A 126066-nucleotide genomic window follows, 5' to 3' on the forward strand; every position below is an offset into this window, starting at 1 on the left:
AGTTAAAGCGGTCGCTACTTGTTGATGGATTATCCATGGTATATAAGTTTTTTGTTACATATTTGTGGATAAATTTATTTTAAATAATACTGATTAAAATTGTTTTGTGCAAGTTACCATGGATAAGTGAATGAATATTATTGATATGGGTTATGTGATTGCATCAAGGTATAACGTCATCCTTGTTTTTTTTCTCTCCAACAAAGCATGGTTTTTTTCCTCTTAGTAGCCAACCACCGAGAGATAGTTTTGTACATTGTATTATATGTATTGGCTATGTGTATGAAAATCATTTTGTTCAGGTATAACAATGACCATCCTGTTTGTTCATTTTTTTTATTATAACATGTGTTATGAACATTTGACTATGTATTTATCTATGTAACATGTATTTCTACAAAAAGGATGTCCCTTGCCGCCAACAACTTTGTTATGGTCAACACATTGTCATTATCAATCAAAACAGTGACCTACTCCTTATATTAGTATAATGCACCAGTATAACAATTTTATGAGGTTGACCACATAATATGTTGATTTAGGAGAAGATTGAACCTTTTGTTATTGTTTGGACAATGTTTGTAACTTACATAGTTGTGACACATGAATAATGAATGTGGTAATTAACGTGTCTTTGAATGGACGTTTATATATTTAATTTTTTTATGTATTCATGAGCTGTTGAAATATTCAGAATACAAAAGAAAAAGGTTTACCAAAGATAAAAGGAAGAATAAGTGGTATAAGTTCCCAAGCAAAAACTACTACAACATGTTTAGGTTTTAAGATTTAGGGTTAATGGTTTATTGTTTATGGTTTAAGGTTTATGGTAAAAATTTTAGGGTTTAGTATTTAGTGATGATATATTTTAGGGTTTACTTCTTTTAGTGTTAAGGATTTATGGGATTTAGTGTATAGGGTTTGCTTATTTTAGGGTTTAAGGTTTACCTAGGCTAGTGTTTCGGGTAACTTGTTTTAGGGTTTAGGATAACTTTTTAGGGTTTAGGGTTTATATGGTTTAGTGTTTAGGGTTAATCTTTTTAGCCGAACAACATAATAGAAAAATACCACATAAACACAAATGAAAACCATAATGATAAGAAACATAGTCACTCAAATAAGAAAATTGGTAAACACTGTTTAGTCATATTGCATACAAATATCCTATAGTACTCTGTCAATCGCAATTGTCTTCATCATCATCCACCATTATCTTTGTCCTATGTATCCCTTCTTCATCTAGACCAAACATAAACATTTCCTCTTTCAATGACACTTCAGCTAATCTTAGACAATGCTCAGTCAGAGTGTATGCATCAATTCTAGTAGTGACCATCCTCATTTTGATCATGTGTTCCAAACTTTTTGCTATCTTTGGCAAGTGGCCTACGTCATTCACAACAAAGTCAAAAATACCACATAGGAAGCATGACAAAAAATATCACTAATAGTGAATTGAAAATATATTATACCACTGCATGTCGAGGCATGTCTGCGTCGACAGCTGCAGGTGCAAGTGGTTGTGGCATAGTTGTTGACTGAACGAGCAACACAAGTGGATCTGGTAAAATAAATCTATCATCATGCATCACAGGTGGATGTCTAGGAGCTGTGGCAGACTCATGAATGGATGAGATATCATATAGAACCACTTCATGTAGTTTACTGCATATTGACCAGGAGAACTACAAATCTGTCCAACCGGTGCAAAGTATTCTGAAAACTAAATTCATCTATCGTCAATCTCCTATATGGACAAGGATGGAGTAGTAGGGAGTGGAGGAATGGTTTGAACATAACAAAACTGTCGCACTACCCTCTCTGGTTGGTGTTTGACAATAGATGAACCCCATCTGAGATGTCCATAAAATAATGAAATAAGCTCAAATTCTCTGAATGCACAATGATCACCATAAGGTATCCAACACAAAGCATCTGGCGTCAATCTATCCAAGTGCATACAATATGTCGTCACTGATAATGCCTTTCTAGACTTCTAGCGACAAACACGTGATTTCCTTTCATGGTAATCCTCATAAGCAATAATGGACGCAATTGTAGGGAAATGCTCGTAGATCCAAGATTGCACATATAAAAAAATACAAATAAAAATTCTAATCAATAGTACATATAAAGTTCAAAACATATAACTAGAGGTAAAAATAATTATAATTACATGTAACAGAGTGATATATCCTGCAAGATGTTTTGTCATATGCTTCAACGCAACATTCAGATTGTCATACATATAGACCAGTGTAGCCACTCCCCATGAATAACCTCTAGATTGGCTGAGGTCACAAAATGCGTCCAAGAATACCACATTGATATGTGTGACACTCTTGTTAGCAAAGAGTGTGCAACCTACTAGATGCAATAAATATGCTCGAGCTGCTAGGGTCCATTGTCTTGCGTCACATTTGTTACGATAAATGTCTCGTAGCCAGGCTATGTGAACATATGCCCCTCTGTATTGCTTAGTCTCATCTTTTGCTTCTTGTGTATTGACTTCAAGCAACTTAACTAATAAGTCAACAACTTCCTCTACATCTATAGCATCAAAGATATGGAAGACACCTGTAATCGGCAAATGTAATAAGGATGCCCATCATCGAGGATTATAGTCAGTTCTCCTATTGGTAGATGAAAACTACTAGTTTGCTTGTGTCACCTCTCAGCAAAAGCAGGTAAAGGTCCCTTCTTACCTGTCTCCAACAAACATATAATCAGAGAACTTAATTCTATAGCAGACACAATGCCTTCAATCTTAAGTGTAGGCCTTCCAAATTTCTCTACCTTCCTCTCATGAGAAACCAACTTCAACTCAGTATGTTCCTGCAATTAATTAAAATTAATTAGGTAAATTAAAATGGTAATTAATTATTCAAATATGATATAATTAAACAAACAACTGCTTCTCCTGCCCAAACTCTAGCGGCCACATGATTAGCATAATCTATCAACATGATGTATCTTGGGGCTCGCTTGGAAAATCCTTTGTATCAACATCTACATGATTCGTAACTGGATTATGAGACTCCTCATGAACCTCGTCAGCAGCATTATCCGCATTCTCAACATCCTCTACAACAGCTGCAGGGGTGCACGTCGTTCTCTACGTGCTGATGGTGTTGGCCTTCGACGCTGAGGAGTTTCTTCCGCATCACCACTAACCTGTCTACCTAAGGCTCTTTCTAAAACTCTGCCTAAAGCCCAATGCAATCATTTAGTTCTAACCATAATCTATAAATTTAAATAGTAATAACAATTAATGTCATCGTTCAAATAATATTTGAGTTTCATATTTCATAACATTGTTTTCCATTCTATTACTCAAAAACTAACTAATTCTAAAATCCTATTATATTATTAAATGTAGTGTATTTTAACAAAGGTAATAAAAAAAATTAAATTAACATTAAATGATTAATCTACCAAACTAAAATATATCATCAAAATCAAACTACAATTTAATTTAAAATATTTTATAAATTAATATTTAATAATTCATAAATAAATATTTAATTATTTTATAAATAACTATTTTAATGCTTTTAAATATTTATAAATAAATGAAGAAATTCATTTTTATATTTTTTTATACTTCCATACACTATTTATATAAATATTTAATACTATCAATGTAATAATATTTATACAAATATATTAATAAAAAACATTTTTCATATACGATATTACCTGTTTAACTAAATTGTATAATATATACATATTAAGAATTTGGAAATTTTGTTATTTAAATTTTTTTATAAATAACTATTTTAAATATACAAATGAATTAAAATAGTTATTTATAAAATTATTAAATAAGAAAAAAAAAATTATACATTGATTTTCAAATAAAAAAATTTCTTAAATAAAAAATCATAAAAAATAAACTTAAATAAACAAATATAGTTAATTAAATAAATAAATATTTAAAATAAACAGCAATAGTTATTTATAAAATAATTAAAAAACAACTAAAATTAAACATTAATTTTAGATAAACAAATAAATTAAATTAATAACTTATTAAATGATAAAATAATTAAAAATAAACAAAAATACGGATTGAGAATTCGTATAGTCCATCCATATGGTCATACAGATTCTCAATTTGTATAATCCATATGTATTGTCAATTCATATGGATTTAATGCAGTTGGGGAGATAAGAGTACTCAAGAAAACGGCCACAATGGAAGGCGACACCACCAATAAGATGAACCATAGAATGGTGAAGATGAATGGAGGGATAAACAGAGGAGAGAGACTTGTGATAAGGCAACAGAGAGGACAAATGCTGAAACACATGGGAAGGGATGAGTGTATGTCAATTTTAAGTAAAGGATAATTTGAACAATTTACTTTAATTGTTGGGTGTAGAAGAAATTCATTAGGTGCAGGAAGAATAAGTTGATAATGTAAGAGTTTTTATTTTTGCACCTTTTTTTATTTATATACTTTATTTCTATGTTTTTGCACTTTCACCCTAAAAATACTCCTGTCTTACAACTAAGTTCTGGAATGTTTTTGTAATGGATAAATACCCAGGAAATAGTTTTTCAGAAAATATTCAATACACTGCAGAAACTAATTTCTGGAACATCTACTAATTGTTGAAGTTATTTCATTGTTTATAAATTCCGAAGATTAGTCTTTTTAAAAATTGTATTTTGGAAACAGACTGGAAGGAGGAGCAGAAGAGGCCCAACCCCTCGCTTCTCAATTTTTTTTTCTCATAAAATTTGATGTATAGTATCAATCATTAAGATAATTGTGTATGTCAAAATTTACGAATAAAACAATAATCTATGATATGAATATCATAAATCAATTTGATTTTATATTATAAAAAATAATATTAATTTTTAATTTTAACAACCATCAATTAATTCAATTCTTTTACGAGATCAATTAATTAAATTCTTTATTATTTTAATAACCATGTTATTTAATTCTTGAAATTTATTAGTAAATTTGATTTTCAAACAAAAAATAAATTTATTCTAAATTTGTAAAACTTTCAATTGATGTCATCCCTAAAAATCCCTAATATACATTGACATCAAATATTAAATTGACTACAATTGTGTAATGTCAGAAATTATATTCTCATTTTTGGGATATTTTAGAACCAATGGCGGATGCAGGTTAAAGGGGACAATTACCCCCACAAGATATTTTCTTTTTTACTTTTACTTATTTGATAAAAAAAATAATTTTGTCCCCCCAAAAAAATAGGTGTTACCCCCATAATTTTTTTTAAAGAGTATAAAAAGTTATTATAAAAGATAAAAGAGAATAAATTGATATTAATTTTATCATTTTATGTTTCTAATTTTTACCATTATGCTTCTCTAATAGTAGTATTAAAAATATATAGTAATTCAATCACAACCCAATTGTATATGTAATTTTGAGAAATTTACGTAATTTGGATTTTTGTAAAAACTTATAATATTTTTCTTCAATAAAAATATCATATACTATTTTTTTGCCCCACTGAAAAGTTTATGCATCCATTAGAACCAAATTAACCTACAGCATCAAATTAATTTTCATAACGTCAAGAACAAAGTTGATCGATGGTACCGATTATGAAGGACAAAATTCATAATTTTCTCTAGATTTATTCATTTGCAGCCTTTCTCATAATGATTTTCTAGATCTGTCCATGCTTACAGAACAGGAAGAAGAGTCCTCAAGGTCCAGCATTAATAACTTACCAGGCACAATATTAAACAAACCATTTTTTCAATAAAAGTCTCATAGTCACTAGAAAACTAATCCTGTACCTGATTCTAATAAAGTCTTATCTAATTGGTCCTCTTCTTCTCTCATTCTACTATATCAGCAACCTTCCAATAATTAGAGTGTCACATGTTATTGAAGTTATTAGCCTTCCTATCCCTTCAACCTTGACCATGGTGGAATTAGGTAATAAAACATGAGAATCATGTAGACATTTAAAGGAATTAAATTGTTCTTTCGAGCAACATATATGTGAGGTTACTCCTAAGTCGAGAATCCAATAATGACAAGATTCATTGAAATCAAAACTAGTGTTCATGCATATACCTGAAACATTTGTGACAAGGGTATCAACATTGTTCTCTGTGTTCAATTGTTTTGTCAAGAGGCTAATCAACTCTTGACATTGAGCAGCGGACAAAGTATTTGTGGCACCTTGACTCGGGGACTCATCATGATCAATTACCTGATTTACAGTTTGCTAAGGCTTATTCTTGAAGTAATTTGGAGGATAGCCAACAAGTTTGTAACACTTGTCTTTTGTATGACCTAGCAGGTTGCAATGAGCACATTGAGGTCTCTCTTTCTTGGCATTCCTACTCTTACCATTAGTAGGGTTCTTGGCGGTAGAGTTGACAGCAAAGGCCATAGTATTAGAGTTTAGAGAAGGTATGTGGTTTACTACAATTTCTCTTTGTGCTTCTTCTTGAATAACAAGAGAAAAGACATTACCAATGGGGGGAAGAGGATCAGAGAGGAGAATCTGACCCCAGACCTGAGCAAAACTGTCGTTTAGGCCCATTAAAAAGGACATGACATATTCAGATTCAATGTAATCTTGTAGAGTTTGTAACCCGCCACATTTGCCTTGGAAGGTTGGTTTATAGCCTGAGAGTTCTTCTCAAACCGATTTTAATTTGGTATAGTAGGTACTAACATCATCATTTCCTTGTTGTAATGACAATAGTTGCCCTCTCAATTGGAAAATTCTTGGACCATTCTTTCGGGAAAACCGTGTTTTCAAATCTTCCGAAATTTCCTTAGCTGTGTTTGCAAACAAGATGCTGCTAATGATGTCTTTAGAAACAGAATTGTAAAGCCAGGAAATGACAAGATTGTTACCACGAGTCCATGCAACATATGTAGGATCAACTGTGGTTGGCATCGGGAGGGATCCATCGATGAAGGCCACCTTGTTCTTCACCGAAAGAGCTACCATCATTGCGTGGCTCCATGTGGTGTAGTTCTTGTGGTCAAGAGGTTGGGAGGTAAGGATGAGTCCTGGGCCATCCGAATGATGTAGAAACAATGGGTGAGAGGGATCTTGACTGAAATCTTTAATTGGTGCTGCCATGAATCCAAACGAAAAAGCTGATGAGAGAGTGATTAGGAGAAGAGACAAAGGAGAAGATAACAGGCCCATTGAGGAAGAGGATCGTAGAGGTTGTTGTTCATCTAATACCATATTGAAGTTATTAGCTTTGTAATAACTTGGAATGGAAATGCAAGACGGAAGAAAGAAACAGAGAATGCTGAGGAAACTCAGAATCAGTATACTGATTAAGTTGCAGAAAAAATTACAAAGCTGTGTATCATCTAGTTATCAGCTATATACATATATGAGGAGAAACAGGAGGAAAATAACTAAACACAGTAAAAACAGAATTATAACAGAATTAACAGAATAACAGAAGCATATGCAGAATAGCAGAAGTAGCAGGAGATGCCTTGATCCAATACATGTCATTAGCTCCAAACACCATCCCATTGAACTACCAGTGATAAAACCATACAAACCAGGAAAAAAGGGAACTCTCTCATTGAGTTGTTAAGTATTCAATGCAGCAAATAAGAAATTTTATTGAGCTATGCAGAATTACACTGGCTCAAAACTACTAATCATGTATCCATCCACGACCTTGGCAATGAAGATCCGAATATTTGGTGGAGCAATGTTTTCTCCCTTTTGCTTAGCTTGTTTATGCCATAGCCTCGAAAAACTTCTAATTTCAATGCTTCTCTTCCTTCTTCCACCGCTCTTTTCCTCACAGCTTTCAATAAAGATGAACCACGAGGAATTTCACTGTTTTCAGCTTTTACTGTTTCATGTGCCATCTTGGCTCCATTTGCGTTGGCACCTGCACAATCATCACGATCAGTATTTCCCCACCATTTATTTGATGTGGTTGATAAGCCTTTTGATGGAAATCCACACTTGAATTCATCCATTGTTGTTATTGCTTTGGTCAACCCAGTGCTGACTGCATTCTGTGTACGCCCGCTTTCAACATTCTTGTTTCCTTGTGGATGTGAATTCTGAAGCACTGTAACACCTTGTGCTTTGGCCCTCTCATCATTTGTTTGGTGTAAAATACTGCAAGCAAACATCAGGTTAACATAGACCAATTATAAAGGATAGTAAAAAAGGTTAGAAAGTTTACACCTATTACCAAAAGCATTGAAGTTCTAATATCCATTTCATTCAGATAGAAGTTTCATTTTTGCCTCACAATATTGGCAAAAACTAGAGAAACTTCAAGAGAAATCTCAACAATTAATTTGATTTCGAAGTTCAATATTGAACAATGCTTCTGAGGGAATTTGAACTAGGTAACCTCTCCATATGCTCGACACAATCCAAGCTACAATGAGTAGTTGAATAATTTCACATTGTAAACTTTTTTAAAGTTGTGCCTTGGTGACTTGTTGGTCATGGGTTCGAATCCGGAAACAGCCTCTTTGCATATGCAAGGGTAAGGCTGCGTACAATATCCCTCCCCCATACCTTCGCATAGCGAAGAGCCTCTGGGCAATGGGGTACGAGAATGAGGGCGAGCCCTGGTGCAGCGGTAAAGTTGTGCCTTGGTGACTTGTTGGTCATGGATTCGAATCCGGAAACAGCCTCTTTACATATGCAAGGGTAAGGCTGCGTACAACATCCCTCCCCCATACCTTCGCATAGCGAAGAGCCTCTGGGCAATGGGGTACGAAGTTTTTTTAAACTTTTTTAAAGATTTGATTGATAACTTCACAATCATACAATAAAACAGGAACAATCAAGATAACAATAGCATAATATATGAATAATTAGAGGTACATATTTCCTTCTGATAAAAACTTGAAATTGTTAGCAGTGAGGGAAGTATAAGAATAGATGAAAAAATAACCCAAAAAAGTGAAAAGAAAAAGCGCAGACAAGAAAGCACATCAGAATTCGGTTAGCAAAGCTTTCCAAGCTCAGCTCTATACTCATTCAACCAAGAAAGCTCTCCAAAATTACCATTGTCTGAACTTAGAACCAGAAAGAAGCCTATAAGACCACTTTAGCCCATCAAAGAGGCAACCACATGAAACAGCCTTTCAAATTCTAAGGTTATTCTACAATAGACATTAGATAACAGCATATATCACGCATTAGCAAAAAAAACTTGGCTTCTTTATTTAACACAAAACTTCTTAGACAACATAAGAAAAAGTGCTCCACATTCGGTGGACAAATCCACCGTTTAACAAAAGCACCAGAAAAGTCTACTCTTCAAATAAATAGTATTAGTAAGTGTAAAAACAATGACTGTTGGTTTTAAGAATCAAACAAACACATGACATAAATAATTCGAGAGAGAGAAATGAATGTATGATATATCATGACCATATATTACTTTTTCCACAGAATTTTTAACAAAATAGAATTACTGAGGAACGACCTTATACATTCATTTAAACTGAAAATGTTTAGGTGCACATAAGACTAAGAGGGTTGAAATATGACAACAAATGATAGAACATAATTGTTAGGAAATAGGCATGTCAAATGAATACCTTTTGTTGTTGCCACTTATCAAAACCATTGTCACGGAGTTCTGTTATTAACACAACACTTAAAACTCCACCTGCAGCACAAAGTTTGATAAACCATAAATTTTAAATGAACTCGTAAAACACTAAAATCAAACTGTCAAAACTACAGCATGTCCTAGTTTTCAAAAGCTTGTTAGTGCACATAGACATAACAATATATAAACTATCAAATGCCTATGTATGAGTATATGACCAATACTTAAGTACATGCACTTGATAAGCTGTTGTGGTAAACAAAAGTAACACTAACACCATAATCAGGAGTGAGGAGAGAAAACAATGAACATAGATGGTGTGATGAACATCATCTGTTCAGAAGTGACAAAGATAAGAAAACAACCTGCAACATAAGTCTCTTCACTACAAAAACTGTTGCCTTTGGCCAGAAAGAAATAAAAATAAGTAAATATAGCAAAGCATATTTTTCTTTTTCTTTCTTATTTTTTTTATCAATTATCTGAACGTTTCTAAGGTAAAATAAACCATGCTTATTTCAAAATTTCACCACTCCCTTCCCTATCAAAGAAATATATTCACACAAATTTCATTTTTATCGCATAAAATTTACAAAATTATACCTTTTGATTCTTAGATTCTCTTCCCAGCTTTTCTATTGCTAATGCCAAGCAAGGTCTTGCCTCAATTCACATCCCCCCTTTGTTGTTAAAAAAAGCTAAAATGTTGGAAAATTACATAACAATTACCAATAGGAAGAACAAAGGGGAACAAGAAAATAAAATAAAAGTCAGTGGCCCTGGCCAATGAGGTAAATTTTGTTGGTTCTTCTTCCATACAGGTTTGGTGATTTATGGGTTCTTTTGGCTGTTAAAAAAATTATAAATTACAAAATGAAAGGGGAAAAAATAGGTAACTAAAATCTGGGTAGAAATAAAAAGAATCCCAAAGTAACACCCAGAAGCAGAAAACTTAGGATTTTGTGTTATGAGCTACAAAAATTAGCATTTTGAAGCGAGTCGGAGGGTTTTGCGGATTACCTGAGACAGAGTGAGTGCTTTATAGATATCAACGGTCAAAGTAGGGCAGTTTCAGACACTTTCAGTTTCAACTTTCAACAAATGCGTTTTGGTGTGTGAAACTGAACTGAACAATTCAAGTAGAGATGAGTGTCCTACGGACGATAAAGGAATTTACGATATTGACCTTGAGGGTTATTATTATTTTTTGGTTATCATAATATTGGAAGACTTTAAATTGATATTTTTTAATAATTATAAATAAATATTTTATATAAGAAGACTTTCATATAAATTCTTTAATGAATATTTTTTTTGACATATAAAAATAAAGGCTTAACTGCACTTTTATCTCTCTAGTATGATAATTGTGTGATTTTGATATTTATCATAATTTTGTTAAATATTTAACATATGAGGAAAGTTAATGACACTCTTTTCAATACTCTCTATGTGATTTGTTGAAAATCACTTGTTTTGGTAGATCTCATATATTAATTAGGAGACAAAATCATTAATGATAAATGATATCTATCAAAATAAATGATTTTCAATTAATCATAGAGAAAGTATTGAGAAGATAGTATCATTAGTATTTCTTTTTGAGATATTTTGCTAAAAATATATTGGATGATGACATGATAGCTAGAGCCACACATTTGGGTTTTGACCCGCGGATCACCTACATAACTCGCAGCCCGCAAGACACACATACTCGGATTTTTTTAGAGTATTTAAATTGGGGAACAACTACCCTAATTTGCTATTCCCATTATCATTTAAAAAAATGATAAGAAATTTAAAACTACCCTTCTCCCCATCCCCCACCCCTTCCCCCCTCACCATACCTTTCCCCATCCCCACCCTCTCCTTATTCTTCTCACTCTCTCCCTTCATTTCACTCTTCTCTTCCCCCTACATCCAAATCCCCCGTTCTTTCCCCTTACTTCTTCTTCTTCTCTCACTCCCACTCTCCCTCTCCAACTCATTCTCCCTCTTGAGCTTTTTAGTTCAGTCCTTTTAACTTGTGGGTTAAATGGACTTGTCCGCAAGCTCTCAAAATTATTTTACAACTTACTTCATAAAAATAATAGGGATATAATTTAGTAACAAACTAAAAATAACAACTACTCTAGTGTGCATTTCCCTTGCAATGCTAACAATATATGATGTGGTGATCATATATATTAATTTTCTACACTAATATGATTATTTATTAGTATGATATCTTATACTGTTAGTATTCAAAATTGTTATATTAATAATTTAATTTTTGTTAAACAAGTTCTATACCAAAATCAAACTAAAAGACAAAAATGGTCGTGGTACCTAAATTAACTTTTTTTATATAGAGGATTAGTACAAAAAATTAATAAAAGATACCAATTAAGATTCTACAGTACAACATTTTTTGTTTTTTAGATTTTAGATTTCTAAATTTTAATTTTCTATTTTATTTTATTTTTGCATATGTGAGCTGGTTCATTTAGCCCATGAGCTAAGTAGTGTGGTTACGGACTCGCTAAAATAAAGCCCATTAGAATTGTGGGCTTCATGGGACGGAAATCACAATTTGTTAATTATGCGAGCAGATTTACTTGCATGTCTAACTTTATTAATAGTTATATATAACTTGACTTAATTGTCTTTTTTTTTATCATCACAATTGTACTATTTTGGCCATTTAAGTTTCAATAGCATGAATTGGTCATCTAGATATCACAATTATGCTATTTTTTAATATTAAATTAATAATATATAGTATTAACTTAAAGCTGATATTGATAAAACATTATGTTATTTTTTTTAAAATTTTTAACATGACAAAAGTTACTTGTTTTTTTTTTTGACAAAAATTAATTTCTCTTCTAAAGTCATTTTGCAAGTTAATTTTCTCAAGTGTAGGGTAAGAATGCAAGTCTGTTTAGGCTTAACTAGGAGAAAATGCATACTATCTCTTTAATGTTTAACTCACCGGCAAATCAATCCTTATCAATATGTGTGCCTTTTTATTTAATGTGTCTTAGATTTATTGGTCAAAAAGAACAACATAAGAACATAAATATACACTCTTCACTTGTACCAAAGACATGTGAGACCCACTTTCACTCAAATTAAATCCTTACATATCATCAACTTCCCAAACCAACCAAAAAACAATTATCATTGCCGGTTGCCCCAATATCTCGGCTAACAAACACAATGTTAATGATACTGGCCTCAAATTAACAGGTATTTGTTTCACGAAATCATCATACTATATATTTGGGAGAGTTAGTCTTTGAAAGTTGTCATTTGTCTCATTATCCTTTTGACATTAGGCTTCTTCCAATACAATTCCTTCCGTTTTACTTTTTTTTTTTTAATTGTAACTAACTCAAAAGATAACTACACTTTTAAATCGTAACTGACTCATCCTTTTATTTTTTTAAAAACTTAGTTTCATATGTAATTGTCCACTTACAATCTCAATGACCACTAACTCACTCATGATTTTGGAGTCTCTCATCACTCTCGAATCATTTCTTCTCCCATGGTGGATACGCTCATCCTCTTCCAATACTCATTGTTATAATTTATTTTTTCCTACTTTATTCTTAGTTCTCATATCATTCGTGTTTGTTCAGTTTTTATTCCACACATTTTCTATTTTTTTAAAATTCTAATTGCGTTCAATATTAGCGGATCGGTGAATTTTGTTTTATTATACTTATGTTATGCTTGATCAAGTGTGATGATCTGATACTTTTTTGCTGGAATTTTTTCTTAGTATTTCATTTGGGTCATGAATGATTGGAGGGAGAGCATTAACATGCAAGTAAATATCTATTGTTTTGTGCTTCAATTCATATTGTTTATGTTGTTTTTTTCTTTACATTTTTTGTCTTTTCTTTCTCATGATTCAAATTTGTGATTCTTCTTATTTTTTTTATTTTTTTTAGTCTTTGTTGTTTAACATTGTGTTTGGATGTCTAATTAGTCAACCTTAACGTGCATCGCACCAAAGCTTAAGAATTGGAACTACTTACACCAAAGCTAAGATATGGACATTCACAAGAGATTATTCATAACACTCCCCTTGGATGTCCATTATATGAGAATGTGTCTTGTTAGAACCTTACTAGGAAAAGCCTTGTGGGATAAAAATCTAGTGGAAAAAAAAGAGTATATCATTCTTCAATACGTTATCACTTGTCTCATTAAAAACCTTGCTAAGAAAACCTAATGAGATAAAAATATAGCTAAGGGAAAAAGAGTACAAAATGTATTATTTCTCTCCCTCATGTAGACAATTATCTTTAAAACGATTAATCTTGTTAACTAGTTTCTCAAAAGTCTTCCTTGACATCGATTTTGTAAAGAGATCGACTAAATTCTCATATGAACAAACTTGTTGAACATTTATATTATCATTCTTTTGAAGATCACGATGTTAGGAATTTTATAATTCCTAATTAATTAATTAGTGTGGGCTACTTATTATATTTATCATTTATATTTGTTATTTACATTTATGGGCTCAATAAAAGTGATCTAATTTGGTGAGCCTATTGGACTATCATCAGAAATTAATATGGGTTTGATAAGTGGAAATCAGTTTGGCCCAGGAAATAATGGGAACTCTAACAGGTTAAAACCTAAAGCAAGGTTGTGGTCCTCAATACACCAAATCAGAAATTGTATTCTCTTTTCCCCATCTGACGAGAAACCTTAGGTTCTAAAAGGAAAATGGTGATTTGGTTGAGGAAGAACACAAAACCAAGAGTTCCTCAGACTCATCAATTCTGTTGCTTATCATGGATTCAGGTATTTATCTAACGTAATGTGTTTCCAGTATTTATTGATATTTTATTAAGATTCCTAAAATGCCAAACACATGAGTGAAAAATATAATTATTATTATTTCAACTGAACAACATTATCTTCATTTATAATTGTTGATGTATGCCATCTTTCCTGAAGATAAACCACAAGTTTCATGTACATAATGAAATAACCTGCATATAATTTTCTTTACAAACAACCTGCATCTAGATAGCCAATTTGATTTGACTTGAATTTTTTTTAATAAGTCAAAATCCATTGTTCTTCTAAGATAACAAAGTCTATGATTCGCTCCATTTTAATATATTTGTGCAAGTGAAGAACTATATCTTGCTAATAAATTGACAACAAATGCTATATCAAGTAGTGTACAATTATTATTGCTCTTACAACACTAAGATATGATACCTCAGGACCAAGTAGCTCTTCATTCTTTTCTTGAGGCCTAAAAGGATCTTTGACAACTTCTAAATACCTTACAACCATTAGAGTGTGTAATTGGTGCAAATTATCCATATAGAACCTTTTAAGCATATTTGTAATCCCTAACAAAATTTTATCCTTCATAGATATCTCATCTCACACTTTTTCTTTAAGCAATCTATAGCTTTTAGAAGTTATTCAGGAATTTCAATGATATTTATGTTATTTACATAAACAATAATTATGAAAAATCCATTTTTGGAATTTTTCAAGGACAAGTGGCATCATTTCTATACCATTCTTTTAAGAAATACACATTGGAATTATTATGCTAGATGCATCTTGATTGTTTAAATCAATAGAGACTTATTCAATTTGATTGAGTAATCTTCTCTAGAACTTGCACTGTTGGACAAATTAAATCCTTCAGGGAGTCTTCATATAAATGCAATTTTCCATAAAGCTATACAAATTGGCTGTAAAAAATCCATTACATGTAAATTAAGTCCTTAATGAACCACCATACTAACTAAATATAAAAAAAATACTTGCATCCACTACAAGTGAACATGTCTCTTTAAAATCAATATTGGGTTGATCTTTATGAAAACCCTTGAACAACTAGTCATACTTTGTATCTCACAATTTCATCATTTTCATTTGTTTTAGCACAAAAATCCATTTGTATCATCGTCAACATTGACTTCATTTTGATTCCATTGTATTTCATTCATAACATAATTTATTGAGATTTCTTCGTTTTCAACGATTTCAGGTACCTGAGTTCTCCTAGAGCTAAATCATTAATTATGTTAGAGAATTCTTTTTAGATTTTCATCATCTCAATTTGACCATTTAACTTTTATCTTTTTTACTTAATTGAAAATTTTTATCTTTGGAACCAATAGGTCTATCAAGCTTTATGCGTGTCCAAGACTAGTTTTGCAATATTATGTCTAACAAGGACATCAAAATTTATTGGAGTCTTAACCGTTGATACCTATGATTTTGTCACTCTCTTGACTAAACTTTATACATGAATTATCTTTTTGAATTTGTGGTTCATATTGTTTTGTTCCAGGATTAAGATGATAATTCATTCAACTAATATCCCTTTCCAACTACTTATTTTCTTCCCCTAATGTTGGGACAACTAATTCAAAATAACAATTCATAAACTAAGTCATATAGATAAATATTCATTCTTAAGATATACTCTTAACCTTTGTTCAAGATTCATCTTAGTGTGTTGTGATGAAACAAATGGAATATACAAAACATCCACAAATTTCCTCCCGGTACAATACATAATTAGCTCTTCCAAAGCCTTCAATTATATTTGTAGTACCAAACAAATACTAACCTTGACTTATTGCATTACTAAACAATAGAAAATTTTATTATTATTCAAAGAAATGAGGAGTATAAATAATTAATGTGACAATTATTTATAAAAATATATTTAAAGAGTGTCAATCTTTTAATTAAAATATTAATTGTCTTAGAAAAACTTACATAAGATCTAATAACATCAAAACATAAGTAACTCAAAACATTCTACAAATAAATTGAAGAACATAGTATGAGAGAGTTTATTTCTTGACACTTTCATCACCAACGAGGTAATCTTTTTGTTTAATTTACATTACTTTTCCACTTCTGTGGAAAAAAATCCTTAAAATTGTTTTCACAACCAGGATCACCATCATGACCTCGACCATGAGATTGCCTATAAGCACAATAATTAGATATTGTTGCATTCACTTATGGGAATGAAGCATAACTGGTCATCATAATATTTCATCAAAAGTTCATTATTTTGCTCAACCACAAAAGACAAGAAATTAAGTTCAGAATATGCATATGGACATATCAAATCAATATAAATTAACAATCATATATCTAATGAGAATGTACTCATTGAGGGAAAAGGTAACAAAAATGATAATTACATATAGAGATAATCTAATTACAAAATTTAATTTCCTATGATATATATTACTATCTTTTAAACTAATTAAAAAATAAGATGCCGTAATAAAAAGAAATACAAGGAACATAAATAAAAAAACAATAATCAATCATAAAATTGGTTAATATGTATATCACACACCGAAATTAAAAAAATAAAAAAAATGATAATATAGCCAAAGACATAGCAATACTATAGTGTGGTATATAAAGTCTCTACTAATAATATCAATTAGGAAATAATGCTTTAGGTGGAAGGGAATATGGTTGTTGCAACACAAAATTTGAACATATAAGGTTGCTTTTGATAACCATTATCATGTAGATTTGGGATCCAAAGAAAAGAAACATGTCTTGTACGTAGCTTTTACAATCCTTTTATAAAATACTAGTATGATACCCGTGCCTACGCACGGGCGGAGAGCATGTGTGTATTTTTTGAGCTTATTAATAAAGTTTATTAAATAATGTAAATTTATGTGAGTCATGATTGAAATATAATTTTATTTATAATTTGAATAAAAACAAACAGAGTTTAATATGAGCTCACAATAAAAATATTACCTATTTATAGTTGGAAGGAATTGTAAGGATAATAATCACATTAAAAGGTTTCCTGGAAAAATTAAATTAAAATGATTTTTTTAATACAATGTAAAAACTAATCTTAGAGCGATGAATATGAAAAATAAAAAGTATTTTTAAATATTTTAAACACCATTTTATTTTTATTTCCTGAACATTCCCATAAATATCAAATTAAAAATAAAAGTAATTTATTGAAGATAAACACATAGATTTTATATTTTATTATTTTTCAATACTAAACATGACTTGATAAAATCCATCATGAAGATCGATGATCTAAATCGTACCATTCTTAGTTCAGCTTCATTGCAATTTCGTTTCTATCATTCTAAAGTTAACCCTCCTCCCCATAACTTTAACAACTAATATGTTAAACTATGGAGTTGCCTAATTCATCAGTTCCAGATCCGAAGCTGAGATAACAGGTCCATCAAGACTGTAATCACCCTTTCCTCCGTTCTTAATAAAAACAAACATTTTCATTTTGTTAAACCCAACATATCTATTTCATAAAAAATTAATCTTATTATATATATATATATATATGATAAAAGCCAAAGAAAATAAATATAAAAAGAGCCTATACTTTTATTTAAATAGAATTTAATAAAGTTGATTTTAATAAAACAAATTATTTTATAAATATAAATTTAATAAATTTATATATATATATATATATATATATATATATTAAAACAATTGTTCGAAATGAATTTATCAACATATTAAACTAATAAAAATAACTAAACTTTATATATATTTATTATATATTAAAACAATTGTCTGAAATGAATTTATTATATATATTTTCAAATTACTTCCTTACCTCCCTTTTCATTTTCCTCTAAACTTTTGACGCCCAAAAGGTCCCATGTGGAGTTGTGAGTTCCGATGCTCATTCTTTTTTTTTTTTATGATATTACAAATAAAGTGAGGACAAAAATATATTTTGATACATATGTAGCTTTCATATATGTTTAATAGATTAGGACGCCGAGTTGCTGATATGAAGGCTTTGGCTGTTTTTGGTAAGTTTTTCGGAGCAAGAATCTTTCTTTTCTTTCTTGCTTTAAGAAAAATGCATGTATTCACATGTGGCCATATGTGCTTTGTACCATAGAACTGGTCATATTCCCTCTCATCTATTCATAAAGTTATTCATATTCCCTCTCATTTGTGCAGTGGGAGAAAACGAAATATATTCCATAAAAAACTGTTCATATTCACATGTGGTTTTGGAAATAAATATGGAATGTGAGCGTTGACAGCAGGCTTGCAAAGAAATTAGCATATAAAATATAAGACTAAGAGCACACTATTATAGTATTAAGCTATTCTCGCTCGTGGTTGAAATTTCACAACGGACGATAAGGAATTGTTTGTGTCTTCCTTCTTTTTTTTTTCCCAAATTGCTTATATGTTTGATGTTTGTATGATAATTGAACTTAATTTAAAAATTTTGTAGTAGAAGATTATCGAATGGCTGGAAATAATATTGAGATCAGGAGATTTGATTAATTGAGATTTTGAAGATGAATTTTCAATTGGTCTAGCTAGGGCCTCACTTCCAGGTATGTGAGGAATTCATTATGTTGCTTTTACATTCCAAATGCAAAGCAATGACTATAATACTGATTTAGTATGTTAGTGATTTGACCATTTTGCATCAACACTACTATTTAGTTTTCTTTTATTAGGTGGAGATGGATCTAGTTAGTAGATATAACAGCTTAATAGTATTGTTGCTCTATGTTTAGTCTTGAAACTTCAAACGTGGTTGTGTTTGGTTTTGAAACTTCCCACTTTTGTATGTAACAATTGTTATAGAGTTGTGAATGAGGTTGTTGATTAGAAGTCTGCTGCAGTATGAATTTGACTTGTCAATGAAATTGGTGTGCTGTTAAATTCATAAAATCAATTGTTTTCTTAATGCATACTCTATTTTAGAACTATGAATGTTAAGTTCATAGATAAAAAAACAATTGAATAATAATCAACAAAATTAATTCCAAGCCACTGTGACCCCAATGCTTCCTTTCATTACCCTCTTTTTTGGATCTGTCTGTCCGTAACCACTTTGGGTTGGGAGCATCTGATATGATAGGTATATGTGTGTGTTGGTCCCTGCGTTAGTGAAAAAATTGGTGGCTTAGGGTCAAATTGAATCAATTTATTTTGGGTTGGTTGTGCATTTTGAGTTTTGTTGGATTGAGATAGATAGATAGTCAAGTTATTTGTGTTTTTTCTTCCGTAGTGTAGAAGCCTAAGCAAATCCCAGTAAAATATCAAATCAAGTAACAAAAATAAAATACCAAAAACATAAATAAGGATTGAAGATAAACGAACTACAACAATTCGTTACTTTTGTTTTGTGACAAAGTTAATGTTATTGAAAGAACGAATATGCTTTAACGCCAAATGTTATGGTCCAATACCAATGTTATTAAAAGAATATTTTGTTTCAATGATTCTATTTTTACGTCATGATGATAAATAAAGTCAATATCCAAAAACAAAACCAAAAATAGAGTATGTGGTAGAAACTAAACAAAAAATAGAGCAAGTTTACCTGTTAGAAGGGCAAGCCATAATTAGTTCATTCAACTTGTCTTGGTGTCTGAATTTATTGGTAGCATAACTTTGACCAAAAAAAGGAAGAGATTCAAAATGACACCATTTGTTGCTAGGAAAAATATATATTAGATTGATAAATGGTAAAAATAATTTACACACTGAACATGGTAGATAGTATTTAGATAAACTAACCTTAAAAGTAGGAGTAATCTTGTAGCAGTCAAAATATAAGAAAATTTATGTACAATAAAGTCAAAAAACCTACAATGTAATTAAAGTCAAGAAAACGTGCAATGTAGATAGATTATGATTTTTGTTAACTATTATAAGAAAACCATACCTGTTATAAGTTCTGGAACTCCTCCTTGAAAACTACATTAGTTGTTGTACTCAAGGGTTTTTTATCTTTATCATGTATCATTACTTTTTGTCCATTTTTGTTTTGCACCCTAGAAAGTGCTACATACAACTGGCCATGACTGAATACTGTCGTAGGCAGATATAGTCCAACACTTGCAAATGATTGTCCTTGTGATTTATTTATGGTCATTGCATAAGAGACAATTATTGGGAATTGCCTTCTAATGAGTTTGAAAGGCCAAGGTGATTGTGATGGAGACATTGACAATCTAGGAATGTACACAGTGTTGCCTTGACCTTTGCCTGACATGATTTTAGCTTCAATTATATGGTTGGCAAGCCTTGTGATAATTAGTCTAGTACCATTACATAGTCCTTCATTTTGATCTAAGTTTCTTAACAACATTATTGGTGAGCCAACCTTAAGCTTAATCTTAGGATTTGGAAGACCAGAGGTTGATAAAGAGTTTAGAAATTCGATAGTTATTATGCTAAACCCTTCACTTTCTATTGTATCAGATTTTTCAATTGAATCTGAGCTTAGGTATTCCTCTCTTCACCTAAAAGAATAGAAAACAAAAAAAAGAGAAGAATATGGAAAGATTGAAAAACAAAAATGAATAATAACAATAAAATTGAATTCCTTGAATTATAGGTCTGTGGGCTTTAAGTAAATATACCTGGGATCAAAGATAATACATAATCGTTGATGTGGTCAACAATTTCATTAGTTGATGCTAAAATAGCCCTGGATTGTAGAAACTCCAAATCCTTGTAATGTTGCCTTATATTAGGGTATGTAGATTGAACTATAGCATCAATTGGATCAGTGTAATTCAGGATAAACAATTCTTTAGGTATTTATGTTGTACCATATCCATCGTTTGCCTAGCCTAAAGTCCCATCTCCAATTTGAAGAATCCATTTTGCAAAGTTTGTAACTTCAATTGCATGTGTAGTGTCTGAATTTGACTGCAAGCGTAAATTCTTAGTAAGTTTCAACACATGACACTGACTCCAAAGGTAAAATGCATTTATAGTTGCATGTACTATGTGTAGAAGCAAAGACATTTTGATGTTTTGATGATGCCAAAGGATCATGCGCTTCTCAAGTTTAATTCAAGACAAGAATCCAAGAAATTCAAGATATATGATCAAGATAATCTCTAGACACTTAGGAAGGGAATTCCAAGTTGAAACAACAAGAGGTTTGGTCAAATAATATAAGTTAAAATGTTTTTACAAGAGATTTACTCTCTGGTAATCGATTACATCGATTATCAGAGGATGTAATTGATTATCAGTGGCCAAAATGCTTCCTGAAATGCTTTTAAAATGATTTTGAATACTTTTGAAAGCATGTAATCGATTACATAAGTATTGTAATTGATTACCATCAGTTGAAAACTATTTATAACAGCTATTAGAAATTTGAATTCATATTTTACAATGTGTAATTGATTACACATGGATGGTAATCGATTACCAGTAGTTATTGAACGTTTTATAACAGTTAAAATTCAAATTTTAAGCTTGTAATCGATTATCAGAGGAGATTTTCAAAAAATAATTTCTAAGAGTCACATTTGTTCAAATGGTTTTTGAATGACCATCAAAGGTCTATTTATGTGTGACTTGGAACACAAATTTGCTTAGAGTTTTTCTGAACAAAAAGTCTTATCCTCTCAAAAGCAAATTGTCTTATCCTCTAAAACATTCCTTGGCCAAAACACTTGCAATTCAATAAGGAATTATTTGAATGCTTCATTGTTCAATCTATCTCTTTCAAGAGAGATTTCTTCTTCTCTTCTTCTTACTTCTGAAAAGGGATTAAGAGACCGAGGGTCTCTTGTTGTAAAGCAATCTGAACACAAAGGAAGAGTTTTCCTTGTGTGGTTCAGAACTTTTAAAGGGTTTTTGCAAGTTAGTGGAACTCTCAAGCGGGTTGCTTGGGGACTGGTTGTAGGTACAAGGGTGTGGCCGAACCAGTATAAAACTGAGTTTTCACTTTCTCTTCCCTTAAACTCTTTTATTTATTGTTGCTTACTTTTACATTCAGTTTGGTTATTTTGAATCATCATTTAGAAATTAATCTTTAAGGGAACTTGAAACTTGCATTAAAATCAAAGTAGAATTTTAATTGAGAAAATAGTTTGTAATATCTTAATTCAACCCCCCTTTAAGATATCTGAGGCTACTTGTCTAACACTATGTCTAAACGGGTTCCCCTCGGAATCATAGGTAAGATTTGTCTAAAGTCCCCACCAAAAACAACTGTTTTTCCTCCCAAAACAGTGTCACTATTGTCACTAATTTTCATGATATCATTTAAGGTTTTGTCTAGTGCTTTGAAACAAAATTTGTGTGCCATTGGTGCTTCTTCCCATATAATCAAACTTGTAACTTTAAGCAACTCAGCTAAGTCACTCCCCTGGGTTATGTTACAAACTGAGTCATCTAAAGTTGGCACACGAATCCTAAACTTTGAATGCGCTGTTCTTCCACTGGGTAGTAATAAAGATGCAATTCCGCTTGATGCAACTGTCAAAACTATTTTTTTCTTTGCTCTAAGCGCTGAAGCCAAAGTTCTCCACATATATGTTTTGCCAGTGCCACCATATCCGTATAGGAAAAACATGCCACCCTTTTCCTCAATGACAACTTGCATTACTTGATTGAATATTTGTAGTTTTTCATCTAAAACATTTTTTAATTTAAAAACTTTTTGTCATTAGAATTAATTGATGGATGTATAAATTAAAGTTTAGAGGTAATAGGGTTTTCTAAAAACTGAATAAAATTATATGATAGTTAACTGAATAAAAAAAACTCTTTGTTAGTATAATTAATTAATATATTAATTAAAATGATAATAAATGGAATGTATAAAGGAATAATATCAGTAAGAGTAGAGAATAATAGTTTAAATTCAACATCTAATTCAACAACATCAAAATCTAGTTCCAAGTGTATCAAACGATTTCCTATATAACTTGGAAATTCTGTAGTTGTGAATGGCATTGGTGGATAATCCTTTAAGCTCTTCCCACTTGAACACAACAATTTCTCAATCTCCAATAAAGTTAAATTTTTTAATTCATCATCGCTTAGCTGCAAAGCTATATAACAACAAAAATAAACAAATAAATAAAATGAATGTTGTATATATGTTTAAGGACTGTCATATATATATATATATATATATATATATATATATATGTTTAATAGTTAATTAAATGTATAAATTACCTTCGTCATGTAATACTCTTCGTTGATAATATAAAATATCATCAGCTAACCAATGCCATGTTTGTTTCCAAACCTCTTCTAGTTTATTAATGGATCCTGTGATTAGCATTGTAGCAAAAAGTTTTCTAAAGTAATGACCTGTACCCCAATTTTTTGCTTCTTTAATTGCTTCAACATATTCCTTATCATCTTGAAGAAAGCCCAATGCAAAACAGGCATCTTTAAATGTAGGATACACAACAATTTGTGAAATTTTGGCTCCACAAATTCAATTTCAAATTCAAGTGTTCAAATTTCCCTTTAATTTTTTGTGACACTTAGGCTATAAATAAAGGTCATGTGTATATATTTTTTCAACTTTGATCATTTGAGAATTACACTTCAAAGTTCAGACCTTATTTGAGGCATAAAATTTCGTGCTTCTTCTCTCCCTCTCCCTCTCCCTCCATTCATCTTCTCCTACCTTCAAGCTTTTATCCATGGCTTCTTATGGTGGTGAGCTTCTTCTTGACTCATCTTCTCCTTGAAGTGGCGTCTCCGATCATCTCTCTTCCTTCTCCATTCCACTGCCATTCATCTTCAAGAAGCAAAGGTGTGACACCCTCTACCCCTCACATATATACTAATAAGGAAAAAAAATTCAAATATTAATTAAAAGTATTTTTAAAACATTTTTTTTACAAGTCTTTCAAAGGGGAAAAAGGCTCACATTCATTTTCTTCTACATCATATTCAAACTTGTCCAAATAAATAATAAAGTATTCTCGACTCAAACAAGGTCGTCTAAGCTTCATACAATTAATATAGAACCTATATCCTAATGTCACATCCTATCAGAGCGTTGTGTTCCTGTGTCCTCTAGCATGAGGTTCTTCATAGTCATCCACCTATTCATCTGCTCCTCCGAACACAAGTTCAAGATCATCACAGGATCCAAACACAACAACACACAAGGAGTGAGTTATCACATTCCTAGTTAATAGAGAAACAAGACAATTAAATATACATATTATATAAATGAGATACCACTTGCTTAAACATAGCTCACGTAACTTCACCACTTCGTCATTCAAAATTCACTTTTCAATCATCAATCACATTACACAAGAATCCCACACTTCGATCAAGATATAATAACACATCAATTAGCAAGCATATGCAACAGTTATGCTAAGACTCAATCCTATATGCAATGTGGTACCATGTCAGTGAAAAATCACCCTGGGGCGCTTAGGAGTACATAACAAGACACACCACACCATGGGTTTGTCAGGTCACTCTCACTAAGTAAGATCATAGGGAGACCAGTCAGGGTCATGATGTTTTGTGAGAATGCTCCAACCATATGGGATCAACATAGGCTTAAAGGAGCACTCAAACCCGGTGACCCCTAAGGCCTACACTTCGAAGAGTCCGTCAGGGCTTCAACCATAATTTTTGCATGCAGACACTGCTCATGAATTATACAATACCCACGACCTTGCACTCGCGTTTTAAACACATTCAACACAATTGCGCTACGATTTAACACTGGTTCCTAAATAGGAAACCTACATTTTCTCTTTAACATTGCGCATCAACGCTTTTCTCAAGATAACGCTGGTCGGGTTATTGTACAATTCATAGCTTACAACACAAGTAATTTCACATCAAGTGTTAACTACACACTTATCCACAACTAGAACTCATTCACAATTTCACATCTCATAGTGTCACAATCCACCATCACATGTTTACACGTATCTCACAAATTAACACATGTTCAACTTTACACTTATACTCAATCTCAATAACAATATTATAATCTCAAAGCAACATGTTATTCTACAATTCATCACATACTCACTATTTGAATCATCATTTCATATCCTCAATATAACAATTTATATAAAAGACTATCACAACATGAGGACTAAAACCCCTCAAATAATATTACATAATTATATCAAAATCATAGGTCGAAATATAAAAATATCAAGAGCACAATTTATCAAGCAATTTTCATTAGGACATCAATATTTTATTTATAATCATAAAGGAAAAATTGCAATTTAACAAACATCCCAAAATAAAACCCCAATTTAATCCTCTAAGGATCCCTACACATGTTCTCACTAATCCCCAATTGTGAATAACTCATCCTTCACCTCTAAGCGGACTCACGTGTCTTCCCAAAGCGATAGCGTCATCTCTAACGGTTCCCTAAGATTCCTCCAGTTTTTCCTCCAACTGCTCCGATAGAGTTCCCAAACGTCAGAGAAATGGAGAAAGGATTAAAGCCTCCATTTGAACTATCTTCATGTGATTCTTTTTTCTCCCTCCACGAACATTATCTCGCAAATCCCAACGGTCAAAGCGTGCAAAAATAAATTTAGAACAACATATCCAAATTTTACGACAATCCAACGGTTAAAGAAACCGGGATCGTAGTTTTACCAAGACAGCTCTGGGTTTCTGCGGGAAAGAAAAATGCTACAATGCGAGGGGTATTTCTCTTAGGTCAGACGTGATATCAAAATTCCCAACGGTCAGAATGCTCGTAAATGGGTTACTAATATGCTGTTTAAATTTCACAACGATCCAACGGTGAATGAGTCCGAGATTGTCATTTTTTCTGAGACAGGTTTGATGGTCTGCGGGAAAAAGAGAGGGTTTTGGGAGAGGAAGAGAGAGAAAACGAAATTGGTAGGCAGAGGAGGCTGAGAAGTCAGTCTGAAAACTGACCTAACATGTCGCTATTTATAACTAAGAGTATTCACGACCTATTATTTACTTTATTTATTTATTTTTATTATTTTATAAAAAAAGAAACTTTATTTTATTCTTCATCAAATGAATAATAAAATACCCTTCTTATTTTCTCTTAAATAATTATTTTATTATAACTATTTTTCTTTATTTATTTAATTATAAAACATCATTATTCTCTAAAATTTTATATACGAAAAAAATGGGATGTTACAAAAGGACTCCATTGATGAAGAAGATTCAAGGCCTACAAGCTCCATATGGAGCTACATCACTTCTGTTGAGAATGATTGAATTATTATTTGTATTTTCTTCTGCGTGATTAAATGAGATTGAATGATGCTTGTGAAGTGCCTTGCATCCTTAATGTTCGTTATACCATAATTCCACAGTTGAGTCACGGGTTATGAGACTGACCATCTCTATAATTCATGCAATGCGTTAAGATGTCATGGCTAGTCATTAGCTAATACAAGTGGTCTTGAAAACATGATGCATGTATTAATGTTGTCAAGAACCTTGAACTTGTAGGTGCGTTGGGAATTAGTATGTTTAATTGATGTGTTACCATGTGTCGGTTAATCCATTCTTTTCTTTGTGTGTGATTGTTATCCGATTGGCAAGTGCACTAACTCGCACAAGTAGTATAAAATGGTAAGACCGAGTATCGTATCCACAGGGAATTTATTTCACTTAGACCATGTACATTCAGTATGTAAACACTTATATGGATTAAAAACAAGATAAATGTTGAGCTCTATACTAGAAAACCTATTTGAACAGAAACACAATATCTAAAGCTATATAAGGTGAAAACTATCAAGTTAAGAGTGTTGGGTCGTTCTACTGAATTTCTCTTGATGTTTAAAAGGTATTTTTCTCTATTTAACGTTATCCTAATGTTCTTATGCTGAGAAAATACTCAAACTATGATTCCTCACATAAATAAGCCTAACTCTCTTTAGACTTTGTCCTTGATCCCTCAACAAACTTGTTCTAAAGAAGTTGCATTAAGCCTACAACATAATATGGACTAGATCACTGCACTCCATTCCTAGACATATAGATTTCTAGCTTGCTCTACCAAGTTTTAAGGTTTGAAAGCATTTTCCAATACTAAAAGGTCTAACTACACATACAAATAGGTGATCAAGCCACAAACATGTAAAATAAGCATAGTTAAAAGCAATGAACACAAAAAAATAACATTAAATAGATAGTGAGAGTGTTACATCAAGATTGTTCAGTAGAGCTCCCCAACAAAGAATCTTAGTCTTCCATTACAAGCAAAAACTCAAAACTACAAGAAAGAAACTATTTTTTGGTGAAAGAAATTAGAAGAAGATGATAAAGGATGTCTCCTCCAACCTCTAAACCCTAAGTCTCTATATTTTCTGGACTAAGCACCTCTGTTGCTCCAAAACTCGTGTCTCTACTGCTTGTTGTCTCTCCAGACCTTTCAGCTTCTGAAGGCTCACTTAGCGAGCACGGCTCACTTAGCGAGCATTGCTTGCTAAGCGAGAGTAAGTGAATTTTCGCTAAGCGAGAGTGGGCACGCTGAGCGTGAGAAGAGACAACGACCTCGCTAGGTGGGCTGGCTGTGCGCTGGGCGAGCACATCTCTGACTTATCCTCTTCTAGGGTTCTCATCCGCTAAGCGAGCTGGATGCCTCGCTAAGCAGATGTCACTTGCTGAGTAGATCCACCTCGCTAAGCGAGTCATTAGCTGCGTGAACCTTCTCTTCTTTGGCCTGAAACTGAGTTGGATTCATCATTAATTCACAAAAAATGGAGTTTCTACTTTATATAATCACACAATAAAGAAAATATGTAAAATTTATACAAAAAGAACCATAAATTGAAGGTAAAGCGCTAATTCTTTGCAAATATTCAATATGAAACTAACTCATGAATAACAACTAACAGTGATCATAAATATGGTTGTTGAAACTTGTGATTCCTTAATACATCCTTAGTGATTGTTTAATTCTTACTTCTTATATGTACATTATATACTCATTATTGGAACCTATTGGTCTGTGTATGCTTGTAGTGTGGTGTTCTGCCTTGATTGCATAGATAGTACATTTTTTTTGTAATTCCTTGTTCATAGTGATGCTAATGCCTTATAGTTTGATGAACTATATCAATATATATTTCACAAGGAATGCTATTTTGATTTTACTTGTAAGGTCTAGTACCCATAGAAAACTATAATTGTAGAGATGTTTGGTATAGAGTTGTAGAGCATGTAGAGTAGTTTAGAAAGTTGTGAGGGGTAATTAAGAGGTTTAGTGTAAAACCTTAAGGGGAGTGTAAGGTCGTTAGTAAGGTGTTGTTGGCTACGTATAGAGAGGCTTAAGAGTGAGTGTTCTTGCGTAAGATAGATAACCTAAAGGATAGTGATGATAGTCGTATGTTTAGTGAGATTGATCCGGGCAATGTCTGACGATGCTCTGAGGACTACCTTAAGAATCATCGTAGTCTTTGTGTGTACTTGATCATGTCTTGACACGATCGATGCCCTATGTGTTCATGGGATGCATGGACAAGATCTTCCACCTTTAGTTAGATGTGGTGGTGAGCCTTGTGTTATATGTCGTAGTGTGTTCTGAGTTAGGTTGAAGTATGTGGAGTATCTTAAGGATGTTGTAAACTCTTGGGGATCACCTTTTGTGCTAGGCATCATAGCATGCCTTTTAGTTAGATGATGATAGCCTTTAGAGTATGCTATGTCTAGATGAGAGTTAGCTATAGATCCTTCTTGGGTAGAAGTTGCTTTGGGATGAGAGGAAACCTAAGATTAAGATTAGACGCCCGTAAGTAGTAGCCAAACCAGGAAGTTGTTCTAGGATTCCTTGAGTTAACCTTAACCCTTGTTAGAGATGACTTGAGTGAGTTGAAGCTTTGGTGAGATCCTTGCAGGGAGTAAACTTTGAGTTTCATAGAGAAGTCAATCATTGTAACCTATTGAATGCATCCTTAGTCAAGTAGGTCCTTGTTGGAGTAGTAAAATATCTGAAGCAAGTTTTAAGTTTAGAGGAGTGCTTGTAGGAGGCCAAGAAGCGGCCTATGTTTTCTCGACAGCTCAAGACTCATGAAAGAATTTATCCTACGCATGATATAGAGTTGGTAGCCATGGTGTTCGCCTTCACGTTTTGGAGGCACTACCGTTAGTCTGATATGTTGTGAGAACCTTAGGAGTTAAATCTGAGGTAGAAAAGATGGGTAGAATTCTTAAGAATCCTATTGTGAATTTAGTTTCAACCGTTAGAGCTTGCTTAGTAGTTGGAGCTTGAGTAGGAAACCTTTGATATGACCAGTGTCCTAGTTAGAGAGTTAGACATTGTAAACAACAATCGAACCCTCAACCTTAAGTGCGAAGTTATATAGTGGCGTGAGTTTAAGGAAGTAAGAAGTTGTTTGCTTTGTTTATCTAGTTAGCACCCAGTTAGTATCAAGTAGGAATCCCTTGAACCTAAGTAAGAGTTATGAGTCAAGTATACCGAAGTGAGAAAGATCGTGTTGAGGGAAGAGACCTAGATCCGAAGATAGGTAAATCATGTATTCTTGAGAGTCATGTGTGGACTAAGATTGGTAGAACATTGAAGTCTTAAAACTTATACCTCTTTTCTTGAATCGTCCTATGTTCAAAAAAGAGTTAGTCATGTTACCAATAGTGTCTGTTTGTTCATTTCGGATTCTCATTAGTGTCTTCTATGATATTACTTAACTCCAAATAGTATGTCATTCATATTCTATTATTGTTGAAATGAAACTCTTGTGACATAACCTGACTTACGACATACTATCTTTGAGGAAGCGAGAATCGTCGGGCTTAGTCACTAAGTGCAAAGGAGTCGGGTGATCGAAGAATGCTTCAGGTGAGTACACAACTTGGTATCGGGAACCAGAGGTGTAATCTATTTTTTCTTGTTCTTTTGGCGAATTTTCAAGGACAAAAATTACTTTAAATGGGGTGGAGTTGTAACAATACCTTGAGATTGAGATATTGTGTGCATTGAGTTGTGAGTTATGAACAGTACAATCACATGACTATAAGACCCTTTAAGGGCGATGAGTTAATACGTGACAAGCATCATGATGGGATCCACTGTGGAAACCCGGCGAGTTTAATCACTTTGAGGCACGACGAGTTAAAAGTATTTTGAGAATAATTGAGGAGTCGTGTGTTTTGTATAGTTCATATATAGAGTCTGTGTGTTAAAATATTTTTTGGGTTGGACCTGAATCAGGAGAGAGAGGCCTTGACGAACTCTTCGGGGTCTAGGCCTTGGGGGTAAATACACTCGGTTTGAGTGCTTCTTTAAGCCTGTGTCGATCCCACATGGTTGGAGCATTGTTGCAAAATAGCATGGCCCTGATTGGTCTCCTTATGATTTTACCTAGTGAGAGTGACCTGACTTACTAGTCTATGGTCTGTCTTGTCATGTACTCCAAAGCGTTCGACGAGGTTTTTCATTGACATGATACTACATTGCATATAGGATTGAGTCTTAGTCTATTTGTTGCGTAACGTCTGTGTAATGATCATTTTGACTTGCTACATGATGATGGGTAATGAATTGTGTGAGTATGAGATGTTGTGTTGTACTTGAGATATGTTGTTCTGAACACATGATTAATGAAAAGATATTGATGTTAGATAGAGAAACCAAGCGAACACAGAAGACTAGAGCGAGATATATAGTGAATTGTAGGTCATAAAAGGAGTGAAAAAGAGGAACGATTTTAATGAGAGAGAGATAGAGAGAGAGAGTGTGTGTGTGTGTGTGTGTATGTGTGTGTTGCTTTGAAAGGAGCGTATTATCGTGAGGAAGGGAGTGTACGACATTGTGTGGGAAATAATAAGGTTTAAAAAAAAAGTCATTTAAGTCATAACCAAATTAAATAGGAAAAGGGAAGTGTAGTTGGAAAAAACTGGAATAAATATAATATTTGCCTAAAAAATACAAAACCTAAAAAACTAGAGTGATATTTTAGCCTTATAATAGGGGTTGGAATTCTATCTCGTTATTGGAATTTTCCAATAGGAAGTATATAAAAAAATAGCCTTGTGGAGCCATAAGACCATTGTATCAATATCTCTTCTATTGGAAAATTCCAGTATACAGAAGTAGTTTTTTTTATTTATTTTTTCTCAAAATGTGTTATTTTACAAAACTAATTACCAAAAGTGGATGTTTTTGAAACTATTAACTTATCATGGGTTATTTTTGCCATGTAGGATGCAGGAGGCGCCGCCTTGAGTGCCCTGTAGCAAGAGATGTCACTTTGATTGACACCTTCTTTTCAGGTGTTTTCTTAGTACAAGAAGCATTACCTTGTGTGTAGCCAATAGGAGGCGCCACCCTAATACACCTCATCCCTGTCAGGTACTTAGCATTTGCAAAGTTGACTCTAAAAAAGAAAAGTCAACGCTAAACTTGTTTTATGAGATACAACATTTAAATCCTTAGACAATAATGTGACATTTTTTTACACAAAAACTGAAAAATGAAACAAATAAACCAAAAACTACTTAGAACTTGTTTCATTTAAGAAAATGTTTTTTTGCTTTCTCTAAAAAATATAAAAAATATCACTATTTTTATTTAAAAATTTACTATAAAAAATATAAAAAAATAGTGAAACCAACGGAAAAAAGTAAGAACAATAAAATCAAATACTGGTGTTTTGAGTGAAAATGGTAAGATCTAGTCATTAAACAAGTATTTTGGCCAACACTAAATTAAGTGAAAATGGTGATATGGAAACATTTATTGTGTTAGATTGATACATGTTAAATTAAGTAAAAATGGTAACTAGAGATCTAGTCATTAAATATGTATTTAACATTGTCTTTTCTTTTTTAAAATTGACTTGTTATACAATAAAGACCCATTTTACATATGAAAATAATGTGTATCAGGATAATGTCTTCTAGAATAATAAAATACCAGAAAAAAGAGTCAATCAAAGTGGTGTCTTTTGTCAAACACAATATGTCACTCAAAGTTATACTTCTTAAATCTTAATTGACAAAAATAATTTTCTAAAACATTCTACAGATAAATAATTTTGTGAAATTATTCATTTGTGGAAAAAAAAAAGTCGGAGTTTCTTTTTCCTGCAAATAGTACACAAAAAGTGCAATCAAACAGTTTTTTTTTGTGTGTGAAAATCTGCTTAATTTTGCGGAAACTTAGTACCAACGATCATGCAGTGATGCAGATTAGATTATTCTAGGATTGTTAGGGAACAAAGCACACACTACAGTACTGTTCACTTTCCTTTTTTAAACCCCTTTTCTTTTTTTTTTGTTACATGTTTTCCGTAAAAAAACACAATGATGATGGCAACTCCAAACTCCAATGTCCTTAGCTTAGCTTCCTTGTCATATGAGAATTTAACAATACGTCAAATCACAGTTTCAAAAGACCCACTTTTTCTCTCTAAAGAACAAACCAAATAAAAAACAAATAATAAAATTGCAATCCTATGTGTGAAGTGTGAACTTTCATCTCTGTTCCTTTGTTTATCTATCACCAAAAGATAAAAGCACTCAGCAAAAGAAAGAAGTAGCAGCTGCATCACCCTCCGTTCCCTTCTTTTTTCTTTATTTTAAATGTATTTTAATTAATTTTTCCCTTGCTATCAGAGCAATTCCAAAACCTCTCTCTCAATCAAAGTATCAATCTTTTTGGTTCCTTCTTGTACCCCAGCAGAAAAAGATGGCAACTTTACCTTCCCTCATTCTTCACTCAAACCCCAATACCTGTGATGCTTTCTGGGTGCTGAAGGAGAAAAAGAAGAAGAAGAAGAAGAAGAAGAAAATTGAGGAAGAAACCTTAATAAACCTTGTTGTTGTTGCATTGGTGGTGGCAGGACCATGGCCAGCACCAGTGGCACAAAGGGTGGTCCTTTTGAGATGGGTAGGCAGCCATCAAAGAGGATGGTGAGGGCTCCTACCAGGAATGTGGACTTGGGAAATGAAGGGGGTGTTGTGGACAGTGAGATTGTTCCTTCTTCACTTGCTGTGCTTGTGCCTATTCTCAGAGCAGCCCTTGAGATTGACGAGGAGAATCCCAGAGTTGCCTATCTTTGTGAGTATTTTTTCATTGGGTTGTTTTGATGTTTTTTATTTTTATTTGGTTAAATTAGTTTATTGATCCTTTAATTTATTTTATAGGTTTAATCTGGTCTTCAATTTTTTTAGATTCAATTTGGTCTTCTAATTTTTAAATTGATTCAAGTCTAAATTGAGCCGACCTTGTTAAGAAATCGTACTTTCTTGTCCCATAAAACCACTTAATGATGATTTTAAACTGTTACATAGCGCTCATTTAGATGGGTGGACCATTCAAATTAATTTAGACCGTGAAACCAAATTAAATTGATTTTAAAAATTAGAGGACTAAATTGAACCAAAAAAATTATAGGATAAAATCAAACCAATTTTAAAAATTAAAGGATGAAATTGAATCCGAAAAAAATAGAGGACCAAATCAAATGTAAAAATATAATAAATGACCAAATTAAACATAAAAAAAATAGAGGAAGAAAAGCTAATTTAACCTTTTTATTTTTTTTCATCATTGCAAATAGTGTGAGGTGTTGTGTTGTAAGTAGTTGTTAAATGGTTGGGTATGTTCATCAGTAATGGATTGTGGTGTTATATGAATGGAAGTATTAAAGGGTACGACTATATGGGTTTCCTTGGATGTTTTGTCCAATATGTCTTTTTTTTCTTTCATTTTGATATTTTTTTTTAAATGAAAGAATATTTTTTTTATGATGGAAGAGAAGACTGCAGAAGTTAAGGCTGGGGGTCCTAATTAGAAGTTGCAAATTGCCAAAATTAACAACCAATGAGAAACACTTCAAATGTAAGATTTGTATCTCATGTTATAGCATGATTGCCAATTTTATTATGAGGGGGAAAAAGCAAAGAGAATAGAAAATGAGGTAAATAAGATCTCCTGCTTAGTAAAGCAATTGTTCCTGTGTTATCTCTTCCAGTGCCCCTAAAGTTGATTAAAAAGTAACTGATAGCACTCACCTCACACATTAAAAATAATCATCATAAGGAATTGGCTGTAGGGAAACATGAAAATAAGTGGGAGACTACATCAGAGTTAAACCATATCTGTGAATTTCCAACAGAGGTTTAGTGTTTGTTGAGTACCACTGTCCAAATGAAATACAAAATTTTGCTGTGAGCTTTGGATGACTATTGGACTTTGAACAGAGTTCTGCAACGAAAAAGGAATACTTATATTAAGTTAATATGATCATCTGTAAAGAGAAAAGAAAAGCACCCTTCCAAACATCCAAGTGGTTGGAAATCTTTTGAAATTGAGATATTACCATTGAACGGAACATGTTAGAATCCCTTGCAAAATATTAAAGCCAGTTAATGATTACCAGGTACCTCTACTTAAGTTTTCTGAAATTTAAACTTTTCTGTCCCTCTACACTAAATTCTTCTCTCAACTCTATCATAAAGGTTTTGCAAGAGTGGTGGTGGAGAGTCCACATGTTTTAAAAATGAATCGATGTGTAGCCTGAATTTATTGTGCATGGCTAACCCCAAAAGAATATGGTAGTAATCATGATGGGATGTTATAAAGTCTCTTACAGGAGATCTGTAAAAGAATCCCCTCAAGTTACAGGGAAAAAGAAATGAAGAAACAATCAAAATGGCCAAATAATCATTCAATAAAAAGCATGTAGTAGGCAAAAAAACCAAGCTGCTGGTGCTTCATATATTCATGCATTCCTCAAAAGTCAAAAGACCAACACATGGTTTCTCATAGATAGACTTCAAAGTCTGGCAGAAACTAATCCATTTCTATCTGGTGTCCATGAGGGAGATGAACCTCCAACTATACTCACTTAACAATCCTTTTTCTAAGGGCAGTTTCAGTGAAACTAAGTTTGCTTTGTTTAACATAATCCAAACAGTACTGAGAAGAAAAAGGATATAACAAAATGAATATTAGTAAAACAATCCAAAACAAAGCCTTATTGCAAAATATCACATTGAACCCAGATTCTGCTTGCAAAATTGTTACTCTGATAGCAAAATCAAATTCAAAATCAACATCTAAAAGGGAAATGAAACAACAAAATGGAACGGAAGCATTCCTTCAGCATGTCAACGGTGTTTTTACCTTGTATATTTGCAGAAGAGTATATAACACTGATGTTTCTTTGTTTTTCTAATTAGGCCGCTTCCATGCATTTGAGAAGGCCCATACAATGGATCCAACATCAAGTGGGCGTGGTGTTCGTCAGTTCAAGACTTACCTATTGCACAAACTGGAAAAGGTACACTGGCTTTTATTTTCATACAGTTCTTATAGTTTTTGAATGTTCTGTTTTGTTATCTCTGGTGTCTATGTGCTGGTAATGATGGGTGTTCTGTTGATTCATCAGTTCTTAAAAATTAATCTCAGCCATATAGGTATTCGCTTTTTCTTTTTAATAAAAATCTTCTTTTTATCAGGAAAATATTAACATTAGACAATGATTATGTTATGGCTATATAGATTGATGATTTATGAATAGGAACAGCAGTTATTTCTTAATTCCTACCCAAAAAATGAGAAACAAGTAGTTGATGTAATAAACATTTTTTAAATTTCATGATTGCAGGAAGGGGAGCTTACAGAAAAACTTGTTCAAAGAAGTGATGCTAGGGAGCTGCAGACCTACTACCAACATTTCTATGAAAAGAAAATCCGGGATGGAGAATTTAATCAAAGACCGTGAGGCTTAAACTTAAACTTGTGCTTTCAAGTTTTATGAATTGTGTTATGATGCTTGATTCTTCTGATATTGCTCTTGAAGGGAGGAGATGGCTAAGAATGTTCAGATTGCCACTGTATTGTATGAAGTGCTAAAGACTATGGTATCTCCACAAAATATTGAGGAGAAGGTTTGTTTTGCTTGATTAGGCTACCATGACTAAAATTTGTACAATACTTGTAAACATAGTTCGGACATGGACTAAGGATGTTGTTTTATTGCCAGACAAGAAGGTACGCTGAGGATGTTGAGCATAAGAGGGGACAATATGAACACTATAACATACTTCCATTATATGCTGTTGGTGTTAAACCAGCAATCATGGAAATTCCCGAGGTTTGTATGTCTGGGATATATACATTGTTTGTCTTGCTTCTGCTAATGATATAATATCCCTGAAATTTTAAATTTTTAATCTGCTTTTTTTCTTCTTGGAAATTAAAGATCAAAGCAGCAATTGCTGCTTTATGTAGAGTGGATAATCTTCCAATGCCAATAATTCGGGCAAGACCTGATGCTTCTCATGATGATTCTACAATGCCTACGGATAGGCTTAAAAAAGTGAATGATATACTTGATTGGATTGCCTCAGTTTTTGGGTTTCAGGTAATGAATATTCTCTCCCTCCCCCTTCTATTTCCTAATTTCACTTTGATTGGAAATTATCCTGGTTACAAATGTTAAATTTGTCATGAAAAATATAGCTATGTATATTTTTTATGCTGCACATTTCTGGTGAATAATCTGACTTAATGTTTCCTTCTATTTTGGGATATGAAGAAAGGAAATGTGGCAAATCAAAGGGAGCACCTTATATTATTACTTGCCAACATAAATATAAGGAACAGGCCTGAACCATCTTATGAGGTGAACTATTATTTCCCACAAAAAGCTTTAATTTTTCTAGTTCTTTTTTTCCATATTTAAGGACTCGTAATGCTAATTAAATTTCAATGTTGTAATTACACTTCGACTTATCATATTAAAAGCTAACACAAAGCTTGTTGCAGCTCCATGTAGAAACTGTAGAGAAGCTGATGGCTAAAGTTTTCAAAAATTATGAGTCGTGGTGCCATTATGTGCGCTGTGAATCCAATCTTAGGTAATTGAATGTTTTATTTTAAGATAGTAAAACCCTAGGATTTCCGCCCTAAGAGTATGTTTGGATTGAGGAGTTGGGAAAAGGAAATGAGGGTTAAGTTTTGAATTTGAATTAGCATTTTATTTTTGAACATTTTTTAAATGAAAGGAGAAAAAAATGAATACCATGTAGCCTTCCAATCATTGCTTATTTGTATGTATAGATGTTTTATAGTTCTCAATTTAAAACCATAAAATTTACCCTCCCTTTCTCGCAAGCCCTTGCATCTAAGCATACTCCAAATTGTTCTTGATATAATGTTTATACACTAACAAGAGCTCTTTTGTTCATTTTGGTATATGAATTTTTTTTAAACTTTATAGGTTTCTAGAAGATTATGACTTGAAACAAATAGAATTGATATATATTGCACTTTATCTTCTAATTTGGGGAGAAGCTTCAAATATTCGCTTTATGCCTGAATGTCTTTGCTATATTTTCCATCATGTAAGTTTTCTATTGCTGTCTGTCAAACATTATTAATGACCTAGCATTCATTATTCTGCTGTGCCTGCACTGTGAGTTCATCATCTTAATCTTATGCTCTAATACTTATAACAAACGTATGCTTCAAAATGTTAAACAGAATGTTTCTTGCCTCTTTTATATTATCATTATGCCATCATTCTCACCTCCATCAGCAACATTACATGTGTTATAGCTTCCATCTGTAACTATTTTCTCATCAATGTCTTTAATCTCTTGTATCATTCTTTCTAGAGAGAATGAAATCATTGAAATTAAGCAGAAGATATTTCATGAATAGAAAGAACAGATTGTGTGTTTGGATTGGTGGTGGGTTGAACTCCCCATGATTTTTTGAAGCAACAAATAGTTGTTTTTGTGGTGAACTCACCATGATTTTGCACTTGCCTTGATTTTCTACCACCAAACCAAACACACTAAGAGTTGATTCTATTTTCAGATTAAACAAATAATATCATTCTAATTATTTACCAAAAATCATTCTAATTAGGCAAAACCTTCTGCTACTTAGGCAAAAATCATTCTAATTTTAGCGTTGATCCTGACCCAATAGTTACGCACATTTTCAATTTCAGTTTCATGTTCTAGCATGGGTTAGAATGCTAGATAGTTAGATACTACGTTAATAACTCTCTCCTTTTTTTCTCCCAAAGATGTGCCATGAAGTCTATAAGATTTTAGATAAGAATCCTGCTCGTGTGACTGGGAGCAAAGACTTAGTAGAAGGACGAGATGATGAATATTTTCTGAGGGAAGTTATAACTCCTATATATCAAGTTTTAATGAAGGTCAGTTTGATGCAACAATAATTGGATTAGTTTTCCTGATTGTTTTCAAATGTTTGCCTGAAACTTGTTTGTGTTTGGCAAAAAAGGAAGCAAAGAGGAACAACAAAGGCAAGGCAAGTCATTCCAATTGGAGAAATTATGATGATCTTAACGAATACTTTTGGTAAATGTTTCAGTAAACTTATCAAATAACGAAAACTCTCGTAACAGTTCTAAAAGCTATTTTTGTTTACATTTGGATAACAAGAAGATCAAATCTTTCCTTTTCCAGGTCTAAGAAATGTTTTGATGATCTAAGTTGGCCATTGAATTCCAAAGCTGATTTTTTTAGGCATTCAGATGAGACACAGACAAGACGTCGGGTCTGTATCTATTTTCTCTTTCTCTTTTCCTTTACATTCTCTGCATGTGTTATTTTTAAACTGTCAAATTCTTCTCTCACAATTCATAGGTATCGAATGTAGTTAGCATACATAAATATTTGGTTTGTTTTTATAAGAGCATGCCATTTACTTTATATTCTATGTGGTTCAAATTAATAATTTCTCATCGCATGTTAAATGACATATTTTCATACTCGATGCAAATATGCCTAGTAATATCCTATTTTCCCCCATATTGAAGAATGATTTATCGGCTAATACTAATTTATCCCTAAGATATAAACAACAACAGCAACAATTAAGCTTTTTCGTGTGACACCCTCTACTCTGACATATATATAATAAAGAAAAACATATAAAAATATGAAATTTAATTAAATCAATTTTATTAAATCACTTAAACATATTCACATGGGTAAAAGAATCACATTCGCTTCACTGATACCGAATAAAACTTATTAAAAATATTTCTGGCTCAAAACAAGACTGTTCAAGTTTACAAAAGAACTCAAGTTAAGTAGTGGAACAAAATCATGTAAAATAACATGTTCGAAACATCATGCAATTAAAACAGAAACTCATGTCCCAATGTCACATCCTATCAGAGCATTGTGTCACAGCGTCCTTTGGTACGAGGTTCTTTAAAGTCATCTACCTAGTCATCTGGTCCTACAAACACAAGGTTTGAGATCATCACAGGATCCAAACACATACAACACATAGGGAGTGAGTTATCATATTTTTAAATAAAATACATATAAACAAAGACATAAGTAAAATATTTATAACATAGATCAGCTTAATACAATCCACGTCACTTCACCACTTTATCATTCAAAATTCATTTTTCAATCACCAATCACATTTTACATGAATCACACACTCGACTCAAGATGTAACAACACTCACCAATTTCATAATAAACAATTCACAGGCGTTATGCAATAATTATATGAAAACTCAAGCCTATATGCAATGTGGTACCATGTCAGAGAAAAATAATACTAGGGCGCTTAAGAGTACATAACAAGACACACCACACAATGGGTATGTTAGGTCACTCTCACTAAGTAAAATCATAAGGAAGTCAGGGTCACTCTGTTTTGTGAGAATGCTCCAACTATATGGAATTAACATGAGCTTAAAGGAGCACTTAAACCAAATGTATATACCCCCAAGGCCTAAACTATTACCTTCCTAATTCAGGTCCAACCCCTAAAACAACTTTTGCACGCAGACACTGCTCATGAATTATACAATACCCACGACCTTACACTTGTTTTCAAATATGTTTAACACATTGCACTACAATTTAACACTTCAAGTTCCTATCTTGGAACTCTACATTTTCCTTTTAACACCTCGTGCATAAACATTTTTCTCAAGGTAAACACCAGTTGGGTTATTATATAATTCGCAACTCACAACAAAAGTATTGTCACATCAAGTATTAACCACACATTTATTCAAAATCATATCCTATGTCCACAATTTAACATCTCACAATATCACAATCCACCATCACATGTTCACGTGTATCTCACAGATTAACACATGCTCAACTTGCCATTTATATTCAATCTCAATCACAATTTCATAATCCTAAAACGATATGTCATTACACCTCATGTTTATTCATACATCTTCATAACATTCATAACAATATTCATAAGTTACAACATACACATGTATATCAAATCTAACCATAATATTCTCAAACTCCAACACTTGAATAATTTTCGGAATCATACTATAACAACACCACAATATTATTTACATCAAATAAATAAATATATAATTAAATCTATATATATAAAACTAGCACACATCACACTGGATCATGAATTTCAAGTAAGCCATTCCAACTAATTATATGAACACTTTACCATATATATATATATATATATATATATATATATATATATATATATATATATATACACACACACACATGTAACCAACATGAAATAAGGCATATGAGTAAACAATTCAAATATATAAAAAGTAGAAAGTAAATCTATGGGACTCAATTATATAAAAAATTTTATCATAAGTAAATATTTATATAGTAACTAAAAGTGCCGTTGAAAATACCTTTCCAAACTAACATGCATAATATGATATTATTAACATGAGTTAATCTCAAATATTTTTAAAACACACACACACACACACACACACACACACACACACATATATATATATATATATATATATATAAATGTAAAAATAAATGTACATGAATTCATATATATTATCTAAGAATACACCACATAATCTACTAGGAATCTTCGGTCAATTTCAATTATAATATTAATTTTATACTAAAAAAACAAGAAAAGGAGAAAATACAAAATCAATATCTCACTTCCTTTTACGATAAATTTCTCCTTACTTAATCTCATCAATTCATGCTAATTAGAAAAAATCTCAATTTCTAGGATTCACACTTAACACAAGAACAAATTAATTTCGCATCGGGAAATCAATTGGTTTGTCAAACATATATAATTCATAGTTATAGTTGTAAAGATAGAATCAAAATTGCAAAAACACCCAAAAACACATCTCAATTGTTCCTCTAAGGATTCCTACACTTGTTCTCGCTACTCCCCAAATGTGAATAACTCATCCCTTACCTCTAAGTGGGCTCACGTGTGTAGTTCGACAGCGATAGCAGGGTCTACTGGTTCCCTAAGATTCTTCAAGATTTTCTTCAGGTTACTCTAGGGTTTCCAACCATTAAAGAGAAGGAGAAGGGATTGGACCCTCAATTTTACTGTCTCCGTGCGAGGGACATTTCTCTACAGACATTATTTGGTAAATCCCAACGGTGGGATGTGCGAAAATGAGTTGCGAAGGTGGTGTCTAAATTTCACGACGATCCAACATTACTGAGTCTAGGATTATAGTCTTACTTAGACACATTTTGAGTGTATGTGGAAAAAAAAAGAGGGTTTTAAGAGAGGAATAAGGGAAAATGAACTTGAGAGAAAGAGATATGTCTCTATTTATAGCTAAGAGTCTATTATTTACTCTATTTTTTTTTTAATATTTTATGAAAAGGAACTTTATTTTACTCTTTATCAAATGAATAAATAAAACATCATTTTTTTATTTTCTAAAAACACATTTGTTTTATTTACCTTAAAAATATTATTTTAATTAATAAAATTATTTCTCTTTATTTATTTTTAAATAAAATCCTTATTAATTTATTTTATCAAAAAATGGGGTGTTGCATTTCATACTTGCTGGAGCTGGTTGCATAAATCAAACATGCGATAATGTTTTGAAAGATATACTGATACAAAAAGCTATAGCAAGAATAGTCCTGTAACTACAAATATGAAGTGCCAATTCTCATGGAATGGAACCCACATGAATGCTTCCTGATCCAGAAATTTGGATTAGGATACAATTTTTGGGTAAATAAAAATTTTAATTTTATTAGACATTTCAAGGATCATCTGTCCTAAAAGCTAAGTTGCTAGGTGGAGGCATTTGAATGCTTTTATGTTTCCTACAGTACTATGTGCAGAAAGTCCAAATAGAAGAATAGCTTTATCATTGAAGTGGTGAGGATATTTAAAAAAAAAATAAATGATTTGTATAAAACCGGTTATATCCAAATTGACCACAATAAGATTTAAATTTAAATGAAACCAATTCATGGCAATTTTTTTATCAAAATAAAAAAGAGAAAATCATGAAGGTGCATTAGAAATGGAAAGGGCATGTCCTTACCTCTGAATTTGTGAAGGGATAGAATCATTCTCATGGTTTCACTTTGGTGTTCAGCACATGAAATTTTCTGGGTATTAGTGTTTGATTTTGATATGCAAAGGGACTGGCTGCTCTTTTACACGAATTAGTTGCGAGAGTTTCCTTTTTTTTCTCCTGTTCTTCTCCTTTTGTGTTGTCTTTGTTGAGGATTTCTTATCCTCCAAAGTTTGGTACTTTTGTCTCTCTTTCTCTAATAAATTGTCCTTTATCTGAACAAATAAATAAAAGAAAGAAGAAGAAAAATTGCCAGGACCTGTGGGATCTCACTTCCAGTTCCAGTATTGGTAAAAGTATGAGAATAATGGAGTCTGTACTGTAGAACGATCCATAGTTTAGTATGGTTTATTTGGTTGGATAGGGCGTGGATGGCCTTTATTGAATTAAAGACATATGCCATGTATGTATGTAGCAGAACTTTAGTTCTATTGCTCAGGCTGAAATGGTCTTTAATGTATATCTTTATTTTGTGTACTAATTTTTGTTGTTCTTGTTCTTCTTTTTCCTGGCTCTTAGAGGTCCAATAGACATATATATACAGCCTACTTGTATTTTTGTTCCACGCTGATAAAATTGTTGCATTGATTATAAGCAATTGTATATAAATACTCACCTGGTCAGATGAACTTGCATTACTTTGAAAGAGACCTATATTGAAGTACACATGTCAATGACAGGGCCGTAGCCATGCCAACACTGCAGTTGGTAAGAGGAAGCCCAAAACAAATTTTGTTGAAGTCCGTACGTTTTTGCATCTGTATAGGAGTTTTGATCGAATGTGGATATTCTTTATATTGGCTTTACAGGTAATTGTCGTAGTTGAACCAGTGGAATATTCTTTATGTTGATTTTCACTGAATGTCTAGAGCTACTGTTAAGTCTTGAAACTTTACCACGCAAATTTTATTTCAAATATGAAAGTATATGTTTCAGGCAATGATCATTATAGCATGGAGCTCCTTGGGACCTGTTGGAGTGTTTTTTGATGGACATGTCTTCAGAAATGTTATGACTATATTCATTACATATGCATTTCTCAATTTTCTTCAAGGTACTTGATTCGTATATATGTCTTGGCATTTTGTTGTACCTACTTTTTTCAAAAGATTTATTTAAAGGAGAGAAAAGAAGGAAGGAGGATAAAATATCCTCCATCTTACTAAAGAAATTGACTGATACTTTCTGACCTCTGGAAGAGCAGCACTTAAATTAATGTCAGGATATATTGCTGAAGGTAGGCCATGCACTAGCAGATTATTTCCTACACCTTCCAAACGGAGTCTACAAAAACCAAGTCTGGACTATGGCCCTGTTTGAATAAATTTCTCAATAAACACTTATAGGAGAGAAAAATAAGAAGATAAAATGAATTAAACTTCTCCCATAAGTTAAAATCAGCTTTTGGAGAAGTTAAATGAGAGAGTTTCAATAAAAGATTAAAAGTTGAAGTTCATAAGTTGATTTTAACTTGTGGGAGGATCTTAATTCATTTTACATTCTTATTTTTTTCTTCTAGAAGTGTTTATTGAGAACTTTATCCAAACATGGCCTAAGAGGAGTTGTGGATCAAATAATAAGTGTAATGATGGAACAATTTCAAAATGTTGGACAAACGTGTCCACCTTGGCCTGTATTGAGAATGTTGAGCAGAAAAGAAGATGTGAAAAAATGACGGGAAGAAAGGAAATTGAGAATTTCTTTGTAAAAGTCAAACACTTACATAGTTATTCAACCAGTACTGACAGTTGGTGACTATGAGTTACAACCAACTCTAACAGGCTCTTGCAACAAACTGAGTAACTGAATAACTATACTAATTGTGTAAATTCCTCAACTAGCTATATGAGAAAGTATCTATATACTCTAAAGGCATGCAACTTGGATTGGGTATATGTGGCTTGTAAAGCACAGAGACCTACCCCAGGGGGCATTTTATAGCTTATTTGGAAAGTGTAGGTAATATCTATAGGATATGGGGTCAGTAGTTTCTTGCTTCCCAAGAAACTGTAGCACGATATCTGTAGTAGCTCTGCTCACTCCCTATCAACCTTACTCTTTCTGTCTCCATTGCCGTATTAGTAAACCTCTATTGACTTACCTATTTTTCCTTAAAAATTGATAGACTTCAGAGAAAGAGGAGAGAGAAAACATAATTGAATTGTAACTGTATTATTATTACACTAACTATTACACAGAGAAGTCTATCTATATTTATTATTAAAATGAAGGTCGCTTTATTCTCTATGTAGTTTCAATAACAATTACTATTGTCATATAGTAACTTTTTTCTCATATCTCCAATTGCAGTAACTCTTGATATTATTCTCACATGGAATGCATTGAAGAATATGAAATTTACTCAGTTGCTTCGATATTTTCTGAAATTTGTGGTAGCAGCTGTTTGGGTTGTTGTTTTGCCAGTCTGTTATTCCAGTTCTCTAGTGAATCCATCAGGGCTAATAAGATTTGTCACCAGTTGGGCTGGGGATTGGGGGAACCAGTCACTTTACACCTATGTTGTTGTATTATATATGTTACCAAACATAGTGGCTGCAATACTATTTTTCCTTCCTCCACTGCGGAGAAAATTGGAGCGCTCAAATATGAGAATACTTACCTTTTTGATGTGGTGGGCTCAGGTCAGCAACACATACATTTATTGGTTTATTTTGAGGAAATACCTAACAGATGCTTTGTGTACTAATATTTGCATCTCTTTCTAATTGAAATGTTTTTCGGTGTACTCTATCTAACATTGACTATACCGCAGCCAAAATTGTATGTAGGAAGAGGCATGCATGAGAATATGTTTTCACTGTTGAAGTAAGTGAGAAATTCTTATCAATTTCCTTTTTGCGTCCAGTTCTTTTTGTGGTATGTGGGGGGAATTTCAAGGTGGAAGCCTTCGTTTCACTCCAACCATGTTTTTCTTTTTAGTTGACTTTTTTTAATATTAAACATGATTTGATTTATTATACGCTTCGTAGGATAGTCATACTTGGTGTTTTGGAAACCCTTTTTCTCAGAAAATAATCTTATCTTTTTTCTCTAAAAGCTCTTTCAAGAAGCTGCCAAGAACAAAGATTTTTTACCCAAAAAATAAGTTCATTTAAACATGCACTTACTCTCCTAGTTAAAGACATGCTGAAGAATATATCTATCAACTGCCTTTTACAGTTTTCATCATATTTTTTACGAAACTATTTTGGCCCATACATTCTAGAGACAACAGGTCAATTTTTGAATTTTTTTTTTCCAATTGTATCAGACTAATGATGGGGTATTGTATTGAATCATAGGCACATACGTGTTGCTTCTATTATTAAGTTTCTTTTAATATATTTTGACTTTCAACTATATTTTATGGCAGGTACACCCTCTTCTGGATCATGCTACTGATTAGCAAATTAGCATTCAGTTACTATGTGGAGGTATTATTTATCTAATTGGTTTTGATTTTATTTTTCTTCCAAGTTCAGTAGCTTGTAGACACTAAAACACATTTAAGTGATAATGTGGCTATGCCCATAAATACACCAGTCAGTTATAGAGTTCAACTTGTTGAATTGAATATCAAAATCCCCACTTTCTGCTGGGAGAATGATATTCTATAATGTGTAACATGATGAAGTTATCTTAATATGCTTACGAACTTGGTCTTACATGGGATGAATTATAGGTATAATCATATCCGTCTCCCAATTAAGTTAGCTAATACATATCCCTCATGTGTATTCAAACCAACAAAAATGATAAGGGGCATCCTTACTTTTTACAATGGATGTTAATGCTAACTAACATATGAGTATGTTTGTCAATCAAGTAATAAACAGGCCTTGATTTCCAAAAGAGAGAGATTAAAATCTCGAATGGCAAACTTGCTTCCTCTGTCAAAATTTCATTCAAATAATTTAGAGTGTATTAGAATATCTACAAAATATTTAGAGCAAAAGTAATATGATCGAATAATATTAGGAGGAATAGGGTCAGGGGTTAGGAACTTAATTCCTACTATAAATAGGTCTGTTAGTGCTTTGTCTTTCGTATCACTTCAAAATATACCATATCAATTTAATGTTCTGTCTCTCTATTCTCTCATTTTCTCCTTCCTTACCTAAACCATATAATTTCAACAACTATAATGGGTGGAACAAATTCATCTTTTGTTATTAATAAATTATTGCTTTTTTACATTATATATCAGCGTTTAAATTCTATTTTTATAAAATCCAAAACAGATACTACCATAGTTACTTCAATTATACAAGCTTAATGCTAACAATTTGGAGCTTTAATGTTATGTGTTGACTGCATTATTATGTAAATAGTGTCTAGATTCATGGTCTGGTCTAACCAAATCATGTAATTATGGTAATCAGGAAACTGTCTTATTTCATTGATTATAATAATCCTAATACAGCCTCTATTGTGTATTTGAAAATACGGTTTCAACATGTCTAGGCCTCTCACTTTTCTCTCTTTCTTTCAATTGTATGTTCATGCAAAATTTAGAAAGATCAAAGAATCAATGACCAATAAATCAATTATTGAATTCTTGCAATCATGTTTCATGTATTTTCTTTATTCCTGTGTCATTAATTATTTTATGAAACTCATCAAATATTTTTAAAATTTTACTTCATTAGTTTGCTTCTCTTTTGTACTAAATTAATCTTTCAATAGATATCACCCCTTGTTGGACCCACAAAATTAATCATGGGGATGTCTATAGATAACTACCAGTGGCATGAGTTCTTTCCAGAAAATGGTAACATTTTATGTTGTTTACACTATCTCTACTACATATTCTATCAATATAACTAGATTCAACTCACATTCTGTAACTACTACAGAGACTCACAATATATGTATTGTCATTGCAATATGGGCTCCAATTATTCTGGTAAGTTTAGTAGAAAAGAAATTTTGGAGTGACAAACTTTATCTTGTTCCATTACTCTTATATGTTTTATTAATATATAGGTTTATTTTATGGATGCTCAAATTTGGTATGCTATTTATGCCACTCTATTTGGTGGCATTATTGGAGCCTTCAGCCATTTGGGAGAGGTTAGTGACATGTTTATTGCAATATTTTATATGGAGCCTTTGTAATTCCCTCCTTTTGTTATGATTTATTCTTTAGCTCCACATGAAAAAGTTGCATTATTCGACACTAAGTTACCTCATTAAACCCATCTTTCCACGATTTTTTTCCCTCAAAATATTTGAATTTTTGCTTGAGGTAATGATAGTACTAAATTCATATTAGTATATAATACTTTTCTGGCTATGATGCATGGATACTTCAAAATTGGTGACGTATACATGTCAGATAACGATATGTGTGTTATACAGCTGCCCCTATATCAAAGCATGATTGCCTTGTCTTCAAATGACATACATTTTTTCTTTGGACAGTGAAGGGATCATTATCTTAACTTGAATTGTTGAATATAATATTTTTATACAAATTTGATTACAATTATTCTTTGTTAGTAATTTTTTCAAGAGATTAAAGACAAACAGTAATGAGATGATGATGGCAAACCAAAATGAGTATCAGCTTTAATAAGAAAAGTATAGAAATCAAGAAAAAAAATTAATGACATATATGCAATTTATAAATATAATTGTATTTTAATTAATATATATTGTACTTGCATCCTAATTTCTTAGAAACTTGTCATATTTACGTATTGTATCTTCTTGTACCCATACTCATGCAACATTGTTTTTAGGTGATTTTCTCCTAACGTTTTTGATCACTTAGATAAGGACACTTGGAATGCTCCGCTCCAGATTTCAATCTGTACCGGTAGCTTTCAGTCAGCGCTTTTGGACTGGAAGAGACAGAAAGACTAAACAGGAGGAATCGGTAACGCATTTCACGTTACAAAATTTATATGAGTGCACTGAAATTATATAACTACATAAAAGCTAAATATCTATCTGGAGTCTTATGAACAGAGTTTCTGTGGCAGGATGAGACATATGAACGGCAAAATATTGCATACTTTTCTCAGGTTTGGAATGAGTTTATAAATTCTATGAGAGAGGAGGACCTCATCAGTGACAGGTCCAAACTCCAAACTACTGCTTGCCTGACACATCTTGCATTAGATGACTGAATTTCAAGCATCTGATTATATCTCTTGACTACTAATTTTCCAGGGATAGAGATTTGCTTCTTGTCCCATACAGTTCAAGTGATGTTTCTGTCATTCAGTGGCCTCCATTCTTGCTTGCTAGCAAGGTGTGTAATGAGTGGTTCCCTATGGCCAAAAGTTTATGATGAATTTATGATTGAGTGGACATGCCTTTTGCTTCCTTTTTAAATTGTTTCAATATGTGATAGATTCCTATAGCTGTTGACATGGCAAAAGATTATAAGAAGGAGACGGATGATGATTTAGTTAGAAAGATTAAGAGCGATGGGTATATGTATTCAGCAGTTGTTGAATGCTATGAGACTCTCAAGGACATCATAATGAGCCTTCTGCTTGATGAAGATGATAGAAGGTAAGGGAGACATACTTGTACAGTCACTGTTCAGCCATTTAATTTTCTTCTTATTGGAATCCTCATGAGTATTGGGTTTCTTCCATGTACGAGACAGGGTTGTGAGGCGGATATGCGGTAAAGTAAAAGAGTGCATACATGAAGAAAAATTTGTCAAGGAATTCAATCTGAGTGGCTTACCTTCACTCAGTGAGAAGTTAGAGAAATTCCTAACTCTACTGGTAGGTTTTTCCCATCACATTTCCTTTTTTTCTCAGTATATTTCAGTTCCTTATTACAAATCTTATTCGGGTCTTATAAATATCATTTTTTCCCATTTGGCAGCGATCTGAAGATGGCAAACTAGAATCCCAGATAGTCAATGTCCTGCAAGATATTGTAGAAATTATCATACAGGATGTTATGTTTGATGGCCATTTGTATGTCTGAAACAGTGACTGGAACTTTGGTTTATGATTTCTTAAACCCTATAGTAAGTACTGCCTTACAGTATTTGCTTGGTTCTGCTTTCTCCAGGTTGCTGCAAACACCTCACCAATATCATGTAGAGAGAGGGCAGAAGTTTGTCAACATCGACACTTCTTTTACACATAATAGATCAGTGATGGAGAAGGTAGTCTTGACAATTATACTTAAGTGAACACATTATTACATTATTCTTTGTGAATGTGCTGTTGCTTACAGGTTTCTGTTTATTCTCTGTAGGTTATTAGGCTTCATTTGCTTTTAACAGTCAAGGAATCAGCCATAAATGTTCCCCAAAATATAGAAGCCCGCCGCCGTATTACATTCTTTGCAAACTCCTTATTTATGAATATGCCAAAGGCTCCCAAAGTTCGGGACATGTTGTCCTTCAGGTTAGTCATTGTGATAGACTAATATATTGAAAGGAAAGGAAAAATAGAATGTGTGTTAAATAATGTGAAGGAAAAACTCATAAATGCACCCACCACCTCATGCAAGGGTCCTTTGAGTGTGAAGCATGGACAAACACATTGATCTACTCTATCTTGTGTTGAAACTCAACTTTATATTGGAAGAATGAAGGCAACGAGAATCAAACTCTTGATCACTTGGTCATAAAGACTCTAATACCATGTCAAGGACTAACTTCCATAAAAGCTTAAGCTGTTGGGCTGAGGCTTATGAATAATCTTATATCTAACAAATAACAAATTTTGAAATGGATGGGTGATTGTACACTGTACTTAATGTCTGCTTCCACTAAACCATTTTTTCTGACTAACTCGGGAGAAGAATGGTTAAGATTCTAATCAGATGTGTTTTTCCATTTCTATTGCTCTTTGTTGTTGGTAAGAATTGCCACCTCATTTATTGTGGCTGCATTCATGTATCTACAAATTATTGACTTTCCCAAATATATGGATGATTGTTTACTTTTGTTGGGAGAGAATTATTAGAAGTTAGTATGTAATGCTAAACACATGTTCTGTTCTTTATTGATTGAATTACTATTAATTTAAGCATACTAAGGTGGCAAAATAACTAATATCTAGTCTAACTGTAAGCAATTGACCATTCTAATGTGATCAACATAAATACACGTCACTGTATATTGTAATAATGCTAATTTTCTAGCATAAATCTTAATAACCTAACAATTTTCCTTCATGCTACTTTGATTTGTAACTTATCTGAGTGTTGCTTCAGTGTTCTGACACCATATTTCAAAGAAGATGTTTTATATTCTGATGAGGAACTCAATAAGGAAAATGAAGATGGAATATCAATTTTATTCTACCTAACCAAGATATATCCTGGTGAGTATTTTATATGCTTACTTACATTTCTACCCATCTTTATTGCACTCATTTACTGTATGCCATTAATGTACTGTAGATGAATGGGCCAATTTCGATGAACGACTAAAAAGTGAAGATCTTGAAGAAGATAAGGAGGAGTTCACTCGACGGTGGGCATCTTACAGAGGACAAACACTCTATCGAACAGGTCTGGATTGCAATGAACAGTAATTTTGTTGCTAGATTTGAATATATATTCCAATTTAAATGTATTTTTTAACTTTTTGTTTTTGCTAGTGAGAGGAATGATGTACTATTGGCAAGCTTTGATCCTTCAGTACTTCATAGAATCTGCGGGAGACAATGGTTATTTCTCTATTTACATACTATGTTCAAGTTCAAATTCTAAGATATGGCATAAGCCTTCCATATATGAATGAACTATACATCTTTTCTCTTGCAGCGCTCTCTGAAGGCTTCCGGACAATGGATTCCTATGACAAAAAGAAGAAGCTTCTCGAAGAAGCACAAGCTATGGCCGATTTAAAGTTCACCTATGTTGTTTCTTGTCAAGTGTATGGTTCTCAGAAGAAGTCCAAAAATACTAGAGACAGAAACTGCTATACTAACATTCTCAATCTGATGTTAACGTGAGTCAATACAACCATTTGCTGAACTTTATAAGTTCCTTATATTTGTAAAATAACAATGGGATTGACAATGGTAAAACGGAACATTCCATGCAGGCATTCAGCCCTTCGTGTTGCTTACATTGATGAAACAGAAGAAACAAAGGATGGAAAATCTCAAAAAGTTTATTACTCTGTTCTTGTCAAGGGAGGGGATAAGTACGATGAGGTACGGTCAAAAAATTCTGGTTTGATGTTTTCTTGTGAGTTGTGCTTTTTCCATATTTATTGAAGAGTTTAATTTCTCTGTTCTGTTAGTGTAAACATTTTTACATTCTCAACCAATAATAAGAAATCAAGTTAGGTATGTGATAGATACTGAAATTACGATAGGAACAATAGGTAGAAAGTCAGAGAACAAGCTCTGATTACAATGAAAATTGCAGGAAAATATCAAAAATAAAAACCAAAAAGAAAAATATCAAAGAAACAGTGCTATTATAGGTCCTTTCTATGATTTCTGAACCCTTCTCTCAAGTATCCTGCTGCCAGGTGTACCCTCTGTCAAAGACAATCATAACAGAATTCTCTATTTCATTTCCTAAACTACCCTTATTCCTTCTTTCTCTTCTATGGGAGACTTTTATCGGAGGTCCATTAGCATGATTTTTAAGGTAGTGATGTTAAAAGTAAACAAATTTACTATACGTGACAATTTGTGATTGGATTGTAGTGTAAAAACCTTTTAAACTGTCAGTGCATAAACTATTTACCCTTTATTAAAATGTTATAAAAAGTTTAGTTTTGTACACTTGTTCTTTGAAAACCTACCGGTCACTCACTGTCTAGGAAAGAGACTAATATGAAATTTGATGACTATTTAATTTGTCATTGCAAAAGAGGGAATGTAATGAATCAAAAGTTTCTCTAGAATCTCTTCTTCACTCTAGCATATTGTGTGGTTTTTGTGGTTGTATTCTATGGATGTTTATTGATTGAAAAATCTAGCATTAACTTGTGGTAAGACAATTGATGCATCTGGCATGTGACAACCACATGGTGGTGAGGTTTTTCAATTTGGTTACTAAATCAGAGAATCATGAGTTGGTTGGAGGCTTCTATCAAATGAATCAAATTGTATAGAATGTGTTTAGTCACTGCTGGCAAATGGCAAAGCTGATGTAACTCTCTTGGGTTTTTCAAATTCAAGCTTTGGAATCTGGATTCCATATTACAGAGAGACAAAGAGATATGTTAGAATTATATGAAAATATCCAAAAATTTCTTATTATATCTTAGGTTGTCCTCTAAGATTAATTTTACTGGTTCCTCATTATATCTTAGGATTGGTTCCTATATTTCCTTATCTTATCATGATTTGTTTATCTAATTAGTTAAGATCAAAAGGCTGAAATATGTTTTCGATCCCTGATAAATACTCAAATTTTGTGTTTGCTTCTTGATAAATTTTCTCTTTGTATTGAGTCCCTAATAAAACAATAATTGTATTTTTGGTCCTTGGCACTTTTTATAGTCTCTTTGAAAAAGACTAATAACAAATGAAATTTTTTTTATTAAGGAACAAACACAAAATTCGCTAATGGAGGCACTAAAAAAAGTGTTAAGGACCAAAAACAAAATTTTTGTTTTATTAGGCAACAAAAACAAAGATAAACTTTGTCAGGGAGAAAACACAAAATTTGGGTATTTATTAGAAATCACAAACATATTTTAGCCTAATTAGTATAAATAAAGGTTTGTCACTTCTTTTTTTTTTATCTATTTCTATTATTGAAAAGAAAAGATTGTCAGTAAGCAAAAATCTAACTAAAAGGAGCAATTTACCTCTTATTTATCCAACAGTAAATAACCACTTTTTTAACAATGAAGAAATCAATATGGAGCAGATGCTTAAGAGATGAAACAAATAGAAAGATATGAAAGAGCATATATGAATACTGCTATGATAATTCTAGAGTAAAAGATTATTAAAGTGACAAACTAAAGGATGTTATGTGCAACTCTTTGCATGATATAAAGTATAAACTGAAGGGGTTTTCTATTGTGTTACCGACTTACTGTTGTGCCTAACTATTTAATGAAATAGTTTGATATTGTGCCAGGGTTGCTCAGTTCATGTTGAGTTGGTTTGGCATTTTGAACAGCCTTAAATTTAATTCAAATGATTCTATATTGCATTACTAGGAAATATATCGTATCAAGCTACCCGGTCCTCCAACTGAAATTGGTGAAGGGAAACCTGAAAACCAAAATCATGCTATTGTATTTACTCGTGGAGAAGCCTTGCAGACCATAGATATGAATCAGGTAACTTTTCCTCGGACTTCAATTTAATATGAATTAAGTAGCACTTTCTGTATAACTCAATTCTCCTAATTTATTGTTTCTTTTGTCAAGGATAACTATTATGAAGAAGCTTTCAAAATGAGAAATGTACTGGAAGAATTCCGGAGAGGACGTAGTGGACAACGGAAACCCAGCATATTGGGTATAAGGGAGCATATATTTACTGGAAGGTCTGCCTTGTGAAAATATCTAGTATTAAATTTCATTTGAATAAATTAATTCATGATCAAGAAAATATATACTTCTATCAACAAGCTTGAATTGGCACAAGTTATCTATGCTTATGTGTTTCTTATTCTGCAGTGTTTCTTCACTTGCTTGGTTTATGTCAAACCAGGAGACCAGTTTCGTGACCATTGGCCAACGAATTTTGGCAAATCCTTTAAGGTTAGTCCCAAGTTGTGTGTTATTTGATACAGCATGTAAGTATTATTATGAATCCCTTGGGATTTTCATCTTGTTTTCACACCTTTTTCACTTTTTACCCTATTTTCTATTTTGTTTCATCCATTTGGTCATTCAAATAAAACGGGAACTTGTAGTTACAAGTACATGTTAGTAGTAAATAAGCAAGAAAGGCTTCTATTTACTGTATATCACTTAGAATTTGGACTTGGGACCTAACTCAACTCCACAAAACTAGCTTGTAAGGTGAGGATTGGTAAGCTATATAAGCTCTACTTAAGACATATTTCTAGTTGATGTGGGACTAAACCACTACCCTTGAGGCTGTAATTAAGGCATGCCCCAAAAGAGGCTGCAACTAAGGCGGGCTAAGGGTGACTGCAGTTAAAGTGGCTTTCCTACAATATCTACTTGCTTCCTACCTGAAATCCCTTTAGGCTTGAAACTTGAATAGAGCACAGAGTCATCATGCTTTGTGTTACAACTGAATTTAATTCAAGCTTAGGATGTCTTGTTTTATTCTCTATGCACTAAAACTTCAGTTAAGTAATCCATTTTCCTGAATTTGCAGGGTTCGGTTTCATTATGGCCATCCTGATATATTTGACAGACTCTTCCACATAACAAGAGGTGGCATAAGCAAAGCATCAAAAGTTATAAACTTAAGTGAGGACATATTTGCAGGTACATATGGTTGAATAGAAATGCTATCTGATGGATCTAAGTTTTCCACTGATTCTGCTTGACACCCATAGGGTTCAATTCAAATCTAAATTGCAGATTTATGTGGGTGGGAGTATTTTACTAATTGTAATTAACTTCCATAGGGTTCAATTCAACTCTACGTCAAGGATATATCACACATCATGAATACATACAAGTAGGTAAGGGGCGTGACGTGGGCATGAATCAAATATCACTCTTTGAGGCCAAGGTTGCAAATGGAAATGGAGAACAAACACTTAGCCGTGATGTTTATCGACTTGGACGACGATTTGACTTCTACAGAATGTTGTCATTCTACTTCACAACAGTTGGGTTCTACTTCAGTAGCATGGTAACTAATCAAATCTCATTTTGGGGATTTTATCTTGATAGTTTAAGGCTATTAAGAATAGAACATTATTGGAATATACTTTGTCTAATTGGAGTATTTGGTGTTTTCTTCCAATATAGAACCAACTTGTTACATACACTTTCAGTATAGCATAAAATTAAATTAACAGAAATCATCTTCATATATGTCTGTGAATGGATTCTATTGTGATCTGACCTTTGTTAATCATAAATTATTGTTGAAGATAGGTCTACTACTCAAAATGGTTTAAATGAAACAGGATATGGCAAAGATATGTGAATAAAAATCTATCTGCAATTTTGCATAAAATTGCTGCTTTCTTAAGGCTTGATTTTAGCACTTCTCTATGCTGTCTAGACACTTGTATTGCATAAAACAAGGATGGTAGACAATGTTAAATAAGTATTTAATATGTATTATTCATTTAGTTTAGAGAAAACTCTCAATTTGGTCCTTCAAATGTATGTCACCACATTAGTCCATAAAAAATTTTGGTGACTAAATTAATCCTTCAAAAATTCTTTTTGTCACCGCTTTAGTCTTTCACAAGGACTTAAATAGTGACATTTTAGATCTTTGAAGAACTAATTTGGTGACATAATCTTTGGACAACTAATATGGTGACAATTTAAATCTTTGAAAGATTAATTTGGTGCCCAAATTTTTTTAAAGACTAAAATGGTGATACGTGCAACTTTGAAGGACCAAATTAAGGGTTTCTCTTCAGTTTAATTCAGGTTCTTTTGAGATTGTGTTGGCTTTTTGAAAGTGGAGCATAGAAAAAATGAATATCTTCTATCAAATCAAATTTCTTGATAATCTGGTTTTAGATATGAAACAAGTTCGTAAATTTTAAAGATATCTATAACAATCAACTTAATTTTTGAGTTAGGAATTGCCTTATGCTGACACCTGTATTTGGACGTTATGAATTTTTCAGATAACTGTGTTGACTGTGTATGTGTTCTTATATGGACGTTTATATATGGTTTTGAGTGGAGTTGAGAGAGAAATTCTTCAAAGTCCAAACATACATCAGAGCAAAGCCCTTGAAGAGGCCTTGGCAACTCAGTCTGTTGTTCAGTTGGGCTTACTGCTTGTGCTGCCCATGGTTATGGAAATCGGCTTGGAGAAGGGATTTCGCACTGCCTTGGGTGATTTTATCATCATGCAACTTCAGCTAGCCTCTGTGTTCTTTACTTTCCAGCTTGGAACAAAAGCTCATTATTATGGAAGAACACTCTTACATGGGGGATCTAAATACAGATCAACTGGTCGTGGATTTGTTGTCTTCCATGCGAAGTTTGCTGATAACTACAGGATGTACTCACGAAGTCATTTTGTGAAGGGCCTAGAGATACTCATACTATTGATTGTTTATGAAGTCTATGGGAGCTCATATCGCAGCTCACATCTTTATTTATTCATCACAATCTCAATGTGGTTTTTGGCCACTTCCTGGCTGTTTGCTCCTTTCTTGTTTAATCCTTCTGGATTTGATTGGCAAAAAACAGTGGATGATTGGACAGATTGGAAGCGATGGATGGGAAATCGTGGTGGTATTGGTATTTCATCTGATAAAAGCTGGGAATCTTGGTGGGATGAAGAAAATGAACACCTGAAATACTCAAATCTCAGGGGGAAAATAATTGAGATAGTTCTTGCATTTCGCTTCTTTATGTACCAATATGGAATTGTCTACCACATGGATATTACTCATCATAACAAAGATTTGCTGGTAGAGTAACTCGTCTTCTATATTCTCCAATCGTATTAATGGTTGCAAGTTTATTTGGCACCATCTTACTACTATCATTGTTTTTTCCTTGCAGGTATTTGGGCTTTCTTGGGCAGTTTTAGTAATAATACTAATTGTATTGAAGGTATGTAAATGCTAGCTTGGGGATCAAGAGTGACTTCGTATAAACCATTACCAATTTGATTTAAGTCTAATTAATTGTTTGAGGCAAAACTATTGTTAACTTAAGATTAAGTGAATTTTTGCTTCTAGTTTAAATTTTAGACAAAAACATTTCTTTTCTATCAAAAAGGGGAGATTTTAGACCATTGTATAGCCTTTGTATTGTGCGGTTAAAATTAGTTCACATTTCTGCAATATTAATGCATTTGTCTTCTGCTGTTTATGTGAATTCCATATGGGCATATCAGATGGTATCCATGGGAAGGCGAAGATTTGGCACCGACTTTCAGCTCATGTTTCGTATTCTCAAGGCACTTCTTTTTCTTGGCTTCTTGTCAGTCATGACTGTATTATTTGTGGTATGTGGACTTACCATAGCAGATTTGTTTGCTGCCATTATCGCCTTCATGCCATCTGGATGGGCAATTATTCTGGTAAGTTAAACTTCTGTATCTTTGAGAAGCACTAATTAAGAACACTATTTACTCTTTTTGTCAACATTGTCCTGTTTGAATAAACTTCTGCATAAACACTTACTTGAGAAGAAAGTAAGAAGGTAAAATTGTAAAAGCCTCTGAAAAAGTAATATTTCTTAATCTGAAAAGTAAACGTTACAAGATACATTATACAATAATAACCTGAGCTAATGGGCTTGTGAACCCAATACTGAAAGATATTCTAACAAAAATGAATTGAGTTTCTCTTATAAGCCAAAATCAACTTACGTAATTAAATTTTATGGAAGCTCTCATTTAACTTCTCCAAAAGTTGAGGTGCATTAGTTGATTTTAACTTATGGGAGAAATTCAATTTTCTCTTATAAGTTCTTATAGAGAAGTTTATCCAAACAGAACCTTTGTCTGACATGTCTTAGGCAAATTGAAGAAATATTTCTACATATTCTACTTGCACACCATCCTAGACAATTTTCTAATTAAGTACTTCATTCAACCAAAAAAACTGATATTCCCTTTTTTATTTTGCACTCAAGATTGCACAAGCATGCAAGGTATGCTTGAAAGGAGCTAAACTATGGGACTCAGTGAAAGAACTATCCAGAGCTTATGAATATGTAATGGGATTAATAATCTTCTTGCCAACAGCCATTTTGTCATGGTTCCCATTTGTGTCAGAGTTCCAAACCCGGTTGCTATTCAATCAAGCATTTAGTAGAGGTCTCCAAATTTCAATGATTCTTGCTGGAAAGAAGGATACTTATAAATCTGATTGACATATTACTGAATTGCTAAGGTAATCTTGCGTGTACCTTGGTTGATTTTGTACCATGCATTAAAGAAAGTGATGTTTGTTTACTTTGCTCACTGATTCCATATCTTTCCAAATATTGGCAGGAATTTGAAGTTTTCAAATTGGAGAGAAATTGATCTCCCACATACTAGAATTTTTTGGGGAGTCCCTATGATTCCCTTTTTCATACTATATTTTACTGACTGAGAATAGGAATGACAAATTACTAAAGCAGGGCTATCACATTTTGAAGTTGCATAATTGTATCAGCAATGTATACGTATGAGCTAAGAGGAGAGCTTTATTTATTTGTTACAGTATAAAGGGGATTCATAGTACAATGTGATTATTACTCATTATAAATTAATTACGAATTTTTTAATATTAGTTATTAAGTTTAAAGATAGTTTACATGTCTCAAGTATTAATACTCAATATAAAGGGGATTCATAGTACAAAGTGATTATGACAATGTGATTATAATCAATATGAAGGGGATTGATATATAGTACAATGTGATTCATACTGATATTCCCTTTATTTTGCACAGTTTTCTAATTAAGTACTTCATTCAACCAATTTTAAAAGGGATAAACATGCCGTAACTAAAATAAAGTTAGCTTTTCCTGACATATGCATCTTTTGTGTATATCTTCCAGTATTTGAACTAAGAAATACTCAGGCATTGCAAGAAGATATCAAACTTTAGCTTAAAAATTAATGAACTAACCAATTTATTTTAAATGTTTTCAGGGATGTATAAAATCTTAGTTATTAATAAAAATAGTCTAGAAGATTGGTTATGCTGGTGAAAATTAGATAGTTACAGTTAATCTCACAAGTCACAAGTTGGTTTTGTGTCTCTTAGGCTGTTTGTTTCTACGGACAGAAACAACTTACAGCAGATAGAAATTAGTGTTGGTATTGGTATAAGTGATTAAGGAGGGAAATAACTTTTAAAATTGGTGGGACTCATTTCAGTCATCTCTCTATTTTTCTTATTTTTTTTTTCTATTTCTCTTCAATCAAACAACTTTATTTTTCACTTATTTTTTATTTTTTTATTTTCATCTACTCCATTTCTTTTCTCTTTACCAAACACGGTCTTAGAAACAAGTCATGTCATAGTTTGTGTGTGTATAAAACCCTAAATATGGGGAACTCTTATTCCCATAAAAATTTTAACAGATTTTTATAAATTATTTTTAATTTTTTAATACTTAGTGAAACATATCGAAACAAGTTAATTTTAAACTTATTTTAATATATTTTGTGGTCAAATTTATAATTAATTCTTGTGTGATTAGAACTCATTAAATAAGTATTTAGTTAAACTAATTTTCTGAACACATTTTAACGGTAAAATCGTGACAGAGCACCAAACACTGAAGCACAACAATATTTTGAATACGATAACCTTGGGAGCGTTTGTTTCACAAAATCTTGATGGATTTCCGATGAAAATGAGAATATGTATTCCCTCATTTGTTACAAGTTTTTTAAAAAATATGGTATTATTGATCCTTGGGAAATGTTATAATCTCCTATTTTACCATGCTTTCTTGCATTTATATTTCCAAAATTAAAATGTTCAATTTTTGAAATAATGTTCAATTATATTTGTAAATTTTTTAAACAATATTTACTTAAATAATACTCCTTGTAGTAATTATTTTATCTTAAAATTGTAATCAGTCATGCATCAAGCCTATGTTTTTATAAATTTATAAAATTGTAATTGCAATAATAAATATTTTTAAATTTCAAACAATTTAAATAATTAAGAAAAAGTTTTTTGTCCAAATTTGTAAGATAATAAAAACTTTTACAATAAATTATGCATCAAGCCTATACTTTTATAAATTTTCCTATTTTATCTCAAAAGAAAATAGTCATCACATGCTAGATAAAATAACATATTCAATAAATTAGTTAACACTACTACAAAAATCACCTTCAATGACACTAATTCAAAGGCGATGGCATTTTTGTAAATAATTAAAAAAAAATTACTCACAGTTTTATAAAAACCGTCTTTGAAAGCAAGTGTTCAATGATCATTTTTGAAGGAAAAAAAATGTCTTTGAAATCAAGTGCTCCCTTCCCATTTTTGCTATCATTGCCTTTCGCTCATGCTCTCTCGGTCTCTTATGTAGCTTTCTCTCACACTGACCCAACTCCACCACAAGTTAGAGAAGCCACAGATCTAACCAAAAAAGTTGTAGATCTAGCATCCAAAGTTGCAGATCCGTTGTCCCCTCCCACCTCCTTGACCATGGGTATTGTGAACGTCGTCGCCATGGTCATCATCGTTGGAATCCAACGCTAGTTGTGACACCCTCTATCCCGATATACATATTTATATTATAAAATACATGGAAAGGCATAATTACATAAAATGATTTTATTCAATAAACATAAAGGAGCTCACGAGGGTAAAAGGTTCACATTCGCGTTTATCAGCAAATTAAAAACTTATCAATTAAGGGTATGAAAACATTTCCGGCTCAAAACAAGGTCATCCAAAACTCTAGAGAATTAACTGAAGACTCAATATGTGGAACAAAAATAATAAAAACTACATGTCTAGAACTTCATGCAATTAATACATAAACTCATGCCCCAATGTCACATCCTATCAGAGCATTGTGTCCCAATGTCCTCTAGCACGATGTTCTTTAAAGTCACTCACCTAACCATTTGCTCCCACAAACACAAGGTTCGAGATCATCACAGGATCCAAACACAAACAACACACGGGGAGTAAGTTTTCACATTCCTAAACAGGTAGAGATAAATGAAAAGACACACACACACATATATATAATATAAGTATAACAAGCTCAACTTAGCACAATTTGTTTCATGTTACCACTCATTGCGTAACATCACTTGTCCCAATGATTTAATCACAAAATCAAATTCCACACCTTCATATTAATCACGTATTCAAAACAACACATCTCAAGTACAACATAACATCTCACACTCACACAATTCATTACCCACCATCACGTTACAAGTCACAATGATCATTACATAGGTGTTATGCAATAGATACACTAAGGCTCAATCATATATGCAATGTGGTACCATGTCAGTAAAAAACCTCATCGGGCGCCTAAGAGTACATGACAAGACAGACCACCCACTGGTAAGTCAAGTCACTCTCACTAGGTAAAATCATTGGGAGACCAGTCAGGCTTACGTTGTTTTGCAAGAATGCTACAACCATGTGGGATCGACACAGGCTGAAAGGAACACTCAAACCAATTGTATTTATCCCCATGACCTAGACTTCGAAGAGTCTGTCAGGGCCTCTCCCTCCTGATTCAAGTCCAACACAGAAAATATTTTAACACTCAGACTCTATCTATGAACTATACAAAAGACATGACTCCTTAATTATTCTCAAAATAATTTTAACTCGTCGCGCCTCAAAGTGATTAAACTGATTGAGTTCCCATAGTAGATCCCATCACAATACTCATTGCGCATTAACTCGTCATCCTTAAAGGGTCTTACAGTTGTGTAATTGTAGGATTCATAGCTCATAACTCAATGTATACAATATCTCAATACACATGTATCTTACAATTCAACACATACTCAATTTATGGCATACACCCAATCTCAATCAGAATGTTATAGTCCCAAAACAACATGTTATCACATCTCATGAATCATATACACATCACACAATATTAATATATACATGTCACAAACACAGACTTTACCTGTGAACTATGCAATATACACAACTACTCAATTACTTTCAAAAACATTTTAACTCGTCGCACCTCAAAGTGATTCAAGTCGTCGATTCCCATAGTGGATCTCATCACAATACTCGTTGTGCATTAACTCGTCGCCCTTAAAGGGTCTTATAGTTATGTGATTGTACAGTTCATAGCTCACAAATCGAACTACATTATTTTCAATTAAAAAGAGTTTATTTTAATATAACATTATAGTACTTTTTTCAATCTACCACAATATGCAAAATAAACAAAGAGGGATTTTTTTTTCTTTTGACCATTTATTCTTTATCATAGTATGCTAAATTCAAATATAAACTCATAATGCAAATTAACTAGTAAAGACATCATACTAATAATTTGGTTTCATCAATTAACCCTAATTAAAAAAAAGTCAATTTCTAGGGTTCACACTCAACACAAGAACACATCAATTTCACAACATTTTCACATTAGGACATCAATTGGCTAGTCAAACATATATAATTCACAGCTATAATTGTAAAGATACAATCAAAATTGCATAAACATCCCAAAACTCATCTCAATTGATCCTCTAAGGATCCCTACACAAGTTCTCACTACTCTCCAATTGTGAATAACTCATTTCTTACCTCTAAGTGGGCTCACGTATGTAGTCCAGCAACAATAGTAGAGTCTCTAGTAGTTCCCTAAGATTCCTCAAGCTTTTTCTTTGATTGCTATGCTAGGATTTCCAAGCGTTAGAGAGAAGGAGAGGCGATTAGAGTCTCAATTTCACTGTCTCTATGCGAGGGGTATTTCTATCTTTACAAACATTTTTAGCAACTCCCACTGGTGGGATTGTGTAAAATTGAGTTCCACTTGTGGTGTCCAAATTTCAGGATGATCCAACGGTTAACAAATCTGATATTGTAGTTTTACTGGGACAAGTTTGGGTGTATGCGGGAAAAAGAGAGTTTTGGGAGAGGAAGAAGGGATAACGAATTTGGAAGGAGGAAAGAGTGTAGAGACGTATCATAATTGTAAAAATTGACCTAATATGTCTCTATTTTATAGAAAGGGTACTTTGAGACTATTATTTACTCTATTTTTCTTTATTTTATTATTTTATAAAAATTATATTTTACTCTTTTATTAAATAAATAACCAATTAAAACATCTCTTTATTTTCTAAAACATCATTTTACTCTATTTATTTTCTAATACTATGAAACCCTTATTTTAATTAACAAAATTTTTTTCCTCTCATTTATTTAATTTCTAAAAAATTTATTAATTTTTAAATAAAACTCTTTATTTATTTTACGAAAAATGGGATATTACAACTTCAACCCCCTTAAAAGATGTTTTGTCCCCGAAACTTCACCGAAAGATCGAAAAGAAAGAGATTACACATATGATTCCCAATATCAGGCTGTGTACTCACCTGAAGTGCTCTTCATTCACTCAATTCCTTTGTACTTAGCGACTAAGCCTGATGATTCTCGCTTCCTCAAAGATAGTATTTCGTAAGTCAGATTTTATCACGAGAACGATAATAGAATGTGAATGACATACTATTTGGAGTTGGGTAATATCATAGAAGACACTTATGAGAATCAGAAACGAACAAACAGACACAAGGAAACACGATTGGCCACAAGGCTGACTCCTTTTTTAAACATGGGACGATTCAAGAAAAGAGGTATAAGTTTCGAGACTTCAACGCTCTACCAATCCTAATCCACACTTGACTCTCGAGGATACATGATTTACCTATTTTTGGAACTAGGTCTCTTACCTCAACACGACCTTCCTCACTTTGGCATACTTGGCTCATAACTCTCACGTAGGTTCAAGGGATTCTAATGGTTTCACTCTACGGTTTCCTACCTGATACTAACTGGGTGTTAACTGCATAAGCAAAGCAAACAACTCCTTATTCCCTAAACTCGTTCAAGCTTAAAGGTAATCTTGACACACTTATACTCACGCCACTATATAAATTTGCACTTAAGGTTAAGGGTTCGATTGTTGTTCACAATGTTTAAGTCTCTAACTAGGACACTAATCACATTAAGGGTTTCTTACTTAAGTTGCAACTGCTAAGCTAGCTCTAACGATTGAAACTAATTATTATTTAACTCCATGTGTTGAGCAGTTCGAATTGTGTTAGTGGTTCATAATGTCATTGGTTTTGGTATGTTTTATTTTCCTTGTTCTAATGTTGTAAAACAATTTTTGGATGTGCAAGTGAATTGAGATACACAAATTGGAGTTTTTTCATGTTTCCAATAATTGTGACTTTGCAAAATGGTCCAAGTGCCCTGGATTTATCTGTCTTACTCATGGAGTACATAGGAAATTTGAGAAGGCAAAGACTAAATGGTGCATATATATGTTTCCATACAGGATGATTCTGAAACAGTTGCAATGATCAAGGAATTGTAAGAGACTTGAATTCAACCCAGTGCGGGATGATGGTGGGAACATTAAATATAGAGGTTTTATTAGTATATGTATAGATGTTCTCTTTCACATCAAATAACTTCAAAAAAATGGTTGCTCTGGTCAGAATTCATGAACAAATTTATTGATTCTGTTCTTGTTTCATACTACAATTACATAGGTGACAGACATTGTCAGGGGCACAATTTGCTGGAGAAGATATCTTGATCATCTTATTGGTTCACTATGTCATGATAAAGATATATCTAGCATGGAACCTCTTCTCTTACGGGTGATTTTGGTCTCTTAACTTATGAGTATATTTGCATGAGTCGTTGACTAAGTAAATACTTCAAGTAGAGAACAAACAGAATGAAAAGAGAAGAAATTTTTTACATGTCACTCTAATTTAGTTTTGCATAATTTCAATAATGGGCTGTGAATTAAATTTATAGTTGCAAAGGATTTTTATTTGTTGAATTTAAATTATTTTTAATGTTGTTACCTGGTAGAGATATTTTTTATGCTTGTGTGTGATTATTGTTATGAAATTCAACCTATATTTCCTTTTTTTTTTCTGAAGAATTATTTTTAAAAATAAAATCTGTGTCATGTTATTGTAAGTTTGATTGGTCAATTTTGAGGCTTTGGTTGAAATAATACATACACTATAGTCTAACCTTCTCTTCATTGTTATGCCAATTTGCTGTGCGAAACGCAAAACATGAAGCTTGCTAAAGTTGCTCTTAGACCTGGGGTTGGCATCATGGTCAATGGAATTCTCCGAAAGGTAGTTGTGCTGAAGGTTTTACTCTTTGCAGATTGTATATGTCTTTAGTGTGAGAGTGGGAACTCATGAAGAATTTATCAAATCCATTGATGTTTGGTTTACAGGAGAAGGAAAGTCTTCCTTTCCCCAAAGTGAAGGGTGATGATTGTGCTCAAGCACGTGCTTTGGCAACTCTGTACTCACATCCAGTTGTGAGTGTTTGACTACAGTCACTTTTTCTGTACCACTATCATTATTCTAATTCTCAGAGTAATTGTTAACTGATTGGCAAGTGTACCAAATGTCCAAGTAATAAAGACTAGGAAGTTCGAGTGTCGATTTCCACAGAGACTTTGTTTTGTACTTGTGTTGGATAATTTCCAATTTATAAGGGAAAAAGATAAGATGAGGTATAAAAGATAAATTTAAAAGAACAAAGTATAAAATAATAACTATTACTAGAAAATAAACGAAATAATAGGGAATTCAATGGGATGAGAATGTTAGGACCTAACATGCCTTATTTGTCTAAGATGTATTATTTGTGATTTTTCTCTATCAATCAGGTGAATATATCCTACCCACATCTGTTAGAATACTTGCCCCTGATGTCTCATGATGACAAGCCTATTTTACCTATCCATCTCTCAATTGTCTTTGCAAAGAGTCAATAGATAAAATGCATGAAGTTCTAATTCTAGATGCTTGCTTTGATGCATGGGCATAATGCAATCACTCTATGTCTAGCAATGATTTTATTAAGATACCCCTTCCTTTTAGTTCTATTAGAAATTATCCTTTGTCGAGCGACTAATTTCTAAAACAGATGCGTGCAAAACCTTCCTTGTTTTTCTATTAAGGATTACCCTCTGTTGAGCACTTAACCCTCAAAGATCATGCAAGGATGAATAATGCATGAAATTAAAAGTAAGAAAGGATAATAGGAAAGAAAATACTTGTTTACATTGATAAATATGAAGTGTACAATACATCTTTCGACTTTTTAGGCCTTTCAGGCCCTAACTAAGGGTTTAGCCTCTCATAGCCATAAGGGGCCTTACACTAGAAAAGGGGTATAGGAACTGACGGAGGAGAAGGAATGGAAAAAGGGAATAGAAAATGATGAAAGAGAAGAAATAATTCCCTAAGGAAGAATTCTCAGGCTTTAGGTGTGTATTAGAGTGCACTGAGACTCGGTGTGTCTTTTCCCCCTGGCTTGACTCTCTTTTTATAGCTACTGGAGTGGACTTGGGTTTGACTCCCTTTCTATAATTGTTGGAGTGGACTTAGGTTTGATGCCAAAAAATCTTCCTTTTTTATATTTTCTAGATTTTTTTTTGCTTTTAATCCCTCCTTTTCATATCTGCAAGCCATAAATAAGAAAAATATCAATTCCTAACATTTAAGCCAAAAATAACTGCTACTAAATATTTTTAAAGATCTTTTTAATATATTTTTATTATCAAAAATAGCTCATATTTAGCAGTTATCAAAATCTCCCAAATTAAAAACTTTGCTTGTCCTCAAGCAAAAACAAAAATGAGAGTAGGCTCTGAATGCTCCAACACTTTCAGTAGCTGCAATTTCTCCCTTAGCTGGACCTTCTTGCATTTGTCATGATCTTGCAATGGAAGCATAAACAAACAATGAGATAGAATTGGTTAGTAGCATAAATCAATCAGGTCAACTTGCCTCACTTTTCCTCACAAGGCTTTAGTGTTTCTCTCTGCACACAAGTGTCTTGGGTGAGTGTTTAAAATTCTATGACCTGCAATTAGTGTTTCCAATTTTGCACTTCATCTCAATTAAAGTTATCCTACTTACACTTGGTGGATCACTAAGGACTTTTATTGGCTTGTAATGTGGCCTATCTAATCAAAGAAATTATGGGTTTTCTGGGATTTCAAAAATAGGGTTATAAGAGAGCATTTATCCTAGAAAAACTTCCACTTATTCAGCCTAAGGTTTTTTTTTCAGCCTCAATTTATTGTTCTAACAGCACTTATGACACCTATTTATTTTATGCCTTTATTCTTCTTCTCTCTCCCTTTTTTTGGATCTATCTCCTTTTTTTTATCTATCTCCTTTTTTTAGGAAAGAAATTTGGGCTTACAAGCTTTTTTTTGTTAGGGTGCCTTATTGTGTGTTGTTTTACCTTCCTGAGACAATTTTTACCTTAACCCTCCCCCAAATTAGGGGCATACCATGACTAAAATCCTTATGCTCTCTTGAACCCTAAAACAAGGTAGGGGATAATTAAAGTAGGCTTATGGGTTTTACAAAAAAAACATGATTATCATTTGTGGCTCAAATAAGGTGCAAGGGATAAATTATCATCAAAGGTTGGCTTTTTGGCTAAGTGGCTGAAAATAAGAAGAAACATGGCCTTGATCATTTCCACCTCATGTAATTAATCTAACAATCTAAGAATGATGCAAAATCGGAAAATTAAAAAACAGACGTTCTCTCACAAGTAAGTTTCACATAACTCACTGGGACAAAACAAAGTTGTTGGCTTACCGCACCATGATTTCTTCCAAACAAACTAACCGTTTCTCTCTTTGTTGTGATTCATACTCCACTACTTGAACTGACGTTTGCCTTCATGGAACCAGCATTTTCACAAAAATTGGTATGCAGCATTTCAAGTGTTTGAGTCCTTCAGAAAAAGATTTGGCAATGACTTCATAAATATCATGCAATTTTTATTCAATGACTGAATTTAAACTACTGGAATTAAATTGTTGAAAAAAAAATAAAGAAAAATAAAAACTAAAGACAAGAAACATAAAGAAACGAAAGAAGAAAAAAATCCTGGTAAAAAAAATTGGTTCTCAATCTTGTGTGGGCCCTGGATCCCAAGCTCTATGAGCATCACTAATGTCTGCAACATAATCATTATCAGCTTCAACATTTGCAGCATCATCATCAGCTACACCAAAGGTGTCACCCTCCCTAACAATAGGAAGTTGGACTCCTGGCCAAGCAACCTGCTGGATAAAGGCCTCTGGGTCATCAGTGATCGATACATCCCAAGTGGACTGAGAGTTTGTGAAGATCCTGAAAAAAATTCTGTTTTTTTTTTTACAGTTGAAGAACAAAAATGTTGGGTTGCTTCCCAGTAAGCGCTTAATTTATCGTCTTTAGCTAGACGTTGTTCTTCATTTTATGGATCGTTCAAGTAGACAACACTTGTTAATCTTTCTAACTGGCCTCCATTGTAAATTTTTAAGCGTTGTCCATTGACGATCCATCTTTTCTCAGGAGTGCTTGCTATAGGTTCCACCAATTCCACAGCTCCATGGGGTCTTACTTCTTTGATCACAAATGGCCCTGACCACTTTGACTTCAGCTTTCCTTTAAATAGTCTGATTCTAGAGTTGAAGAGCAAGATTTGTTGGCCTGGCTGGAAGTTTTGTCTTTGTAGCTTCTTGTCATGATACGCCTTCATCTTCTGCTTATAAATCTTGGATGATTCATAGGCGTTCATCTTCATTTCTTCTAACTCCAACAATTATAACTTCCTCTTCTATCCAGATGCAGCTTCATCAAAGTTAAGAAGTTTGAGGGCCTAACAGGCTTTGTGCTCCAACTCCACCGGTAGGTGGCATGCTTTCCCATATACCAACTGGAATGGTGATAGGCCTATGGGAGTCTTGAATGTAGTCCTGTAAGCCCAGAGAGCATCATCCAGCTTTAAAGCCTAATCCTTTCTTGATGATGCAACAGTCTTCTCAAGGATTCACTTTAGCTCTCTATTTGAAACTTTCTCCTGGTCATTCGTCTGGGGATGATAAGGTGTTGCTACCTTATGTATGACATTATAATGCTCCAGAACTTTCTTCAGTTGCGCATTGCAGAAGTGTGTTCCCCCATCACTGATTAGGGCTCGTGGTACTCCAAAACGGGAAAAGATGTTTTTCTTCAAGAATTTTATCACTACCCTGGCATCATTTTTTGGAGTGGCTATTGCTTCCACCCACTTGGACACGTAATCAACAGCTACTAGGATATAGATATTCCCGTATGAAGATGGGAGAGGCCCCACAAAGTCAATTCCTCAATAGTCAAAGATTTCTACCTCCATTATGTTTTGTAGAGGCATCTCGTTCCTTCTGGAAATCTCCCCTGTTCTCTGGCATTTGTCACATCGATGCACATAATCATGAGTGTCTTTGAAGATTGAGGGCCAAAAGAACCCTGCTTGTAACACCTTTGTTGTTGTCCTATCTCCACTATGGTGACTGCCATATGGTGAACTATGGTAGTGCCAAAGGATGCTCTATGCTTCCTCCATTGTAACACACCTCCTCAACAGATTGTTTGCTCCTAGCTTAACCAGATGTGGATCATCCCACATATAGAAGCAGGCATCATGTAGACATTTCTTTTGCTGACTCTAGTTAAGCTCTTTGAGGATGATTCCTATGGCTTTATAGTTAGCCACATCAGTAAACCAAGGTCTTGTGGTGGCTTGTAAAAGGGACTCATCTGGAAATTCTCCCCTTATCTCTGGTTCTTCTTTGGTCACTTCTTCATTCTTCAACCGGGAGAGGTGGTCATCCACCACATTCTCGGATCCTTTCTTGTCCTTGATGACTATATCAAACTCTTGAATGAGTAAGACCCATCGAATCAGCCTTGGTTTTGACTCTGCTTTGGTGAGAAGGTGCTTAATGGTGGCATGATCAGTGAAAATCACCACCCTTGACCCCACCAAGTATGGTCTGAATTTTTCTAAGGTAAAGACAATGGCTAGCATCTCCTTCTCTGTAGTGGCATAATTCATTTGTGCTTCATTGAGAACTTTGCTAGCATAGTAAATGGCATGGAATGTCTTGTCTTGCCTTTGTCCTAGGATTGTGCCCACTGCATAATCACTAGCATCGCACATTAATTAAAACTTTTCACTCCAGTTTGGTGCGATCATCATTGGGGCGGTTATGAGCTTGTCTTTCAGGTTCTGGAAAGTTGTTGAACAATCTTCATCAAATTTAAACACAACATCTTTGTTTAGCAAATTTCTTAATGGTCTAGCAATTTTGGAGAAGTCTTTGATGAATCTCCTGTAGAACCCTGCATGTCCTAGGAAGCTCTTGACGCCTTTGACATTGGATGGTGGTGGTAACATCTCAATGAAATTAATCTTGGCCCGATCTACCTCAATCCCTTGGGCCAAAATTTTGTGGCTCAAGACTATGCCTTCTCGAACCATGAAATGGCACTTCTCCCAGTTCAGGACTAGGTTTGTTTCCACGCATCTCTGTAGCACCATCTCTAAGTTCTTCAAGCAGCATTCAAAAGAGGGCCCAAATACTGAGAAGTCATCCATGAATACCTCGATTAGGTCATTCTTTTCATTTTGAACGACTGTCATGCCCTCTTTCTTTGGTACCACCTGAACTGGGCTTACCTAAGCATTGTCAGAAATGGGGTAGATAAGCCTAGCCTCTAGAAGCTTGAGCACCTCTTCCTTCATTAATGGGTTGAGCCTTCTCTTGGGTTGTCTAACTGGTCTATTGTCTTCTTCCATCATTATCTTGTGCATACAATAGGCAGGGCTGATTCATTTTAGATCTGATATGTGCCACCCTATTGCCTCTCTATGTCTCTTAAGGACCTCTACCAACATGTTTTCTTCCTCTACTGTTAGCTTACTGTTGATCGCCACAGGCTTGGTCTCGTTCTCCACCAAGAACACATACTTTAGGTGGTTGGGTAAGATTTTTAGCTCCATCTTGGTCTTCTTGGATGGACTCCCATTTTTCAATTCTTCAAAACTAGTCCCCACTACAAGAATATCTTCTTCATGATCTAAGTCTTTTAAGTAAGACCTTAGATCCTTCTCCTCTACACTAGTTAGACAATCTACAACATTGATCAAAGCTTTCTCCAGTGAAGTTTGTGTGGTTTGAAGAGCATCAATGTCTTCTTTATCGACCTTCTCCACCTTGAAGCACCTTTTATATTCCTTTGGGTATTTCATTGCTTCGAAAAGGTTGAAGGTTACCTTTTGGTCATCGACACTCATTTCCAGATTACCATTCCCCATATCTACCACGCAGTTGGCAATTAGCATAAAGGGTCTGCTTAAGATAAGAGGAATCTCTTTATCTTCTTCTATGTCCATGATGACAAAATCTACCGGAAAAGTAAAGTGGCGGACTTTGACGAGGACATCTTCCACTACCCCGTATGGTCTGGTGATTGATCGATCTGCGAGCTGGAGCATCATCTTGGTAGGATCTATCTTCAGGTTTCCAATTCTTCTACACATTGATAGGGGCATCAAGTTGATACTTACCCCTAAGTCAATGAGAGCCTTCCCTACTGATTCATTCCCTATGGTGCAAGGGATTGTCACACTCCCAGGGTCTTTAAATTTCTTGGGTCGGTTCCTTTGTATCACCGCAATGCAGTTGCCTCCCACTATAATGCTCTCATTATCAATGTACTTCCCCTTTTTGGTGAGAATGTCCTTCATGAATTTGGTGTAGAGCGGCATCTGCTGCAAAGCTTCCCCAAATGACATGGTTATCTCCAGCCCATTGAATATCTCCAAGAAATGCTTGAAGTAGAGCTCCTTATTCTTCTTTGACGGCACTAAAGGATATGGAGGCTCCTTTAAAAGGGCTGGTGGCTCTTCTTTCCTATCCTCTCGAGCTAGCTAACTTTTGGTCTTATAGGTTAAGACCTTCTTCTTTATTTGTTCTTTCTTCTTTTTATCCTCTTCTTCATTCTCTTCTTCTTTATCTGCCCTTCCTTCCTCAGACTGGTCTTCTTCAGCTTTCTCTTCTTCTTCTTGCGCTCTCCTCTAGCTTCTAGTTAACACTGCCCTGCATTCCTCCTTCGGGTTCTTCTCTGTGTTGGCTCCAAAGCTACTAATGGGTCTTTCAACCACTTGTTTGGCTAATTGTCCCATTTGTATCTCCAGGTTCTTGATGGATAACTCTATTCTCCTATAATTGGACATGGACATATGCATGAATTGATTCAGTGTATCCTCAAGCTTGTTGGTCTTCTTATAAAGATCAACCTCTTGGTTGGAATTTTGGACAAGTTGATTTCTTTGTTCCTTGTTGAACTGGTTCCCCGAATGATTCCTCTAGCTTGAGCCCTGTGTGAAATTCCTCCCTTGGTTGAATCCCGACGGTCCTCCTTGGCTGTAGCCTTGGAATCCGTGGCGATTCTGAGATCCCATGTAGTTCACCTCCCTGGAAGAATATTCTTGGGCTATGCATTGCCCTGGCTCATGTGCTCCACCGTAGATGTGGCATCCCCCTATTTGCATGATTGAAGAGTGAGAAGGACTACCGCTTGTAGTTGTTGAAGGAGCTTGCTAAGGGTCTCCGTGAGGGCCTCTATTTGTCGGGTCAATAGCTTATTTTGGGCCAGTGTTGCATCTTGGGTTGTGAGTTCCAGAAGGCTCCTATTTGTTGGCGTGTATGCTCGATCACGAAGGATGGCGTGATCACTAGCCTCCATGTTCTCTATTAGCTCCATTGCCTCCTTCGATGTCTTTAGCTTGATTTTTTCCCTTGCAGATGCGTCAAGGAGTTGCTTTGACTGTGGTCGCAGACCATCTATGAAGATGTTTAATTGCACCGACTCGTTGTACCCATGTGTAGGCGTCTTTCTGAGTAGTCCGTGGAAACGGTCGAGCGCCTTGCTGAGTGATTCATCGGGGAATTGATGGAATGAGGATATTTCCATCTTCCCCTCGGCAGTCTTTGACTCTGGGAAGCGTTTCTTTAAGAACTTTTCGATAACTTCTTCCCAGGTCCTCAAGCTATTGCCTTTGAAGGAGTGTAACCACCTTTTTGCTTCCCCTGCCAAAGAAAAAGAAAAGAGATTGAGGCTTATGGCATTCTTAGGAACACCAACTATCTTTACCGTGTTACAGATTTCTATGTAGGTGGTGAGATGAGCATAAGGATCCTCATTTGGTAGACCATGAAAGAGGTTTCCTTGTATCAACTGTATGAGAGAGTGAGGATAAGATATGTTGGCTGCTTGAACCTCCAGCCTTGCAATACTGGTGAAGAATTATGGGGTAGTTGTACTAGAGTAGTCCTCTAATGTCACTCATCGTGCATGCTCCTCTTCCATTTGATAGTAGCTTTGTGAAGAGGGTGGAGGTGAGGGTTGACTGCTCCCTTTTATTTATTGCTCTTTTTTTTTTCTCACAGTGTTGTTACGCCTGCAAGTGGCTTCAATTTCTGGATTAAGTGGAGCTAAATCTTCAATTGCGGTTCTGCCTCGCATACACAAAAACAAGCACAACCGTGCAAATTATAGAAGAAAAAGAAGGGAGAAGAAAAATAATGATTAAAAATTGTAAAATAAAGACTAAAGAAGAATTAGTACTTACAAATTGAAAATGTATGGCAACCAAGTACGAAAAATAAAGTCCCCGGCAACGGCACCAAAAACTTGTTAACTGATTGGCAAGTGTACCAAATGTCCAAGTAATAAAGACTCGGAAGTCCGAATGTCGATTTCTACAAGGACTTTGTTTTGTACTTGTGTTGGATTATTTCCAATTTATAAGAGAAAAATATAAGATGAGGTATAAAAGATAAATTTAAAATAATAACTATTAATAGAAAACAAAAGAAATAATAGGGAATTCAATGGGATGAGAATGTTAGGACCTAGCATGCCTTATTTTCCTAAGATCTATTATTTGTGATTTTTCTCTATCAATCAGGTGAATATATCCTACCCACATCTGTTAGAATACTTGCCCCTGATGTCTCATGATGACAAGCCTATTTTACCTATCTATCTCCCAAATGTCTTTGCAAAGTGTCAATAGATAAAATGCATGAAGTTCTATTATAAATTACCCTCTATCGAGCGATTAATTCCTAAAACAGATGCAAGCAAAACCTTCCTTGTTTTTCTATTAAGGATTACCCTCTGTCGAGCACCTAACCCTCAAAGATGATGCAAGGATGAATAATGCATGAAATTAAAAGTAAGAAAGGATAATAGGAAAGAAAACACTTGTTTACATTGATAAATATGAAGTGTACAATACATCTTTCGACTTTTTAGGCCTTTCAGGACCTAACTAAGGGTTTAGTCTCTCATAGTCATAAGGGGTCTTACACTAGAAAAAGGGTATAGGAACTGATGGAGGAGAAGGGATTCCCTAAGGAAGAATTCTTAGGCTTTAGGTGTGTATTAGAGTGCTATGAGACTCGGTGTGTCTTTTCTCCCTGGCTTGACTTTCTTTTTATAGTTGCTGGAGTGGACTTAGACTTGACTCCCTTTCTATAGTTGCTGGAATGGACTTGGGCCTGATGCCAAAAAATCTTCCTTTTTTATATTTTTGATATTTTCTAGATTTTTTTTTTGCTTTTAATCCCTCATTTTCATATCTACAAGCCATAAATAAGAAAAATATCAATTCCTAATATTTAAAGATCTTTTTAATATATTTTTATTATAAAAAATAACTCATATTTAGCAATTATCAATAATTCAGAATTAAGAATCATTGTATTAGAGGTAGAGGCAAATAAGCATAAAAACTTTTTTTTTTGTGGTTAGCATCAATACCAGTAAAGTATGGTATTATATAAGCATAAGATGTACAAAATGGTTCTAAACAAAAATTTCAACAAAGAATTAAAGCTATATGCTTAATACATAGTTTGTACTCATTTTCTACCAATATATAGCATGCCTAAAATGCTATGCTAGCACTATTTTCTTAATATGGTGTGGTTGTTAACTTGTTATCACAACCTACTTGATAGGCTAACATTGAAAAGCTAAAATTTTTTATTTTGAAGGTGGAAGGTTATATTTCAGATAGACTGCAATAAAATCTAATGTATCTCATTTTGAATGGTGTTTCCTGGGTTGTTTTATACAAGAAGGGGTTTAAGAATGTTTCACATGACTAATAGGTCTAGTCTTGCTTCATGTTCCAAATAGTTAAAGTCAATAGTTTATTATCAGAAATTTTGGTCTAACTAAATTTGTTAGTTGTGACGATGAATGTTGCAAACCCATAATGGAAATGGGGAAAAGAAAAGAAAACTTTTTGATTGAATGAATTGAACAGAACAAAGGAGATAAATCTTTCCTCCAAGGTTTTTCCCTTTCCCACAGAACTAATGCTCAATTTACAATTGATACAATACAGAATGACCCTTTTCCTTTACATCCTCTTATATCTAGTTAACCCCTCTAACTAATTAACAAACTACTTATACTATTGCTAACTAATTTGCTTTTGTCTCTACTAATTATTATCAACAAATTTTATTTACCTTTTTTGCATTCATAGCAATGTTAGTTTTATATTATTTTTGTTTAAAAATGAAAGTTGTAGTAGGGAAATATTACTCGAGTACTACTACTCACTCAAGGTGCCAACGGCATGCTAGAGATCCAAGGATAGGCAGTGGACCAATGTATAATGGATAATTTAGCGTCCAGCCAGAAAAATACTTTTTTTAATCAAACTAACAATGTAAAGATTAACAAAAGAAATTTTGCAATTCACTAAACTTGCTATCACTAGAATAAGGAAAGCAAAACTTAATTGAAACATTTTCTTATTGCTTTTTTGTAGTGTATGGGAAGGAGATAGACAATGTATCTTGGCTAGGAAGAAGCCATTAAATTGATGATATGGAACAACAGTGAACCCAGTTTATGCATTGGCCTATGCTTTTTGTATTTTACTTGGAACACTGGCCCACCAAAAATAATGCATTATTTTTATGCATTTATCTTAATGTATAAGTAGGACTAAAGTTTTTTTCTATGATTCTCTTGTGCTTGTAATAATATATGAGTCACTAAGTAGCATTATTTAGGTCATTTGCCAAGCAACCTTTAGAAAGGAGACATATGGCCAAAGGCCTTTCATTTTGCATACACGCTATTTTACCCAATATGCTAATTGAAGTATAGATTTCAACCAGTCTTAATTTCCTTTTTTTTAATGAAAAGAAATTTTTATGTTACATGGTTGTATTCTTGTATAGTGTGTCACACATCCTTGATTGCAAGTCTGGTAGTTTCTATTGTGGATCCTCAACCTGGTCAAGCTATCATTGATTGTTGTGTTGTCCCTGGTAGAAAAAGCATCTACATGGCCTCTCATTTAAGTGGCCAAGGTATCAATTTGTCTAAGAATTTATTAAAATCATATTGGATTTCAATTTCTTCAGAAGTTATAATAAATGTTTTCTTAATTTTTTTTAACTCCAAGGTGATAGTGTTAAATATGTTTACTCATTGTCATTGTTTTCCCAAAATTATTCAATGTATTCCCCTTTTCTTGTTTGTTAATTTGTTTTTATTCCTTGGGTTTTGAAGAGAGCGGACTTGTGTTGGATCAAGAATCTTTGTATTAATATATTTTTTTTGTAACATTTCTCCTTGAATTAGTTTGAAATATATCTTAGATTATGGATATATTTCAATCATTTTTTAAATTTTTATGGTTATGTAATATGCTTGCAGGCTTGAGGACACATTGAACTATGGTCTTGAAAGAGTTTGGTCTATTGGATATCTAAAGGGTGGGCATTGTTTTGTGCACCCAATACAATTGCTGGTACATCCAACAGAACAGCGCAATTTTAATTTTGTCCTTCCCTTAAGCCTTGTACTTTTTCTTCTCTTGAAAAATCAGAGTTTCTCTTTTCACTCGTTCTTCATGACCTAAATTATCAAAATAAATATTAAAAAAATAAACAGCATCGATTTCTAAAAATAATCTTAAAAAATGTACATTCTAAGATGGTTTTTTCAAAAAACTGTCTTAGAATGTCAGCTTTCTAAGACGGAAAAATCATCTTTAAAACCTCATATTTTAAACATGTTTTAATAACAAGAATAACACATTCTAAGATGGTTTCTAAAACAATCGATGTAAAAATAGACATTCTAAGATGATTTAAAAATCGTCGTAGAAAGAGTTCACTTTCTACAACGGTAAATTCAAAGACAGTTGAAACCGTCGTGAAAAATATTAAAAAATTGATTTTGAAAGACTTTTTTGTAGTAATGTAAATCTCATGTTAGTAAGAAAAAACATCTATTTATTTTAAAAAGCCAAAACAATTTAATATCTTAATTAAAAAGCTTCTTGTCCAAATTTGTAAGATAATGTTAAATTTTATAGTAAATCATGAATCAAACCTATGCTTTTATATTTTTTCTTGCTTCATCTCATAAGAAAATATTCATCTCATATTAGATAAAATAACATTCAATAAACTAGTTAAGTCTCATGTCACTAAGCAAGAAATTTTTTATTTATATGAAAAGTACAGTAACATTAAATTAAAAAAATGTAATTTCACTTTGATAATTTAACTATTAATTTAATTTTAGGTAAATTTTTCTCTCTCGTAAGTGTAAATTCTCTTACTTGATTTAATAAAAAATGTTCATCTCAAAAATTTGATTTAAAAATTTATTTTTTATTAGGTTAAAAAATATAAAATTGTAATTGTAATAAAAAAAGTTTCTTAAATGCCAAAGTAATTTAAATATTTATTGCCGAAGCTTTTTGCCCAATTTTGTAAGATAATATAAAATTTTACAATAAATCATGCATCAAGCAATTTTTTTAGTTAAAGAAATATAATTCATAAATTTCCTTGTTTCATGTCAAAAGACACTGTTCATCCCATGTTTAGATAAAATAACATATTCAATAAATTAATTGAGTCACATGTTATTAAACAAGAGAATTTGCATTTATATTAACAGTATACTAACAATAAATTAAAAACATTAATTTAACTCTAACAAATGTTAATGTAGTTTTAGATAAATTGTTCTTTCCTTGCTATGAGTTAAGTGAAAATTCTCATTCTTTATTTAATAAAAAATGTTCATCTCTATAGTTTAATTTTATACATGATATATATGATTTATATATTACTAAGTTTACAGATATAATATCAACATTCCAGGTTTAAGAAAAATTTTATAATTTATATTTACCAATATAATAATGAATTAAATAAAATTAATTTAATCCAAAAATTTAAATGTTAGCATGATTTCCAGTAATTTTTTTATTCTTGTAAGTGCAAATATGCCTACTCAATTTTGCAAAAAATGTTATTCTATTATGAATAATCTTTTGTGGATGTTCATATCTTCCTTTATCTTTGGTTATTTATCTTCATTTGTATTTATCTTTTGTAACTTCTTTATCTTTTGTATCTATAAATAGGTTACTCTTCTTGGAATGAATGCAAACAATTATCATTCTCTTTACATTCTTGTCTTTTCTACTTTCTCTCTATTATTCTCCTCACGAGTCATATTATATTTAACACATTATCAATACTTTCTCTCTATTATTTTCTCTATTTCAATTTGATTTATCTATTATGATTAATGTTGTTATAATTAAATATGTCATTTGCTTGAGTTTTGCATACATATACATTACAAGACTTTCGATTTTATTTTGAAAATGATCAATTCCAGCTATTTGCAATTATTCAATTCTTTTTGTGTGGTTAATTTCTCAATGGCATTATATTTAGCTAGCTTTAAAGTTCTGGTTGTCGATGTTTATATTGAACATATCTATTAAACATATATGAAAATTGTAGACATATGAAAATACATTTATGCCCTCTTTAGTTGATTGACACATGTCAATTTTTTTGGTCTTTTTGGCTTATTGATCTTCTTACCTCTTTCTAAAGAAAAGTGAAAGTGCATATCACGTGTAGTATTCGATGTGCACATCACTTGATTCCTTCCATATTATACACTAAGGAGTACTGAAAGCACAGATCACGTGTTCAAGCATTGTATTCCTATGGTTCTAGATTTTTCCTCTCTCAATATCCAGTATCCAGTGTGGTTCTACCTTTTTTCCCCCTCTCATTTTCTTATATATTTTACACTCTCTTTTATGCTTTTTTCTCTCAGCTGGGTTGGGTATTCACCTCCATTTCCTTGATGCGGACCGAGGATTTTATTAGTCCCAGTAAAGAAGCAGAAACAACAGGAGCTCTTCGCTGGTTGCATGATCAGTTAGTTCACTCTCTTATCTTCTAGATTCTTCATCCTACACATGTTTTTGATCTGCATAATCTTCAACTATTTATGTTTATAGAAACTTCCACTAAAGAAGTGGAAAGAACAATAGCTCTTCGTTGGTTGCATGATCAGTTAGTTCACTTTCTTATCTTCTAGATTCTTCTACCTACACATGTCTTTGATCTTCATAATCTTCAACTGTTCTTAATTTTTTAATCTTGAAAATTTTAATGCACAACATTATATAAAAACTTAATGAAACAACCACCAAATTTAGTGGTAAAAACTGGTTTTTTTCCCCCAACCTCCAGATTTTGATAAAAATTGGATTCATACATATTTTTAGATTTTTCCTCTCTCATTTCCCTAGATATTTTTTTCTCTCTCTTTTTATTTTGATTGATGTACGTGACTAGTTTTGCTTCTCTGTTTAGATACGTATTGCATTTGGTGATCGTGCTTTGGGTGGGAGAGGCGATTTTGGTTTTCTGCAAAAAAAAAAAATAGTTACAAAACAAAAGGTGAGCATTTTCTCTATATGTTTTGGTATTGCACAAAAGACTAATTTACGAGCTGATTTTGTGTTTGATCATCTTGCCAAATTGTGCCAGAGAGATTATTGTTATTGGTTGTTGATTATTTTTTTATTTATTTTCTCCAGGCATGGCACGTCGTAGGGATTTCATAAGGGATATCGATAACACAAAGGATACCTTGAAGCTTGTCGTTAGAATCATAGACCTGTGGTTTGTTGAAACTAAAGATAAATTTGAACAAGCTGAAATGATTATCATGGATGAAAATGTTGTCTTATTTAACTTTCTTATGTTAATAGATATTGTATGGTGTTATAATAATTTGTTTTCTGATTATTACCTTTGGACTATGATTTTTGTTCTTGCAGGTTGACAAGATTCATGTCCTTATAAGAAAAGAGGAGTTAAAGACATGGAAATTGACTCTAAAGGAGAACAACACTTATATGATGCACAACTTTAAAATTTTTAACAACGAGGGCCAGTATAAGCTATGTTTGCATCCATATAAGTTGATTTTTACTGGTGTCACTATTGTCATAGAAGTGGACCTTCCTAATATCCCTTTAAAGGCATATGAGTTTGTTAATTTTGTTGATATCCTTGCTAGAACCTACCGACGCGATTTGTTAGTTGGTAATGCTATTTATTGTCGAACAAGTTTCAATATCTTATATTTTTTGTCTACAGTTATTTTATTTAGTAAGGATGTATATGAATTATTATCTTTTTCCCTCTTTTCTTTCATATTTTAGATGTCATTGGTGTTGTTCATGAGTTGACATCTCACCATGTTTTAATTAGTCCAAAGAGGGTAGTCTTTACCTTGAAAGATCTAAGGTGCAAAAACTATCTCTATCTATTTATTATCCTTTATCTACTTAGTATGAGATTTACAAAATTAAAATTTTTATACTCTTTGGGATGACCTCTATTTACAATTTGTTAATTATTTGAAAGAGACTGGTGGTGGTATGGAGACGGTGGTTATTATGTTAAGACACGCTCACATCAAAGAGGCACAGAGTTTTTCACTTTTGATTTGTTTTTTATATTAAAATGGTGGCTTGGTTATATTTTTTATTTTACTTAATCTTTTAACTTATTTCCTATTATTAAATTGACAGGAGTTTACCCAATTACAATAACTAACACATGGCAGGGCTCAAAGCTGTTGATTAATGAATCATTACCTGAAATACAACAATTTAAAGAAAGGTCAGTTACTTTGTGGGCTCTCTTTTCTTTGTATGTAGTTATCATGGATATGTGTTTATCGTACTTAATCATCATTTTTTATTTGCTGTAACAACAGAGTTGGTGTTAGCTTACCTATATTGGGGTTCTAACACAAAGCTCTTCACAAAAGGGTTGTAGCCTGTCACAATCTTCTGGATCATCACAATATTCAGAGAAAGAAAAGTTCTTTTACAAAGTAGAGGTGAAGAGTCTCTCTGAAATCAATGACATTACCACGGTACTCTGTTATATGTATTCTCCATTACTTAATTTGACATGATTAATTGATCTAGCCAACTATTGACTATTATAATTACTTGGCTGAATAGGTAACAGATTGTGTTACTATTGGCACTATTAGAAGAATAATCATGAAGAATCATGGATGGTGTTATGCATCATGCATGAAGTGCAACAAGAGTGTTGTACTAGAAAATGAACCATTCAAATGTTCATGTGGCAAATACAATGAAGGGAGTATATTAAGGTTGTGTACTTTTAGTTTACCATTACTGTAACATCCCAATTTTCGTAAACTAGATTAAAAAGGATTGTTATTTATAAATAAATAGAGTTTTAAAAAAAATGATGAGATTTTGTAAATAAATAAATAAGGAGATATAATTATTAATTAAAATAATGATTTGAGAGAAAATAAAAAGGGTATTTTATTTATTTGTTTGATAGAGAATAAAATAAAGTTTGCTTTTATAAAATAATAAATAAATAAATAGAGTAAACCTAGCTATAAATAGCGTTAGGTCAGTTTCTACACTGACGGTGCCTCTTCTTTCCCTCATTTTCGTTTTTCTCCTTCTCCTTCAAAAACCCACTCTTTTTCCCGCAGCCCACCAAACCTGTCTCAGAAAAATGATGATCTTGAACCCGTTCACCGTTGAATCGTCGTGAAATTTGAGTATCATGTTCGCAACCCAATTCCGAACATTCTCATCGTTGGGAATTTTAAAATCATATCTTAGCTTAGAGGAAAACCCTTCGCATTGTAGCATTTTAGTTTCCCGCAGAAACCCAAAACTGTCTCGGTAAAACTACGATCCCGGTTTCTTTAGCCGTTGGATTTTCATGAAATTTGTATATGTTGTTTGAAATTCAATTGAGCACGCTTTGACCGTTGGGATTTGTGAGATAATGTTCGTGGAGGGAGAAAAAGGAAACTCATGAAGACAGTACAAGTGGAGGTTTCAATCTCTTCTCCATCTCTCTGACGTTTGGAAATTCTATCGGAGCAGTCGGAGGAATAACTGAAGGAATCTCAAGGAATCATTAGAGATGCTACTATCGCTGGCTGAAGACACGTGAGTCCGCTCAGAGGTAAGGGATGAGTTTATCGCAATTGGGGATTAGAATGAACATGAGTAGGGATCCTTAGAGAACTAAATTTGGGTTTATTTTGGGATGTTTATTGAATTATAATTTTCTCTTTATGATTATAAATATAATATTATTGTGTTCTATGTACCAATTGATGTCCTGATGAGAATTGATTGATAAACTTGAGTGCTCTTGATGTCTTTGTGTTTAACCCATGAATTTGATTAATTGATTTTGATATAATTGTAAGAAACTATTTCAGGGATTTTACACCCCATGTTGTGATGAAATCTTTTGTATAAATTGTTATGTTGAGGTTATGAAATGATGATTCAAACTGTGAGTATGTGATAAATTGAACATGTGACGGATGATGAAATACATGTGTATTGAGATGAGATGTGTGTATTGAGTTGTGAACTATGAACTGTGCAATCACACAATTGTAAGACCCTTTAAGGGCGACGAGTATTGTGATGGGATCCACTGTGGGAATCCGACGAGTTAAAATGATTTTGAAAACAATTGAGTAGAATTATGTATTGCATAGTTCATAGGTAAAGTGTACATGATTCATGAGGTGTGATAACATGTTAAATTGAGATTATACCATTGTGATTGGGATTAAGTGTATGTGATAAATTGAGTATGTATATGATTGAGATATATATGTGCATCGAGTTGTGAACTATGAATTGTACAATCACACGATCATAAGTCCCTTAAAGGGCGACGAGTTCATGCTAAGTCCCTTTTAGGGCGACGAGTTGATGTTAAGTCCCTTTTAGGGCGACGAGTTGATGTTAAGTCCCTTTTAGGGGGACGAGTTGATGCTAAGTCCCTTTTTGGGCGACGAGTTAATGTTAAGTCCCTTTAAGGGCGACGAGTTAATGATAGGACCCTTAAAGGGCGACGAGTTAAAATTATTTTGAGAACAATTGAGGAGTCGTGTGTTTTGTACAGTTCATAGATAGAGTCTGTGTGCTAAAATAATTTTAGGGGTTGGACCTGAATCAAGAGGGAGAGGCCCTGACGGACTCTTCGGAGTGTAGGCCTTGGGGGTCACCGGGTTTGAGTGCTCCTTTAAGCCTATGTTGATCCCATATGGTTGGAGCATTCTCGCAAAACATCGTGACCCTGACTGGTCTCCCTATGATCTTACTTAGTGAGAGTGACCTGACAAACCCATTGTGTGGTGTGTCTTGTTATGTGCTCCTAAGCGCCCCAGGGTGGTTTTTCACTGACATGGTACCACATTGCATATATAGGCTTCAGTCTTAGCATAACTGTCGCATACGCTTGCTAATTGTTTATTATGAAATTGATGTGTTATTATGTCTTGATCGGAGTGTGTGATTCCTGTGTATAATGATTGATGATTGAAAGGTGTGATTGATGAATGACAAAGTGATGAAATAATGTGAGATATGCTAAGTAAATTGTATTTGGCTACTATATGTTGTGTTGTTTCTCTCTAGTAGTTAGCAATGTGATAACTCACTCCCGGTTTGCTGTTTGTGTTTGGATCCTGTGATGATCTTGAACTTTGTATTCGGGGGAGCAGATGAATAGGTGGATGACTATGAAGAACCTCATGCTAGAGGACACGGGAACACCACGCTCTGATAGGATGTGACATTAGGATATAGGTTCTATATTAATTGTATGAGACTTATATGACTTTCTTTGAGTCGAGATGACTTTATTATTTATTTGGACAAGTTTGAATATGATGTAGAAGAAAGTGAATGTGAGCCTTTTACCCATTTGAAAAGCTTGTATTTAAAAATGTTTTAAAAATACTTTTAATTAATATTTGAATTTTTATTACTTTATTAATATATATGTGAGGGGTAGAGGGTGTCACAATTACACATTAAATTAGATTTTATTTTATTGTTAAATTCTTTTGTGAGCCAATTGTATTTGTGTGTAAAAGGTATAAGCTAGAAGTGATGGTGTATCACAAGAAACAAAGTTCCAATTTTGTACTCTGGGACCGTGAGTGCATAGAACTTATAGGGAAATCTACACAAGAATTAAACGACATGATGTTTGTTGTATGTGTTTATATGTTTCACTTACTCCTATCTTTCTTTTTATTTATATTATTATGACTGCTTCCCTAATATGTTAATTGTTTTGTTTATGTCTATCTAATGGTGGTGATAAAAGCAGTAATGTGTTCCCATATCCACTCGACAATCTTTTAGGTTGTACTCTTCATTTAAAATCAAGGTCCAGCCCAAATATAGGAATTCATCTGTGAAAAAAATATCTGATGATCCTGAACTAATGCAAGCAATTTTGGATTTACTGCCAAATGTGGAAGTACTGTCAATATTATCTCAATAATTTATTAAGGCTTAGTATGAGTAAATAACTTTATTTCCTTCGTACTTTATGATAGGATTCAGTTGAAGCTCAAGTTTGATTTTCTTTTGAAGTTGAGGTAGTAGGAACATCTATAAATTTTATTATCCATTGTATAAAATTTATTGGTCCACTGCTTATGATAGGATACAACTAGACATCAGGTTCCTTTGTCCAACAATAAAGATGATTTCTTTCAATATGAAACTGTAAGTTATGTCTTACAATTTGATGCACGTATCTATTGTATTTAAAAAATATTTTCATTGTAACATTAAATTAAATTCATTTATTCAATGTATCTATACTTTTTGTGCATATTAATAAATTATTTATAATTATAGCTTAACTCAAATTCAATTATTATGTTAGTTTTTTACATAGCAATCACTCTCCGCAATATCAGATCATAATCCAGAGCTTGCAATGGCTGCAACTCCAACCAAGAAAGTTGTGGATGAAGTACCTAACCATGATTCACAAGCTGAAATGCCTGTTACTCTGGTTCAATTGAGGTCTTTCCAGATGATAATTTTCCTAAACAATTTCTTTCTGCTCAGCTCTCAACTACCAAGAAGCATATCAAGAATGAATGAATAGTTGGACGTCTGAATTATGCTTCAGGTGTCATGGTTTAAGATCATATGTGTCAAGACTTTCTAACTTATTATTTTGTTTTGGTTTGTACATTTTATTCTTAGACAATTAATCAGATATCAATGGTGGTTTAGGTGTCATGGTCATGGATCTTGTGTGTCAAGACTTTCTAAGCTGTTTTTTTTTTGTGTGTATATTTTGTTCTTAGGCAATTAACCATGTAGTACTTAAAATTACATGCTTTAATGCCCAATGTTATGATCCAATACCAATGTTGTTAAAGGAATATTTTGTTCCAATGATTCTATTTTTATTTCATGATGATAAATAAACTCAATATCCAAAAACTAAACAAAGAACAGAGTATGTGCTAAAAACTAAACAAAAAACAGAGAAAGTTTACATGTTCGAAGGGTAGAAGAGTAATTTGGCATGCCACAGTCCACATGGAAGCATATGATGGCAAGGTTGTCTTCAGCTGTTGCCACAAGTAATATTTTTTATTGTGTTTGTCCCAGGAAATTTTATGATGCCCCTTCCTTCCACCTACTCCTGCCACGAGTGATACAAAGATTTCTGCCTCCACAGATCAAGAAAAGAAACTTTGTAAAAGCGAACTATTTGTTTAGTTTACTTCCTTCATAACAAAAATATAATACGCACCAAGTACTTGCAAAATGGTTAAAATCAAAGTGGAGATGATGTTCTTAAACATTAGGCCGAACACAAGAAAGATCTTTGGTTTGAGACTAACTTCTTTAGTTTCTTTATAAGCTGCAAATTGGAGTGAATGATTTAAATATTTCTTCCACTTTCCTTTCTTCTCAAGCTCTTACTTTTATCAACATGATTTGATTAGTACATTAAGTTGAATTTAACAATAATGATAAGCATCACTAAGTGCAAGTATTTGTGAAACTATACTTGCATTTTAAAAGTATATTGAAATCCTTCTATTTGTTTTATTTCCTGATGATAAAAAAAATTCAACAAGAATGTAATTATTTATACCTTTTATTTTGAACTAATAATTTCATACTGAAATTTTATTGTTATATTTAATTAATTTGTTTGAAGCTCAATTCTAATTTGACTTAAATTTATAAAGTCTAAATAATCTAAAATAAAATTTGTAAATAATCAACACAATACCAAGTATCATAACTCAAAGGTAGTTGGATTATTATTAAGTTGAAACAAAAAAAAATGTCAAAGAGTTATAGAAGAAGAAAAAAACAATTATTTTATTGGTTAGATATTTTCCACTGTCCCTTATGCTTTTTCTCTCTCATTTGGGTTGTGTGTACTTGAAATTACATGCTTTAATGCCCAATGTTATAATCCAATACCAATGTTATTAAAAGAATATTTTGTTCCAATTATTCTATTTTTATTTCATGATGATAAAAAAACTCAATAACCAAAAACTAAACAAAGAACATAGTATGTGCTAAAAACTAAACAAAAAATAGAGAAAGTTTACTTGTTCGAAGGGTATAAGAGTAATTTGGCATGCCACAGTCCACATGGAACCATATGATGGCAAGTTAAGGTTGCCTTCAGCTGTTTCCCCTTCCTTCCACCTACTATTGCCACGAGTGATACGAAGATTTCAACCACCGCAGATCAAGAAAAGAAACTCTGTAAAAGTGAACTATTTGAAACAAAACAAAATGTCAAAGAGTTTTAGAAGAACAAAAAACAATTATTTCATTGGTTAGATATTTTCCGGTCTCCCTTATGCTTTTTCTCTCTCAGTTGGGTTGTGTGTTCATATCCATTTCCTTGATGCAGACTGAGGGTTTTATTAGTCGCAGTAAAGAAGCAAAAACAGCAGTAGCTCCTCGCTGGTTGCATGATTAGTTAGTTCAATTTCTTATCTTCTAGATTTTTCTTTCTACACATGTCTTTGATCTGCATAATCTTCAATTGTTTATAATTTTTTTAATCTTAAAAATTTTAATATGCAACATTATACAAAAGCTTCCAGTAAAGAAGCAAAAACAACAATGGCTCTTCATTGCCTACATGATCAGTTACTTCACTTTCTTATCTTCTAGATTCTTCTTCCTACACATGTCTTTGATATGCATAATCTTAAATTGTTTATAATTTTTTTAATCTTTTAAAATTTTAATGGACAACATTATATAGAAACTTAATAAAACAGCCACCAAATTTTTTGATAAAAAATGCCTTTTTTTTTCCCTCTCTCATTTCCTTACATATTTTTCTCTCTCTTTTTATTTTAATTAATGTATACGTGGATTAATACATGATTTTTCACTCTCAACTAGGTTGGTGGTCACACCTTACAACATCTCCTTCCTAGTTTGATTTTCTCACTCCGCTGGGTTGGGGGTCACACCTTACACCATCTCCTTCCTAATTTGATTGATGCATGTGTGGATTAATATAGTGCATATACTCACCTTTACTATAGCTCCACTCCATTCCATGCCCCAAAAATTCATCCCTTTTTCCTATCACAGTGTACACACAAAGGAAGTATAACTACACTACCCTCCATGATCCTATATCCATCCACTGGTTAGTAATACTCTATATTCTGGGACTCACTTTCTGTCTAACCTTATCTACCAAATTTCCTTTACCAGATGGATAATCATAACAATACAAGGCATTATACTACAGTAGCTGCACGCATTAAACGAAGGGACATTTTGCAGCAAAAAAAATTAAATAGAGAGTATTCCAATTCTGGGACACCCAATTTACTACAAAACCAGGCAACAATTTCATCCACAAATGTTACTTCATCTACTTATAATAGGCATAACAATCACAAAAACACTCAATCAAGTACAAGCCATATTCAATTTCAGAGGAAACAAAACTAAACTAGCAATGGCTTCAAGTGTTGTCACACAAAATTTTAACTCTGTTAGTCAAAGCCATTATGGTAGCCACTACAATTACAATGTATCAACTTCAGATGAATCCACAAAACTAGAATCTAACTCTTTAGAAGGTTAGGAACTCAATTTCATAGCATTATAAATAATTAATTGTCATTTTGATTCATTGTTTTACTTGATTACAAATTCTAATTTGGCTATCAGTGACCATAACATTGATTTTACAAACAATCATGTTTCAATTCAAGTATTCTCAGAAGGTGAGTCATACTCATGTACACTATAATTTGTTTATTCTATATATAATATGAAGAATATGAAATTGACAAAGAATTAAAACTTCGGATTAATTGTATCCTTAATAGTGGTTCTTATTTAATTATGTCAGGCTATTTAGATATTGGAGATCCAATAATGTTGTGTAATCAATGCCAAACAATGATGTGGTATGGCGAAAGAATGCTTAAACATAGGCATGGTACCAATCCAAAGTTTCGTTTGTGTTGTGGTAACGGCAAGGTCCAGCTTCCATTATTACAAACACCACCTTCATTGCTGCAATATTTATTATTTGATAACCATTCAATTGATAGTAGAAAATTTCAGCAAAACATTCGAATTTACAATATGATGTTTGCATTTACATCTCCTGGAGCAAAACTTGATAACTCTATTAATGATGGAAGAGGACCGCCAACAATTCGTATCCAAGGCCAGCCATATCATAGGATTGAAAGTCTATTACCAATGCCCATAAAACAACCAAAATTCACACAATTGTACATATACGACATTGAACATGAAATACAAAATAGACTTCAAACAGTCAAGTATGTATAAACACGTTTTCTCCCTATAATGTGTGTTTTTTATGCCTTACTTCATTTTATATTTTAACATCTAAACCTTAACTGATTTCATTTCTTTGTTTATACATAGAGGCTGGACAAATATTGACCAACATATAGTGTCTGAACTATCAAAAATGTTGGATCATTGTAATTCACATGCAAAATGCTTTCGAATGGCTAGGGATATATTAAAAGATAAAGTTGTTCCTGATGTTAAATTGAAGCTCATTTCTAATAGAGAGAAGGATGGAAGAATTGACAATATACCAACAGTCTCTGAAGTTGCTACACTTATTACTGGGGATGCTGAGGTAGGTTTGACACAGGATATCATTCTCGAAACACAAACTGGACAGTTGCAGAGGATAAATGAATTACACACCAGTTATCTAGCCCTACAATACCCTCTTTTATTTCCATACGGCGAGGATGGATATAGGCATGATGTCCTCCACCGAAACACATCAATGAATCAATCTCAAAAACGGGTGTGACTTACTATAAGAGAATGGTTTTGCTTTAGGCTTTAATTCAGACCCATGGAAGCGCAAACAATTTTACATTCAAGGAGACTATTCCAACAATTTATTGTTGATGGCTATACCGTGGTAGAATCAGAGAGACTTTCATTCATCAGAAGAAACCAATCAAAATTAAGGGTGAACAAATATTGTGATATGCATGAAACATCTAACCATGGTGCTATTCAAGGGTCAAACAGAGGCAAGTGGGTCATTTTACCTTCTACATTTGTTGGCAGTCGTAGGTACATGGATCAATTGTACTTCGATGGTATGGCCATATGTAGTTATGTAGGCTTCCTGACTTATTTATAACATTTACTTGCAACCCAAGTTGGCCTGAGATTCCAAGGTTATTAGCACCAATGAATCTACAGCCAACTGATCATCCTCATATTTTGTCCCGAGTTTTTAAAATAAAATTCGAACAAATGTTAGCTGATTTGACAAAACTCCATCTCCTAGGGAAGGTTTTGGCATGTAAGTAATATTAATAATTATTTTATCCTTATTCATTATATATATTGATATTTAATTATTTTTTTGTTTTTTGAACTTTTTTAAAAAAATTAACATAAAATGTTGGCTAACATTTTATTGATTTTTTCTTGGTAGACACGTACACCATTGAATTCCAAAAAAGTGGACTGCCACATGCACATTTGCTCCTATTTTTGCATCCATCGAGCAAGTATCCAACACCTAAAGATATTGACAACATTATATGTGCTGAGATGCCATCAAAGAATGAGCAAAATGAACTTTACCAGCTGGTCCAAACACACATGATACACGGTCCATGTGGCATAGCCAACCGATCATCACCCTGTATGAAGGATGGAAAGTGTTCAATATTCTATCCTAAGAAATTCCAGACTTGCACTGTGGTTGATTCTGATGGATATCCAATCTATAGGCGCAAGGACACTAGTAACACAATCCTAAAAAGTGGTGTTATTTTAGACAACTACAGTGTTGTTCCATATAATCCAACACTTCTACTCAGATATCAAGCTTACATTAATATTGAATGGTGCAATCAAAGCACATCAATTAAATACCTCTTTAAATATATCAATAAAGGCTATGATAAAATTACGGCTACTATTGAGAACAAAGAAGATGTTCATAAGAATTTAGATGAAATCAAACACTTCCTAGATTGCAGGTCTATCACAAATTAATTTTTACAAAAGAAATATTATTTATTTCCCACATTTATTACATTATGTGTTTATATATTCCAGGTATATAACATTGTGTGAAGCAGTATAGCGAATTTTTGCTTTTCCAATCCATGCCAGGAAACCAGCCATTGAAAGGCTATTCTTTCACCTACCTAGCCAATATTCGGTATACTATCATGATCATGAGGATATTAATGACCTACTTTCAAAACCTACTGTATCAAAATCAATGTTCACTTCTTGGATGAATGCTAATAGAATCTATGTTGAAGCAAGGAAGTTAACTTATCCAGAATTTGTGACAAAGTTTGTATATAATAAAAGAGACGGGTGTTGGAAAGCAAGCAAAAAAGGGTTCACAGGTTAATTTGGATTTCACCTACCCTTGGGGAATTGTATTACCTAATGATGATGCTGACAGTGTGCAAATGGCCTACATATTATGAAGATATAAGAACAGTGGCAAATATTATTAGTGAATTTTAGCTATGGTTCAGCCCACTAATCTAAGATCAAGCTCAAGATTCTCCACTAAGTGTGCTTAGGTGTCATGAGACGTGTAAAATATGAAGGACATGCACAAAGTGTGACTATATGATGTGACAATGGGGAGTAGCAAGCAAATGCTCACCTCCCCCTCTAAAATTTAATTGGATTGGGCTTCTCTCAATTAAATTAAATTTATTTCCCAACACACACATCAAATATTCACTTAATGCATGTGAAATTACAAAACTTCCCCTAATACAAAAACTAGTCTAGGTGCCCTAAAATACAAGGGCTGAAAAATCCTATATTTTTAGGGTACCCTACCTATATTATGGAGCCCTAAATACAAGGCTAAAAAATAATGAAACCTTAATCTAATACGTACAAAGATAAGTGGGCTCATATTTAGCCCATGGGCCCGAAATCTACCCTAAGACTCATGAGAACCCTAGGGCCTTCTCTTGCATCTCTGGCCCAATCTTCTTGGAGTCTTCTAGCCAATGCCCTTGACGGGTAGGATTGCATCATTCCCTCCTCTTTGAAAAGGATTTGACCTCAAATCTAGAGGTTCTTGAAACTCTAGGCTTCTTCCCTCAACACCTGTAAAAAGAATAAAAACATGTATATTAGTGGTGTTTGGTATGTTGGAGTAAGGTAAGGTCTGAAAATCAATTTCCTGGAAATCTTCCCATGAGGGAACATGGTTCCTCACCAACTCAATGAGTGGTGCTACAAGTATAGAAAATGTTGAAGATATACTTTTGTACCTGCATAATATTTTATTTTTCAATTTTTAAATTAGGATTTAGTAAATAAGTTGATTTCCTATATTTTAGGGGTAAGTCAGTTTTAATGGATTAGCCTAATCAATAAGTGATTCCTATCTTTAAGGAGCAAGTTAGTTTTAATATTCTATTTTGCTAATATCTTATTATCTAATTAGTTTATCTTTTGCTATTTATTGTATCACTGCTGAGAACCATTTGAATTAGAATAGAATAATTCTATTTCCTCTGCATACGTATTGTCTCTCTTCTCTCCTCTGTTTTTTATAATTTCCTCCACAAAACCAACAATTGGTATCGAGAGCCTTATTCTTACAGGACTTCTACCATGGAAGGTGAAGCAAGTTTTTCCCACATAACTCTTCCAATCTTTGATGGAGAGAATTATGATCTTTGGGAAGTGAAAATGCAATCCTACATGGAGTCTTTGGATTTATGGGATGCTGTGGAAGAGGATTATGAAATATTTCCGCTGCCTGAAAATCCCACCATGGCCCAAATTAAAAATCACAAGGAAAGAAAGATGAAGAAGGCAAAGGCGAGGTCATGTTTGTTCACTGGTGTTTCACAAATGATATTCATCAGAATCATGACTCTTAAATCACCCAAAGCAATTTGGGATTATTTGAAAGAGGAATACGCTGGAGATGATAGAATACGAAGCATGCAAGTGCTGAATTTAAGGAAGGAATTTGAGCTTCAAAGGATGCAAGAGTCAGAGACAATCAAAGAATACTCAAACAAATTGTTGGGTATTGCCAACAAGATAAAGTTGTTGGGAAGTGATTTTATTGATTCGAGAATTGTAGAGAAAATTTTGGTAACGGTGCCGGAGAGGTATGAAGCATCTATAGCTTCATTGGAGAACACAAAGGATATGTCGAAAATCACATTGGCAGAAGTGCTACATGCCCTGCAAGCTCAAGAGCAGCGAAGGTTGATGAGGCAAGATCGTGTTGTCGAAGGTGCTTTGCCCGCCAAACATCATGAAGTTGATGAAAGCAAAAAGGATTTTTTCAAGAAGAATCAACCAGCAAGCAGCGAAAATAGTGCAAACAACCAAAACAAAGATAAGGATAAAAAGAAAAATTATCCACCTTGTCAGCATTGTGGCAAAAAAGGTCATGCACCTTTCAAATGTTGGAGGAGACCAAATGCAAAATGTAACAAGTGCAATCAGATAGGGCATGAAGCGGTGATCTGCGCCAACAAAAATCCCCATGATAAGGGAGCTCAGATTGCTAATCAAGAAGAAGAGGACCAATTGTTTGTGGCCACATGCTTTTTGAGTAGTGAATCAAGGGAAAGTTGGTTGATTGATAGTGGTTGTACGAATCACATGACATATGATAAGACTCTATTCAAGGATTTGAAGCCAACTAATGTCTCAAAGGTCAGAATTGGGAATGGTGGCTATATTCCAGTAAAAGGAAAAGGAACTGTTGCAATTTCAACGTGTTCAGGTATCAAATTAATATCAGATGTTCTTTATGTACCTAACATTGACCAAAACTTGCTAAGCGTAGGTCAGTTGATTAAAAAGGGATTTAAAGTGTCCTTTGAACATCAACATTGCTTTATCTATGACAATTTTGGCCGGGAAATTCTAAGGGTTAAAATGAAAGGTAAAAGCTTTTCATTTGATCCAGCAGAGGAGGAGCATACAGCCTATTTCACTCAAGTCACACCCACAGAACTCTGGCACAAGAGACTTGATCATTGCCATCTTGAAAGAATGCTAAACATGAAAAAAAGAAAATATGCAAAAGAAAATTTGAAGAAGTTTCAAATGGAGGAATGCAAATCTGCTAGCACACTAATGAATCAAAAGGAGAAGTTCAGAAAAGAAGAAGGTGTTGATAACATTGATGAAGGATATTGTGGGAGCTTGATTGGATGTCCAATATATCTCACTTCAACAAGGTCAAACATTCTATTTTCTAAAAAGAACAAAACTGGAATTTTTGTTGACAATCAAGTAGCCATTGCTATTGCAAACAATCCCGTGTGTCATGGGAAGATTAAACATTTCAACATCCAGGTTTATTATTTGATAAAGATGCAACAAAGTGGAGAAGTGAACTTAATTTACTGCAAGTCTAAAGATCAATTGGCTGACATGTTTACAAAGTCACTACCTATCAACAAACTTGACCTCAAAGAATTGGAGTTTGCAGTTCCAAAAGCAAGGAGGAGTGTTGAAGATATACTTTTGTAACTGCATAATATTTTATTTTTCAATTTTTAAATTAGGATTTAGTAAATAAGTTGATTTCCTATATTTTAGGGGTAAGTCAGTTTTAATGGATTAGCCTAATCAATAAGTGGTTCCTATCTTTAAGGAGCATGTTAGTTTTAATATTCTGTTTTGCTAATATCTTGTTATCTAATTAGTTTATCTTTTGCTATTTATTGTATCACTGTTGAGAACCATTTGAATTAGAATAGAATAATTCTATTTCCTCTGCATACGTATTGTCTCTCTTCTCTCCTCTGTTTTTTATAATTTCCTCCACAAAACCAACAGAAAAATATAGGACAAACCTTTTGTAAAAGTTTGTTAAGTCATGGAAGCCCCAAATTTTCCTTATACTTGGTGGAGTGGGCCACTCAGGAATGAGCTTTATTCTCCTAGGATTTATGGGAACCCCTTGATCACCATTTAAAAAATTAAGGAAAGTAATGCAATAAAACGTGCCTTTTTTATATTTTCATTTTGATTACTCCTACCAAAAAGTATGACAAACCTAAGGTGTCCCATATGAGCACCTAGGTTTGTATTGAAACAAAAAATAAGAACAAACCTACCTAATGAGTCCCTATGTATGTAAATCATGAAGATGTTGGATGCATGAGTGATTTTACAAAAAAGGGTTGCACCACTCAACACATTCATCATACCACCTATCATAGGGATTTGGTGCCTCATAATACCTATTTTGGGCACCAACAAAGCACAAGGATTTAAGCTCTTACGAACCAAACCCTAATCCAACAACTCCTTTAATTGAGGAATAATCTCAAGCCCAAGAGGTGAGGTAGTGCTAACAAGTGTCTTTTTACAAAGGAGAAGATGTGGAGGTTGTCTAAGAGGGAAAGTTTCTTTAATGTTTGTCTTTATTTCAAAATGACTTTCCTTCTTAACTAACCTCTTGGAGGAGACACTTACCTCCTTACACTCCTCCTTAACCATTAAAGGTTGTCCTTCTTCTTGAGGGTAGATTTCTTCACTAGATTCTTCCAATTTTGCTTCTTCACTTTCACTAGAGGAAGGTGACGTAGTAGCCTCATCTTGGCTACTATAAATGTCTTGGCTCCTCATAATCATGGTTTTTGTGGTGGGGCATTGAGAAGTAATGTGTCCTCTTCCAAGACATTTAAAACACTTTATAGAGCTAGTTTTCTCTTGCATACTAGCCTTAGGGGGTTGCTTTTCTATTGTCTTCCCCTTATCATCTTTGGGCTTAGAAGGTGCCACCCCTAAGATGCCTTGACCTTGGTCTTTCTTTGGATAAGAGTGATGGCAATAAGATTTTGAAGTAGACTTCCTTTTAAGTTGTTGCTCTACCCTTATTTCCCAATCTAAGTAAGTCTCTACATTGTCCTTCCCATGGAAGTATGGGAGGTTAATGTTAGCCACTTGAGGCTTTCTTTCCTTTTCTCTCCAATGGGAGTGAGGTCTAAGATGTGACCTATGCCTTCCTTCATAATATTCACGAAGTTTTTCACTTAGGCTCTTACAAGGGTAATGACTACTATAGGAGGCATATTTTTCTTTTCTTAATTCTTTTAGTATTTTCCTTCTTTCTTTTTTCCTTATTTGTTCTCTCTCATCTTGATTTATTTCTACCCTCTCTTTTCCTTTTTCTTTTCTTTCTAGTTTTTCTTTCCATAACTTGAGGGAACTTAACTCATCAAAGATTCTAGATAGAGGGTCCTTATGACTAGTACCTTCACCATTAACACTAGATGAATGATGACTCATGTTGGTTCCTAAGTTGTGGTTCTTTCTTGTTGGAGGTTTGCAAAAGGTAAAATCTAGGGTTCAAAAGAACTCAAAATAAGCGTGATAAGCAAGAAGAAAGTATAATGTAATTACAAGATAAACTAGGTGTGACTAGTAAAGAAAATAAGCTATAAAAGTAAGCAAGAAATTAAAGTGCAAGAAATATAAACTAGGCGGATCCTAGGAGTGTTTTGATGACCACATTTAAGGTTCCCAACAAAACACTCACTATCCTAAGGGAAAATTGCCTAAAATTAATACACACAAATGAAAGTTTGGTAACCTATTGGAGGCTCCCAACACACTTCCAATGAAAGGCCTTTTTGTTACAAAACTTGAAAGCAATGAAGGTAAGTAAATTGTCAATTCCAAAATTACAAAACGGTCCTCAATTTTGGTGGTTGTTCTCTCTTTGGTGATTCACTCAATTTAGAGTGGTTCTTAGTCCAATAGCTCTTAACATGGTTGGCCCCTTGCTTCTTGATTCAAATTCTTCAAGGGATGACAACAATCCTTCTTTCCAATTCCCTATATGACAACTCATAAACAAGGAAACAAAGAGACAAGCAATAACCAAAGACCAAAAAATGAAATGAAAGCTAAACCAATATAGTTTTAACAAGAAAAATTTTCAAGGATTATTCAACAATTAAAGCAATGAAAAGCACACAAAAGCAAGCTAGGACTCAAAGATAAACCTAGAATGGCTCTAGAGTAGAGTAAAAAAATAAAAAAAATAAGACTCAAGAAACCTCTAGTTTTGGCACTTGTTTTCACACTAATTTTCAATTGAAATTTCAGAACTAATATTGGTATAAAATATACACCAATTATAGAACAAATTTCGAGCCAAAACAACAAGCACACTTTCCTTTCACTTTATTTTTCTGGACGCTGATTTTCCTGCCAACTTGTGTGATTTTTATTATTTTTTCCTTTTATCTAAATCACTTTTTTATTTTTTTTTTCTAATTTTGATCCATATGTCTAGAAAATTCAGTAAAAATTTCAGTTCAAAATTCACAGTGACAAATTCTGAGTAATTTTTACAAGTTTGTATGTTCAAGTTGCCTACACCAGCGAGTTCAACCTAGAAATAAAGAGTAGTGTTTATGTTGCTTAAGGCTTGGATAATTACAATTTGTGTTTTCTTATGCTCAAATTTCTTGAATAACACAATTCAAGAGAGCTTAAGACTTATTTTGATTCACAAATCCAGCCACAACTCAGCAGCACAACTCAATTTCTTCATAGAAAACATAGGCTAAGAAACTTAGAAAACAAAACAAAGTTCAACAATAAGACTACTTCTAGGAATTGATTTAGAACATGTTATGAACTAAATAACATGCATGAATTAAACTCAAAATTCAAAAGATAGGCTAAGAATGACAAGAATGCATGAACAAATGAATCTAGAATTCAATCAACAAAATCAAAATTCAACACAAACTTAGAACATAATGTGACAATTATTATGACTAAACATGACTCTAAAACAATATGGATTAAGTGGTTTACATTTAGATTTTTGTGTTTTTTTTTCTAATCTATATTTTGGAAGAAAATTTAGATCTAAAGGTTCTGCACAAGAAGATTATGACTGAAAAATAATAGAACCTAAAATCAACACAAAAACATGATTCAAGAGTAGATATATAAAATTTGAACCATAGAAATGCAAGAACAAGTGTAGATCAAAGATTTAATCGATTTATTTTTTTAATCTACTCTAAATAACACCAAACCAAAAGACAATGGAGGATATACATGGAGAATAAGATGAAGAACAAGGAATTAAAATGAATTGGCCGAATAAAAAGATAGAGGAAGCAAAAGAACATCACCTAAACGAAGATGCTCTTGAAACCACATAATATAGTTCCATGTGGAGCTTGTAGGCCTTGGATCTTCTTCATCGATGGAGTCCTTTGCTTCTTGAAGATGAATGGCAGCAGAATGGAGAAGGAAGAGAGATGATCGGAGACACCACTTCAAGGAGAAGATGAGTCAACAAGAAGTTCACCACCATAGGAAGCCATGGATAAGAGCTTGAAGGTAGGAGAAGATGAATGGAGGGAGAGGGAGAGAAGGAGCGTGAAATTTTGTGCCTCAAATAAGGTCCGAACTTTGAAGTGTAATTCTCATATGATCAAAGTTGAAAAAATGCACACACATGACCTTTATTTATAGCCTGAGTGTCACAAAAAATTGGAGGGAAATTTGAATTTCTATTTAAATTTCACTTGAATTTGAAATTGAATTTGTGGAGCCAAAATTTCATAAATTATGATTAGTGAATTTTAGCTATGGTTCAGCCCACTAATCCAAGATCAAGTCCAAGATTCTCCACTAAGTGTGCTTAGGTTTCATGTGGCATGTAAAGTATGAAAGACATGCATAAAGTGTGACTATATGATGTGACAATGGGGTGTAACAAGCAAATGCTCACCTCCCCCTCTAAAATTTAATTTGATTGGGCTTCTCCCAATTCAATTAAATTTATTTCCCAACAAACACATCAAATATTCACTTAATGCATGTGAAATTACAAAATTACCCTTAATACAAAAACTAGTCTAGGTGCCCTAAAATACAAAGGCTAAAAAGTCCTACATTTCTAGGGTACCCTACCTACATTATGAAGCCCTAAACACAAGGTCCAAAAATAATGAAACCTTAATCTAATATGTACAAAGATAAGTGGACTCATACTTAGCCCATAGGCCCGAAATCTACCCTAAGGCTCATGAGAACCCTAGGATCTTCTCTTGCATCTCTGGCCCAATCTTCTTGGAGTTTTCTATCCAATGCCCTTGGGGGGTAGGATTACATCAAGAAGTACTCATAAGTAATCACACAATGCACACCAGAATATGGAAAGCACATAACACACTTGCCGAAAGGTTCGACCTACTCAAATACCACTTAATGTGACACCCTCTATCCCGATATACATATTTATATAATAAAATACATAGAAATGCGGAATTACATAACATGATTTTATTCAATAAACATAGAGGACCTCATGTGGGTAAAATGTTCACATTCGCATTTATCACCAAACTAAACTTATCAATTAAGGGTATGAAAATGTTTTTGACTCAAAATAAGGTCATCCAAAACTCTAGAGAATGAACTAAAGACTTGGCATGTGAAACAAAATGATAAAAACTATATGTCTAGAACTTCATGAAATTAATATAGAAACCCATGTCCTAATGTCACATCCTATCAGAGCATTATGTTCCAGCGTCCTCTAGCACGAGGTTGTTTAAAGCTATCCACCTAACCATCCGCTCCCACAAACACAAAGTTCGAGATTATCACAGGATCCAAACACAAACAACACACAGGAAGTGAGTTATCACATTCCTAAACAGGTGGAGATAAACAAAGACACACACACACACACACACACACACACACACACACACACACACACACACACACACATATATATATATAGTATAAGTATAACAAGCTCAACTTAGCACAATTCGCATCATTTTACCACTCATTGCGTAACATCACTTGTCTCAAGGATTTAATCACAAAATCACATTCCAAATCTTCACATTAATCATGTGTTCAGAACAACAAATCTCAAGTACAACACAACATCTCACACTCACACAATTCATTACCTACCATCACGTAGCAAGTCACAATGATCATTACACAGACATTATGCATCAAATACACTAAGACTCAACCTATATGTGGTAACATGTCAGTGTAAAACTTCGTCGGGCACCTAAGAGTACATGACAAGATAGACCACACACTGGTAAGTCAGGTAACTTTCACTAGGTGAAATCATAGGGAGATCGGTCAGGATCACTCTATTTTGCGAGAATGCTCCAACCATGTGGGATCAGCACAGGCTTAAAGGAGCACTTAAATCGGATGTATTTACCCCCAAGGCCTAGACTCCGTAGAGTCCATCAGGGCCTCTCTCTACTAATTCAGGTCCAACCCAAAAAACATTTTAGCACACATACTCTATCTATGAACTATACAAAACACATGACTCCTCAGTTATTCTCAAAATAATTTTAATTCGTCGCGCCTCAAAGTGATTAAACTTGTTGGGTTCCCACAGTGGATCCCATCATAATACTTGTCATGCGTTAACTCATTGCCCTTAAACGATCTTACAGTCGTGTGATTGTATGGTTCATAGTTCACAACTCAATGCACACAACATCTCGATACACGTGTAATCTCACAGTTTAACAATACCCAACTTATCACATATACCCAATCTCAATCACAATGTTATAATCTCAAAGTAACATGTTATCATACCTCATGAATCATATACACGTCACACAATATTAATATATACATGGCATAAACATAGACTTTACCTATGAACTATGCAATACACACAACTACTCAATTATTTTCAAAATTATTTTAACTCGTTGCGCCTCAAAGTTCCCACAGTAGATCCCATCACAATACTCGTTGCCCCTAAAGGGTCTTACAGTTGTATGATTGTACAATTCATTGCTCACAACTCAATATCATCATTTTACACTTCACAATAACATGTATAATCACATTGAGAAACGTATTAATCCTACACTTGTTCACAACAAATGTCTCATCACACCTTTTCACTAACACATTATCACTTCTCATACATCACACACACACACACACATATATCATACGATAAAAATCTTCCAACATTTAAGGCATATAATCATTCACTTATTCATTCGGTTAATAGCATAAAACATGTGATCACATTATGGGGAACAAAACCACTCAATCAATTTCAAGAAAACATGCAAGAATCAAGAATTCCAAAATTTCTAGGTTTCTAACATTCAAAGCCAAACACTCAATTAAACCATCCAATTCGCATTAGGACATTGATTGACCCGTCAAGTATGAGCAATTTATAGTTATCATTGTACAAAAAAAAATTAAAACCCATAAAAAACCCCAAAATTAACCCCAATTTAATCTTCTAAGGATTCCTACACATGTTCACTCTAACCCCAATTGTGATAAACTCATCCCTTACCTCTAAGTGGGTTCACCTGTGTAGTCTGGAAGTGATAGCATCATTTCTAGCAGTTACCTAAGATTCCTCAAGTTTTTTCTCTAGTTACTCTACTAGGATTTCCAAGCGTTAGAGGAAAGAACAAGGGATTGGAGAATCAATATCATTGTCTCCGTGCAACGGACATTTATCTCTCTATAGACATTATTTCAGAAATCCCAACGATGGAAATGTGAAAAATGAGTTCTTAAAGTGGTTGATGCAATCCTACCCCCCTAAGGACATTGGATAGAAAACTCCAAGAAGATTAGGCTAGAGATGCAGGAAAAGGCCCTAGGGTTCTCATGAGCCTTAGGGTAGATTTTGGGCCCATGAGCTAAGTATGAACCCACTTATCTTTGTACATATTAGATTGGGATTTTATTATTTTTGGACCTTGTATTTAGGGCTCCATAGTGTAGGGAGGGTACTCTAGTAATGTAGGATTTTTCAGCCCTTGTATTTTAGGGCATCTAGACTAGTTTTTGTATTATGGGTAGTTTTGTAATTTCACATGCCTTAAGTGCACTATTTGATGTGTGTGTTGGGAGACAAATTTAATAGAATTGGGAGAAGCCCAATCCAATTAAATTTTGGACCAACCTAAGGGAGAGGTGAGCATTTGCTTGCTACACCTCATTGTCACATCATATAGTTACACTTTGTGCATGTCCTTCATGCTTTACATGCCTCATGACACATAAGCACACTTGGTGGATAATCTTGGACTTGATCTTGGATTAGTGGGCTGAACCATAACTGAAATTTACTGATTATAATTAGTGAAATTTTAGCTCCAAATTTGACTCCACAAATTCAAATTCAAGTGAAATTTGAATAGAAATTCAAATTTTTCTCCAATTTTGTGTGACACTTAGGCTATAAATACAGACCTTGTGCGTGCATTTTTTCAACTTTGATCATTTGAGAAATTAGACTTCAAAATTCAGACCTTATTTGAGGCATAAATTTCATGTCCCCTCTCTCCCTCTCCTTCCACTCATCTTTTTCTACCTTCAAACTTTTATCCATGGCTTCCTATGGTGGTGAGCTTGTTCTTGACTCATCTTCTCCTTGAAGTGGCGTCTCCAATCACCTTTCCTCCTTCTCCATTCTGCTACCATTGATCTTCAAGAAACAAAGGACTCCATGATGAAAAAGATCTAAGGCCTACAAGCTCTACATGGAGCTACATCAGTGGTTTTCAAATTTCAAGACGATCCAATGGTTAACGAGTACGAGATTGTAGTTTTATTGAGACAGGTGTGGGTGTACGAGGAAAAAGAGAGATTTTTGGAAGAGAAAGAAGGAAGAACAAATTTGTGAGGAAGAAAGAGTGTAGAGACATATCGTAATTGTAAAAACTGATGTAATGTATTTCTATTTATAGCTAGGGTTTCTGAGGGTATTATTTATTCTATTTTTCTTTATTTTATTATTTTATAAAAAAGAACTCTATTTTACTCTTTCATTAAATAAATAACCAATTAAAACATCCCTTTATTTTTTAAAGCATCGTTTACTTTATTTATTTTCTAATACTATGAAACTCTTATTTTAATTAACAAAAACTCTTTTCTCTCATTTATTTAATTTCTAAAACTTCTATTAATTTTTAAATAAACTCTTCTTATTTATTATACAAAAACAGGATGTTACATATACAATGATTTTTTTAGCGTTTATTTTAAAATTCGGAAAAGTATTTTACAAAACTGTTTTACATTTTATATTTTTTGGAAAATACTTTCTGAAACACAAGATATAAAATAGTTTTCCAGAAAATACTTTCCGAAAGAATAATATAAGGGTATGTTGGGTATATAGAATATTTATGATAGTAAATTTTTTGAATAAAAATAAAAGGAGAGTGTACTTTGAAAAAGGGGGAGTGGATATAGCATTTGCCTTTTCTATTTTGGTTTTTTATGTTTTAAAAATGAGTTTAATGTTTATGCACTAACATTATAAAACAATTGTTTACACTATTATTAAATCACAAATTACCTTTTGGAATATTTTAAAAGTCAACAAACATGTCATACATGTTGGATTGTAATTGGATAATTGTGTACAAAATTTACACTATTTGTGTATAACCCTTTTCACTTTAAAAATTTTGTAAATTATTTTAATCCTTCCGTCAATTTTATCTTAACACCTTAAGGGTGGGAGGTTGGATGCGTTCAAGGAATGTTTGTGTCAAAAAAATCAATTTCTCTTAAAGATTGTGTTGATTAAATTAATTATAATAATAATTTACAAATAGTAACAATTTTTACCAATATTAGTAAAATTAATTATTTTAAAATTTAAAACACTAACTATGTCAAGGCAGTTAAATTGACGAATGAATTAAAATGGAACTTTACAAAAATATAAAAAATCAAAATAAAACTTTTAAAACATAAAGGACTAAAATAAAAAATTACAAAATCATAAAAGATTATAATGATATTTTAGCTTACTTTTAAAATAAAAAATATAATTAATCAAACATGTCTCTGCCAACTCGAGTTGGTATATCTATAGCTGTGATTTACGCTTCTGTTGAAAGACTATATTTAAATTCTATAAATTTTTGTTGAATGTTGTGGTATTGTCTGATCTTGCTAGGGACAATTTTTTTTCTAATCTAAACCCATTTCGGTGATGTCTCCATCCATAGGATATCGAGGGGTGATGCTAGGTGCACCAGCATTATTGCTTGTGCACCCAACAATTGTTATAATTTCGTAAATGCCTCTGTTGTCTTCTTCCTTTTAAAGTTGGTTGCAGTGTTATTTTTTCTCTTACGCCTCCATTGTTTTTTCTTCGCTTTCTCCCTCTCTTGTTGGATCGTTTTGGTTTTTCATTGTTGAGAGAGCTGCCGCTTGGGTCGAGGTGAAAGTGTTATGGGTCGGTGGTGATTGTTGCGGTGGTTGTTTCGTTGTCATCGGCATTCTAGGTACGCCATTTTGCTGGGTGTGCGTGAGTTGATCCGTATGTGTAATTTCAACTTATGGATCAACTTGATCCGTAAGATCTATACGGATCAAGTTGATTCGTAAGTTAAAATTACACATACGGATCAAGTTGATCCGTATAGATTCACGAATCAAGTTGATCCATATGGTTTATACGGATCAAGTTGATCCATATAAACCATACAGATCAAGGGTCTATACGGATCAACTTGATCTGTATGGTTTACAAATTTTGATTTTTTAAACAATTTTTTAAGTTTTATATTTTTTAATTATTAATATGTTTGTATGGTCATTTTTAAAAATAAATTAATTGTTTATATGTGTATTTAAAATAATTTGTATGTAGAATGATATATGGTTTTTGCACACTGTCCTGGCACATCACACATCTAACCTGTTGGTGCAAAATGGTCTGAGTAGTGCATCCACCTGTTGTCAATTTCTTCAAATGACAGCCAAGAATCTATAGCCTCTGCAGGAATACTCTGCATGTATCCGAACTGGTGCATGACCCTCTCTGGTCGGTGTTTGATGGCAACAGGCCCTCATCGTAGATGACCAGAGAAGCATGAAATCAAATCAAACTCTCGAACAGGTCGATGCTCACCATAAGGCATCCAACAAACATTAGGAATCCTGAGTCCATCTAGACATTGACTGTACGTCGATGTAGATATGGACTTCAAAGAAGCCTTCGTAGCAATCCACCGACATGCACGTGGTGACACGTCATCATAGTCTGGATCAACCATACACTCCGCAACTAAGGGAAAGTGCTCATATATCTAACACTACAAAGATTACATCAAAATCATACAAATGTCAAATGAACATCTTAAAAAAAATATATTTAAAACATAGTTGTAATTAACTTATCAAAAACATATTAATTACTTGTAACAGAGTGATGTAACCAACAAGCTGTCGGCCGCCACTCCTACAAGCATGATTCAAATGATCGTACATATGCACTAGGGCGGAAGCTCCCCATGCGTTTTCTTCGCATTTGTGATGCGTGTGCGTGAGGGTGGTCTGTAAATCTTACAGATCAACTTGATCCGTAAAAGGCTTACGAATCAAGTTGATCCGTATGTTGATATTAAACGCGGATCAACTTGATCCGTAAAAGGCATATGGATCAAGTTGATCCTTATGCTTTTTACGGATCAATTTAAAAGCTTACGGATCAAGGGTATTTCAGTCTTTTCTCCTTAAGTGCTGAATGCACCTAGCAACACCTCAGCCTTTATAGTGATATCCTCGGATTCTAGCTAAATATTTGGTCATTGGTTTTTTCTCGTTTAAACCATGAACTATGAAGTCTGATCATGAATGATAAAACTTGCAACCATCAATGTTTTCAACGGCACTGGTTTTTCGAAAGAGCCACTCAGCTAGGGATTGGTAATGAGGAGGGGATATTAAAATTTATACCGGAAATTCATTCTTGTATAGATTTATACTCACGTTTTAATTAAATAAAATATATTGTCTCTCTATTGTGTGTTTTAATTTTCAGAAATTAATTAAACAAGAATATTATTTCAATACTAAAATTTATTATATAAAAAATATTAACAAAAAATACAACATTTATCTAAGTCAATTAAAAAAAATGTAAATTTAGATATTTAAAAATTTAGTTATTAAAACATAATAAACATATTGTGTGGGTTTATGTTATCCAAATTTACACTGATACATTTTTTTCAGGTAACTACCTTTATCTGAACTCTGACCAATTTGAACCCTTCTCAAACAAGAAAAGTAACAAGATATATACACAGAGAGTTGCATCCTTTGGTTGACGTCACTGGTTATTCCTTACTTGGAATCAAGTTAGTTATTGGGCTGCCAAGATCGATCTCTTTTGTACATAGTTTCTTCCAGCAGCCTTCATCAGAAAATTCTATTTTAATTTGCTTCCTCTTAAAGGTTCACATCCTTCCCATGTTCATCAGAATTTCTTCTATTATACTAAACCTTGCAAAATCTCCATTGCTTTAGTGTAAAAAGAGAAACAAGGTTTCATGATTACTCATCGGCTGCCCTGCATCTGTACTTTAATGGGATAATTTCTATACAAGTTCTAAAATCAAAAAGCATTTTGTGACAAAATAAGCCATATATAGTTTTTGCTAGATTCTATGCTTCACAATAGCACACAATTACATCATTTCAATTTGTGCTCTGTAAGTGTAAAGGTAAATAGATTAATACTTTTTTTGAAAAAGTACAAATAAAGAAAAGAAGAATTGACCTAGTATATTAGCACTTCACATTGCCCCAGATTTTGATAGTTCCTTCAAAGTATTGGCAATCTTGTCCTCGGTTGTTTCACTAATGCATGCAACAAGAGGACTCTCATTAGGTACAACATCCTCTCTATGGTAGCTTCCGGGACCTCTAAGTATTCCTTCTGAACCCTTAGACACAACACCCTTCAATATTATGGTCTTGTGAGTTCCAGAAATCAACTCCTCATAATCAGTGTCCCCAGTTTCTCCAAGAAAGACATACATGTTTGCAACATTCAGTCCCCAACGAACAAAGAGATACCTAAGTAAATAGTAAACAGTCAACAATAAAATATTAAGTATTTTTTGCAATTATAAGACATAGCAATCTGAGTAAGACATGCACATAAACACTGCACTGGCCAAGTTCCTCACTTTAAAGATGAGGAACTGTAGTTTTAGAGTAAAAAAGCGTTTCCTATAATATAAAAGATAAACTATTGTTTACACAGACTTCAATGGCTTTGAGAGAACAACATACAAACTGGTTTATTAAACAAAATTATTGGATTATAATGTTTTTCTCCTCCAGGCTCACTTCAAGTATTCTTACAGCTCCTTACTCCAAAGAATTAAGGTCATTTTTGGATAACTCTTTAGTAAGAACTTATAAAGAAAATACGAAGGTAAAATAAATTTAATTTCTCCTATAAGTTAAAACCAACTTGAGCACTTTAACTTTTATAGAAGTTCTCCCATCTAACTTCTCGAAAAGTTGAGGTGATAAGTTGATTATGGGAGAAGCTCAGGTCATTTTACCTTCTTATTTTCTTCTTCTGTAAATGTTTATGTAGAAGTTTATTCAAACAGAACCTAAAAATAGATTTCTATAAACTCTCTTAGCATGTATAATAGCATCAGAGCCTTCAATCTGAAAGTGTTGAGTGATGAGTCATTACAAAATTGACTTTGCTGCTTATTATGAATTATTACCTGAGTGCCTGTGCTCTAGATGCAAGGAGTGGAATAACCTGCACACAAGATGATCCCCTGCAGTACATAGGATGACAACGTAGGCCTCGCATCCGAAGCTTCTGTCTCAAGTCATCAACTCTCTTTGCCTGACAAAGACAATACAAGGATCATTTCAATCAATAAAACCGGTTTCCTTGACTACTGCCAATAAGCAAATACAGAAGTGAATTTCTTGTACCTTACTGAGATCCTTTATTTTGTATGAGATGCAATGAGCGTTGCTAGATTTCGAATCTTCCACAATGGGGCTCGAAGATTGTTTTTCTTCACCTTCAGCAGTATTCATAAGATTCCAAATGGTTTTCTTTAGACCTTCACAACCCCAACGATAGTCAATATGCACTTCATAATCCGGATCAGGCAAAAGCTTTCCATCTTCCATGTAAGTACCGGGATAGTAAACTTCACTACCACTACTGCAAATCAAAACATCAAAATCATTTACTTGAATGTTGCCTGATTTGAAGAACTCTACGGTTTCTTGCATTGGCATAGCTGTTGACAAAGCAAATCCTGAAACTCTTGCATTTTGAGGGTCTAGTTGAGAAGCTTTAATGATCCTTTGAACTATCTGGATCATTTTCTTATCAGGAGCTCCATTGTTGTCATAGAAATCCAGTGCTATAACAATCAACCGACGTCTTCTCCACAGTAGAGGATATTTCCCAGTTACATTGTCAGACATCTTATTCCCACCATCAGAGTCATTTGAACCACCAGCATCTGGCTTCTTCATCCTGCTTAGGAGGCGCTTCACTTGGTCTTGCATGTCGGATCCAGAACTTAAACCTGCTAAGTCAGCATCAATTGAGAGCCTCAGGGACATGTCCTGCACATCCTTAAGTGAGTCATTGAAAGACTCTTCACCAGCTATATCATTCCCTGGAGTGTTAGTTTGCCATTGTGGATGCCTCATCCTGCAGGCAGCCACCCTAGTCAAATAAGTTCGGCAGTGTTCAGGCCACGAGAAAAGGTGTATGTTCTTCCAACCATTTTTCCTGCAATCATGCCACAGGTTTTTGTCTGACAGCAACTTGATCAATGCATCAGTAATTGCTTGCTGATCATGAGGGTCCACAAGCAAACCATTGTTCAGGGCCTAAAATATCAAAAGGAGGCATAATCAGTTATCGCAATGTTTGAAGTCTACACAACCTTTGGGACAAGAGATTGTTGCATTCAAATGTGAATTTTATGTTTTCCAATTCTATCTGAGAAAATATAGTGCACACTGAAACATGTAGGATGGACCATGTAACTAATATAAATTCATTTTACCCGATGAATGTCCACTGGTCCCCCATTTTTAGTTGCCACCATTGGAAGCCCATGTGCTGCTGCCTGCATGAGTTTTAACATGTTTAGACATAAAAAGGGATCATTCTAGCATTAAAAGAGAAAATTATGACCAAAGTAGCTAGTTAGTTAAATCCTACCTCAATTAAAGTAAGACCAAAAGGTTCCACTAAAGCAGGATTGATGAAAACACCCTGAGAGAAAATTTAAAATAATTAGCTGTTCATAATTGTGAAGATGTAAGTTATTTCTATATATAAAGTAAACTACTAAACTTCATTATACCTTTGTTTTTGCAGCATATCGGTATATCTCCGGAACATCAGATTGCTTGTGATGTTTAGGGTATGCCACTTGCCCATATAGGTCATACTTATCAATCATTTTCAACACTGTTGTGAGCACACTGGCATTCCCAGAAGACATCTCATCTATGTCATCCCTATTTCCCATTATGAGAGTCTGTTTGAAAACACATTAGTCTTCTCCAAGCACTTAACAATAGTTTCTACTGAGAGGACAGCTGAATTAAGTGAACTTACAAGATTAGCAAGTTCTCTTAAGGGGCGGCTTTCTCCAAAGGCTTTTAACAGAGTGGTTAAGTTCTTCTTTGTATCTGGCCTTGATAAGGCCAAGATCACTGGCTTGTGAGGATTTCTAAAGAAACGCATTACCTGCACTGAATTGTAAGTCCAAAGCCGGCAACAGTAATCAATGAGTAATATTTGTAGACAGATTGGATTATCAGTTACTCACGTCTGACCAAATTGAAGGCATAGCTTTTGGTGAAGATCCTTCTACACTAGCAGTAAGCTGAGCAAGCTCTCCATCAATTTCAGGGCCATCTTCTTGACGCACAACATTGCTAAAGTCCATACCAGGAGGGATAACCTGCAGGAAGTTTGAACAATTAGTAATTCACCAAGTCATTAAACTTAATAGTCTACAAAAAATAACTAAGTGACCAACAAATTCATCCAGTTAAGAGGTAAGAACTCTGTAGGTGGTTGTCATTTCCAAATGAAGATTTTAACAAAAAGATTAATTGGCAGAGAGTTTTATGCAGTGGAGTTGTGTAGCTAAAATATTATAACTTCAATTTAAACATTCACTCTCCTTCAAATTTTAATGTGACATCAATTAACATATTACCGCCATCCTTGGCATGTATCGACCATGACAGTTGACACCACGCCTAGCACGAGCACGCAATACTTTCTCAAGCTTGACATCAAATCCATCATAAAGCCCCCACTGCTCATCAATTTCTTGTCTTGTACTAGTGATAACAAGTTCTGCTGCATCCAGAGAAAGTTCTTCTGCCTCAATCCTCCTCATCATCTTATAAGTTGAATTGATATCCTCTTTTGATTGGCGTCCCTGCTTGAGAAGTTGTTCAAGCTTGTTTCTTCCAAGTGAATGACCTGTAAGCACCATTGGTACATTTAAAGCACCTGAAAGAATAGCAGCAGTATCTCCAGCATCAGCGTAATGTCCATGAATTACATATGGCCAGACAGGTTGGCCCCCACCAACTTGTTCACCCAATACTTTTGACATATTGAGAATGTGTGCTAATGCTCCATCCACAAATTCTTGAATATAAGGCCAAAGAAGTTCTTTCCGGAGGTATTTATTGCGTGGACCGAAGGGTATTCTTATGATATATGCACCACTGCTCTCCCCAAGGTTATCATCATCATCATCACCTGCCGTTAGCATTTCTGTAGGCTCTCCGTAGCTCCAGTCAATTTCAGGTGATGAGATTTGGCGCGTAAAAAGATCCACTCTATATACTCCAGGCATTTTGGCAAGCGCACGAGCAAGTTCTACCACATATTTAATCTGGAAAGACATTGTTTCTAGCATTAATCACAATTTAAAAGGAAGGACAAAAGATATTATATTGTAAGTTTGTGATTTATGTGCGCAAGAATGTCAAGTACCTGTCCACCAGTATCAGAATCTCGACCAAGCTCCATGTTTTCTCCTCGAACCAATCCATGCAAACTGTGGAATAGAAGGACATGGTTATAGCAATCATAACATTTAAACATGTTCTAGAGTATACTTCCTGAAGCATTTCACAACCGTAGTGTTTAAAAAAATGAAACTACTTTGAAAACACAAATGCTTCAAATTTCATAGGGAACATGTTGTTTCTAATTTCTTGATAGTAAATGCCTGGCAATGCAAGTCCAATTTTCCTCCCTTGTATTTATCAAAAAGATTGATCTACAGATAGCCCCCAACCAAACAAATATCATTTCCCATTATGCAAAAGCAGGACACAAATTGAAGGGCAGAAAAAATGCCAATATGATTGTTTCATGACTGCTATTGGGGGCTTCAGAACTGACTCATTGACTCCCATTTCTATCATCTGAATTAAGCAGTAACATTATTTTGGTAAATTATTTTTCTGATGAATGATAAAGGAAATAAGTATGACTCTATTTGCCACTATGATCAATGAATATTCATTGATACAACCTAAGAAACTTGTCTAGAAAATTTATTAGCAAAAGTGTCAATTCAAAACAGCTTTGGGAGTGTGGATAGTAGTATATACCTTAAGAGGACAACATAGAGCTTCTTTTCCTTTTTGTCATCAGACCATACTTCTAAGTTTGAAGTCTGGCGCTGGAATTTTTTCTTTGGGGTATCACTTTGCACCATCTCCACAACACTATCACCTTTTTCTCCTTCTGACAAGTCTTCAGACATGTCCTCTGCTGCCTCTCTGAGACCTTGTTCTCGCTCCCATCTTCGGCTTGTAACCCTCTGGACTTCCTCCCATTCCAACTACACAAACCACACAAGTGTGGCATATTATAGTCTTCCATACAGTAACTCCATACCAAATGATAGTTCCCATAAATTTTGTTATAAGAAGGACCAAGCATAGAGAATTGAACACTTAAATCAAACAGTGTATTCTATCCTAGCTAGAAAATCCCCTTCTCTGTCTTGAATTGGAAAACAAAAAAACAATAACCACTGCTAATTTTCACAAAGGTGACAAAGCTACAATAAATAAATTGGACTGAATCTCCAAACAAATGGGCAATGTCAACTTAATGTACAGTGTAAACTTATATATACATATGACTAAATTCTCTACTTTCAATTGAAATTACTTGAAATCTATTTAGTAGTATGAGTATCTGAGAATAACAGGTTATCCCAATTTCAGTCACACCAATCCCCCTTTAATAGAAAAGAAAGAAAGAAAGAAAGAAGAATTGTCCAAATCAAATAGAAATTAAAGCATCCTTTAAAATATCAAAACATCAGTCAAGAAAAACAAACTCTTCTTCCTATGCACACTGATATCATGTATTTGATTTGAATATTTGATATTGGCAATGATTCAATCATGTCGTGAAAGTTGGAATCTAAAAAATTATTGAATTTTAAAAATGGAGTCCTTCATGAAACTTATTTCAAATCATATCAACCTCACAATTCATTTAGTTTGCAAATCATATATAATTTCAAATGAATTATTTTCCATTCCTTCTTCAACCAAACTAACATAAAAAAAGAAGAACCTGTTTCTTCTTGCGGGTAAGATGCCAAATGCGCCAGCACATGTTCTCTAACCTTGAACTCCTTTCCCTAGTGTTCCTGGTGGCAACCACCTTGATCCATGTGCGGTACAAATCAGACTCATCAACACTTGCCACCACCTCTTCCACAAAGTACTTGGTGGGGTTGAAATGGCCTCCATCTTTTAGAGTCACAGGTGCAGGCTTTTGCTCTTCAATGGTTGATGCTCCAGTTGAAAGTATAGCCTCCAGGTACCCATCAATCCATTCATTCCCAGCCATCACCACTTTCTCACAGTTTTTCCAAGAAAATGACAACAAAGAAAGAAAATAACAAGTGGGGTTCTTTGTGTGTGTTCTAAACAATTTAGAATTTATCAGAAAAGTGTCTCGAATAAGATTGTCTTCAAAGAAAAATACATGAGGAAAAAATAAACAATATAGTGTTCCTTGAAACGACAATATATCACAGTGTTCAAGTCCATCAAGGTTTCTTGAATATTAAGGAATCATGAGAAATGAAAAATATGGAAACTGTGTTTTGTGTTATGATATGGTTTAATGGTTTAAAGGGGTGGTTAGTTATGTTTTTTCTGTTATTGTTATGTGAAGTCATGATGAGTTTGGTTTGTTTATTGTGTTATTTATTTGGATGAAGAGTGTGAGTGTAAGTGTGTGTGTTTGTGTTGTGGTGTGGTGTTGCATGAAGAGAACGAGGAAAAGGGATGGTGTTGGGATTGATGAAGAAGGGTTCAAAATCAATGAAAAGATAGCGTTATTGGGAGAATTACGAGAAGGGATGGGAACGTGTGTGAGGGAGAGAGATGGTGGTGAACAGAGGTAGGGGCGGAGGAGAAGGAGATCGCAAAGGTGGCACTGCCACGTGGCAGGAATGGTGGGGCATGGAGATACACACGTGTAGACTATGAAGAGAGTTTGGGTCTGCCGGATGATTCATTATTATGGAAATCTTTAGTTGGTATTAAATAATTTTAGAAAAAAATATTTTACTAAAAATTAAAAAATAAAAGTGAAAGAATAAAGATAAGTAATAGGTAAAAATAACATTTTATTAGAATGTAGGATATTAAATAATAAATATGAAAATGTTATATTTTTGAAGATTAACGATCTAATAATGCTTTCTTTATATAAAAAAAAGTTGTATTAAACATAAGAAGCGATATTCATAAGTTTACTTTCTCAAAAATAATTTCTAATACTAAAAAAAACAAAACCTAGGAAAAAGACAAGTACGATAGTGTTTTTTTTTTTTTTTGAAATTTGGGTAAGATATTCTTTTTACATTTTTATAGATATGGAGTTAAATTTAATATACTTTAATAGTTTTTTTATAATATATTGATGTGTATGTTAATTTTAATTTAAACAAGTTAAGAAAGTAAAGAATAGTAATTAAAACTTAACCAAAAGTAAAAGCGATAATTAAAAGTGTAGGAAAGAAGAAGACAACTACAAGAGTTTTACACTGGTTTGGCAACAACCTATGTCTACATCCAGTCCCCAAGCGACCTGCAGTCCTTGAGATTTCTTTTCAACCTTATAAAAACTTTTACAAATAAAGATCCACAAGGGATGTATCCTCCCTTGTTCCCTTTGAACAACCAAGTGGATCTACTCTTCACTTGAACTGATCCACAAGAGATGTACACTCTCTTGTTCTCAGTTGCAACAACCCAAGTAGATGTACCCTCTACTTGTACCACAAAGGATATACCCTCCAATGTGTTAAGACAAAGTTCTCAGACGGTTAGTCCTTTGAAATCTTTTGTTTAAGGGAAATGGAAGAATCAAAAGACTTCTCAGACTGTGTCTTATTGAATTCTTTGAAAAGGGAGAAGGGAGACACAAAAGAATTCAGGCGGTTAGTCTTTTGTTCTTTTGGAAAAAGGAGAAGAGAGACACAAAAAGAATTCAGGCGGTTAGTCCTTGTCGAATTCTTTTTGGCAAAGGAAGAAGAGAATGAAAATATATAGCACACTTTTGTTTTCTGTGAAAGAACAAGGTTTGGAAACTAGAAAACTTTAGGAAGCTTTTGGCAAAGGAAGAAGAAGAATAAGAAGTTCAAAAAGTTGTCTAAAAAAAGTTTTGTTGAAATGTAAGTCAAGATCTTGCTTTTATAGACTCTTCATGTCTAGTCAAGAAAACCATTGCAAGAGTTATAACCTTGAGAAAAACCTGAAAACTATTGGAAGAGTTACATCTCTTGACTTTTTATTCAAAATTTGTCATTGGTAATCGATTGACAAAACCATGTAATCGATTACACAAAGCATTTTATAAAATGATGTGACTCTTCACAATTGATTTTGAATTTCAACGTTCAGATACACTGGTAATCGATTACCAATATATTGTAATCGATTACACCATTTAAAAATCAATTGGAACGTTGCAAATTCAGTTAAAAGCTTTTGAAATCAAACTTTGCCACTGGTAATCGATTACAGATAATTGGTAATCGATTACCAGAGAGTAAAAACTCTGGTAACTTAGAAAATTTTGAGAAAAACTCTTTTGAAAAAAAAATGTGCTATGTTTGTTTTTTGAAAAATCTTTTCAATACTTCCCTTGTGAAGTCTTCTTGATTTCTTCTCTTGAATCTTGAATTCATCTTCTCTTGAATCTTGAAATCAAACTTCTCTTGATTCTTGAATCTTCTTGATTTCTTCTCATGAAACTTGAAATTAATCTTGATCTTGAACTTGTTGAATCAATCTTGAAATCATTCTCTTGGGCTTTTTGTCATCATCTTTGTTATCATCAAAACTACTTGAATCAACTTGATTCATCATCATGAAGCTTGCTTCTACAATCTCCCCATTTTTGATGATGACAACCCTGAAATCAAGAAACGCATACACATTCTTTTTCCTAGTCGATCATTCACTTAATTCTCCATATTCTCCCCCTTTGTTTCTGAGTTTAAGCTTCACTTGAAATTAAGTTATTTAATTACGTGAGTTCTTGATTTAATCCCTATTTTCTCTCCCCCTTTGGCATCAACAAAAAGCCAAAGTGCATAAGACATACATAATTTGAAAAAAAATATACACAAGGTATTCATTGAAAAATCTAAACCAATCATGAAGCAAAAACATGAATAACCCAAATGCAAACAACATAGTCATATATCACAATCCATAAATATCATGTTCAATCATACTAAGCAAAAAATGAAATACTAAGTGTTCAAATGTCATAATAATCTAGATCATTTGGATAGGTCACTAGCATCTAGCACTCCTAATTCTCTTCTAATGTTGTAGAAAGAATCTTTGTGTTAGTGGTTTTGTGAAGATGTCTGCTAGTTGATTTTTAGTATCTACAAATTCTAAAACAACATCACCTTTTAGAACATGATCTCTAATAAAATGATGCCTAATTTCTATATGCTTGGTTCTAGAGTGAAGGACTGGATTTTTAGATATGTTTATGGCACTTGTGTTATCACATTTTATGAGAATGTGATCTAATATAATTCCATAATCAGATAGCTGTTGTTTCATCCACAGAATCTGTGCACAACAACTACCAGCAGAAACATATTTTGCTTCTGCTGTGGATAATGCTACACTATTTTGCTTCTTGCTATTCCAAGAAACAAGAATAGACCCTATGAATTGACATGTGCCACTAGTGCTTTTCCTATCTATTTTTGATCCAGCAAAATCCGAATCTAAGTATCCTACTAAATTGCATAAAGAATTCTTAGGGTACCATAATCCTAAGTTAACTGTTCCTAATAGATATCTTATGATTCTTTTTACTGCCATTAAATGCAAAAACTTTGGATTTGATTGAAATCTTGCACACATGCATACACTAAACATAATATTTGGCCTACTTGCAGATAAGTAAAGTAGAGATCCAATCATACCTCTGTATTGCTTTGCATCAACGGGTTGACCGGATTCATCTTTGTCAAGGTAACAACTGGCACTCATAGGAGTAGCCAAGTGTTTTGAGTTTTCCATTCCAAATCTCTTAATGAGTTCCTTGCAATACTTTGCTTGGTTGACAAAGATCCCATCATTTTTTTGTTTGATTTGTAGTCCAAGAAAGTAATTTAACTCACCCATCATGGACATCTCAAACTCACTTTGCATATCAATAGAAAATTCCTTGCACAAAGATTCATTAGTAGATCCAAAAATTATATCATCAACATAAATTTGTACCAATAAGATATCATTATCCTTATTTTTTATGAATAAGGTGGTATCTACCTTCCCTCGAGTGAAACTCTTTTCTAATAGAAATTTACTTAATCTTTCATACCAAACCCTAGGTGCTTGTTTTAAACCATAGAGTGCTTTCTTTAATCTATATACATGGTCTAACTTTTGTGAGTCTTCAAGCCATGGAGGTTGTTCTACATATACCTCCTCTTGAATTAGACCATTTAAGAAAGCACTCTTGACATTCATTTGATATAGTTTAAAATTCATAATAGATGCATAAGCTAAAAGCATTCTAATGGCTTCTAATCTGGCTACAGGTGCAAAGGTTTCTTCATAGTCTATACCTTCTTCTTGGTTATATCCTTTTGCTACAAGTCTAGCTTTATTTCTAATTACTATACCATTTTCATCCAATTTATTTCTAAATACCCACTTAGTTCCTATGATTGGATAGTTTGAAGGTTTCTCTACTAATTCTCATACATCATTTCTTTCAAATTGATTTAATTCTTCTTGCATAGCTACTATCCAATGATCATCTATAATGGCTTCCTTAAAGTTTTTAGGTTCTATTAATGAAACAAAAGTCATATTATTGCATAATTCTTTGAGAGAGTGTCCAGTTGTTACCCCTTTTGAAATATCTCCGATGATGTTGTCAAGAAGATGATTTCTTGAAGTTTTCCATTCTTTAGGAAGATTATCATTTTCTTGGGCTGTGTCATTTTGAACATCCTTATTTTCTTCATCTCTCTTCCTTTTTAGATTTCTTTCTTGATTGTGTGTATCTTCCAAAGAATCTGCAATATCATCAAGAAATTCCTTTCTCGGAGAAGTAATATTAGTTTCATCAAAAGTAACATGTATTGATTCCTCAATTGTCATGGTCCTTTTGTTGTATATCCTAAAGGCTTTGCTATGTAGGGAATACCCAAGAAATATGCCCTCATCTGCCTTAGCATCAAATTTTCCTAAGCTTTCTTTACCATTGTTTAGGACAAAACATTTACATTCAAAAACATGTAAATGAGCAATGTTTGGTTTTCTATTGTTAAAAAGTTCATATGGGGTTTTCTTAAGAATGGGTCTTATTAAAACTTTATTCATAATATAATATGTGGTGTTGACTGCTTGTGCCCAAAAATATTTTAGAAGTGGTGTGTCATTTACTACACTAGTAAGTAGTACTCACAATGTGTCAGCTCTATACCTTCTATAGTGGCATGTGATCTTCTTGAGCTTCCTACAATAACATCTTCAATGGTTCTATTATTAGAATATGAGATATTGCTATGTCGTATAGTATTTAATTCAAAAATATATAATTATTCAAAAAGAATACTACATTTCTGTTTTTTTTTTCTTCCTCTCTCTCTATATATATATATATATAATTAACGTAATTACCTATAATTATCAATTAGTTTACGTGTAAATATTTAATTATATTTAACATTGATTGAAGAAACTCAAACATTTGAATATAAAATGAAAATATCCTTTATTCGAATAATAAATTAAGAAAAAAATATCAATTTGATTTAACATAAAAATTTACGACACAATAAAAAGACAAGCGATAAATGACTAATTTACATATAATTTCATTTTTTTTTCTTAAGATATAGTTTCATTTTTTTATTTAATGTATTATTAATTTTTTTGAATTTTTATTTATATAATTAAAATAATAAATTTAATTATTAAATATATAATTAAGATAATTTAATATAATTCTTAAATATAATTTAACTTTTATTAAATATATTCATTGAATATTGCTAAATATTACTTTTTTATGTGTTAAAATATATAATTTTATTAACTATAATAATTACGACTGATATATATTGTGATATGAATTAATTGTGATCAAGCTATGTTTCAACTAAGGTAATATAAGCAATTTAAAACAAATGTCATACGATTATTTTAAATTACATAATTAAATTATTTAATGTAATTTTCAATTTAAAATGGACGTTTAATTTTGACCTAAATATGAAATTTTCATTTTAATTATTTCCATATTAAATTGTTAATTTGTTTTCAGACTAATTATATATTTATTAGACATGTTAATTCAATAATTTAATAGCATTTTCATAGCTCAAAATTTGAAACGGGAGATTAATTTAAAATCAACGAATAATTTAAATAATAAATTAAAAAATAGTATTGATTTAATTTAAAATTGATTATTAGTTTTAACCTAAATATGAATTGTCCATTTTATTTTATTTGATATTAAATTGTTTGCCTATATTTTTAGACTAATTATGTATTTATCGCACATGTCACTACTACCACCGAAGTAGCCTTCTACATAAGGTTACATTTTAACATTGGCTTCTCAATGTATCAATTGTTGCCACCTACTCCTAACATCAAATATTGATTGCTACAATTCAAAGGCCTCACACTTTTAAACACAAGAGATCCATTCCCCAGGGCGCATCTGGTCACGTGATTATCATCCTTGTTAACTCATTCTTCATGTGTGTTTCCAACTATGCTTGTCATTGCAATATTCATTAATTGCGCAACTACGACTTCTTATCAAGCTCTCATGTCAATGATCTCACACCTCAGTATAAATAGTGTATAACTATACTCAACCATCCAACCCATACCTCTCCCCTGTCATTGCTAATATATCTCTTCCGACTATTCTCCAACCCATTCTTGCTTCACACCTAAATCATCCACACATGGTTGGCCTTTTGTTTCCCCATTGTTGTGTTCTTTGTTTATTTGTCCTTCCCTCATCAGTTTGTCCTCCTTCACCCCCTTAGCACTACTCATGATAATAGTTGATGTAATTTTAAATTAAGTTAACTATATTATTTTAAAAAATGTATTTAACATAAATAATATAATATATATATATATATATATATATATATATATATATATATATATATATATATAATTCAGGTAATCACTTGAATATCACGTCCTTATCAAAAATTAAAATTAAAATAAAAATTAGTTTTGAGTAAGTAAACTTATGAATATCACGTCCTTGTTAAAAATTAAAAATTAAAAAAAAAAAAAACAAGAGTGAAAGAATAAAGATAAGTAATTTGTAAAAAGTTGTATTTTGTCCATGAATAAGAGATTAACTACTTGATGTGTAAAACAATCTTATTATAGTGTTAGTATGGTTTGATTTAGTTCGATTTTTAGACAACAAGTCATCCAAACCAAACATAAAATAAAGATGTGATCCAAATTGATTCGGCTTAAGTACATGTATGTATTTACCTATGATTGTGTTGTCATGGTGATATTATTTTACTTAAATATTTCCAAATTTTGAGTCAAGGAGGTTATTGCCTCCTATTTTTCCTTCTAAATTGAAACCTAGAAACAAATAGGATTTGAAGTAAACCAATTTTCTTGTGATGTTCTAACAAAGCTTGGGAGACTAATCAACTTGCAGACCTTGTAAGACATCTCAATTCCATCTCTTATTTGCTTTTCTAATATGATTATTTGAAAATTTGGGTTGTCTCTTGTAACTTGAAAGATATCTAAGTGTTTTTTTTTTACAATTTTTCTACAATTTTAACACTAGAGGGCTCTGTCATCCAATCAATTGACTAGGTACTTACCACCTTCACTTGCAGGACTACAACCAACATGTGAGTTTGGCTTTGTTTGTTCTCCTTAGAACCCAATTGATAGAACCCTAGTTTGCGGATTTAACTTTTAGCATCAACAAATTGGGAAACCTATTTGGGACTCTCTAAACTAAAACTGAAAAAATAAGAAGAAAAAAAGTGGGATTAGAGGAGGGAACGAAAAGAACAATGTCATGACCTTGGAAGATTGATTTGTCATAAAGAAATTCTAAGAACCTAAGGTTTCACACAAAACCAAGAGAGACACCCTCCATCTAATGTGAAATTTATGTATGCCTCTCGTGCTGATAACCCTAAATTAGGCCTAAGACTCAATAATTAATCTAATAATGAAAAAAACTTAAAGTAACAATAAAAGGTGATGACAACTCATTACAAGTTCAAAAATAGGCTCAAAGTACAATTAAAAATAAAAATAAATCCTATTCTAAAAGTTGGCTAAAATCTATGAGCTTCACTTATTCTTTTTTTTTTCTACATTAGAGAATTTAGTCTGTTGCGAAGCTTTTCTTAAAATCTCTTACTCCTTGCTCAAGTGATTGGTCCATCTATGTTGAACTCACTCAAGCCAAACTCTTCCTCCTTGGATAGTCCTCTACCGTAACTTACTTCCAACACTTCTAACATTTGTTACACTGGTGAATGATCGTACCAGACAATATCAATGCAAAGCTCTTTGGTTCATCATACCTTCCTAATATCTATTGTCTAAACTTGTAAACAGGTATAAACTTTCTTCCCAATTTAAAGGGACACGAGAGTATAGTTTCCTTTAAGAAATATATGTCATGCAATACACATTTATCAAATAAAGTTTCAAGAATGATATTATTTTTATAATCATTTTTGTGAGAATAATATATACCATCTGTAGTAATTATTTTCACTCACCAATTATTATGTTACACAGTTATCAAGGTAATATTGAACAAGTGTGATGCCATTTAAATGAAAGTGTTGGCGGCTTAGCGCGCATCTGACGACTTATGGTTCAGTCACTTGTTCGAACAACTCCATCCAAAACCAATGTTCCTATTCTTTTAAATTATAATAATTAAGGTAATTGTTTAATAGGCATGCAATTAATTAAAAACCAATTCCAAAGCTCAAGATGTGCCTAAAATGGCCAAACCAACAAAATATAAAATTTAGTCATACTCAAATATTAAATCCATGATAACATATTTAAGGGATGAAATTATCTACAAACATGTCACACATTGATAACTACTTATAGCTAGATATATGGCAAGGTTACATCTTAACATTGGCTTTCCATTGTATAGATTGTTGCCACCTACTCCTAACATCCAATATTGATTGCTACAATTCAGAGGCCTCACACTTGTAAACACAAGAGATTCATTCCTTAGTGCATCTGGTCACGTGATTATCATCATCCTTTCTAACTCATTCTTCATGTGTGTTTCAACTATGCTTGTCATTGCAATATTCATGTAAAAAGTTGTATTTTGTTAGAGAACTCCATTATAATATATAAACATGAATATTTATATTCTTATTAATGAATAAGAGATTAACGTTGTATACTCGCTGTGTAAAACAGTCTTATAATTACACATCACCCTCGTCTTACTTACATACCTATTTTAAAAATTAACAAATTTATCATATATGATAGGTTGTTATTGAGGTGTTCGTACGGTTTGATTTGGTTCGGTTTTATATTTGAATCAAATCAAATCAATCATTTTCGGTTTGGTTCGATTTAATTTCATGGTTTTTTTTAATCTATTATCATAATTTAAATTTATCAACTAAACTTACATGATACACTATATAATTTTTAAATTGAATTTTATTTTAAAGATTTTTTAATGAAGACGTGGGCTTCCCGGGATCTCGTTCAGTTCCAAACCACATCGTTAGAGTACTTGTTTTCAAACATTTTCATATGATATCTCTCACTTGAAACTTGACACTAACTTGACACTGAAACAATAAACAAAATAAAACATTTGACTCACTAAAGCTAAAATTCAGGGTGCCACCATTCAAAGATCAAAACTAAAAATTGCCTCAACAGAACTTCAAATGTATGCATGACAATGCCTAGTTAAAAATCTGAACAGATAAAATCAGCAGAACTAAAGAGACAACAAGACATTACACGATTTAAAAGGTACATCAGACGCACAAAATGAGTTTATTTTATACATTATATCAAAAGCTAAAACAGCCACCAATCCCTTCCAGTCTAATCATCCAGTATGAATAACACCAGTATTGTATGATTTGAAAACAACATGTTTTATCCTGTGTTACACCCTTCTTCAATATACTACTGCTTTAATCCAGTAGAAATATCATACCACAAGCATAGAACTACCACTTCTACTACCACATCATCAAAGAAAAATATTTGTAAACTAAACAAACTAAAAAAAATACCCAGTTTTGCTTAACACCGCAAATGCTCCAACCCCAGAAAAACTAACCAACTTGCATTCAAAAGAAATTGCTTCAGATTCAAAAACAACCCCATTATGTAATGATGCAAAAAGCTCACATCTTTGATGTCAAACATGAGGAATCTGATTGCATTCCTGACACTCCGAACCAGCACCGTAATCAAGCAAAGTCACAACTGAAAAAAAAAATGAGAGGTTCTGGTGCAAAGGACCAAGACCCAGAAACGGTCAAAAAACAAAGCGTGGAGATTTTTGCAAAAGGGTATCTTCAGAAACAGAACGAAACAGAATCCCTAGAAGAGGAGGCACGAACCGAGAAACTCTTGATGGTTTGGTGTTGCGGAAATGGGTGATTGTCGGGGATGAGAGTGGCTTGTTCCGGAGAGAAAAGAGAGAGGAAGAGGAAGTAGAAGAAGCAAATGGGGCGCCTCCGTTGTTGCTGCTGTGCTGATTTTCTGATTCTCTTCGAACGCAGATTCACATGCACAACACAGTGTTATGTATCCTAAGCTATGTTTATGATTACGGCATCGTTTTGGTGTCTCAATCTTATGTTCCAATTTGTGACTCCCTAGTCCCTCCTTCCTGCTGCTTTCCAACTCCTAAGGTGGGAGTAAAGGTGTCACAGGCTAACTAACGTGGGAGTAAAGGTCTCACATCTTTAGTATTTGCTACAGTTTCTTAAGTTGGAGTTGTAAATTTTAAAATTGAAATAAGTGTAAATATTTATCTTGATAGTGTGAGACAGTAAAAAATGAAAAATTTAAATTTAATTATCAAATATCTAGAAGTGTGATAGATTCATCCTGTTTTGTGACATTATTTTTTATTAAATTAAATTTTTAAAATACCAATTTAATATTAAATTATATAGTTTAAGATCAATTTATTATTAAACTGTTTTTAAAATTAATTTGTTATATTTTTTATATATTCAAAAATTAAATTAAATTTATCTTTTTTAAAATTAATTTATCACTATTCAAACTTTCAATGATCAAATGAATATTTATCCTTCAAATACACCACGTGGCATATGTCATTATTTATTATTTTGATCATAGCATATGACAGACTAGTGGAAGGAGTGTCTACATTCTCTACGGTCCAAGTGTCTCTCCAGCTCTCTACAGCACTTATTTGGATCGTTGGATGCGTGTGAATGGTTGAGATTAAGACATTGAAACCACACACACTTTGCGTTGCTTTAAAAAGAGGCTTAATTATAAAAATAGTCTCTTTATTTATCTCAACTCACTAATTCGATCCCCTTATAATTTAATGCACCAGTTGAGTCTCTCGTTCTTTTTTTTTTTTTTTTGCAATCTGGCTATTTGAGTCTTCAACCCCGATCGTCATCCTATTGGACATAAAATAGGTGCACAAAATTAGTCCTCATTGATAATTACCTCAACCCTCATTGGTAATTACCTCAGACAACTTCAAACCCTGTAACCTTATCCTTCTACCTGGAACCCCAAACCTTGAAATCCCAAATTTCCAAGATCACACCCGAAACACAAACCCAAAGTGAATCCCTAGAGCGTGAGACACATGAGGTGTTTAGAGTCATTCTTCTTAGTGGTTTTCCTCACGATTTTGGGCTTCCAATTCGGTGAAAGTTGTCGTCACTTGCTATTTGAACGAGGGGAGGTGTGGAAGCTTTGTGACTCTGTGCGAGTGAGCATCACGATAGTCGTAGGGAGATGGAATGCCAATACTTTTGCAAGTAAGTTAAGTTATTTGTATATTACCATGGTGGATGGTTGTGGTCCCTTTGTGGGGTTGTTTGGTTGATGTGGTCCACGGTTTGTTTTCCACGTGAGTGTTGATTTTTTATTTATGTTTTGCACTCCACGGGGTGTGTGTTGGTTTTTGTTGTCTTGTTCAGTGTTTTTTATTTATTGGATTCACATATAAAGTGGGTTTTATTGTGTAAAGGAAAATTTGTTTTCTTATTACTATCATTTTTTTAGGCCAACTGAAGAACGAACAATGAGGTTAAAAATTCACCATGGTGGGATGTTCATTTATCAGCCCTTTACTTTGTATATCAATGGTCAGATCGAAGAAGAATAATGGGGTTGGGATGTGGATACTATGTCCTATATTGACTTCAAGAAGCTAATTAACTCCTTCGGGTACAAATCATTCAAGTTCTTATGGTATAGGAACCCCAGGAAAGCATTGAGCAGAGGGTTGAAGCCACTTAATTCTGACTTTAACATTTTACAATTGGCTGAAGTTGTTTTTGGCTTCGATGTGATTGATGTGTATATGAACCAGGGGGTGATTGACACATCCTCAAATAAGTTGAATGATGTTGAGGATGACGATGTTGTTGTAATAGATTGAGTGGAGGCTAAGGTTGAAGCTGTGGTGGAGGGTGAAGTTGAGGTTGAGGTGCAGGGTGACGAACAGACTTTGGTTGAGGTTCAGGTGGAGGCTGAGGTTCAAGTTGATGAACAAGGTTTGGTGGAGGCTGTAGGGGAGGCTGATGTTCAAGCTAAGATGGAGGTTGAAGTTCAGGTTCATGAACAGACTTTGGTGGAGGTTTAGGTGTAGGCTGAAGGGGAGGCTGATGTTCAAGGTGAGATGGAGGCTGAGGTTGAACATATGGTGGAGGGTGATGTGGAGGCTAAGGAGGAGGAGGAAGATGATAGCAGTGATTATAGTGAAGTTTTGGATAGTAACTTTGAAGAAAACTGAGATTGGACAAAATCCTTGGACCCTGAGACATTTACACAGACTGGTCGACCCACATATCAGACTAGTGAAGAAGATTTGCATGGTCATAATACTTCAGCTGCAACAAATCCTGATTTTTTTAATGAAGATGGACATTTTGATAAGTTAGATACTCTAAATGGAAGTGATGTTGAAGTTGATCCAAAAGTCAGATTTCCTTGGTTTAGGGTGCCTGAAAATGATGAAGATGTAAAGTTTGAGGTAGGGCTATAATTCAAAAATAAAAAAGAAATTATAGAGGCTATCAAAACCTTTGGTATAGTCTCTAAGAAGAATCTGAAGGTAAAAAATGATAATAAGATAGTCATTGCAACCTGTAAAAAAAGGGTTGTCCATTCTACTTACGGGTCAACAAGTCCATTCAAGCGACTTATTGGCAAGTAGTGACATTCAAAGATCAGCATTGTTACTTTAGAACTGCCAGAAACAACCAGGCTACTCCTGAATGGGTGACAAAAAGG

The 126066-nt window shown here is 33.3% G+C and overlaps 5 protein-coding genes across 10 annotated transcripts; 2 read left to right on the forward strand and 3 right to left on the reverse strand.

The window, feature by feature from the left end:
- Positions 1–7398: 7398 nt before the first annotated feature.
- On the reverse strand, positions 7399–10738 carry LOC100814468 (uncharacterized). Of its 3 annotated transcripts, none has more exons than XM_014771199.2 (4): positions 10607–10738; positions 10190–10284; positions 9573–9643; positions 7399–8127 (listed from the first exon to the last, which is right to left on the reverse strand). In XM_014771199.2, the coding sequence occupies exons 3-4, from the start codon at positions 9599–9601 to the stop codon at positions 7653–7655; spliced, it is 504 nt and encodes a 167-aa protein (XP_014626685.1). In that variant the 5' UTR covers positions 9602–9643; positions 10190–10284; positions 10607–10738; the 3' UTR covers positions 7399–7652. The 3 variants fall into 3 exon arrangements, with proteins under 3 accessions (XP_014626685.1, XP_014626687.1, XP_014626686.1); XM_014771201.3 differs by having other exon boundaries at positions 10190–10266; positions 10607–10684; XM_014771200.3 differs by lacking the exon at positions 10190–10284.
- A 21997-nt stretch (positions 10739–32735) lies between these two features.
- Positions 32736–59031, forward strand: LOC100815000 (callose synthase 7). Of its 3 annotated transcripts, XM_014770980.3 has the most exons (43): positions 32736–33428; positions 35555–35655; positions 35983–36095; positions 36178–36265; positions 36361–36471; positions 36580–36741; positions 36916–37002; positions 37146–37237; positions 37600–37723; positions 38416–38550; positions 38637–38713; positions 38822–38912; positions 43394–43522; positions 43650–43767; positions 45024–45355; positions 45487–45539; positions 46087–46147; positions 47400–47484; positions 47570–47619; positions 47700–47786; positions 48490–48594; positions 48701–48795; positions 48891–48972; positions 49075–49238; positions 49336–49459; positions 49563–49657; positions 49755–49851; positions 49944–50095; positions 50910–51019; positions 51099–51209; positions 51299–51367; positions 51465–51651; positions 51748–51859; positions 53836–53958; positions 54049–54167; positions 54301–54384; positions 54974–55086; positions 55230–55459; positions 56421–57218; positions 57313–57363; positions 57650–57835; positions 58393–58652; positions 58754–59031. In XM_014770980.3, exons 1-42 carry the CDS (start codon positions 33215–33217, stop codon positions 58630–58632), a joined length of 5757 nt encoding a protein of 1918 aa, XP_014626466.1. In that variant the 5' UTR covers positions 32736–33214; the 3' UTR covers positions 58633–58652; positions 58754–59031. The 3 variants fall into 3 exon arrangements, with proteins under 3 accessions (XP_014626466.1, XP_040868289.1, XP_040868290.1); XM_041012355.1 differs by lacking the exons at positions 32736–33428; positions 35555–35655; positions 35983–36095; ... (2 more) ...; positions 36580–36741; positions 37600–37723 and having other exon boundaries at positions 36975–37002; XM_041012356.1 differs by lacking the exons at positions 32736–33428; positions 35555–35655; positions 35983–36095; ... (7 more) ...; positions 38637–38713; positions 38822–38912 and adding an exon at positions 42646–42751.
- Positions 59032–71151: 12120 nt separating this feature from the next.
- Positions 71152–72117, reverse strand: LOC100805934 (uncharacterized). The gene has a single exon (XM_006603160.1). It carries the CDS (start codon positions 72115–72117, stop codon positions 71152–71154), a length of 966 nt encoding a protein of 321 aa, XP_006603223.1.
- A 7282-nt stretch (positions 72118–79399) lies between these two features.
- Positions 79400–81719, forward strand: LOC100806996 (uncharacterized). Of its 2 annotated transcripts, XR_005889542.1 has the most exons (7): positions 79400–79621; positions 80063–80149; positions 80290–80432; positions 80533–80800; positions 80920–81004; positions 81292–81382; positions 81480–81719. XR_005889542.1 is itself a non-coding variant. In XM_041011748.1 (6 exons), exons 3-6 carry the CDS (start codon positions 80292–80294, stop codon positions 81511–81513), a joined length of 534 nt encoding a protein of 177 aa, XP_040867682.1. In that variant the 5' UTR covers positions 79400–79621; positions 80063–80149; positions 80290–80291; the 3' UTR covers positions 81514–81719. The 2 variants fall into 2 exon arrangements, 1 of the variants encoding a protein (XP_040867682.1); XM_041011748.1 differs by lacking the exon at positions 80920–81004.
- Positions 81720–106559: 24840 nt separating this feature from the next.
- LOC100807527 (probable sucrose-phosphate synthase 3) lies at positions 106560–113391 on the reverse strand. The gene is made up of 12 exons (XM_003553081.5): positions 112577–113391; positions 111595–111827; positions 110969–111032; positions 110175–110867; positions 109779–109913; positions 109565–109696; positions 109308–109484; positions 109163–109216; positions 109005–109067; positions 107905–108825; positions 107685–107812; positions 106560–107013 (listed from the first exon to the last, which is right to left on the reverse strand). Exons 1-12 carry the CDS (start codon positions 112853–112855, stop codon positions 106731–106733), a joined length of 3162 nt encoding a protein of 1053 aa, XP_003553129.1. The 5' UTR covers positions 112856–113391; the 3' UTR covers positions 106560–106730.
- Between the last annotated feature and the right edge of the window lie 12675 nt (positions 113392–126066).

The sequence above is a fragment of the Glycine max genome, chromosome 18 (assembly GCF_000004515.6).
Source record: "Glycine max cultivar Williams 82 chromosome 18, Glycine_max_v4.0, whole genome shotgun sequence".
Lineage (NCBI taxonomy): Eukaryota > Viridiplantae > Streptophyta > Magnoliopsida > Fabales > Fabaceae > Glycine > Glycine max.

Coding starts and splice junctions, on each gene's coding strand:
- LOC100814468 (XM_014771200.3), bottom strand. CDS start 9,601: ATGGTTTTGATAAGTGGCAACAACAAAAG. Junction 8,128..9,572: donor ATAAGTGGCAACAACAAAAG/GTATTCATTTGA, acceptor GTTTGCTTGCAG/TATTTTACACCAAACAAATG.
- LOC100815000 (XM_014770980.3), top strand. CDS start 33,215: ATGGCCAGCACCAGTGGCACAAAGGGTGGTCCTTTTGAGATGGGTAGG. Junction 48,973..49,074: donor CATTCTTGCTTGCTAGCAAG/GTGTGTAATGAG, acceptor AATATGTGATAG/ATTCCTATAGCTGTTGACAT. Junction 53,959..54,048: donor AGACCATAGATATGAATCAG/GTAACTTTTCCT, acceptor TCTTTTGTCAAG/GATAACTATTATGAAGAAGC.
- LOC100805934 (XM_006603160.1), bottom strand. CDS start 72,117: ATGTCATTTGGGGAAGCTTTGCAGCAGATGCCGCTCTACACCAAATTC.
- LOC100806996 (XM_041011748.1), top strand. CDS start 80,292: ATGGCACGTCGTAGGGATTTCATAAGGGATATCGATAACACAAAGGAT. Junction 80,433..80,532: donor TGATTATCATGGATGAAAAT/GTTGTCTTATTT, acceptor TTGTTCTTGCAG/GTTGACAAGATTCATGTCCT. Junction 81,383..81,479: donor ATACAACAATTTAAAGAAAG/GTCAGTTACTTT, acceptor CTGTAACAACAG/AGTTGGTGTTAGCTTACCTA.
- LOC100807527 (XM_003553081.5), bottom strand. CDS start 112,855: ATGGCTGGGAATGAATGGATTGATGGGTACCTGGAGGCTATACTTTCA. Junction 111,828..112,576: donor TTACCCGCAAGAAGAAACAG/GTTCTTCTTTTT, acceptor TGGTTTGTGTAG/TTGGAATGGGAGGAAGTCCA. Junction 109,914..110,174: donor GATACATGCCAAGGATGGCG/GTAATATGTTAA, acceptor AACTTCCTGCAG/GTTATCCCTCCTGGTATGGA.